This window comes from Pseudonaja textilis, chromosome 2, assembly GCF_049901715.1.
Source record: "Pseudonaja textilis isolate UNSWEBS1 chromosome 2, rPseTex1.2, whole genome shotgun sequence".
NCBI classification, from domain to species: domain Eukaryota; kingdom Metazoa; phylum Chordata; class Lepidosauria; order Squamata; family Elapidae; genus Pseudonaja; species Pseudonaja textilis.
Genome location: NC_141991.1, coordinates 161,863,021 through 162,007,199, shown reverse-complemented (window position 1 = coordinate 162,007,199; position 144,179 = coordinate 161,863,021). Strand labels below are relative to the sequence as shown.

Below are 144,179 nucleotides of genomic sequence, written 5' to 3'. Positions count from 1 at the left end.
GCGGAGGCAACGAAAGCTATTGAAATTGAGCTAGCCGAAGGAGCACGTGGCTGACAGAGCGCAACGACAGCGACATGGCCAGCAGCGCTATACCACCTGCACCATTCGATCCAGCTAGCGAAGATTGGGACTCATACATGGACAGATTCCAAATGTTCCTGGAGTCCAACAACCTCAAAGATGCCACACCCAGCAAGAAACGAGCTGTTTTTCTAACCCATTGTGGACCAGCCATTTTTAAGATGGCTAAAGCCTTAGCCAAGCCAGCTGAAGTTAAAACCATGGATTGGGACACCCTTGCTCCCATCCTGCGCAACCATTACGCCCCAGCCGTGCCAACTCTCATTCGCAGGCATGAGTTCTACCAGAGGGACCAATGTGAAGGTGAGAGCGTTGGGGATTTTGTGGCAGACCTGAGGAACCTGGGTGGTTTGTGTGGCTTCGCCAACCTCGAAGAAGCCATGAGAGATCGCATCGTCAGAGACCCAACCGTCCAGAGCAAGATCATGGCCAAGGGGGACATCTCGCTTGCAGATGCCATAGCAGACGCCACAGCAGCCGAAGCCACTCGTAAATCGGCAGCACGAATGCGTCGAACCAGCGGGACCAATCGCCAACCCACCAACGATGCTGGGAAACCTTCAGACAAGTACACATCAACCACCCATCACGAAGACATCGAGTCATCCCCAGACAGCGAGGAAGAAGATGAGATGTGCAAGGTCAGCAAACTGACCAGCTGACCAGCCAATGGGTTGGACTGCCAATGGAATCACTCTGAGTCATTCTTCCTTTATCAGAAGCAGAGATAGAGGGTAGAGATTCTTCCCTTCTGCAATTTTTTTTCCAGTAACTGCTTCTTTGGAAGCTTCAGAATCCACTGAGAGCATTTACCTTCTCAGAAGGTAAAGAAGGCTGGATCAACACATTGCACTAAACCATCACATGATTTATTTTGATTAACCATGTGTGAATCCAGCCCACTTTGGCTTACAAAACATGGTTTATGTCTCTGAGAGTTGTGTATACATAATAACTGTTGTTTATGGAATAAATAAATGTGGAATAAACAGCATCAAAATCTTTCTAGGAATCTGAGGGGCTTTTCTTGAGCTTGCTAGACTGTCAGGTTCCCATCAGGAGAATTCTCCTCTTCCTCAGCTTCTTCTTCTGTCATTTAAGTCTTGTCCAGAAGAAAATGAGACACGTTAGGACATCAAGTTAGCTCAGCTTCTCCTTTCTAAGATGAACCAGTCAACCTATCCATCTTTTACTACCCTACAAGCCCCCTATGCAGGGGCAGGATCAGAGGTGGTATTCAGCAGGTCCTGACCAGTTTTGGAAAACCATTAACGGAGAACCGGCAAATACCACCTCTGACTGGCCCCACCCCCATCTATTCTCTGCCTCCTAAGTCCCAGCAGATTGGCTGGGTCTTCTTTTGTTGCCCTGCACAGGAGAATGGAGCTGGAAAGCAGGTTAGTGGGGTGAGGAGGGAATGGGAGTTTACAGTATCTTTCCCCTGCCATGCCCACCAAGCCACACCCACCAAGCCATGCACACAGAACTGCTGGTAAAAAAATTTTAATCCGGGGACTTCCAGTGGCAGGACAGGGACGTCCAGAGGTGGAGAAGCCCAGCTGGGGCTTTCGAACACCTCTTCTCGCGTTTGGAGGGATCCCCAGTGGATACACGAAACCCGTAGAGCTTCGTGTCAGAATAGAGGACCCCGGTTGCTGTTTGGGGAAGGCAACTCCCAGCAACGAAGGAAGAGCCTCTGAGACCAGCGCGATTGAGCCAGCTGCCAGCTAATGGCGGCTCCAAAGTCCGGTCTGCCACTGAACTGATGAAGCAAAAAGTGACAGTCTGAAGGGTCTGAGCGGAAAAGGGCAGAAGGATTACAAAGCCGTGAGAGTGATCGGTCCGATTCTCCCTGTTTCATTGTGAGTAACAGGGGGAAGCTGGAGACAAGCGGCTAGAAAAGCAGTTTGAAAAGTGAATGGGGATAAACGCGTTTAGAGTGGCTCGACACTCAGAGTGAAAGTGTGGATTGGAGCGTTGCTGAGGAGAGAAAAAGGCGGTGGGAATTTAAGAAATTGGAAGTGGATTGCCATCCAGGATCAGTGCTTGAGAACGCTGGAAGACTAGGAGAGGATTTTGGATTTTGGCTGTGAAGGAGGGCAGAGCGAGAGGTGGAGAGCCGGAAAACGTCGCACTGACTTTTATATGCAAGATCCTTTCCTCTTAGCATTATTGTCTACAAAAACTGATTTTTAAAGTGATTAATCTGAGGCGGATACCCAAAGTGACGGTGGATTGACGGTTGCTGGCAGAGGGGAGAAGAGGAGGGAAGAAGAAGGAGGAGACAGACGGAAGCCTGGCCAAGACTGATCGCTGATCAGCAATTAGTCAGCACTTCCTCCCCTGCTTCCTTGGTGCGCCCAGGAGGAGAGACTAAAAGACTAAACGCCAGCCCTAACTCAGACTTGTTTTTCTATGGAACTAATCCTACAGATACGTGCTTAGTGATTTCCTATAATTGGAAAGACCCTTTCCTCTGGCACTCTTTCTCTCTCTCCTTTCTCTCTGGTCTTTCTTTTTTTTTTTTTATAATAGTTAAAAATACAAGTATAAAGTATAAAGCCAAACTGCTTGTTACAGGTATTAGGGTTTACAGATTAGACTCTCTTGGATATATAAAAATCTTAAGGACTGTTAATAGGGTTGTCTCAGATAGAATGGAATCTTAATTATTTATATATACTATAGGACAAAAGTATATATAGAGTGAGAAATTCTAGAGTTGGTTGTATGCTTTAAACAAGTATGATTTACTAGGGTAAAATACAATTAACTCTGGTATTTGAATTTAATATAGAGAATAATACATAATACATAATATTTGATTTCATTCTATTGTATAGCACCTATTGTATAGTATTGTATAGTAACTGATAACACTCTATTGAATTGGAATTTAATTTGCCTGAATGATAGATTGGGCCAAAGAAAGAGAGCTAAAAGTATCTGGGGTGTAAGCATAGCAAATAGATTTGTAATCACACTTAAAGGGCTATTACATCGAATGGTGATTTGGGATAATATTCTTAACATTGTCCAATTGCAAAAACAAATCTTAGCAGAGATGACTTCCACAACAACCACGGCCCTGAAAACAGGAAGGAAGAACAATCAGACCTTGTTGACAACTCTGGCATCTGCCTCCCCAACAACGCAGAAAACTATAGAAGAGACCTTGAAAGGAGAAAAACAACCGACTGTTACGAATGCCAACTTACAAGTGACATTATTATCCCTGCAAGAATCAATGCAAGAATCGATGTCTAGAATGCAGGAGATTATGATTAGGAATCATAATGAGACCAGAGCAGATATTAGCGAACTGGAGGAAGAAATGGGTAAATTAAAAGAGGAGATGAGAGCAGATATACAGAGAGTTGAAGATAGGGTTGGGACAATGCAATTGGTCATGGAAAGAACTGAATTAAAAATAAAAGAAATAGAGAACAGGACGGAACAAGTGGAGAGGAACCTAGAAAGGACTGAGGAAGATTTCAAAAATGTTAATAAAGAAATGGAAGATTCCTTGGTCCAACTTGAGATGGACAGAGCAGCTGCATACTTAAGGTTCCAAAATGTGGAGGAATCCAAAAATGAAGAATTAGAACAATTAATGGCAGGTTTGTTGGCTGAACTAGTAGAAAAGAGAAAGATGAATTACTCAAGGAATTTGATGAAATCTATAGGGTGAATACCAGCTATGCAAGGCATCACAATTGCCCAAGGGAGATCCATATCCGTTTTTCAAGAAGATGCATGAGAGACCTAATATATAGAAAGGCCAGAGATGAGAGAATATTATATAAGGGCAAAGAGATTATAATTCTTAAGCAGATTCCAAGTAAAGTGAGGGCCATGAGGCAAGAATATAAATTTTTAGCTAATTACTTAAATAAAAACGAAATCTCATTTAAATGGCTAATCCCAGAAGGGATGCTAATATCGTGGAAGGGAAGAAAAATTAAAATAGACTCAATTGAACAAGCACAAAACTTCCTAGAACAGCTAACAACCACGGAGGATCAACTCACTAGGAGAAAATCCAAAGAAATATGCAGGAGGATCGTAACCGCCATAGGAACAAAGAAGAAGGATTTGTCCAAATTCAAGGGAAAGACAACTTACATCGAGAAAGAGAAGAAACAACTCCATATCAACCACAAGAAGAGAGCCGTAGAGTTACGAGACAAAAAGCGAGGCAGACTTAAGTAATGGACGAAGGAAAGAAAATTCTTTCCATTAATATAAACGGCCTAAATTCAAGAGCTAAAAGGAAAAGGACTCTAACCAAACTAATAAAACAAAATGTTGATATAATTTGCATACAAGAAACACACGTTAGGAAAAGTGAGGAGAAATTCCTAGAGTGTCCGAAACTGGGAAAATTATTTACAGCACCAGCAGATAAACACAAAAAGAAAGGCATCGCAATCTATGTGAGAGATGACTTAAAAGCGGAGTTAATCTGGGCGGACCCTGTAGGAAGAACGCTGGTAGTACAAATCTTGATTAATGGCATTACACTCTTACTGGTAGTAATCTATGCCCCAAATGATGATCAAGGTAAATTTTTTAAACATCTCCATCAAAAATAACAGAATTCGAAAATGGTAATATTATTCTGATTGGCGATTTTAACTCTATTGCTGACTACCGGAAGGATCATAGTAATAGGAGTAAGAACAAAAAAGGGAATAGAGAATTTTCTAAGCCATGTAAGGATTTGTTGAATGAAATGAATTTGGTAGATATCTGGAGAAAATTAAATCCCAAAAAAGAACAGTTTACTTATTATTCTAACCCGCACAAAATTTAGACAAGAATAGATATGGCTTGGATAAACGGTGAATTGATTAATGAAATCAAAGATAGCGAAATCTTACCAAATGACTGGGCTGACCACAATCCAATTCAAATAACCTGGAGAGGTAGAGGAAAACCAAAGAAAAGATGGACTTTTAACACTCATTTAACAAAAGAAGAAGAATATATTAATAAACTGAAAGAAGAACTGAACTTCTTCTTAAAGGAAAATAATAATGATCTAACTTCAAACAAAATATATGGGACACATTTAAGGCATTTATAAGAGGAATAACAATCTCTTACAATGCTATGAGAAATAAAAGAAAGTATGCCCAACAAAGTAATCTACAACAAGAAATTAAAGATTTAGAAATCCAATTACAAAAGAACCCCAAAAACCAAAGAATACAGAACCAGTTAATAACAACTAAACACAAATTAAATTTACTGGAACAAGAAAAATTGGAGATTAGTCTGAAAATGACTAAACAAATCTACTTTGAGCATGCAAACAAACCAGGGAGATGGTTAGCCCACAAACTTAAGAAAACGAAGAAAAAGATTGATACACCAATTAATGGATGAGGGGGCAATATGCAGGAGGAGATAGAGAAGAAAAAAGAGATTACTTTTAATTACTTGAGAAATTATACAAAAAAGAAGAAGTCTCTGAGGATAAAATAATGAAATACCTGGAGGAAGCGAATGATAAAGCAATTGGAGAGGAAGAGATAGAATTATTAAATCAAAAAATAACATGGTCCGAACTGAAGTCAGCAATAGAGAAGCAAAGTAACAATAAAGCACCTGGACCGGATGGGATACCGGTAGAACTTTACAAAATTATCATAGAACAAATTGGACCACTGATGCTGGATGTTTTTAATGAGGTACTCTTAGCAGCCAAGATGCCGGACTCGTGGAGGGGAGCCTTAATTTCGCTGATCCCGAAGGAGGACCTAGACCACAGACTTATTAATAATTATAGACCAATTTCGCCTCCTGAATGCAGATTACAAATTATTCTCTTCTATAATAGCTAATAGATTAAAACAGGTTTTAAACACTTATATCCATGAAGATCAAAATGGATTTCTCCCATTTCGACAAATTAAGAATAATTTAAGAACAGTGATAGACATTTCAGAATACTATGAAGCCCACCCGAAAAACAATTTGCATTTATGTTCTTGGATGCTGAAAAAGCATTCGACAATTTAAATTGGCATTTCTTAATTCAAAAATATATAATATGAATCTTGGCACCAGATTTGAAAATGTCATCACAACAGTTTACCACACTCAACAGGCAAACATTCTAATAAATGGGGAACAAACTGGCCCGATAAAAATAGAAAAGGGGTAAGACAGGGTTGCCCTCTCTCCCTCTGCTTTTCATATTCGCCCCTAGAATCTCTTCTGACGTACATTAGGCAAAATTTGAGAGAATTAGAGGTCTGAGGATCAAATCAGAAGAATATAAACTACAGGCTTTCGCTGATGATTTGGTTTTTTTTCTGGAGGAGCCTATAGAAAAAGGACACAACTTATTAGAAGAACTAGAACGATTTGGAGAAGTCGCGGATTTAAAATAAACAAGGGAAAAACAAAATTAATGACTAAAAATTTAACAGGAGACCAGAATAAAAAGCTAGAGACAACAATGGGAATACAGGTGACAAAAAAAATTAAATACTTAGGAATTTGGCTAACTCCACAAAGTAAATCGTTAAAAGAAAATAATTATGACAAACTTCTTCAACAATCTAAGAAAGACTTGGATTTCTGGAGCAAGTTACAACTTTCCTTATTGGGCAGGATTGCTTTGATTAAGATGAATATTCTGCCAAAATTTCTATATTTATTCCAGACAATTCCAATCAAACTAAATAAAAATTTTTTATGGAACTAAACAAGATAACATTGAATTTCATTTGGCAGGGGAAAAAGCTAGGATTAACGTAAAAGCCCTACAAGATTTGAAAAGCAGAGGAGGGTTAGCCTTGCCAAACTGGGAAATATACCATACGGCAGCCACCTTACTATGGATAAAGGATTGGGTAAACCTAACCAACAAAAGAACACTAGTATTAGAAGGCCACGATATGCAGAAAGGATGGCATGCCTTTCTGTGGGAATCAGGGAAACCCAGGCAATCATATTTCCATAGGCATCTTATTAGGGACGCTTTATTAACTAATTGGAAAAAATACGTAAAAACTTTATCTAAAAATACCGATTTGGCTGTCTCCAATGGAAGCGATAGTACACCCTAATAATTTGGATATAACCAAAATGATTAAGTATGAAAATTTATTAGACCTACAAGGAAAGTTAAAAACACGACAAGAATTACAAGAACGAGGATTTATAATTGATCAGTGGGTGTACCTTCAAATTCATAGTAAATACAAACAAGACATTAAAGAATTTGGAATCTACAATAAATTACAGACTCTAGACAAAATTCTATTAGGACCAAGTAAAAAAATATATCTAAATTTTACAAATATTTATTAGAAACAGAACTGGAACAAGAAATTGTCAAGGGAAATATGATTAGTGGAGCAGAAATGTGGGTCGGAGCATTACCCTAGCAGAATGGGAAAAGGTCTGGAACAGGAACATTAAGATCACGAAATCAGCAGCTTATAAAGAAAACTTATATAAAATGTTTTATAGATGGCACCTGCCTCCTTCGAGATTGGCTAAGATGCACCCCAACACGAGCCCCAAGTGTTGGAAATGTCAAAACATAGAAGGTACCTTCTTCCACATGTGGTGGTCATGTAAGGAAACCCAGAAGTATTGGCAAAAAATTAGGCACTGGCTAGAGGAAATAACCATGGAACAGATTGAGTACAAACCGAGTCCTTCCTTCTAGGAATTTTTGATAAACGAATATCCAAAAATCAAAGTATATTACAATCCATATCTTAACCGCGCCAGACTGGCATTTGCCCAGTGCTGGAAACTACCTTCCATCCCCACTGAACTTATGGTCATTCAGAAAATTTTACAATGTGCAGAAATGGACAATCTAACCCAAGCATTAAAAATAAAGCATCTTCAATTTATTCTAGCAATTGGAATCCTTTGTATATTTGGCTTAATCAAAGATAGTTCACCGCTAAGAAGACTAAGGCCGATGATAGCTTTGAAGAAGAAAAGACCTTACTGACAGTCACAAAATATGGTTTTATTATAATTGTCTTTCCTACCTTTGTTTTCCCCACTTTTCCCCCCTTCTCTTCCCTTTCCCTCTTTCCTCTCTCAAACTTTCCTTTCTTTCCCTCTTGGCTTACGCCAAGACTGGTGCGTCTCTTTGTTGTATATAATTTATAGCTGTGTTGTTGTCTTTTTTTTAAAAAAAGTAAAATTAATAAAGTTTATTTAAAAAAAAAAAATTTTTAATCCCACCACTGGGTGGGATTCAAAAATCCCAGCAACCGGTTCGCTGCCCAGTTACTAGGTGAGCATGGCCATGGTGGGCATGTCCTACCAGAACTTCCAGAAGCACCATTTTTCACCTTCCCCAGGGTCTGGAGGCTTCCCTTGAGCCTCAGGGAGGGTGAAAACAGCCATCCCTGGGCTCCCGAGGTCCTCCAGGAGCCGGAAGTAGGTATGTTTCCGGACTTCCTGAACTTCCAGGACGGGTTTTTTATTTTCCCCAGGGTCTAGAGGCTTCCTTCAGGCCTCTGGGAGGGCAAAAAAATGGCCTCCCCCAGGATCTAAAGGCCTTCTGGAAGCCAGAAACAGGCCCATTTCCAGATTTCTGGAAGGCCCATTTTCCGCCCTCACAGAGCCTTCGCATGTACCCTGCACTTACCTGCATCCAAAATGAGCCACGTAGAGACTCTTAGGAAGGGTGGGGTGGGTGGGGCCAGCTGGTCAGTTCAACTACTGGTTCAGCGAACCAGATGTAAATTTAACATCCGATCCCTTCTCGTATGAAGAGGTTGGGGTCTTGATCCTTTGAAGTGCTACCTACCTTTTCTGCTTCACATCCTTCAGGCTGATGACAATGCAAACGTTCTGTCTCTTGGCATATCAACAAACCCGCAGAAACAGAGCTTCTGTCATTACAAGGATGAGGAGTTGGCCAGATCTTACTGACTTGATGGAGATATCCCACATTTTATAAAGCCTTCTTCTCTGGTTTCTCATCTCTGGGGAGAGATTGAATGGGCCAAAGAACAAAACTAGCCCTGGGCCCTCTTTCAAAAATGGCCAGATAGAGGCTTTAGGAAGACCGTGAGCTGACCTGACAATGGGGTTGGCCTGAATCATTCTTCTTTTGTCAGAAGCAGAGATAGAGGGTAGAGAGAGATCCCTCCCCTCTACATCTACTGAGTTTGCTAGGCTGGCCGGGTTCCTCCAAATGAGAATTCCTCCCCTCCTCCATCCAGTCTTGAGGCATGAATCCCCACTAGTCAGTAGAGTAAGGATGGTTTTAGTTGTAAAACCATTCTTACTCCTGGAAATGAAGAGGTGTTACCATCATACTGCAGCTTTATAAAATTCAACTTTCTATATACTAATAAAAGCTGGAGAATTTACTACAGCAGAAAAACACATGTTACTTCTGCTGTCTGTAGATATTTAAAGCTGTATTGTACAACAATGAAGACCTTAAAAGGTTTTTAAGAATCAAGCACTAATATTAACTGAAAATAATATTATTCATACTACTACTGTAGCCACAGAAGTGTTTCCAATTTAAGCTGGTTCTTTAATGCGAATATTAGAATTGTGTTATATAATAATGTGATAAAATGGAAAAGTCAGAAAGACATCTGAAATTACTGTACAGATAATCTTTGAGAGCCTGCCCATTGTGATCACATGTTGCGATGGTCATTAGGTGAAGTGTCTCATCTAACAATCTATCTATCCCTGTCCTCCCCAATTAATCGTTAAGGGGTTGTTAAATGGAGCATGGGGTGGAGATGGCTCTTGGAAGCCTAGCAAAAGCTCAGGCCCACCTGCCCTGGTCCTCCCCCACCCATGAACCACCCCATGGTCCCTTCCCTTTAGGTCCCCACAGACGAGGCTCTCACTGGTTCCCCCAAAGGTTATACCTGATTCCCACCTTACTAGATTAAACACTGTCCTTCTCACTTACCTTTTGAAAAGTTCCGAGGCCTTCCAGAACACTGGAATTGATCGCTTCTTTGTGCAGAGGCATAGTACTGTTCCAGAAATGGTTGCCATTTTTTCCTACCCACAAAATTACAGCTATGTTCTGGTTGCTGCCATGTGACCCAGGAATAAACAGCTTCATTTTGCTTTGTAAAAGCTTCTGCAGCCCTGTGCACTCTGTTAAGACAGCAAAAGCAGTTTGTCTGACAGCAGCCATTTTCTCCCAGCCCACAAGTGGACAGGACAAAATGGCTGCCACATTAACAGGGTCTGAATAGTGCTGCAGAAGCTTCTGAATGCTCTAGAAAGCTTCTATAGCACTGTGCTGACCTCATTAAGGCAGCAAAATGAAGTAGGTTGTCTAATAGCTGCCATTTTGACCCAGCCCACAAGCGGGTGTGACAAAATGGCAGCTGAGTTTGGATTGTCTACATGTGGCTGAGACTAGCCCATCTCTCCCAAGATGACATATGTATAATTGCCAGTATCACATCAATAAGGAACAATTTGGACTTTAGTCCTTAGGGCACTCAAAGGAGCTAGTTTTCCAGCTAATTTGTTTTAAGAAACAGTCAGTTTCTATAGCCAGCCTCTTTTGCTCCTTTGAATAAGCATCAAAGTGGGTGTTGGATAACTGCTCTTCTTTAACAATGGCTCTATCAAGCAAAAGCATAGACAAAGTGATCCAAATGAACTAGCCCTGTTTGAAGCTAATTCAGGGTTCATTCAGGACATGAGTTAAGAGTTTGCCAATAAATTAATAGACCAGGCCCCTTGCCTGAAGGCAAGCAGTTTATTATTTTTCAGATCTCAGCTCCAAGCCACATCAAAGTGACTGTTATGACATCATTGGCTCATTCAAAGCTCATTGGCTGGAGGATACTGTTAAGTTTGGGTAATGAGAGGCTGAACCAGAGCATGAGTGCAACAAATACTTTATTATAGCAATAAAGGACTGACCGTGCTTGCCAAGCCTGGAACTGGCTCGCAGCGATCAGCAACTGGTTGGACCCCGCAGCCTGCTTTTATAGCTGGCTGCTGGGGAGAACCAACCAATGAGCGAGGGGGAAAACCGCCCCCGCAATGTGAACGGACCTGAGTGGGAACTCCTAGAGTTCCAGGGACATAACACCCCTTCCCCCCAGATGCGAACACGCATAGTCTTTGAGGTAGGCAGGAGGTTTATGCTGGCGCCCGGAACGGCGCAGCTCTGGTGGGTTGTCTGTCAGTTCAGAGTCTGTAGGGGAAGGCAGAATCGGTAGAGTGTCACTAACGTGCCCCTCGGGTCGGGTTGGCCCGGGACTCGTAGGGCTGGTCACTGGGGACGTGCTCCCGTTGACTGGTTTGGACTGGTCAGCCATCTGGACGCCGCTGTCCGTGTTCAGATTCCCTGGAACAGCTGCTGGTGTGAGCAGGTCACTGGGATTGATGTTGATGTGGGGTTGATACTGAGGCCTCGCTCCGGTTTGTAATTCTGGGTCACTGCTGGCGAGGGTGCTGTGACGCCTTTGCAGCTGGTCCAGGTGCCTTCTCCATACTCGGCCGTCCTCCAGTCTGACTCGATATGACCTGGGTCCGGTGATGGCCACGATCTCGCCCGGGATCCACAGAGGGTCTCCAGCGAAGTTCCTCGCGAATACGGGTTCCTGTAAGATAAAATGTCTAACCCCCGATGTGGAAGCGAGGGGAGAGTCAGGGCAGTAATGTGGGTGAAGTCTGTCCAATACAGTCCTCAGGCGCTTGCCCATCAGGAGCTCAGCTGGGGACTTATTGGTGACTGAGCACGGAGTTGAGTGCTGGCTCATCAGGAAACGCGAGAGTTTGTGGTGCCAATCATCCTTGCTGAACCTAGCTAGGGCTTCTTTAGTGGTCCTGACGGCTCTTTCAGCCAATCCGTTACTGGCAGGATGCAATGGGGCCGTGAAAATGTGGCGGATGCCCAGGTTGGCAGCGAAACGGCTGAACTCGGCTGATGCGAACTGTGGGCCATTGTCGGAAACAATGGAGTCAGGCAGCCCGTGTGTTACAAACAGGCGGGTTAATACCTTGGTAATTGCTAGTGTGGTGGTCGTGGATAGCTGTGCCACGTCAATCCATTTAGAGTAGGAGTCTACGACCACTAGGAACATTTTCCCATGCAATGGGCCGGCTAGGTCGATGTGAATTCTGGACCACGGAGCGCTGGCGCTTTCCACTTAGTAGGGGTGGCAATAGGAGGGGGCTGGACGGGATTCCTGGCAGGGATTGCAGGAGCTTACCCATCTGATGATGTCCTCGTCGAGGCCCGGCCACCATACGTAACTGCGTGCTAATGCCTTCATTCTGACGATGCCAGGGTGCCCCTCGTGCAACGCCTCCAGAACTCGGGTACGCAGTGAGGTCGGGATGACCACTCGAGTGCCCCACAGCAAACAGCCCTGCAAACTGGATAATTCCTGCAGGCGGGTCTTGAAAGGTGTAAATTTGTTTTCAACATCACTGCCCGGCCACCCCCTCCTCACCCAGTCCAGTACCTGGGCGATTGTTTTGTCTGCCTTGGTTTTAGCAGCAATGTCAAGGGCAGTGATGGGGAGGTCCAATTGTGTGACCTCAAAAATAGCGTGGACTGGAGCAGGGTCTTCAGCTGGAGCCGGCAAGGGGCAGCGGCTGAGGGCGTCAGCGTGGGACAATGTTTTACCTGGGCGGTGTATGAGTCTATACGAGTATGCCGCTAGGAAAAGGGTCCATCTCGTCATTCTAGGAGAAAGGACTTGAGGGGTCTGTTTGTCCCCAGCTAGTAGACCCAGGAGAGGCTTGTGATCCGTGACCAACTCGAAAAAGTGGCCAAAAAGAAATTCGTGAAATTTCTTCACTACTGACACAGCTGCTAGAGCTTCCTTATCGATCTGGCTATAATTTCGCTCTGTTGCAGAGAGCGTCCTGGAGAAAAAAGCAATGGGAGCTTCGGAGCCATTGGGGAGCCTGTGGCTTAATACTGCCCCAATTCCAAAAGGGGATGCGTCTGCTGCTAGCACTAATGGAAGGTTGGGGTCGAACTGAATAAGTACCGTCTCTGACGTGAGTAGTGATTTGACGGCGCGAAAAGCGGAGTCTTCTTTGTGACCCCAGTGCCAAGGCGATTTTTTATCCAACAGTCTGTGTAGGTTCTGCCTACACAGGTTCTGCCACTGATGCTTTATGGGGCAGGAAGGACGCGTAAAAGTTCAATAGCCCCAAGAAGGCCTGCAGTTCAGTTTTGGAGGTTGGAGTGGTGCCTCGTGAATTGCCTTAACCTTGGACTCCAGGGGGTGAATGCCTGAGGCGTCAATTTTATAACCCAGAAAGTCCACCTGTCTAGTGGCAATGGCACATTTTTCTTTTTTTAATTTGAGGCCATGCTGTCTGAACCTCTCTAATACTGCTCGAACTCTCTGGAAGAGTTGGGGTCTGTCCCTGGCCGAGACTAAGATGTCGTCGAAGTAGGGTACTACACCAGGGAGGCCCTGCAAAATCCGCTCCATGAGGGATTGAAAAATGCCTGGGGCAACACTTACGCCAAATTGGAGACACTTGCACCGGAAGGCACCCCTGTGGGTGACAATGGTCTGGAGTTCCGCTGTTTGGCTGTCAACAGGGAACTGTTGATACGCTTGAGACATGTCCAATTTGGCAAAAATGCTGCCAGGTTCAAAAGTGTGTAATAAATGCTGAATGACGGGCACTGGGTAAGCGCTAACCTGTAAAAACTTATTAATTGTGGTCTTGTAGTCCGAGCAAATTCTCAGGCTACCGCCTTTTTTGAGGGGTGTGACAATGGGCTCTCCCATTTGGCGAAATCTGTTGGCTCAATGACCCCTTGTTTTAATAGTTTATCCAATTCTGCATCTAGTTTTGGCCGAATAGCGAATGGGACTCTACGCGGTTTTAGCCTGATTGGGACTGCCTGGGGGTCGACTGAGAATGAGATAGGGGTACCGTTATAACACCCCAGTTCATCGCTGAATACATCTGAGTAATCAGCGAATAAGGAGTCAGTGTCAGAGGTTGAGACAGCATGGACTCCTGTTAGCCCTAGGCCGAGATGGGGAAACCAATCGAGCCCCAAGAGTGTGGGGAGATTGCCGTTAACTACCACTAGAGGTAGGTGACCTTTGAAAGCTTTAAAATTGACAAGGAACTTGCCTCTGCCGATTACAGGAATGATCTTCCCCTGGTAGTCCTTCAGGCTAAACTGGCACTTCTGGAGCCGGCTTGTTGATAGGCTGGGCTGTAGCCTCTTGAGGGTGCTCCATGAGATAATTGAGAGCACTGACCCTGTGTCAACCTCCATGCGGCACGGTTTACCTTCTAACAAAACGGAGAGAGAGATTTTACTAATGGTATGGCAAGTGTGCTTGGCCTGGTGGTGAGTGCGATAGTTCAATACTTGCCTCTGAGGTCCAGAGTGTGAGAAGGGGGGTGTCTTTGTGCTGAGTTTTGAGGGGCTTGGCAGACTCGCGATGTGCCCCTTTTGTGGCAGGTGTTGCAGGTGGCTCCTTTGAATTTGCAGGCGGCTCTCGGATGAGATCCACCACAGGATAGGCACAGGGTGATGTGCTTGGGTGGACCGATGTTTTCATGCTTGGCTCCTACCTGCGGATGCCTGGCGTTGGTGAGGCGGTGGATGTCGCTTTCATCACTAGGGGCTTCTCTGCTACCACCTCCTCGGAGTGGACTGGAACTGTCGTTAGCTTGGGAGTTGGGCCATGGATTTCGGTGGCTGAGTGTGCTGCCAGTTCTGCTGCCAGGCCTCCTCGACGGCTTGTGCGAGGTTGAGGTCCTTCTTAGCGAGTAGGCGCTTTGGAGGTGAAGATCCTTGACCCCGCAGACTAGTTGATCGAGGAGCATGTCCTCCAGGTAGGTCCCAAACCCACAATGGAGTGCTGCTGTCCTGAGGGCGGCCATGTACTGGTTGATGGTCTCTTTGTCTGATTGCTTCCTCATACGGAAGGTGAATCGCCTGGCAATCTGTGAAGGTCTGGGAGAATAGTGGTTAGTAAGGATTTCTAACAATTCAGACCATGGAACGCTTTTTAACTCACGTGAGCCACGAGAGCTGTGGCAGTGTCAAAGACGATGGCTCCACAGTAGATCAGAAATATGATTTTTCCGGTGCTCCCCAGCATCAGCCAGTCCAATTGCGCCGATGTAATGGTTAAAGCGGTTCTTGTATGATTCCCACTTCTCCTCATCCGGTTTGAACGCTGGGAAGACTGGATTGGAATTCATAGTGATGAAATCGGTTGTACAATCTGTGGGTGAAATCTCTCTGGGGCAGCAGCAAAGGTTTCTAGTGCCTGTGGCAGGCAAGTGATTTTCAGCTCTGGAGAGGCTTGTTCACAATCCTCTCTCTCTCTCTGGGCTAGCACGAGGTTAGGCTGTCAGCCGTTGGCAGCGTTTTGAAATTGGCGCCATGCGTGGGCGCAGTGACTTGACTTACAGCACCGCATGTACCTTTTAGGTTTGAAATTCAAATGACAGCCGCTTGAATTTCGCGCCTAAACAACGAGCGGCTGCGGCTCGCAGCGCTTCACTTTTCCTGTAGCTGGGCTAACAAGCTGCCACAGACGCTTCTCACTTTCGCTTATGGCTGACCGCTTTCTCTGGCTGTGGATCAGCGTCGCTTCGCTGCTTGCTGACCGCTTTCTGCCGGGCGGATCAGCGCTCGCTCATTGCTTGCTGACCGCCTCTCTGGCTGCGGATCAGCGCTTGCTTTATCGCCGCCGATCGCTTCTCTGGCTGCGGATCGGCGGTTAGTGACTCAGCGGTTGCATGGTGCTTCTGGTAGCCATCCCATCCTCGCTCGCCAGTGTTAAGTTTGGGTAATGAGAGGCTGAACCAGAGCATGAGTGCAACAAATACTTTATTATAGCAATAAAGGACTGACCGTGCTTGCCAAGCCTGGAACTGGCTCGCAGCGATCAGCAACTGGTTGGACCCCGCAGCCTGCTTTTATAGCTGGCTGCTGGGGAGAACCAACCAATGAGCGAGGGGGAAAACCGCCCCCGCAATGTGAACGGACCTGAGTGGGAACTCCTAGAGTTCCAGGGACATAACAGATACCATGGCAAGCATCCACATTTCCAGAATCGTCCGCTAGTCTGAACCGCAGTTCTGGGAGATTCTGTTCAAAATTAACAGAAAAGCAAGTGGATTGGATGGTGGGCATTGTCTGCATAGAAAAAATATCCCACATTTGGGAATTCAGGTTAAAGTTGTTGCCACCGCCCACCAGTCCAAACCCTGAGGGGAAATAGATGTTTTTCTGTTATTCTGTTACTTGCTTGCACCTGCTTTGATCATAGCCTCCACACCTGTGACTGAATCTCATCATCCACCGTGTCGAAGATACACATCTCTGGAAGAAGACTGGGGCTGAATGGCTGGTGTGGAGGTGTGCTAAGAAAAATGTGCAAGATTTAGGAGCCAAAAAGTTGGGTTCAGGATGCCCCAGTTTGAGGAGCATTGTGACCAAAAAGGCAAAAAATGACTTGGCTTGATTATTTTAGGGAAATTTCAGGAAGTTAATCAAAAAGAGGCTCCATTGGCTAAATATACGCCCAAACATACTGTTGTACATTAACTAAAATCAAACCTAGAGGCTCTGGTGTCCTGTCAAACCATCAGTGTTGTTTCCCAAACACATTCAGCCTGGTTACTGAAATAATTATTTATTTTTAAGTTTTTAGATTTTTTTATCGCACTTTCATTAAATAACTCAAGGCAATGGATATACCTAAGATTTCTTCATCCTCTTATTTTCCCCACAACAACAACCCTGTGAGGTGCAACCATCTTCTCTTTTCCTCCACTTTTCCAAGTATTGTAGACTTGTCCAGGGAGTTTCATCTGTATTGATGAAAATCAGTGTGGATTGTTAATGACCACCTAGATCAATTTTCTTCTAGATGAACTGCCTCAATTTAGTCTTTCAGGTCTTCCAACAGGGCACCCATTACCACTATAATCCAATCCATCCACCCTGCCACAAATAATTATCTTTTCTTCTCAGCTTTCCCAGCATTATGTCGTTCACCAGAAAGCTGGGTCTTTGCATGAAGTTGTTCTCAACACTCGGAATCCCTGATGCTCTGTGGCCAAGAGGCTTGGAGTTCAGCTTCCAGTCTTGCCATGGGTGGTGGTTTGCCTGGTAAGGATAGGGTATGTCTGACTCATGTGTGGTAAGAGTCTCAAAATTGCTGTTCTCCTCTAACAGCTTATCACTCTTTTTGTTTTTTTGTGATGTCTTTATCATTTTTATACACTCTTTTTGACAGTCTATCTTCACTTGAGCTCATTCCATTCTATGATCACTTCCAACGTTAAAAATGTTTGATGACAGTACAATGGCAGAATATGGTTTTATTACTTGACATAATATAGTCAATTTTGCTTCTGTAGTCAGAAGGACTCTTCCATGTCCATTTTCTGCTAGCTTTTTTCTTGTAAAATGAGTGCATGATATAAAGTTCCTGTTCTTCAGCAAAATCTACTAGTCTGTCGCCTTGATTGTTCAGGCCAGGTGCTTTTTGGTGTTGCTCTTCCTATTCTTGCATTAGAGTCACCCATTAGTATTTTGTACTGGCATTTTCTTTTGTCTTGAAGGAGGGACACATCTCTTCGACTTTATCATCACTAAAGCTTATTGTTAGCGTATAAACTTGGATGATTTGAAGCTTGTATTGTTTGTTCAATTGAAGGATGCATTGGGCTACTCTGTCTGATATGCTTTCAATTTTTACTACAGAATCTTTCAGCTTTTGATTGTTGAGAAACCCAGCTCCACCACGTCAAAGAATTGCAATGGGATCGATATTATAATTTGATATCTAGGGAAGCTAGCCATCTAATGCTTCTGGTGTGGTTGTGATGAGATCATTCTAGGTGCTTGGAATCATTGCCTCCTCCCTCCCCCCCCCCCCATCAGTAAAGGTCTTTCTAGGAATCCAAGAGGCTCTTCTCCTTGAAGTTGCCAATCTAGCTAGTCTCCCCAGAAAGATTTCCTTCCTTCCTTCCTTCCTTCCTTCCTTCCTTCCTTCCTTCCTTCCTTTCATTCTTTCTTTCTTTCTTTCTTTTATTTTTTTTTATTTTTTCTTTCTTTTTCCTTTCTTTCTTAGTGGCCTAATTTTGACTCCTATCCTGTTGGCATTCACTAGCTAGTTTTATAATTAGAAGAAACTTGACAAATTTTTGTCTTGCTGAGGTTTTTTAAGTGAAAATATAGGAAGGCAAAATACACAAAAACAGAGTAAATAAGCCTTTGCTCTCCTTGTTTGTATTTTACATCATTTCATTATGTTAACTCCATAGCTTTATTTTAAACATTTTTATTTTTTAATCTAAAACAGATATTTCCAAAACAACAACAACAGTGAAATACTATGCAGGCATGAAGCAAATCTGGCTTCCTCCCATTGACTTGGCTTGTCAGAAACTGACTGGGAGGGTTGCATATGGTGATCCCATGACCCTGGGACAGTGCAATTGTTATAAATACATGCCAGTTGCCAAGCTCCCTAATTTTTATCCCACATGACCATGGGGATGCTACAATGGTTATAAGTGTGAAAAACAGTCATAAGTCACTTTTTTTCATGCTGTTGTAACTTTGAACAGTCACTAAATGAATAGTTGTAAGTTGAGGACTATCTGTAATATATTTGCCACAATACATTTCTTATTACAAGACAGTAGGGTTTTTCTAAATGCTAGAATATTTAGTTATCATTCATATCATATTTGGAAAAAATGTTCAAAATGTAAAGGAGAGCCTTTTTGCAGAGATGGAATTTCTGAAGTCTGTGGAGAAAAATCTTACTACTTCTATTTAGTCTCTGCTGTCACCCAGTGGATTTTTCCTGTAATATCTATTTCTTTCCCTATGGACTGAGAAATGTGTATCCTTCCAGACATTGAGTAAACTCCCTTTTCATTTTGAATAGTCTGTCCAACTCTGAGCACCATAGTTTAAGAAGGGTTCACAAAAATTAGAACTGCCTCAAGAAAAAAAAGAATAAAGATCATTAAGAGTCCTATGAAAGAAGAAGTTAAGACACTTGGAAAGGGACTAGAAATTAAGTTCTGTGAAAAAGATTTAAAAATTGGATATGTTTAAACCAGAGAAAATGTTATTGAAGGAGTATATGGCAGTACTCTTTGTGCTTTATGCCTAAAATGGGACTATAATTCCTGGACTCCTGGTTTCTAGCCTGATGCCCTAACCACTACACTAAACTGGCTGTCAGATGATATGCCATATTTGAACAAGAATATAGTTGTCGGGCTTCAAGTAGTAAATCTTGATTCTCCAGACTTCTAGTCCTATATTCAGGAACTGGTTTTTCAGCAGAAGACAAAGCACCACAAGTTTAATTTTTTGATTTCAAACAAAAACAAAGGCATATATACATAGAAGATCTCCTTACTGAAGCACACAGCAGTCAGATCCTCTATATAGGTCTGTACTCCAGTTTTTATGGCATTTTTTTCCTACCATTCTGAGTTACAGATACTGAGTTTTTTCCCTTCATGGCCTTGAGACTGGAAAGCAGATGATCAGAATTGACATAAAGTTCTGTCTGTTGGAATAAATAAACTGATGGAATGGAATGGATTAAATTTATATCCTCAGGACTGTCATCACTTCTACTTCATTTCAGATTCTTCCTGATATCTGAGGATGCACCATGCCAACACTAACATAATAAGTAACTAGGTTTTCTATTACCTTGTTAATATGTGTGTGTGTGTGTGTGTGTGTGTGTGTGTGTGTGTGTGTGGTATTCAGCTTTGTTCGAGTATTTTCCCACGTCATTATAGCTGTGCTTTAAAAGCACAACTATAATGACGTGGGAAAATACCCGAACAAAGCTGAATACCATACATGTAAGTACCTGCAAAAACTATATATAATTTTCTTTCATGCAAGCACCATCTTCCAGAGTTCTTACTACAAACACTGTTCTTCTACTTTATTCTTTCTTGCCATGTACATTCATTCCATTGTGTGAAACTATCTATGCCAGTATTTCTCAGGTATGAATATTTGAGGCTTGGTGCAATGAATTAACAAATAATTGCTCAGATCCAAAAGCTTATTTATTTATTTATGTTATTTTATCTAGTGTACAGCAAAGTCTAATAGCTGATCCTGTTGTGGACACTCCAGAAATTCTCTTTATCTCCAAACACATATCTTTATTCTGACCCAAGCCTAGTTCAAATTAAACAAACACAAACTGTGTATAAAAGCAAACCTTTTCTAATGCGATGCTGGGAATTCTTCGCATTCACATCCAAGAGTCATTTAAACCTAATTGAGATAAAAGCAAGCCCTCTCAACGTTGTAAAAGGCTGCCAAGAACAGAAGTCTAATTACTGACAAATATCAACCGACAGAAATTTCAAAAACAAACCGGAGTTTACAGGGCTTCAATGAGGACTCAGAGTCTAAAGAACTTCTTTGCTTCCTGAAAAGAGCACATCCCCAAGGGCTGGTTTTTATCCCTTATGGGAGGGGCAATCACCTCCCAACCTTACTCCCGAGTCACCCTTGCTGTTTCAGCTGCTCTCTCCTTTGAGCAGTCCTGTGCACATGCGCACTGGGCACAGGCAATCCAGGGTCCTCTGCTTCACTGCTGCCAGACACTCCGAAAGCTCCAAAGGCAGCACCCCACTCTCCGATAGTCCTGGCCCCATCCCTGCATCAGATGCAGGATCCTCATCCAAGTCCTTGCCAGCTTCTCTGACTGGTTCCCTATCATTCTCACCGTCAGAGACCTCTGCCATCCGTACCTGCTACTGGTGAACCACAACAATCTTGCTTCTCCCAAAAAATTTTTCCAGTTGATGAAAATTAATGATGCAGTTTCTGACTGTACTAAAACAAAAATGCATGAAAAGTGCAATGTAAGCTAACCTTTTTTTAAAAAAAAATGACAGGGAACAATTTTAGGAATTGCTGAAAGAGGGGGAAAAAGGGGATGGGGAAGGAGGATCTGGAAAACTAGCTATAAATCAGCTAGTTGGATATCAATACCTGAGCAGATCATAAAAAGATTCCATGCCAAATATAACTCGGGACTCTGATGTGGCTGTTATAGGAAAGCACACAGTTTTGACAGCAATGACAGAAGCAGAGTTTCCAAATCCCATGAAACAATTGCCCCACTTTGATCAGACTTCCTCCTCCTCCTCAGAAACAGTTTCCCATACTTTAAGAGGGGAAAAAATGAAAAAAAAAACTGGGAAATTCAAAGAAGAGCCATATGGTTGATCAGGAAATTAGAAACCAAGATTCATGAATATAGCTGTGTTACATCAGTCTTGAGATGAGAAGCTTGAGGGAAGATGTAAAAGAATATCACCCGGGAAAGGATCAGGATCACCACATGATTGCACCTAATGTTATGCCTTTTTTTTTTTTAATGATGATCCGTTGTGCCTAATGGCCATTTTTTGCCAGAAACCAAAAGTAAATGCTGGTTTCCAGCAAAAAAGATATCTTAAATTGTGGTCACATGACCGTGGGATGCAGCAAATGACCTTAAATGGAGGTGGGTTGACAAGCACCTGAAATATGATCAGGTGACCATGGGGATGGGATCATGAGTAACTCTGAGGAAGTCTGTGGTAATTTCAAATGGTCTTTAAGCAACCAGTCATAAGTCGAAGACTATCCATAGAATGGAACCAAGTTTGGAAAAAAGGGCCACACGTAAAGACATGAAATGAGAATAATGGCTTCTGATCTTTATTCAAAGACCACATTAGTATTTCAATATTTTCCATATTATTGGATATAATGCCTAATGGTTAACTAGAAGGAAACATCCGCAAGGATATGTTTCCCCCAGAGGTTAGTATTAGTATTAATGAACAGTGTAATTTCTGGTCTCAGAGGCCATATTTTGAAGAAAAAAGAAGCCACTGTAATATCATTCATTACAGATGATAGAAGTTTACTCTAATACGTTTCATTAACCAAATGCTATTAAAAGAAATGAAGATACAAATTATGCACAGGAGCAATATTTGTAAGGCTGTAATGCTGGGATTCCATCTTACTGAATTTAATCTGAAAATGCCGAGAATTGCACTACAAGCTAGTACATTTTGGGAGGTAAAATTATTATTTTCTATACATGTATTATCTCTCTATTCATTATGTGAAGAAAAAAATTTCTTAGAAATTGTTTTGTTTGGGGGAGAAAATCCATTGTTTAGCTTATCATGAATCTGTTGTTCATTAAGTGTATAGAGTTTAATAAAAGCAAAGAAGCAAGGGGTGGAAGTAATCTCTAATGCTTGAGTATTATATAATTCCAGGAACAATTAGTGGTTCTTTGATTCTCAGCATTTTGTATTAAAGTTCTTTGAACTACATTAATTCTTCTGAATCAGCATAATAAGTCAAAAACTGCATAACTCTTCTTGCTTGTCTGAAAGATCATAATGCAGGATGAGGAAAAAGAGCATTATGTTTTCTGAATTCCTGAAAAGCAATATTTTGAATTATGATTATGATGATGGGATACCGTGCATATAAAAAGATATAGTGGGTATAAGAAGATATAATGCCTATGCTTATTGTATCTGGCAATTGTGTGTTGTATAAGATTGTTGAGTGATTATGGCCAAAGGCAATTGTTGCTGATTATTTAGAACGTTAAAAATATCCCCTCATTTACTAGGTCAGGTCTGCTCAGATCATTTATATTAAAGGTTTGTTCCCAAAAGAGTGAAGAGGAGGGAATCATGAAATATCTAATGTTTTATTATGATTAATATTTATTATGATGAAAAGATCTATAAAACTCTTCCCAATTTCATTCTAAAAGACAAAAGAGAATGGAAAGAATAGAGATGATGAAAATTTACAAATCTGATGTACTTTGCTCTTCAGGTGAAATAGATAGTCTAAAATAAAAAGGAAGACTTTCTATCAGGAATGATCCCAATGGGATCTTTTTCCTATAGCCATGACATTTGTGAGTGACAAAATAATTAAGGTCCAGATTTGCAATAATGGACAGTACTCACATAGTTCTCTACAGTAGTTTCTCACAGTAGAGTTATCAGTGAGAGAACAAGAACAAAGGAAAATGGAATAGACATTCTTTATAAATGATTAACAAGAGAGACATCACTTACTTGTCCTTTTCAGTGAGTTACCTTGTAGTCCAACCTGGTTAGAATATTTTTTTTGTACTTCTGAGTACAAAAAGTAACAAACTTATTCCAAGTTATTATATTTTAAATATAAGTCAGTACATATTCCAATAAAAGCAGCAGTAAAGTATAGCAAACCATGAGAATGCGGGTTCTAGTCCCCCTTTAGGCATGAAAGCCATCTGGGTGACCATGGGCCAGTCAGTCTTTCTCAATCCAGTTCACCTCACAGGATTACTGATGTGGGGAAAATAGCAATAGCAATAGCACTTAGGCTTATATAACACTTTATAGTGCTTTACAGCCCTCTCTAAGCAGTTTACAGAGTCAGCATATTGCCCCCAACAATTTGGGTCCTCATTTTACCCACCTCGGAAGGATGGAAGGCTGAGCCAACCTTGAGCCTGGTGGGATTCGATCTGCCAGATTGTAGGCAGACGGCTGTCAGCAGAGATAGTCTTCAGTACTGCACTCTAACCACTGCGCCACTGAGGCTCTTAATAGGAGAAAATCATTAGATATGTTCGTTGCCTTGAGTTATTTAAAAAATACATATATCCTTGACTTATGACCACAATTGATTCCAGATTTTCTGTTGCTAAGCAAGGTAGTTGTCAAATGAATTTTGCCCCATTTTAGAACCTTTATTGCCACCATTATTAAGTAAGTCACTGCCGTTGTTAACTTAGTAACAATGGTTGTTAAGTGAATCTGACTTCCCTATTGACTTTGCTTTGCAGAGAATCACACAAAAAAATGAACACATGACCAAGGACACTGCAACTGTTATAAATACATGACAGTTGCCAAGCATCCAAATTTTGATTATGGCCAAATTTTGATTATGACCAATGGCGATGCTGCAATGGTTGTAAGTGTGAAAATCGGCCCCAGGTCACTTTTTTCAGTGCTGTTATAATTTCAACAGTCATTAATCAAACAGTTGTAAGTCAAGACTACCTGTAATAAAGGCAGAATATAAATAAAGAATAAATAAATAAATATTTAATATACAAAGAAACAGCTTACTTTTATTTTTGCATTACGAAACCTCCAGATGATGTGAAAATTCACGTAATTCTTTGATATTTCTAATATACAATAAATATGAAAAGTAGGCATAGAAGTTTTTGGTTGATTGACTTTCATCTATGTTCTGTCTATATGTTCTATGTTCCATGCCATATTTCATTTCCCAAATATTTCCTTGAAAAATATAATTCACCCCAGAGGTGGTATTCAGCAGGTTCTGACCAGTTCTGGAGAACCGGTAGCAGAAATTTTGAATAGTTTGGAGAACTGGCAAATCCCACCTCCTGACTGGAGATTTTACAGTATCCTTCCCCTGCCACACCCACCAAGCCATGCCCACAGAACCAGTAATAAAAAAATTTGAATCTCACCACTGGTTCACCCCAACTCTTTATTTTTAGCATGTAGTTCTGCAAGACAATAGTGAGAGTGATGTTCTTTTCTTCCAGTTAATTGTGATTAAACTTCTATCCTCTTGCAGACTCACTTCTTCCCATTTCTCCAGAGGAAGCCCAGGATGGATGCAGTGACAATCAATAATAACCAGAGCATTGGACAAGTTGTGACGGAGTTCATTCTGCTAGGATTTCCTCCGGTCCTCATCAGTGTTGTAGTAACTGATGCTCGTCTTCATACACCCATGTTCTTCTTTCTGGGAAATCTTTCCCTTCTAGAAATATTCTTCACCTCAGCCATTGTGCCCAAAATGTTGACTAACTAGCTGGCTAAGAAGAAGACTGTTATGTCCCTGGGACTCTCCACAGTCCCCACTCAGGTCCGCTCAAGTTGTGGGGGGCGTTACTGCCTCCCCATTGGCTGACCACCCCAGCAGCTGGCTATATAAGCAGGCTGCGGGGTTCGGTTAGCCGCTGGTTGTTGCGAGCCCGTTCCAGGCTGGCGAGCTCAATCAGCCCTTTATTTCTAATAATAAAGTATTTGTTGCTTGCAATGCCCTGGCTAAGTCTCTCATTCCTCCGAACTTAACACTGGCGACGAGGATGGGATTCTTTCCAGAGGCATAACGCAACCGCTGAGTCACTAGCCGCTGATCCCAGCTAGAGAAAGAAAGCGATCAGCCGGCAACGAAAGCGAACTAGGGAAAGTGAGAAAAACGCTGTAGCCGTTTTACTAGCCTGCAGCGAACGCTGAGCCGCAGCCAGAGAGAAAGCGTTCAGCGAACTAATGAAAGTGAGAGAAACGCCTGTAGCCGTTTTGCTAGCCTGCTACAGAAGGAAGTGTAGCGCTGCGAGCCGCAGCCGCTCATTCTAAAAGGCGCGAAATTCAAACGGCTGTCAGTTGAATTTCCCGTCTAGTAACAGCGCGGTGCTGTAAGCTGAAGTCAGGCGCGAAATTCAAAAAAACGCTGCCAACGGCCGTTGCAGCCAAAACACCAGCAGTCCCAGAGAGAGAATTGAGAGTTGTAAAAACACCTCTCCAGAGCTGAAGTCACTAGCCTTTTGCTGGCACAAAAAACCTTTCCTGCTGCTACCCAGAGAGATTTTCTCAACAGGTCATCTAACGAGGATTTCATCATGAACTCCCACCCAGCCTTCCCATCGTTCAAACCGGATGAGGAGAAGTGGGAGTCATATAAGAATCGTTTTAATCATTACATCGATGCCATAGGGCTGGCTGATGCAGGGGAGCACCGGAAGAAATCATTTTTTCTGAGCTATTGCGGGGCCATCGTCTTCGACACTGCCATAGCCCTGGTAGCTCCACGTGAGTTAAGAAATGTCCCCTGGACCGAACTATTAGAAATCCTCACTAACCGTTATTCTCCTAGACCCTCACAGATTGCCAGGAGGTTCACCTTCAGCATGAGGAAGCAGACTGAAAAAGAGTCTATCAACCAATACATGGCTGCCTTGAGGACTGCAGCACTCCATTGCGGGTTCGGGAGCTACCTTGATGACATGCTCCTCGACCAGCTTGTATGCGGGGTCAAAGACCTCCATCTCCAAAGACGTCTATTGGCCAAGAAGGACCTCAACCTCGCCCAAGCCGTCGAGGAAGCCTTGGCATCAGAGTTGGCTACCCAATCAGCCACGGAAATCCAAGGCCCCGTGCACAAACAACCCGCTGCCACCATCCATTCAGAAGAGGTGGTCAACACAGAGGAGTCCAGCGACCAGGCTGACATCCACCGCCTTGCTCAGACCAGACAACCACAGGTAGGAGCCAGGCAAGAAAGCAGCCATCCGCCTAAGCACATCACCCTGTGCCTGTCCTGTGGCGGATCTCATCCGAGGGCCACCTGCAAGTTCAAGGGAGCCACCTGCAACAATTGCCTCAAAAAGGGGCACATAGCCAGAGTCTGCCAAGCTGCTCGCTGTCCCACGCACGGGGGCCCCTCCTCCTTTTCACGATCGGGTCCACAAAGGCAAGTACTAAACTGTCGCACTCGCCATTTTGCTAAACATACCTGCAATGCCATTAGTAAAATCTCGCTCTCTGTCCTATTAGAAGGTAAACCATGCCTTATGGAGGTTGACACGGGGTCAGCGCTCTCAATTATTTCGTGGAACACCCTCAAGAAGCTGCAGCCCAAGCTATCCAGGAACCAACTCCAGAAGTGCCAGCTCTCCTTGAGGGACTACCAGGAAGGACATTCCGGTACTTGGCAAAGGCAAGTTCCATGTTAATTTTAAAGCTTTCAAAGGTTACCTGCCTCTAGTGGTAGTTAGCGGCAACCTCCCCTCTCTATTGGGGCTTGATTGGTTTCCCCATCTCGGCCTAGGGTTAACAGGAGTCCATGCTGTCTCCACCTCTGACACTGACTCCTTATTCGCTGACTACTCAGACGTATTCAGCAATGAGCTGGGATGCTATAACGTACCCCATCTCATTCACAGTAGACCCCAGGCAGTTCCATTAGACTAAAACCCCGCAGAGTCCCATTTGCCATCCGGCCTAAACTGGATGCGGAGCTAGACAAGTTATTGAAGCAAGGGTCATTGAACCAACAGACTTCGCCAAGTGGGAGACGCCAATCGTCACCCCCTTAAGAAGGATGGCAGTCTGAGAATTTGCTCGGACTATAAAACCACAATCAACAAATTTTTACAAGTTAGCGCTTACCCAGTCCCTGTCATACAACATCTATTGGACACTTTTGAACCCGGCAACATTTTCGCCAAGTTGGACATGTCTCAAGTGTATCAGCAGTTCCCTGTTGACAATCAAACAGCCGAACTGCAAACCATCGTCACCCACAGGGGCGCCTTCCGCTGCAAGCGTCTCCAATTTGGCGTAAGCGTTGCCCTCGGCATTTTCCAATCCCTCATGGAGCGCATACTCCAGGGTCTCCCTGGCGTAGTACCCTACTTCGATGATATATTGGTCTCGGCCAGGGACAGACCCCAACTCTTCCAGAGAGTCAGAGCAATGTTAGACAGGTTCAGACAGCATGGGCTCAAATTAAAAAGGGAGAAATGTGCCATTGCCACTAGACAGGTGGACTTTCTGGGCTATAAAATTGACACCTCAGGTATTCACCCCCTGGAGTCCAAGGTTAAGGCAATCCATGAAGCACCCACACCAACAACCAAAGCAGAGTTACAAGCCTTCTTGGGGTTATTGAACTTTTACGCATCATTCCTGCCCCATAAAGCTTCAGTAGCTGAGCCTCTCCACAGGCTCTTAGATAAAAACTCTCCTTGGCACTGGGGTCACAAGGAAGACACTGCTTTTCACGCAGTCAAATCGTTACTCACTTCTAACGCAGTACTTATTCAGTTTGACCCCCATCTTCCACTAGTGTTGGCAGCTGACGCATCCCCTTCGGGATTGGAGCTGTTTTAAGCCACAGACTACCAAATGGCTCCGAGGCACCAATCACCTTCTTTTCTAGAACCCTCTCGTCAACAGAGCGAAACTATAGCCAGATAGACAAGGAGGCTTTAGCTGCCGTAGCAGCAGTTAAGAAATTTCACGAATTCCTGTTCGGCCACTCTTCGAACTAGTCACGGATCATAAGCCTCTCCTGGGTCTCCTGGTCGGCGACAAACAAACCCCACAAGTGTTGTCCCCAAGAATGACGAGGTGGACCCTATTCTTGGCAGCCTATTCGTATAAACTCATACACCGCCCAGGAAAAACCTTAAGCCACGCAGACGCTCTCAGCCGCTGCCCCTGCCTGCTCCAGCTGAAGACCCGGCCCCGGTCCACGCTATCTTTGAGGTCACCCAGCTCGACCTTCCTGTCACTGCCCTCGATATCTCCACCAAATCCAAAAGGACAAAACGGTTGCCCAGGTACTGGACTGGGTGAGGAGGGGGTGGCGGGCACGAGTATTTCTAACGAATTCACACCCTTTAAAATACGCCAACAAGAATTATCTAGTTTGCAGGGCTGTTTGCTGTGGGGCACCAGAGTGGTCATCCCGGCCCAACTGCGCACCCGAGTCTTGGAAGCACTACACGAGGCCACCCTGGCATTGTCAGGATGAAGGCGTTGGCACGCAGCTACGTGTGGTGGCCTGGCCTCGACGACGACATCAGCAAATGGGTAAGCTCGTGTCAACCCTGCCAGGAGTCTAGACCATCCCCTCCAATCACCACCCCCACAAAGTGGGAAAGCGCCAACGCACCCTGGTCCAGACTGCACATTGACTTAGCGGGTCCAGTTCACGGCAGAATGTTCTTGGTGGTGGTGGACTCATACTCTAAGTGGATTGATGTGGCCCAACTATCCACCACCACCACTCAAGCCGTCACCAAGGTATTGACCCGCCTGTTCGTGACCCACGGGCTTCCAGACTCCATAGTTTCTGACAACGCCCCCAGTTTGCCTCAACAGAGTTCAGCCGTTTTGCCGCAAATCTGGGCATCCGTCACATCTTCACGGCTCCCTTTCACCCCGCCAGCAACGGGTTGGCAGAGAGAGCCGTTAGAACCACGAAGGAAGCATTGGCCAGATTCGGCAATGAAGACTGGCACCATAGACTATCCCGCTTTCTTGCTGAGTCAACACGCAACCCCGTGCACAGTCACTAATAAATCCCCGGCCGAACTACTGATGGGCAGACGCCTAAGAACCGTGTTAGATAGACTTCACCCCTAATTACTGCCCTGACTCACCCTCGCTTCTTCAGCGGGGAGCAGAGGTTTTGTTTTGCAGGAGAGCATCTTCGCGAGGAACTATGCGGGAGACCCACTGTGGATCCCTGGAGTGGTCATTGCCATCACCGGTCCCAGGTCATACAAAGTCCAGTTAGATGACGGTCGCATCTGGAGGAGACACCTGGACCAGCTTCGTAGCGCCTAGTCACTACGCCCTGCGCAGAACCATGGGCACAACCCAACACACAGGCACCAAGCCAGACTCCCTTCAACTTCAGCCCGGGAGATACTCCACCACCTCCACGTGAGTCACTGAGCGAGGAGCCAGACAGAGACCACACAGAGGGTATGTCGCCCGAACCAACGTACGAGGACACACCGTTGCCAGTCGGCTGTTCTACCCCCGCACCAACGCAGTCCGCTGAGCATGCCCGCGTTTCCTCATCAGTTCAACCATCTCCCTCGGGCTCCGGGCCAGTGGTCAACGCACCCGAGCTACGACGCTCAGAGCGCCAGCACAGACCTCCGGCTTATTTGAACGATTACTCATGTTCACATCTGGGGGGAAGGGGTGTTATGTCCCTGGGACTCTCCACAGTCCCCACTCAGGTCCGCTCAAGTTGTGGGGGGCGTTACTGCCTCCCCATTGGCTGACCACCCCAGCAGCCGGCTATATAAGCAGGCTGCGGGGTTCGGTTAGCCGCTGGTTGTTGCGAGCCCGTTCCAGGCTGGCGAGCTCAATCAGCCCTTTATTTCTAATAATAAAGTATTTGTTGCTTGCAATGCCCTGGCTAAGTCTCTCATTCCTCCGAACTTAACAAAGACTCTCTCATTTTAAGCTTGCATTGCTCAGTGTCCTTTCTATTTTTTCCTGGGGTCCACTAAGTTGCTTCTTCTGAGTGTGACTTCTTTTGTGACAACACTCCACTCTTGAAGCTTTCTTGCTGTGAAACACAGCTCATTGAACTTGTCGATGTGCTTCTTGTTTTCCTTTATGCCTGTGGGCACTCTATTGCTTATCACAGTATCTTACATCTACATTATCTCCACTGTGCTTAGGATCCCATCAGCCACTGGGAGGCAGAAGGCCTTTTCTACCTGTGCCTTGCACATCACTGTGTAACAATCTATTATGGCAGCTCTATTTTTATGTATGCTCAGCCAGCCCAGAGCTCCTCTCTGGAATTCAACCAAGCAATGGCCATTCTGACCGCTTGGTGACACCACTTCTAAATCCTCTTATTTACAGCCTGAGAAATGAAAAAGTATGGGAAGCCCTGAAAGCAGACATCGTATTCAGCAGATTCTGACCAGTTCTGGAGAACCGGTAGCAGAAATTTTGAGTAGTTTGGAGAACCAGCAAATACCACCTCTGACTGGCCCCACCCCCGTCTATTCTCTGCTGCTCAAATCTCACCTGATCGGATGGGTCTTCTTTTGTTGCCCTGCACAGGAGAACACAGCTGGAAATTAGGTTAGTGGAGTGGGGAGGGAATGGGGATTTTACAGTATCCTTCCCCTGCCACACCCACCAAGCCACACCATGCCCACCAAGCCATGCCTACAGAACCAGTGATAAAACATTTTGAATCCCACCACTGCCTGAAAGGAATGGTGAAGAGGAAGCATGCTTCTCAGAGAAGCAGAGAATTTTTGATATGATTTCTTATCTTCCATGCAAGTGCATCTTAATCAATATGAGGTTTGTGATATATCCTAAAAATTCACTGCTCTATGTGGAAGACATGATCTCCATGATGAACCAGACACTGTGTTAAAGTTTGGGTTTTGTTTTAATCTCATTTTTTTCTGATGAGATGCTGATGTAGCCAATGAATATCAAAGCCAAATTACTATAATACTTGAAGCCTAAGCTGATAGTACAAGATAACTATTTTTGTTGAATCATAATAACAATCTGTATTAATTAATGAAATAAGTTTAGTTGCTGGAAAACAAAGTGACAAACAGTTAAATAATTAGCCTTCTGATTTTTTTTTTCATTTTTAACTTGTAAATTTTAACCTTGTTTGAATTTTGTTTTTTATGCACGCTTTTAGATTTAAAAAAAAAGATATGTTTTATATCGTATTATTATGCTGTTTGTAAATCTCCCAGAGTCACTTAGGTGAGTTGGGCAGTGTTGAAATGTAACAAATAAATAAATAAAATCTTTTTATTAATAAAAATCAATGGAGAAATGAAAAATGAAAAAGAAGTTTGCTTTTTTCCCTTCTGTTGTAGGCTATTGTGTGGAAAGTAGTCTTCACTGCACCTTCCTTTCTTACAGATTTGCTTTCCATTTCTTTGCATTGTTCATAAGTTTTTTTTATAGAAGTCTAAATTGTTTTTAAAAATAAGCCACACACTTGAACAGCACCTGAGTAATTCCTATGGAGCAAAGCTCCATTTGGGAAGAATACTTATCATTTTGCACAGTGTACAATAAAGCTACACAGACAGATCGATGAAATTGGGCTCAAAACAAATTCTCTTCAGTGTAATGATGACTCCTTTTTCATTGTAAACACTAGTCCTGTCATGGCTTTAGTAAAGCCAGAGAAGGACCTAGAGGAAATTTTCTTAGCCTTCTGAGAGGAAGATAGAAACCCCATAAAATAAAGTTGGAGTAGAAGATCTCTAAGATCCCTTCCAGCCCTATTACTCCATGTTCTAGATATGGTCCTATGTTTATTCACTGCCTGGGTTCTGCCTGACGTATAACATGGTAAAATGTATGCATTGAAGAATGGAAAAAAGAACCACAACTTTCTCCGAAAGCCTTACCATTCTGGGAGCCCCCAAACCATTTACAGTTTTTAAGCTTAAAATCAATACCTGGAAGTACATTTAGAAAGCAGCTGATAGTCAATACAGATAATTAACACTGACACTTTTTTAATCAAAAGAAGCTGATTAAAAACACTTTTGATATTATCAAGCAACAACCAGGTGTCATGGGCAGAGGGATGATGGGAATCTGAGCCACTTATGTGGAAGGCGTCGTCAGTATTTGACACAGGCAAATAAGCTCATTCTACTTTATTGCAAAACTATATTAATCTTTTAAGTTATCCTGCCACCACCTTTGCAGCTGATAAATTAGGGAAGGTCTCATTTTAGCCTCTTGCTTCACCCACTATGGAGCTGTGTGCTATCCTCCCTCTTATCTAACTAGTCCTTAGGCTGCATCTCTTCACCAGGTCTCCCAAGATCATTTGCACATATCTTACACAGGATCACTAGATCCTTAATGCTCCAATTTTCCTTAATTTCTCAGTGACTTTTGGAATCCTTAATCATAATATCCTTCTGAACCAACTGCTCTATAGAAATTGGGTGTGGGAGGCTCAGTGTTGCAGTAGTTTCTTCCTGTGGTTAATTGCTAGTGATAGGGGAGGAGCTTTATCCCAAAGTCCTTGGTTTGTAGGGTAGCACAGGGTTCAAAATTCTTGCCCTCCTTAACATTTACATGAAGCTGTGGATGAAGTCATCTGTTGACATGGAGTCAGGTATCATCAATATGTGAGTGATATTCAGTGGTCCTTCACAACCCCTGGTAGACCAAAGGATATGTCAAGATCTATTCAGTGCCTGAATGTTAATGGGGTTTGGACAAAGAAGAGCAAGCTCAAAACTGAGTGACTCGATCCTTCCAGTGTTGAAAACTTTCCATTTTTAGTTCTGAATGAGGTTAACTTCCCCAGATAGAATTTGAACACAATTTGTGGTCTTCCTGAATCACAGCTCCTACTTAAGTATAGATGGCAGCTGTGGCCAGGAAAGCCTTTGCACAGATTCATCTGGTGTGCTAATTGGACCCTTTTCTGGATGGGCCTCATAGTCACCTCATGTGCGGTCGATTGCAGTGTGCTCTTCATGGGGATGCCCTTGAAGACCACTTGAAAGCCACAGCTGGTGCAGAATGCAGTGCTGCAAGCAGTTGTAAGAATGGCTTGGAACACCCATGAAACACTTCTGCTACACAAACTGCACTGATTGCCAATGGGCTATTCAAATTGCTGGTTGTGACCTATAACAGTACAGGGGTATCAAACTGGTGGCCTATGGGCTGGATGCATCACACGCAAACCATGCCCACCCCGGTTCCGCAAAGGCAAAAACATCATAAAAGTCATGTGATGTCATGTGATGCAATCAAGTTTGACACCTGTATATAACATCCTTCAGGTTACAGGATACATGACTCATTAGCTGAGGCACCGTTATTCTCCGATTGTTTTTGCCCTTGCCATAAGATGTGGATATGGTGGGCTCCCTTCACATTGTATCTATAATTAAACAGTGAAATCTGAACAGGCCTAGGAAATCTGCCTTTTTTGTTTGCATCTCCCTGGAAATTTGAACAACTGAACCCTGCCGTATTTTAAATAAGCTTTGAAAACTACCTTTTCCCCAAGTCCTAGAATAGGGCTATTCACCTGGACTGTATTATGCACAATTTGTTTATGGCGTTATATTTCCTGCGTTATATTCATTTTTTTTGCTTGATTTAATATATTGGGTTTTAATTTAATTTGCATGCCATCCAGAATTGTTTATGAGTTGGGCAGCTTTATAGATCTAAATTATGTAATTAAGTATATCAGGAACAATAATATCTGGCTAATATAAATACAGATAATCTTTGTTTAACAATCACAATTAGGACTAGCAACTCTAGAATAGAATAGATATTATTATTACCTTTATTGTCAGAGTACAACATGTGTACAATGAGATTGGCTGAGCCTCCCTTCGTGCATCCCCCCCACACACACACACAACTCACAGTGAGGACAGAAGTCCCTAACCCAGTCCCAATCGTATTACACTATGTGACCTTGTTGCACAATGTGCCAGCCCCTGCAAGTCTGTCATACTATTTTCCGTTCAGAAATCTGACAGCCCACGGGTAGAAACTGTTCTTCAGCCTGTTGGTGCGGCTGGCTATACTTCTATATCTCCTACCTGATGGTAGGAGAGTGAAGAAGTGCTGACCGGGGTGTGAGTCATCCCTGAGAATTTTCCTCACTCTTCTAAGGCAGTCAGCCCTAGCGATGTCATCTAGTGGTATCAGGGAACAGCCCATGATGTTTTGTGCTGTGCACACCACCCTCTGTAATGTCTTTCTATCCGCGGCTGTCAAGTGAGCATACCACACCATAATGCAATAATACCACACCGTAATGGAATGGAATGGACTAGGATAGGATGGAATGGAATGGAATAGAATAGAATAGAATAGAATAGAATAGAATAGAATAGAATAGAATAGAATAGAATAGAATAGAATAGTTGAAAGGGACCTTGGAGGTCTTCTAGTTCAGGGGCCACCAAACTTTTGGACCTCAGGGACCACCAAACTCATAATTTTAAATCCCGCTGACCAGAGACCCCGGGAAAATCACCCCCAAAATCTGCAGGAAATTTCCCCACACCATTTTCCTACCAATCGATCATTCTTTATTTGGGATCACAGGATACCGTCTCCAGCTCTGTTCTCAGGGGGAGAGAGAGAGAGAGAGAGAGAGAGAGACTTTTGGCTTCATGCAAGGAAAAACAACAGAAGCAGCGGAAGTCTTTCTTTCTCTCCCCCAAACTCCACCAGAAACGAGTCTTTGTGAGACTTGTCATGCCAGCGCAGCCTCTTGGAGCAGGATGCCTTGCAGGGTCCCAAAGACTCATTTCTGGCGGAGTTTGGGGGAAAGAAAGACTTTTGCTGTTTTCCTTGCATGCAGCCAAAAGCAGAAGAAGAAAGAAGCAGAAAGAAGCAGTCTGGTGGACAGGCAAGGCATATGGGGTGAGTGGGGCAAGTTCCCGCCCACTGCCCTTTCCCCCCCACTACTTCATGCTGTTCGCAATGCAAGTGACGCAAGACTTGTGTTCCCACAGGCCATGTGGGTGGCGCAGCCTTGTGTTCCCACACAGCCTGGATTAATTGCTTTGGGAGTGACATTTCTTTGCGGACCACCAAAATTTTCTCGCCGACCACCAGTGGTCCCCAGCCCAATGGTTGGTGACCACTCTTCTAGTTCAACCCACTGCTTAGGCAGGAAACCCTACAGCACTTCAGACCAATGGTTATCTAATCCTTTCTTTAAAACTTCCAGTATTGGAACAATCAGTGTGACAACTGATTGTAAAGTTACTTTTTAACAATTGCTAAATGAAGCAGTCTCTAAAGGAAGAGTACCTGTACTACCACCTTGCAATCCAAACATCAATTTGGGGAGAATGCAGGCCCATATGGAATAGGCTGGACCTCAGATTTGATTCAGTGTAAATCAGATACAAACAAATGAGAGGATTATTACCCACAGTTCTATAGTCTGTGAATCATATGAATTATATTGAGGAACAGAAGACCCTTAAGTGGAAAATCAGCCAGAAGGATAAGATTAATCCGTCTTCTGTAGTGCCCCTTTGCATTCTTCCATTCAACCTAACAGCTTCTATTGTTTTGTTTCACTCAAATATACTACAAGATAATATTAGATGTAGCTTTCCCGTTTATATATTTCATTTGGCTTTGAATCTGGAGCTTCTCTAAGATTTTGATTCTGGACATGAGCTCTTGAATGTGCCACTATCTATTATTAAATAGCAGCAGAATAGTATTGCCCTGTCTACAGCATTATATCGATATATGTGTAGCATTTCCCATACTGAGATGGAATATTCACAGTCACTTCCTAGAAGGCAGGTTTAACTTGCTAAATAAGTAAACATTGCTATAATTCTGCTATAATGAATAAACATTGCTATAATTCATTGGAGAGCACAGATGGAATTATTAGTTAAATGTAACTCTTGTGTAGTTCAACATCAATTACGTTAAACAAGACCCTAGAGTTTTCAGGGCCTCATTCGGAAAAAGTTTAGTTCAGTTGTTGGAATTCAAAGAGGACTACAGGGCTCAACACTTGGCCAGATCAAGTACTTAATCTGTAATTACAGTTTTACTTTAATAGAAAAACTTTTTAATTAGGCCCAAAGGATTTTTATGATACTTTCTTAATTGGCCTCTAATGTCCCATTTTAAAATAATTTTAGATGACACAACTAACTTTTAACTAACTTTTGAAATATTGGCCAATAGAGTGTTGTCACCATTTTGATGCATAATTTAGATGCCACAAACCTAGCTTTTAATTAGGCTGGTCCTACTATTGATATTTTACATGATTTGACCCAAAGCATGTGCAAATTTGACACTGTGGTCAAACCAAAAGATCAAAAATATTGTTTACAGATACCCTCATGTACTAGAAGGAATCTGCCAGGGATGTCTTGTTGTAAAAAAAGGGGCATGGTTTGAAGAAAAGTGGGGTGCCTTCGATACTTCTTTTAATTATTATTTGTGTATAGCAATGCTGCTAGTTAAAGGTTGCAAAAATTATAATTAAAATGACCCAAGGATGATCTTTCCAAGCTAATATTGCCCAGACATCACTCTCAACTTTTCCCATTTGCATAGATGAGCAGTAAAAGCATGGCAGATATGATAGTGTCTTAGCCATGTACTCTGTTAATGACATGACTGGACATTAGTGAGTCACTGATTCATTTGTTTCCTGAAAGCCCCCCCCCCACCCCGCCACAATCAATAGTTATATGGAAATAGTTTTGATCATCTTCTGGTGTCAAGATTGAATTGCTTTGCTTCTTTCAAACCAAATGCTTTTCAACTTGCCAATGAACTTGGGGGAGGGAAATGGAATATGGAGAATGTATGCAGAGATTGTGAGGGTATGGAGCCAGCAAGGTCACCATTGCAGGTGTTTGAGAAAGAGATGGACCATTCTCATAACAAAAGACTGCCTCATACTTGGACAATGTGATCAACCAGGGGTGGGAAGAAGAAGAAAGTATTGTTTAACAAGGCAAGCATTAGCGCGGGAAACCAGAGCTGGTTTTGTTTCTTCATTACCAACATGATGTATCCAATAAAGTTTTACTTTTGGGAATTCAATTCTCCAAATGTCAGCTGGTGCTCCATTCAAAATCCAAGAAAGAAATACTTAGACTCTTTTAATTAGAGAAAAGATATCTTTTACTGGAAGTCAAGTGGTAGCAACAAAAGAATTCTGAATCTGAGGAAATAGGCGCATAAATCACATATACAAAGTGATGGCAATGTTCCCACCCCAAATAGTTCAAATGGTTCTTCCAATTAAAAGTTGTTAATATCATCCTGTGGACATCTTCAAGTGGTGATGAGGCTTCTGTCCGTTGACCTTGGCATGGTTTGATAAAGGTTTGCAGCTGCGCATAGAAAAGAGAGCTAAGCAAGAAACAGAAACCTAAGCAAGAATGTACTCCCCCCCCGCTCAGTTTATACAGTACTAGATTGTAACACCTCCAGCTCACTTCCCATAATTTCCCCCCCTCCTCCCCCCGTTACTTATGACAGCCGAAAGATGCAAAGCAAAGGGAGAAAATCTTGAAGGCTGACATTTGGCCCTCCTAGAAAAAAGACGTTAATCCTATAAAAGAGGAAAACATAAAAGGTAATAGTTAATAAACAGGTAACATAAAATAGTCATATTTTTAGGGTTTATCAGGATATTTAGTACGAAATGCTTTGACAAGTGTAGGAGCTCTAACATCCTTTTCATTGACCCACTCAGCTTGGGAAGATGGAAAATGTTTCCAAGCAACCAAATACTGGAGTCGACCTCTTCATTTCTTCAACCAAAATTTCTTTAACTTCAAAATGTTGTTCGCCTTCAATCAGCAATGGTACAGGAGGATCAATCTGGGTCAGTCTCAGATCAGAAGTATGTTCAGGTTTTAACAGACTAACATGGAAAACAGGGTGGATTCATTGAAGAGTTTTTGGTAATTTCAGTTGGACTGCCATAGGGTTTACAATTCGTTCAATTGAGAAAGGGCCAACATACTTAGAACCAAGCTTCTTTGACTTTTGGGTAGTTTGCAAATATCTGGTGGACAAAAAGACTTTGTCGCCCACCTGATATGGTTTTTGTGGAGTTCTCTTTTTGTCTGCAAATTTCTTATGAGCTTGATGTGCATCATCTAATGCTTTACGAGTAACTGGCCAGGTGAGCTGGAGTTGTGTTATCCATTCATCTAATGACTGAATCTTAGGCTTCTCACGTGGAAGTTCAGGTATGGGTACAAAGTCTTGCCCCAATGCCACTTTGAACGGGGTAAACCCAGTACTACTGTGTACAGAATTGTTATATGCCACTTCAGCAAATGGCAATAGGTCAGCCCAATTATCTTGCTGATAATTTATGTAACATCTAAGGCAGGGGTGGGCAATTAATTTCTGTCGGGGGCCACATGGAAAATCAGATCTGCGTTCGAGGGCCGAACCAATTTTATAAAAGGCCATTATAAAGGGCCCATTATAAAATGCAGCAAATTATATATAAGAATATTATGCATGTACATATACATATACATATACATATACATATACATATACATATACATATACATACATACATACATACATACATATATATATATATATATATATATATATATATATATATATATATATATATATATAAAATTTGCTGCATTTTATAATGGGCCCTTTAAAATATATATATATATTATATCTAAGAAAAAGTAACACCGCGGCTGCTCCTGCTACTACTTTCCACGCTTTCCAAACATGAGTCCCAGGAGAGAATAAACAGCAAACCACGCTCAGGGGCATCCAAGCCCACCTAAAGCTAGGCTGCTGCTGGGGGAGCCTTGCCCTGCCTTGGTGCCCCGTTTCCCGGCTTGGCAGTCCTGCTCGAGTGGCACTTTAAAAGCCTTCCTCCTCGCGTACGCGCCCGATGAGCCGCTCACCACGACAGTGGCTCCCAGCACCCGAGCAACTTCCCAGCAACTTGCGGCTTGCTTTTTCGTCTTGGGCGCTCATGCCTGGCCCCAAGCCACGAAGCGGAGGGGAAGCGCAGAGCGCCACTGGGTCGCCTCCTCCAAGCAGCCCGCCCGCCTGCCGGGCAGAACCCTTCCCTCTCCTCAGTGGGAAGACGCTCCCGCCTGCAAACTTTGCCTTTGCAAAGTTTAAGCCTGGAAGCCCTGGAAACCTGAGCAACTTTTCAGCAACTTTCGGCTTCCTTTTAACTCGCGGGCGCTCGCGCCTGGTCCCGAGCCACGCGGCAGAGGTGAAGCCCAGAGCGCCGCCGGGTTGCCTCCTCCAAGCAGCCTGCCCACCCACCGGGCTTCCCCTCCACCACACAGCTCAGGGCCAGGCACGAGCGCCCGTGAGGAAAAAGGAAGCCGCAAGTTGCTGGGAAGTTGCTCGGGTTTCCGGGGCTTCCAGGCTTAAACTTTGTACTGGCAAAGTTTGCAGGCGGGAGCATCTTCCCACCGAGGAGCAGGTAGGGTTCTGCCCAGCGGGCGGGCGGGCTGCTTGGAGGAGGGCGACCTGGCAAAGCTCCGGGTTTCCCCTCTGCTGTGCGGCTCAGGTCCAGGCGCAAGCGCCCGTGAGGAAAAAGGAAGCCGCAAGTTGCTGGGAAGTTGCTCGGGTACTGGGAGCAGACTTTTAAAGTGCCGCCTGAGCAGGACCACCGAGCCGGGAAACGGGGCACCAAGGCAGGGCAAGACTCCACCAGCAGCGGTCTAGCTTTGGGTGGCTCCAAGCAGCCCGCTCCAAGCAGCCCGCCCACCAGGCGGAACCCTTCCCGCTCCTTGGCAGGAAGACGCTCCCACCTGCAAACTGTGCCTTTGCACAGTTTAAGCCTGGAAGCCCCGGAAAAAAAGGTGGGATCGGTGGGGACTCACCTTCGGAGAGGTCACACCCGAAGGTGATTTCGAACTCCCAGCCAAGGCCTTTGCAAAGTTCTTCTTTTCTTTCCTAGCCCGAGAGCGCTCCGCACTGTTTTGCAGCTTTGGGGGCCACGCGGCGCAGGGCAATATGCCACGCCCAGCAATTTTTTTCAGGGGCGGGCCGGATTGGACAGACCAATGGGCCGGATGTGGCCCGCGGGCCGTAGTTTGCCCACCCCGATCTAAGGTATTGTTCCAATACCGCATTAGTTCTCTCACAAGCCCCGTTAGTTTGGGGATGATGGGTGGAGCTTAAGCCCTTGGGTGGAGCCCAATAACTTCAGGAACTCCTTCCGAAAGTTTGAGGTAAATTGGATACCCCTGTCTGAGATTATGCATTCAGGAACCCCATGTAACCTGTAGATATGTAAAATAAACAGTTTAGCCAACGTTTTTGCAGATGGGATCTTCGAACAAGGTATGACATGTACTTGTTTGGAAAACAAATCAATTACCACCCAAATAACTATGTTTCCCCCACTTTCAGGTAATTCCACTGTAAAATCCATAGAGATTTCCTTCCATGGAGCGGTTGGTCTAGCCACATTTTGTAACAATCCTGCTGGCTTACCAGGAGGCTGCTTGGCTGAGGCACAAATAGAACTAGCCACATAAGTTTCAATGTCCTTCTTCAAAGTAGGCCACCAAAATTGCCGTTTAACCAAATGTAAGGTTTTCACAAATCCAAAATGACCAGCCGCTTTAGAATCATGAGCTTGCTGTAATATTTGGCTCCTCAGTTTCTCTGGCACATATAACTTGGCTCCCACCTATGCCAATCCATCTCTAACTGTACAGTTATTTGAATGAGCAAGGAACCAGTCATCAGGTTTTAGAGCAGGGGTGTCCAACCTTTCACCTTCCCTGGGCCATATTAGAAGATGAAAATTTGGTTTGGGCCGCACATAAAATAAAATAACAGTAACGATACCCGATCATCCAAAAAAACCATAGAAAACATAGTTAACATATTAAATTTATTTGGAAATGAAGTTAGTGAGATGTTTTTATTATTTATTATTAATTATTTATTAAAAATTATTTGTTTTTTTATCACGGTTTATCACGGTTTATTTTCCGGCCAAATTTTGCAGGGGTGGGGGGAGAAAGCTCTCCTGCCTTGCACCTACCTCTCCTCCTGCAAATGGCCCGGCTGGATGAGGCAGGACTGGAAGGCAGAAGCGGCGGCAGGGGCAGCGGCGGTGGCGGCAGAAGCGGCAGCGGGGGCAGAAGCAGCAGCGACGGTGGGGGCAGAAGCAGTGGCGGGAGCAGAAGCGGCAGCGGCAGCAACAGCAGGAGGTGGCGCTCTGATGGCGCCCGCCTTTTCTGTTGCTGCTTGGCATGGCGCTCGCCTCGCCCCGCCTCGCGCCTGCCTCTCCTCCTCCTCCTCGCTGGCTCTGGCATGAAGGTTGGGATGGGCACTGGGCCGCATTACGAGGCAACCTGGGGCGCATGCGGCCCACGGGCCGCAGGTTGGACAAGCCTGTTTTAGAGCATCTCTTAATTGTGCAGTCAGATCATTCGATAAATCCACTTTCTTCTTCTTTTGGGCTCTGGTAACTACTGGAGCTTCCAACTGTTTGGTTGAGACAATTGGCCATACCACTTCCTGGAGAGCACTATTATATTGAGGTAGTCTAGATAGAGCATCCGCCATGAAATTCCTCCCCCCTGGAATGTACTTCAATGAAAAATTAAAACACTTAAAGTACTGTGCCCAGTGAACTTGTTTGGGGGACAGTTTCCAGGGCATTTTCAAGGCCTCCAAATTTTTATGATCAGTCCACACCTCAAATGGCTGTTTTGCTCCTTCCAAGAAATGTCTCCAAGTTAACAGGGCCCAGCAAACTGCAAAAGCTTATTTTTTCCCAGGCGGCCTACCTCCTTTCGGTTTCAGATAATTTACAGGAAGTATATGCACATGGTTGTAAAGTCCCCGTTTCATTTGCTTGCAGTAACACCGCTCCAACTGCTACGTCACTCGCATCAGCTTGGATCACAAATGGAGCATCCATGTCCGGGTGCTTGAGCACTGGTTCAACAGCAAACAGTCGTTTCAGCTTTTCAAAGGCAGCTTGACATTCCATGGACCGCTCCAGTGGCTTACTAGGCTTTGGTTTCACCTCCCCTTTGGTTTTTAGAAGGTTTGTGATAGGCAGTGCTATCTTCACAAAAGCCAGGATAAATTGTCAGTAAAAATTGCCGAACCCCCAAAAACCCTGAAGTTGTTTCCTGGTGCATGGAGGGGCCCATTCCAATACGGCACGAAACTTCCCCAGATCCATTTCTATGCCCTCATGTGAGATGCGATAACCCAAATGGTCAATTTTCTTCTGATGAAATTCACACCTGGACAATTTTGCATACAGCTTAGCGGCTCGGAGTTTTTCCAAAACTGACCATACTAGTTTCACATGTTCATCCCGAGTTTCCGTGTAGATAAGGATATCATCAAGGTAAACCAAAACCCCTTTTATAAATGTTCATGTAATACTTGATTGATCATTTGCATGAATACTGCTGGGGGGCCCTGTAGGCCAAATGGAAGAATGTTGAATTGAAAACAACCTATCGGGCAGTTGAAAGCAGTTTTCCATTCATCCCCTTCCTTAATTCGAACCCGGTAGTATGCTTCTCTCAAGTCGAGCTTTGTAAAAAATTTCCCTTGGCCAGGTGGGCCAACATGTCCTTCATCAAAGGGAGGGGGTACATGTTTTCCACAGAAATTGCGTTCAGGTTTCTATAATCAACACATAAGAGAAGGGAGCCATCTTTCTTTTCACGAAACAACACTGGGCTGCTACCCGGGGTCTAGTGGGCTGGATGAAATCACGTTCCAAATTCTTGACTGACTCTTTTAATTAGAGAAAAGATATCTTTTACTGGAAGTCAAGTGGTAGCAACAAAAGAATTCTGAATCTGAGGAAATAGGCGCGTAAATCACATATACAAAGTGATGGCAATGTTCCCACCCCCAATAGTTCAAATGGTTCTTCCAATTAAAAGTTGTTAATATCATCATGGGGACATCTTCAGGTGGTGATGAGGGCTCTGTCCGTTGACCTTGGCATAGTTTGATAAAGGTTTGCAGCTGCGCATAGAAAAGAGAGCTAAGCAAGAAACAGAAACCTAAGCAAGAATGTACTCTTCCCCCCACCCCTCAGTTTATACAGTACTAGATTGTAACACCTCCAGCTCACTTCCCATAATTTTCCCCCCTCCTCCTCCCCCCGTTACTTATGACAGCCGAAAGATGCAAAGCAAAGGGAGAAAATCTTGAAGGCTGACACCTAGATTGTTTCCTTGTCTGGGGTTCACTAACTGGACAGTCGACATCTGGCTTGATTGTTTATTCCCCAGGGTTTTTTCTCCCAATTTTGGATTATCTGGACCAATAATACATTTGCGTCGTGGCAGAAACTTCCTATAGAATAGTTCCACCTTTTGAAACTAGCTTGAGCTTATTTAGAGTTTGAGCTTGCTCTGCTCTTGGTTTCATCTCTACTCATGGCTGAAGTTGCTCAGAAGAAATTCAGAAGGGGACGGGATATCCTGAGCTCTCCCACTCATTTGCCAGCCTTTTGGTTCATGGCAGGCAGAAACCTTTTTAAGCCTCTAGATGCTGACACCTTCACTACTTAGCCAGCATGACTCTCAAGATCAGGGTAGTCCATTGACCTGGATTTACAGTGCAACCCCCCAAAAAACAGCTGGACTAAAGCACTCCAATACATGGCTTTCCTAGACTTAAAAAGTATTATCTTTTGGGTAGCTGAAGCAGCTGAGCTGATTTGATCCCAGCTTCACCTTTCAGTTTGCATCCAGAATCAAACAAAGGACAGGCATATCAAAATTCATTTTTTTAAGGTAGTTGGTGTCCCAAGCTCCATGGTTTCAAATACAGTGGGCAAAGAAATTATTAGAAGAGACTCATTAGTTTCCTTCCTTTCCATTTATTGGAGTGTACTTCAGAGACCAGAACTCTCTTTACAGGGTGCACAGAAGAGACTGTTATTTCCATCCTTTCCTCTGCCCCACCTCGATTCTGAAGCATGTTCTCAATTTCTCTATTCCCAAGTGAAGTGGGTACTTATATAAAAGGTGCCTCTCCTTAACACGTAGGTGTGAATGTCACACCTTGTAAATTTCTCCCACTTTACTATAATAAGAAGCCTCTAAACTGTTGGCCTTTGTTACAGTAAGATTGATATTTCTCTTTTTATTTACTCCTTTTGCTGAACACAGAATGAAGTTAAGCATTTCTCAATGCTTGATATTCATTTCTCCTGATGTTCTCGGAACTCCGTGTCTCTCTTTTTTTTTTTTTTAATTCAGCATTGAATTGACTTCTATGAACAACTTGCCTTTCTCTCTGAATGATATGCTAAATTCTCATGGGTTAATACTGCTTCATATTTGATTAATTTGTATGTCAGCTTTAAGTATCATTTGTATTATATTCCCTCCTAATAGTCAGCTGTTATTATTTTATTGCCTTTATATCATTATTTTCAAACACTAGTTAAGAAATGTGTTGGTTATAATGGCTTCAATTTTGGACTTCTGGAATGCAAATATCACAACATACAAGCTCAAGCATATGTTGGCAAGGACAGGAAACAAGCGATTTAATTGCCCAGATATGAAAACATGTCTTAAACTGTCTATGATTTTCAACCAGCCACTATTTCAATAGGAAATTGTATTGTGTTATATAATTATATAATTTACTTACAATTGTGCATTGCATTAAGCAACCAACACCAGATTAAAATAACAATAGAGCCAATTACAACATATTTTTATGTTGTTTCTATCATTGAACATTGAAACTGGCATTTTTCCTTTATCTGTAAAGCTACAGAATGTAATGATAATTAGTTACAATAATATGTAATTATTCTTAATGTAATGTAATATAAAATGCTGGTAAAAGAGAAGTTGGGTAGATCAGAGATGACAAGAATTCATAGATACAGTACAGTGACTGACAGACTATCCTAGTAAAATATGTCCATTGGATCCTAATGAGTTGGAACTGACTGAACAACTCAACACAATCAATAGCAATCAGATAAATTATTATTACTATTCCTATATATCGGCTAAAATTTGGGAGCTATTGATCATTATGCTCTGTCCTCATGGAATATTTTGGCACCTATCTTTGGGTACTTTTAGGGGATTCTTCCATGTTGGAGGGATTTTTCTGTAAACTTCAAAGCCCAGTCAACAAACATTTCTGTGAGTACAGTGTGGCACATACTATTTTGACTAAGTATCAGCTCTCAGTTAGTTTGGTTAACTATTGATGAGATAATGTTTTTGTTCAAATAACTACATTTACAGTTTGAGATAATTAAGATGTTGTTCCTGTTGATGTCTTGCTAATCAATCCAAATCCACAGAGATAATAACAATAAACTGAAGATGAAAGAAATATTGCTGTAACCTAACAACCTTGACTTCAGAAGTATGAGAAAAAGAAAGTTAAAAACAAATGTAGCCGTATCTCTTTTCTAAACAGACTGTTACCACTTTATACAATATGAGAAGTAGTGTGGCTTCGTAAATTATCCATTTTCTCCCTGAAATTTTGTAAGAAATCTAACCAATTTGGAATGCTAAGGAGATTCTAGAAAAAAGGGTAAATACAAAGAGAGATAATTTATTTTTTGTTTTCATTTAGGCAGAGTTTGCAAGCAAATTATAGTGTTGATAAGCAAGATTCAAGTCCAACAAGTTTCTGCTTGCCTCAGTCCTATATATACTGCTTCCTCACTCTCTTATCCAAGTCCTTATCTTGAGATTTGGGATGGAGTCATCTGGGCGTGGCAATCTACTTTTCCTAGGGCTTCAGGAGATAGTATTTCCAGATCAAAATTCGGATTACCAAGTCAAGAATTTCCAAAATTAAAAATACACTCATAAAATCATTGTGAGAAGACTTTTCAAGATAGAAACAATCCAACAAACATCATTTTCTCTTCACAGATTTTGGGAGCAGTTGTATTCTCATCTCCAGGGAGAAAGCCATTACTCAAGCTTGGGTAAAGCCTTACCCCAGTCTTTGGGAGCAATTTTTCTTTCCCTTTCTCCTCATCCACAAAGATAAACTTTGGAACTTAAGAATTGTGAGTGGTGGTAATGGAGATGAAGAGGTGGCAAATCTTTGTCAGTACCTTCAGATGCTTTCTGAAGGCTCCCAAAAAGTAGTGGCCCATGCTAAGTAAGATGAGAAGATAATAAAAATGCATACGTTGTGGAAAAATATAGAATTATTTTATTTTACTTTCCTTCACAGTATTGGAGCTCAAGGTCACCAATGGTATTGAAGTTCAAAGTCCAATGAAAAGGATTAGCAGTAGCTTTAGAATAAAGAATAAAACAGGATTTAGTCCCATGTTACTTCCTGGATTCTAAACAGTTATTCTTATTTCTTCAGGGCTTTTGCATCTTACTATTATCTTGGCCAAATAATGATTGTTCTCCAGCCTTCATTTTATGGATCCACCAAACCCTCAGTGGGTTTTGGACAGTTTTGTGTGTAACCTGAATAGCAGATAAAGTGAAGACAGTTAGTTGTTGAAAATATTGCCTATGAATGAAGTTGTATTTCTGCTTTGTTTGTTTGTTTTTTCACAATAGATGTAACATTCAGAACAGAAATTTGAGCAGAAAAGGTGTCTGTAACTAAAATATGGAAGAACCAGATGTTTTCTTTTTAATATTGCTCATACAGAGGGAAAGTTCAATTTATCTGAGCTTTTTCTACCAGCTGACACTGCTCTGATTTCAAACACGCAAGGTTAGAATTTTAAAAATCTTCTTTGGATTAGTCTTCTCTACTCTACTCTAATTTATTCTACTCTATTCCATTCTCAGACCTTTTTCTTCATTCTACTTAATGAATACAGGTTCTTTATCATTCTTGTCCCTGAAAGATGGAATGGGGTGGGAGGAGAAAGGGAATGGATAAACTTGTATGCCACAGTTTGAAATACAGGAGCAACTTTGTTGGATTCTCATTATAATATGTATTTATCTAATTTTGTATATTAAGTAAACAGAAAAAATAAGCTATCCTTCATCTTTCTAAATTTTGTCATTCATTTCTAGAATAGAATAGAATAGAATTTTTTATTAGCCAAGTGTGATTGGACACACAAGGAATTCATGTAATTCAAGCATTACATATAAAGAGAAAAAATATAATTGGCAAAAAAATAATTAAACATTTGTATATTTTTACAAATGAAATGAAAAAGATTTTTAAATACACTTTTAAATTTTCAACCTAAGATAGAAAGGGCATAGAACTTGACTTTTGACGAATGTATCTTTTCTTTTATATACACTGAGAGCATATGCACCAAGACAAATTCCTTGTGTGTCCAATCATACTTGGCTAATAAAAAATTCTATTCTATTCTATTCTATAAATGGAATGTAAGATTCCCTTTCAAATGGCAAACATTTATACTTTCTGACTTTTTTTCAAAAAAAAAAATTAATACTTTGCCAAAATCTTCCTTGAAATTTCTTAAAAGTTCAATTTGCACCACAAGCAAGTCTTCCAGGTTTCTAACTTGGTCTCAGGAAGTTTGGGAACTTCTTCTGGATTTCACTTGGTGGATTTAAGCTCATTCTATTGCTTGAGGCAGTGAAAAAAGGATCTCCAAGGGATGAGATTATTTGGTTCCACAGATAAATGAGGGGAATTTCCTCATGATGTCATCACCTGGGACTTAATGATTGAAGCATAGAGAGCTGGGTAGCCTGCAACTGATTGCAGAGCTTATTGTGCAGTGACAGTATACACACACACAACACACGCGCACACACACACACACTCATCTCAAAACTAATAAGATCATTCCCCATCAATGGGAAAGCAAATTCTGAAGAAGGGACAGGTAGGCAGTAAAAGATAATGGAATAAATTTTTAATGCATGGCACAATTCTGAATTATTAGTGGCTACTTTGTATTTGCTATCTGAGAGCATACCAATACCTTCAGATTTAAAAAGTCAAATGGAATGGAGATTTCTGGTTTTATAGTTGATTGACAAAGAAATCTGGATGAAAGCTATTAGGTTTTGATTATGTGCATTAGATGCTGCTTTACAAGCTGGCAGCGTCAACCTGCCTGCCTTTCTGCTTAACTTGCAACAAATTAGAATGGGGTGGGGTGTTATATTCTACAAATAACAATCCTTAAATCAAATGACCATTCATTCGTTATTCTTCAGCCTGACCCAATGGGTCTCTTCTAGTGTGGTTTTATTCATTTATTATTCCTCATCAGAACATCTATCTCCTTTCAGTGCTGTTTTACAAAATAACATTTATTTATTCATTTAAAAATATTTCTAAGAAGCACTACAATGCTATAAAATATTAACTAGCCATCTTTATCCTACAGTCTAATCCAGTAAAACAAGGCACAATTCAGAGTATTTAGATGAAAATGCAACCCTCTGTCTCTTGTCTAAGAAGTTTGGTTTGTCAATCACTTTTGATTCTTGTCCTTTGTTAGCCAAGAAAATGCTGTAAGGTCCTTTTCTTTGAAAGGGTCAAAGGGATGCTTAACACTTTTGGCATGCGAACTTTCAAGGGAGGGCTCCATAGGTAGGGGAAAGGAAGAATGAGTCCCAGGAAGCATACAGGCTATAAGATAGTAAAAGTAAGAAGGGAAAAAAGGATGTAATTGGGCATTGTGGAAAGAGAAATCATTTGGGCAATTTTTTAAAAAGTAACAAGAGGATGGATCCATAGTTTCTATCCAGTGCTCTTGTTATGACTGGATAAAAAACAGATTAAGGAGATGCCTTTCGTTCTTTTCTGCTAAGTGTGCAAAATAGACATCCAGAAGCAGGCTGGGGAGGGTTGTAGCAAGAAAGCAATACCAAATTATTTTTCACAGATGACCCAGAAGCCCTAAAAGGATTTATGGAGAGGAAGGAACCATAGCTAGGTCTGGGAGATCCATGACACTGTAGTATAGATGTGTTCAAATTAGCATGGAGGGAAAATAATGGGAAAGGGGGTTATTTCATCTTTTCTGCACCAGCCCAATTTCTGATCTAGGCAATATCTCCTTCCCCCATGAATTCCAAGGACAAATGTACAAATCTGCATCTTGCAATAGAAGAAACAATAAAGGCAGAGGGCAATAGCCATGGTACACACGAATGAAAACATTTCTCATGTTTTAGGTAGCTTTGTTCCCCCAGAGCTTGAAAGTGGCTTCTTCTAACATTTATTTATTTTGTTGTTCTTGTTCTTGTTCTTGTTCTTGTTCTTGTTGTTCTTGTTGTTGTTCTTGCGGTTATGTTAGTATAAATCTTAATGCATTATGTTATTTTTGTACAATGACATTTATATATTTCAATTCTATTGTTTAGATACATTTAAGTATCAGATATAAAAAAGGGGAGGTTTTTTATGAAGAAATTGGACAATAATTTGTCTGAAGTGGTATAGGGTCTCCTGCTTGAGCAGGGGTTTGGATTAGAAGACCTCCATATTCTGCTTAAAAAGAGGGTGGGCAGATTAGGAAGAAAGTATGCATGAGTTTCATATGGGGATGTAAGTAGAGTGGGGAAAAAAATGTGCATTAAATTATGATGTTTCTTGATTATTCTTTTCTGGAATTAGTAGTAAGAAAAGTTATGCTTTTATTTTGAATTTAAAATAAACTTTTTGTCAGCATTCCAGCAAACCTCAATTCCAATCAGTAACTCTGAGACAAGCATAATCTCAAAAATACCTTTATTAGAATAGTACCTGGCACATCTGTGAAATCTCGAAATTAAAGTTTCCCAGATTTCCCACAATGTCCCAAACTACAATCCATCCCCTTTTCTCCCATCATCATATCACATGGACCAATCATGATCTGTCTCAGTGGAAGATCCTTTTTCTCCGCTGCGCCACACTTAATAACCTTGAACCAAGAAAAGAATTTTATTTTGTCTACTTACTCAATTGAAATCACCCCCTCCCAACTTCTCAGGCTATGTGGCAGTGTGGAATATGGCTTCCAAAGCTGACATTTCTCTGCACTGTACTGCATATCTCTTTCAACAGTATTTGGGGGTCTTTTATCCATTTACCACATATGATAAAATGTTTCTTCTGTTTCACGGCATTTCCAACATCTGTGATTTAATCTGTCATAAATATTATTGATGGGTTTATATATCATCCGTAAAACATTTTATGCCAATTTTCCTTTAGGTTATAGCTTAGTAAGGTTATGCTGTTGAAACTGTTACTTTTGGATTTTGTGACAATGAATAACACAAAATAATGCAAGAAAAAGCCATGACAGCTGAATCAAAGTCTGAAGTGAAAAGTAACCCATTGCAATCTGAGCAATCACTTTCCTTTGTTAGATTTCCTTGGGCAGAAATTATTTTAACTCTCTTCAAACTAAAATTTCTTCTGCCTTAATCTTCCTGCTTTTAACAATCCACTATTGTAGAGAAAGAATCCAGACTAGGTCTGCAAAATAAAATTGCATCACATTAACCAATAAGTGTTTTTGCTGTCCTTATATTCTTATTACCTACTGTATATAACCTCAAATATTTCCTGTTGGTTACTGTAAACTGCCCTGCACATGAGTCAGAAGCAGCAGAGCTAATATTCTTTGTTTGAACAAGAACAGAGAAAAACAACTTTATGCCTGGCCTCACTATTTATATGCAGATTTAAGGCTGCTTCCTATTCAGTCTGGATACTTTGAGAACATTACTGAAAATGTCCCTTCCCATCTTAGATGTATTCAGACTAGATTCCTGAATTTCCAATTACAAGAGGAAATGGCTTTTTGGTAATTAGCTACATGTGAAATTAGAAAAGGGTTTCAGAGAAGGCTTCCTATAATGCAATATTATTGATATTGCTGTTATTCATGCCAAGATATTTCAGCAACAAGTACTGTACTCATGAATAAATTCAGCAAACTTTATTCCAATGTTACCCGTTCGCTGGTTGCATCCATTTTATGTCTTCCTGTGATTGCCACTGAATGATTATTGATAAATAGTCTCCCAGTTGCTGTTCCTATTGCAATTCTTGTGCACCAAAACATTAGTTACTCTGGAAAGAGGTAGGTTTAATAATTATATTCCACAGCTATATTTTACATATTTTCTCCCAACCTAATAAATTTTTATTTTATTTTATTGTATTTTACCATATAAATAAAATAAATATTCCTTGGTTTGGGAGGTTATGTGTAAAATGTAAGTACCTGAAAACAGGTCATACTGGAAGCCTTTTCATAAGAAAGGAAATTGAATTGTTGGGATGCTGGAATATCAAGCTATTACATTAGAAAACTCTTTAAATCATTTTCTTGTTAGGATATATCATATGCTCCTAGTATTTTTTTTAATGCCAATCAAACAATATTTTCAACAGTGCTAAGTTTCATCATGGAATGCACAAGATAACCATCAACATTACCACCAATGCATAATGTATATAGTGATGTTACAAGTCACTGTTGGGTATAAAATGGATAATGTGACTGTTGGAAGTAGGGCCACATTCTACTCTTTTTGGATACTCCACTGTTCTCCAGATTCTGGAAACATAGCATCTAGGCTCCCTAAAGGCAAAGCTCATGCATTTCAGTACTGCAATCTAGTCAGTTGGATGCAGTCTGAGAAACATGTCACCTCCCTTTCCTTCTTGCAAGATTTCCGAAGAAGTAGAAAAAAGGAAAATGCAAAATGACCTTGTTTTTCTAGAATAGACCGCAGGAGTAACAATACGGTTTGCACAAAGTACATGGAAGCTATGCCATGCCTCCCAATTTACTATCATTCCTCACAACAACTAGAGCTGAGAACCATTGTTAGATTTTAGTTTGCCATTTCTTTTCTACTGCTAATTTCCATGAGTACTTGGACCACAACAAGTAAACTGCTGGGAATGGGTAGCTGGTTACTTTCATCTTTTTCATCTAGGTTTATATTCTCTCATCTCATTCTTTTTTTTTTCTCCTGCAGGTCTAATTTCTGTGGACAGTTGCATGGAGGGCAATAATCAGACATCCTCAAGCATGGAATTCCTGCTGCTTGGGTTCTCTGACCAATTCCGCTTGCGGATTTTCTTTTTCTCCATCCTACTTGGGTTGCACTTGGCTACCCTTGCAGGAAACCTGCTGATTCTTTTGGCTGTGTCAGCTGAGCCCTCCCGTCCTCCAATGCTCTTTTTCCTCTGCCAGCTCTCGGCCATTGAGTTCTGTTATACCCTCATCGTTGCTCCCAAAGCGCTGGCTGGCCTCTTGAGCAGCGGGAAAGGCACCATTTCTTTCATGGGCTGCGCTACCCAGATGCATTTCTTTGTAGCTCTGGGGGGAGCTGAATGTTTCCTCCTTGCAGCCATGTCTTATGACCGCTACGTAGCCATCTGCCAGCCTCTTCACTACGTGGCAGTGATGAACCAAGCGTTCTGCCTTCAGCTTTTCGTCATCTCTTGCCTTGGGGGATTTGTGGTCTCTCTGGGGCTGACTGTGGCTATCTTCCACCTGCCCTTCTGCAGTTCCCACCATATTGACCACTTCTTTTGTGATGTCCCTGCTCTTCTCCACTTGGCCTGTACCAAGAGCTATATCAATGAGCTTCCCCTCCTTGTAGCTTGCACGCTCATCCTCCTCCTCCCTTTCCTCCTCATTCTTATCTCTTACACCTGCATCTGCCTTGCTGTGATGAGGATCCACGATTCCTCTGGCCGAGGTAAGGCTTTCTCCACCTGCATCTCACACCTGGTAGTCACAGTCTTGCACTATGGTTGCGCCACTTTCATATATGTCCGACCCAAGTCTAGCTACTTACCCCATCGAGACAAGATGGTAGCCCTCATCTATACCAGCATTACCCCCCTGCTATATCCTTTAATTTATAGTGTTAGGAACAAAGAAATCAAAGGAGCTGTGAGGAAGTTATTGCAAAAACTTATTACTCATCCAAACTGCATCATCTTTAAAAGCAGATCTGCTCATTTCTGAGGAAGTAAATTGAGTCCAGCCCAGAATCCATGGAATCAATATTTCTTATATATTGGGAAATCTTGTATATTTCTTTTATAATGAAAAGAAATCAAATAAAAAACAGAGGCACCCACTGTGATTCATCAGTTAATCTTCTCTCTTTGCCATCTGCCTGGGATAGCCAGACATCAATTGTTAATTCATCTTGATGGGTTAATTTTGGGTCATGCAAATTATGCAAGTATAATTAATTCCTTTGTATGTAATGTACATGCCTAACTGTGCAGAGAGCAGCTCACTCACTATATATATATATATATATATATATATATATATATATCTATATATATATATATATATATATATATATATAGTGAGTGTGCACACTATACACACATACACAAACACACTCACACACATACACATACATATATACAGGGGTGGGCTGCTGGGGATTTGCAGGGATCGGGAGAGCCCCTAGCTAAGATTCTGTGCAATTTGGAGAATCCCCAAATCCCCTGGTTGACCCCGCCCACCCCACACTCCCAGGAGTCTCCACACGGCCCATTTTGGATGCAGGTAAGTACAGGGGGCATGTGGAGGCTTGAAGAGGGCAAAAATGGGCCTCCTGGAAATAAGAAGGCTGGAAATGTGGCCTGTTTCTGGTTTCCAGAGAACCTCCGGAGCTCAGGGAGACCATTTTCACCCTCCCAGAGGCTCAAGGAAAACCTCCAGAGTCTGTGGAGGACAAAAACACACCACTACCCCCCGCCATGGTGCAGGAGGCTGACTAGCCATGCCCACCATGGCACACATACCCCCACCCCCTAGGCATGTGGATTCATCCTATGAAGACAAAGCCAGGCCTAACCAAATACAGAGGAGCCTGGCAGAGCTGCCTGTAGCTATAACAGACAAGAATAATAAAGAATGAGCCGATCACAAAGTCATGGGCAAAGCAACAAATTGCAATAGCTGACAGGTTAACATCACTTCTTAGAGTGATGCAAAAACAACAGAGTTAATTACAGGGGGGAGGAAGGGGGGAGGAAGGGCCTATTACGCATGCAAGGGCTAAATTGATTAATGATATATAAAGGCATAGATCTCTGTAATGGTCGTTTAATACTCTGGCAATGTCAGCAGAGGCTGATGAAAGCTTAGTAAGTATAATAAATATATATATAAATAAGTATTTTATATAATATATATATATATGTGTGTGTGTGTGTATCCCTTATCTTTTATGTACACTGAGAGCATATGCACCAAGACAAATTCCTTGTATGTCCAATTACACTTGGCCAGAAAAAGAATTCTATTCTATTCTATTCTATTCTATTCTATTCTATTCTATTCTCATTCCATTCCATTCCATTCCATTCTACCTACACACACACACACACACACACATACAATTATATATAATTATATACAAAATGTTGCAGTTTGATTCTAGGTGTGATTCATAAGACTGGCTTTTACCCATAAAGCCCTATATGGTAGAGACCCTGTTAACTTGAGGAGATGCCTATCTGCCTATCTGGTTTGATCTGACAGGGTTACAATGCCATTTATAGGGACCCTGAAAACATGTCTTGTCACTCTGCCTCCCCTCCTAAATGAGCTACTCCCTGAAATATTGATGACCCAAATCCTGATGGTATACCAGAGGGTTGTAATGTGATGGTATGTAACGGTATGTGGTAATGACCTTGGGGGACGAAGCAAAGAGATGCAAATTTCAGACTTGTAAAATTCTGTTAATGTAGTTTTACAATAAAATAGAATTAGCTTATCTAGTTGTGCTTCCTGACTGGTCTCTAGCTGAGTAGGAAGAATATGGTAGTGTGTACTTACTATGTCCCTTGCTTATGAATAATCACTGAGAGGACAGAGGGAAAGGGGCTGAGGGCTGAGGCACCAGGCAGACTTGCAACTGAGGACTTGGCCTATAAACAGAAAAATGGGGCAAAAGGATGTCCCATTGATCTCATCTCTGCCCCTGAAGGCTCTGATCTGGAGTCATGACTGGTCAAGTTGAGAGAAAACCATTGTATCACTTCAAAAATCAGAGAGCAGAGAGTGAGGAAGTGGGAGGTTGCATAGAAGAGTATCTTGGCAGGATCTCAATACAGGTAGTAAAGTCTTGCTCCTGAATGGACCAGCTGCTAATATCAGAGCTGAGTGACAGCACTAGTTGTACTCAAGTGATAGCACAGAAAGCTTCATGTGAGACTCATTGGAAGCAACATCAATGGCAGCCCAATCTGACATGTTTTCATGCCTTGTTCTAACTTGTATTCACCTTCTTGGGAACATTAGGACCTGGCCTGGATCTGACAAGGCTTTGACCCTTGCCTGCTTTAAACTTGAGTGCTGGTAAAGAACTTCTCAGGGCAAATTCAGGCTGGACTAAGTCTAAGACTTCACTTAGTGTTACAACTGTGTGGTGAGGACCTCTGTTATATGAAGACTTAACAACTTTATTTCAGTTTTGCAGTCCAGGCACCAATACAGAAAATGATCTGTGGAGAATTTAGAGAAATCTCTGTATCCTTCAATCATCCTTCAAAGGAGGAGAAACGGCCATTAAGAAAAGCCATTGCAGACAGCTCATATTCTGAAAGAATTTCCATAAAAGCTAGAAGAATTCATTAGGGAAGTAAAATGACACAGAAGATGGCATTGGTCGTAATAGTGGCTTTACCTTGCTGTCAGTATGTGGACTTTCCTCACACACAAGACATGAGAAGATAACTGTTGTCCAGCTTTGTGCATCAAAGCACAGCTTTTAAATGACCACCCTAGAACTGCTAGTTCATTTCATTAATAACACCCATACTTTTCTACTCAGGAAGCCTGGGTTCTTATGAAGGCAAGTGATGCTTACTGGGTGTTATGGAAGTTATAATGCAACATATTGAGATGGGAAGGCTTTCATACTGTAGTCCACGCACATGCACACATAGCTAAAACTTTCTGCCACCAATTTACACAAGAGGCCACTAGGAAGAGGAGAGAAAAATTCAGCAGATGGGCACAAGGGAGCTTCCTGGAGTCATTTTGCTTCACAGAGGGCTTTCCTGTTGTTAATGTATAGTATCAGATTTTTGTAGGTAGATGCTTATCATAAGAATCTTTGGACTGAGGCTTCAGTCTGCAGTATTTGTGTTATAATGTTAATTATAATTTTAATTCAATGTAAACATTTTATATGGTTTCATGTACTAGGAAGGATGGCCATGTTAATCTTTTGTGGCAAAACCAACAGAGAATTTGCAATCCTTTAAGGAGTAATAAAAATATCAGGACATTCACTGTTTCACTCTATAGTCTATTCATCAAATTCAAGGACTATTATCCTGGCATAATACTAAACCATGATGCAACCAGTCGTTGAACCATGGTTGTAGACAGTGATAATTTCATGACTATTAGTTTTCGTCAATAAAACAGTGTTGGAGTAGCAAGCATATTTTTTCACAGTTGATTCGATTAATATGTGTAGTGTTAAAAGCTCTTTATCTTCTCTTTGGAATAACTTTGTTCAGGAATAGCTATTTCAAGCTCAGTGCCTGGTGTTCGGGAGACTGATGTGTTCTTCACCATTTTTTTAAATAGTGTCATTTTTCAACTTTTAAAAGAGTTTCATATTTACAAATACTTTTTCATTGAGATGAAGCTGCTTGTCCAATGAAGTCTCTGTTTTATTTCCTTTCTAAAAAACACAGGGTTCTGCTGCCTTACCCTGTACATTTTTCAATTTCCTTCAGGTTCATTAAGTCTTGTGTCCTACAAGGAAGATTCAAATGAGATTGATAAATAAAATTGTTTTGTTTATTTATTTTAAAATTTATTAGCCACCTGTCTTATCACACAACTTACAATATTAAAAAATAAAACTGACCAGAACCTAATGAAATAAATATTGTACTATAAAAAATCAACCTAGCTAAAAAGAGGGGGAGGGAGAGTGTAGGATGGGGGGGAGATGGAATCTATTATTGACCTATCAACCACACCCAGTTGGAAACCCCTCCGTTGGAGCCCCAAGCCAAGGTCTTTAGGCTCTTACAGAAGGTCGGGAGGGTTAGAGCTGACCTCACTCCAGGGGGTTCCAAAGGGCAGATGAATGTGTTCTATATTAGCATTCTCCAAACACTGAATTCTGATTGGTCCACACGGACCGCAACCCGATTGTCAACTGAACGGCCATGATTGGCACGCTAAGAATCAACCATAATTGGCCGAGCTGATCGCGGGAGATTCAAAGCGCTGTCATTGGCTGTCGAGCCATGAGCAATCCCTATATGAAGGGCTGCTGCAGCTCCAAGATCTTGTACAGGTCTTAACACTGAAATAAAGAGCTGAATGTACACTTGGTCTCGTGTCTCTATGGGAACCAATCTACCCGATCTAACACTGGCAACGGAGGTGGGATCGTGAGACAAGAGACCAACCGAGCACGTGGCGAAGCGGCACAGAACGACCGATAAGATGGCCAGCAGCATCTCGCCACCCGCACCCTTCAACCAGGCTGCTGAGGATTGGGAATCATACATTGACCGATTCCTAATGTTCCTCGAGAGCAGCAACCTAAAAGATGCCAACGGACAGAAAAAAAGGGCCATGTTCCTGACACACTGTGGGCCCGCAGTGTTCAAAATGGCTAAAGCCCTAGCCAAACCCGCCAATGTGAAGGAGATGGACTGGGCTGACCTTGAACCATTGCTGCAGTGCCACTATGCCCCCACTGTGCCCAATCTCATCAGAAGGCACGAGTTCTATCGGCAGGACCAGAAAGAGGGCGAGAGCATTAGCAATTTCGTGGCCATGCTGAGGGACCTCGGAGGCATGTGCAGCTTCACTGACATGGACGAGGCCCTACGAGACCGCGTGGTCCTCGGGCTCAGGGACCCCATCCTGCAGAGCCAGCTGATGGTGAGGGCAGACGTCTCTGTTACCAAGGCCATCGCCAAAGCGACTGCATCTGAACTAGCCAAACAGTCAGCGGTTCGGATGCAGCAGATGAACGTGGCGGATTGGCCAGCAACCATCGAAGCAACCCCAGCACCAGAGAAACACCCGGAAGCAAGCCCCAGGAGGACCACCACCACCCACCATGGAGACGTCGACTCCTTCTCCGAAACCGAGGATGAAGAGGAGGAGATCCACCGACTACAGACAGAACATGATCGGTGGGAATGGAGAGGCTGTAAGTCGGGGTTCCAGTGTGCCGGCTGTGGCGGCGACCACCCCCACTCAGAATGGCGATTCCTCAATGCCATCTGTCGGCATTGTGATAAGCGGGGGCACATTGCCAAGGTGTGCTGGAACAAGAGGAACCACGGTCCCCGGCGACGAGATGGCAGCCCCCGATGATGAGACGCCTCCCACCCCAGGACCAGAGACCATCACACCGAGAGCCGGTGGAGCCGGGACGGCCGGAGCAAGTAACTCAGTGAGATGGGGCGGAGAGAGGAGACCCATCAGACAGTCATCATCGGCCATTCCTCGATCATCGATGCCCGGAAGGTGCGCGTAGAGGTAGGCATCGAGGATCAACCATGCGAGATGGAGGTGGATTCCGGATTCTACCTCTCCATGGTTTCCTGGCGCACAATCAAGCACCTGGTGCCTACCATCCACCAGCACGTGTTGGAAAATCAAAAGCTGACCCTAAAGGACTATCAGGGAAACTGTATCCCTGTAGTTCGAATTGGACACTTTAAAATAACCTTCAAGGGGGGTACCGAGGTGCTTCCACTCATAATCGTGGACAAGGATGGTCCAAGCCTGCTGGGACTGCAATGGTTCGCACCGCTGGGCATCGAGGTGACGGGTGTCAACCACGTCACTGAGGCAGACTGGGAAGCAATACTCATGCGGGACTTCCAAGCGGTTTTCAACAGTGACCTAGGCAAGTACTGGGGGTCCCCAATCTGTTTTAATATAAACCCAAACGTTGCCCCAATCCACCTTAAACCGCAACGGGTGCCATTCACACTCAAACCCAAAATCGATGAGCAATTGGACAAGCTCATCGCACAAGAGGTCTTAGAGCCAATTGACCATGCCCGGTGGGAGACCCCCATAGTCACCCCGATCAAGCCGGCTGGGTCAGTCAGGATATGTGGTGACTACAAGGCCACCCTCAACCACGTCGCTGCAGCAGAGTGCCTAACCCGTCCCAGTGGTACAGCACCTCCTGCACTCACTGGGGGAAGGCCGGGTCTTCACGAAGCTTGACCTGGCACAAGCATACCAGCAACTTCCGGTCAATGCTGAAACTGCAGAGGCGCAAACAATCGTAACCCACCGAGGGGCATTCCGATGCAAGAGACTCCAATTTGGAGTCAGCGTAGCGCCAGGGTTCTTCCAGAGCCTGATGGAAAGGTTACTCCAAGGGATCAAGGGGATGGTGCCCTATTTCGATGACATGCTGGTGTCAGCTACCAATAAAAACCAATTGGAAAGCCGCCTAAGGGAGGTGTTACAAAAACTCAAAGACTCTGGGCTAAAAGTCAAAAAAGAAAAATGTCAGCTGTGCACCGAAAAGGTCGAATTCCTGGGGTACCTCCTAGACCAGCACGGAATACACCCAACAGAGAAAAAGCTCAGAGCCATCAAAGAAGCCCCTAAACCAAGGAATAAGACAGAACTGCAGGCATTTCTTGGACTTATTAACTTTTATAATGTTTTTCTACCCCAAAAGGCGACTGCGGTGGAACCCTTGCATAGGCTGTTGGACAAAACAGCCACCTGGACCTGGGGGAAGCGGGTGGAAAACGCCTTCAAACAAACGAAAGACCTGCTAACATCAGACACAGTCCTCATCCAATACAGCGAGAACCTACAGCTGACGATAACATGCGACACGTCACCCTTCGGCATTGGAGCCATCCTCAGCCACATGCTTCCAGATGGAAAAGAAGCACCCATCGCCTTCTTTTCAAGAACACTATCCAAACCAGAAAGGAACTACAGCCAGCTGGACAAGGAGGCCCTTGCAGTCGTCACCGGCGTGAAGAGGTTCCATGAGTACCTCTACGGTAGGACCTTTACAATTATTACGGACCACAAGCCATTGTTAGGGATACTGGCAAGGCACAAGGCCACCCCGAACATACTGCCACCTAGAATGACAAGGTGGTCCGAGTTCCTTGCCGCCTACAGTTACCTGCTAACACATCGACCTGGAAAGAACATCTCGCATGCAGACGCATTGAGCCGCTCCCCCCTGCCCAACCTGGAGGATGACCCAGCACCCACAACATCAACCCTGCACATAAAGACATTACCCAACCCACCCCTGACCACGTCAGACATTGCCAGAGAGACTAATAAAGACAAACGGCTGGCATGAGTCTTAAGCTGGGTGGAAAAAGGGTGGCCGGAAAGCAATGGTGGCAAACTATTCAAACCCTTTTGCAACTGGCAAACTGAACTTTTTACGCAAAAAGGTTGCATACTTTGGGGGGACAGGGTTGTAATTCCAGAAACTCTACAAAAAAGAGTATTGTCTATGCTGCATGAGGGGCACCCGGGCATAGTCAGAAAGAAAGCCCTGGCCAGAAATTCAACATCGGTGATGCCGTCTATGCCAAAAATTTTACAGGGGACCCACTCTGGGTACCGGCTAAAATAACCCAGGTAATGGGCCCCCGGTCTTACCGGCTACAAACCAAAGACGGACGAAGCTGGAAGCGACAAATCGACCAGCTAAGGTCAAGAACAGCCACCAACAACAATGACAGCATGCAAACACCGCAAACAACCGCTAATAAAGAAACCAGGGGGGGGGGGAAACCTCAAACAATAAAGGAGAAGAAAATCCTAAAGCGCAAACAGAGCACCCCCAAGCCAAAATAAGCCAGCAATACTCACCAGTAAACGACGAAACCGCAAGAGACAAACAACCGGGAGCTTCACCTGGAAGGAGCAGCCAAGCCAGTTTGACCAGCCCGGAAAGACCAGGCGGGAACAGCAGAATCGGCAGCTCAACCAACCTGGGTAGACCGGGTGGGAGCTACCACAGTAGGCCTGCCTCACCCTTCCAGGCGGTTCCATCCAGGAGAACCGGAGCGACAGGAAGTCCATCTGAACCGGTCGAGAACCAAGCAGCAACTGAGCCACACAGGTCAAATAGGCAGGTATGAAGCCCTGCCTACCTACGCAACTACGTAACCACGCTCTGTCGGACTGAACCAAGAGGGGAGGGGTGTTCTATATTAGCATTCTCCAAACACTGAATTCTGATTGGTCCACACGGACCACAACCCAATTGGTCACCTGAACAGCCGTGATTGGCGCACTAAGAATCAACCGCGATTGGCCGAGCCGATCGCGGGAGATTCAAAGTGCTGTCATTGGCCACCGAGCCGCGAGCAATCCTTATATGAAGGGCTGCCACAGCTCCAAGATCTTGTACAGGTCTTAACACTGAAATAAAGAGCTGAATGTACACTTGGTCTCGCGTCTCTATGGGAACCGATCTACCCGATCTAACAGAACAGCAGAGAAATCTTTATCCTGGACCGCACCAATCAGAATATCCTGGCCAATGCAACCCCCAGCATGCCTCCTCTGCCAGCATGGTGCAATCCCGATGGTCCTTCAAGTAGCCTGAAGGCCTTTAAAGGTAATTACCATCACCTTGAATTGCACCCGGAAACAAACTCAGCCAGTGCAGCTTGCAGAGCAGTGATGTTACCTGGGCCACCCTTGGGCCCCCCAAAACTACCTTCACCGTTGCACTCTGCACTTAGCTATAGCTTCCAATGCTCCTCAAGGATAGCCCCATATAGAGCACGTTGCAATAGTCCAACTGAGAGATGACTAGGGCTTGAATGACTGAGCACAGGGACTCCTGATCCAGGACCAGAGGTGGTATTCAGCAGGTTCTGACTAGTTCTGGAGAACCGGTAGCAGAAATTTTGACTAGTTCGGACAACCGGCAAATACCACCTCTGACTGGAGATTTTACATTATCCTTCTCTGCCACACCCACCAAGCCATGCCCACAGAACTGGTAGTAAAAAATTTTTGAATCCTGCCACTGTCCAGGAGATGCCATAATTGGTGCAACTGTCCAGGAGAAACCTCAAGTTGCAGATCTGATCCATCTGAGGTAGTGCCACCTCATTCAAAACTAAAAATATCAAAGTCCCAGATCTTGGACCCCTGTGCATCCAAAGCCATTTGGTCTTGCCAGGGTTGTCAAAGCCTGTTATTCCCCATCCAGGCCCCCACAGCCTCCAGACACTGTGGGAGAGAAGAAACAGCACTGCTTGGATCACCAGAGATGAAAATACAGACTTGGATATCGTCAGCATACTGCAAATACCACAATCCATGGCGATGCAAAAGTTCATTTATTTCAGTAATGCAACTTAAAAGGTGAAACTAATATATGAGATAGACTTTTTACATGCAAAGCAAGATAGTTCAAGCCGTGATGTGTCATAATTGAGATGATTATGGCTTACAGCTCATGAAAACCCCAAATCCACAATCTCAGAAAATTAGAATATTACATGTAATCAAGAAAACAAGGATTGTACATAGAACAATATCGGACCTCTGAAAAGTATAAGCATGCATATATACTCAGGACTTGGTTTGGGCCCCTTTTGCAGCAATTACTGCCTCAATGCAGCATGGCATGGAAGCTATCAGCCTATGGCACTGCTGAGGTGTTATGGAAGACCAGGATGCTTCAATAGCGACCTTGATTAACTAGTATTTTTCCAGTGCCTAAGGAATATACTACAGACTTCATCAAAAGTTTTGTGTAACTTTTCAAGAGCTCCTAACCAGTGGTGGGATTCAATTTTTTTTACTACCGGTTCTGTGGGCATGGCTTGGTGGGCATGGCAGGGGAAGGATACTGTAAAATCTCCAGTCAGAGGTGGTATTGGCTGGTTTTCCTAACTACTCAAAATTTCCACTATCGGTTCTCCAGAACTGGTCAGAACCTGCTGAATACCACTTCTGCTCCTAACCTATTTTAGGTTACTGTGAGAATGTCCTCACTTGGGTGGGTTAGCTTTTCTGATGAAGTTTGGTACTTTTGTTGGAGGCAGATATCTCTTGTTATTGACAAATTGCAGAAGCTCATATGGGGCACCCAAAGGGAGGATCAAAATCAGGGAAGATGGTGGGTATAACCATGCAATTGAAGGTCCGCCCCACACCTTAAATGTACACATGATGCATGTTTAAAAAGGACTTCTATCAATTGGTTGTGCTCACTAGCTTGACTTCTCTGATCCCTCCATGAACATCCCTGTCTTCTATCCATGTCATCCTTCCAAAGAGACTGAAGAATTTGAGGAACAGATTAAATATTTTCTCAGCTTTATTTAATATTGTTGTTTCTGTTAGGGAAGTTAGCAGGTATCTAACTTTGACTATTCTTTTCAAAAAATGTTAAGCAGGGTCAAGCTAGCTTATTGTTTGAATGGGTGTGTGCCAGGAAATCCAAGGATTGTAGGCTGCAGTAAGAAACCCCAAAACACCATAAGAAGACAAAGGCAAACTTCTTGGAGATTGTTGCTAAAAATCTGGCATGATAAATCAATCCAGATTTCAGACTTGACTCCTGGTGACTTCCTGGACTAAACCCTCCCGTTTTCTTGGCAACTTTTTCAGAAGTGGCTTTCTACTTTCTCCTTCCTGGGGCTGAGAGAAAATGATTGGCCCAAAGTCATCCAGCTGCCTCTGTACATAAGGCAGGACTAGAACACGGTGTCTTTTGGTCTGATGCTTAACTACTACTTCAAAACATCCTTTTTTATTACACTGTTTGGAAAATTTGAATTTCTTAAAAATGAGCAGGTCTTTTGAGTAATTTACCTATACATTTGAATTCAGGTAAGCATGTTTCAATAGGTCAAGGTCAAGGTCAAGATTTTGTGTATTCTATCCTGCTATGTGCCAATGGTGCTTTTCAAAAGCCAATTGGCTTTTCTTGGTTTTTTTTCCTTAAGAACATTTCACTTCTCATCCAAAAAGCTTCTGAACTGAATGAATAAAAGAAATTTCTTGGATGAGAAGTGAAATGTTTTCAAGGAAAAAGTCAAGAAAGTCCAGTTGGCTTTTGAAAAGAACCCTTGGGACAACCATGACCTGGATGATTGAGAATCTCACAGTCTTCTACCTTGCTATGTTTCGCACTCCACCCCACCGCCCCGCCTTGTGAGAAGGAAAGCCCACTGGGCATAGGTCTGAAAAATGTCACCATGAGCCCACCAGGTGGCCCTGTGGAGCCATCCACGGAGCCTGACAGAGCAGGGGGAGTTCCCAGGAAAAGTGGCAACTACCTTTAAGGTGAGCCTATCTGCTTGTAGCTGGCCCAACCCCTTTCAAGCTAGTAGCAAGCAGTTGATTGGGAGAGAACTGGTTTCACCACTTCTCTGCCGTACTCTTTCATCATAAGTCAGGGCCAGGTAGGTAGCTTTTGCAATGCAGGAATCTCCGTCAGTCCTTTGGCTCTGGTGAAAGTCTCTTATCAAGGGCACCAGGCGAGCACCTCAATGTCTCAGGCCTGTAGCAACCAAGCTGAGAGACTTGCCGAGTGACGAAACTGAGCCTCAGAGCCAGCCGGGTCTGGGAGCAGGATTGCCTCCACGGGAAATGGAGCTGAGATTCCTTGGCAGAAAAGCCGCTCTAGCTTTGGAGCTGTTTCTGTTCTCTGTTTCCTTTCTGCAAGAGATACCTGCTAAAGAAGGTAAGGGCAGCTGGGGAGAAGGGAAAGATACCCAGGGTTCAAAATTTGAGGGAGCTGCACAACTTCTTGGAATGTTGCAAGAGGGAAACTGAAAATGCCAAACAAAAGGAGAGCATACTCCACAAGGACATGCTACCTTGAAAAACCACACAAAGTTGCATTATGCACGAGTACTGAAGTTTGGGAAGGAGAAGTGGGGCATTTGGAAATGTGGTCCTCATATATTTTCCCACAAAGCCTGAATCTGCCCAATTGTACTTACTTAAAGTTTACTTGTCAGCAGGTTGGAATCAATTGCCGCATCCAGCGATCAGCCTGGATTTGCTGCTGTCTCAATGTATGAAACAGCCCTGGCTTTGGAAGACAATGAGGAACCTGACAAGAAAGTTGAATTAGTCATGCTCCATTTTTGCCCATTGTGAGGTTAACTACCCTGCTGAAAAGTGGGCCCTGGTACTTCCAATAGCTTGGAAATTTTTGCAGATGACACATGGTAGCCCTGGAACTCTAGATTTCAGGGAAGCTTTGGTTGGCTTCTGGATTTTAGGGTTCTTTTTCAAAGGATTTTTTTTAATGAATTATTGGGTAACTGAAATCTCTTGGTAAGCAAGCAATAATGTTATGAGTCAAATGAACTTTATAAGTTCATCACATTACAGTCCTAATGGAAACAGGAATCGGGCATCTTCCGCTTGGCTGTAGCAGGCAGGGTTGGGTTGTAACTCGTAATTTCTGTGTTGGAGTTGGTTCCCAAGTATACACTTCCCCTCCCCCTCCTGATACAGTACAATATGCATGTAATGTTTTTTTAATGATATCCGTAAGACTCATTAGACACATTGTTTATAATTAAGGAAGTAAAATTTGGCTTCTCTGAATTAGCTCTTGTGAAAAAATTACTAATACATTCTGTTAGCAGAACTTAAAAATATCTTTGCTGTCATAGACAAACTGGTAGCCCACGGGCCTGATACATCCTATGCAGGCCACATCACCCCAGTTCCACAAAGGCAAAAAAATATGTTGCACAAAGTCGTGATATGTCACGATCATCCAACCCGTGATGCAATCAAGTTCCACACCCATGTTGTAGAACATTAGTAAATTAAACAGTTCCTTCTTTGCAATGAATATACACTCCAATAAACAAACTTTAAATATTTCTGGTTGCCAAACCGGAACCTCAATTAGTGTTATTTAATGGCTGAGGGTGCTTCAGCCTCAGAGTTGTCCAACTTTGGTAACTTTAAGACATGTGGCTCCCCAGAATTCCCTAAATTATTTCAGTGTCCCTGCAAAGTTCCTTTCTACCTAGCTTCTTATCCTTACTTGTGAGCATCTGACTTGTTTTCTGTAATAAGAACAGAGCTAATGGCTCTAAACTGGGATGGAAAATGTGCCTGTCTTGCAAATGGTCTACAAATGAATTGTGATGCTTTCTGCATTTGTGTAATGATGGGACACAGATAACTTTACATGCTGAAAAATTTGAGTCCTATTTGTTTGTTTCCTTGATTCCCCTAGCATAAACCAACTCAGACCTATTGGAGTGGCTCCCATAATGAAGTTAAATATTGTATTGGTTCAGTGATTTCGCACATAATAACTAGGAAAGGAAAGTGCAACATCTTAATAATAACCAATTCCACTAATCACCATGGCTGATTAGAATCTTTTCACTTAGAATATTTTAGCTTACCTAGTTTATGTGATTGGTTGAACTTGACACTGTAGCTTTAGGTAACCAGCAGAATGGACAGGAATGGCCTTTAACCTCCAATTATTGAAAGACTGACAATGACTAGGGTTGGAATCCTAGGTTTAAATATAGCAGCCAGTTATGAATGTCTGATATGAATGAATGAAAATATGCCACCATTAGATTCAAGATTGATAAGTTACATTTAAAAATTAAAACAGAGTTTAAAGTTCTGGTGCTTTCAATCATGTCTCATATTCCAGGATAACTTTTTCCACTATAACGCCTTTCTGTGCAGCCTCTGTTTCTGATTAGATGACATTTTCTCCTTACAGAACCTATGGTAGCCACAATGATGACACTGACAAATCATCAGTTTACAATATGACCTTTTATTTCTCCCAAATTTGAGGGCAATTGTCCTGAAACTCTTCATCTGGCCATAATTAAGAAAATGATATAATTTGAGGTGATGTTTTCTCTTGGCACCTGCATACCAACCTACCTGTAGCCACTTTGGCAAGGGTGTTACCTGCTCAGGAATTTAAGAAATTGAATTCCCTTGCTCACACCTAAAAGGTACCATGCGAGTAAAGGTACCATAGGGCCAGACCCCCCCAAAATTCTTTCTGTCAACTTGCATGCTTCTCTCTCTCTAGTACCCATTCTTTGGCTTTAAATTTCATAGCACAAAAATAGAAAGGAACTAGATATTCTTCTTTTAAGAAAATAACTTGCATCTATTCATCATTTCAAAGCAGATTTGCTACTGTCCTCTTCCCGCACCTCCATCTGTCCAGAGCAGTCTTTATCCAATCAGTGTGTCATTCATCTCTTCTTGCCAAAGTTTTACTCATTGTACAATTAGGAAAAAGTTTTCAAAAAATGTTCTTGTATCTAACTTTCCCCCATAGATCACAATTATAATAGATCACAATTATTCATTTTTGAATGTAGCTTTCTGTAAGATAGACATTTTTATCTATAAGCCAAGAAATACAGGCATTAGCAAACTCTGAATTATGTGCCTACTTGTGCCATGATATGTTCTTCATTTCACAGAATGCATTGTTTCTCTTGGAGGGAATCCAGGATGAATTCTTTCACATTCTTAGCATATGAATTGCATAATTTAAGTTTTAGTTTCATTCCTAGCACTCATATCCAGTTACAAGAATTCTTATAGTAGGGCTGTGATCCAAACTTGTATCCACATGAATTGTTATAGTTAAGAGGCTGAATTTAAGATTTTTTTCCCCCAGATTTGGAGTTTATAACTAACATTTTAGTCTTTAGAAATGTTGTTCAAAAATGTTAGCATTATTTTACTACAGTGACCCCCTGTGTATATTTTTTTATTAAATTTGTATGCAACTTAACATATGAAGAAGTCACATGCAGTGAAAATATTAACTTTTCATATTCCTCTGCTGATGGTGTCTGAACTACTTAGGAAAATAAAGTTTAATTAAGTTTTTCTAATATATCTTTAACTAGAATGATCTATATCAGGGGTGTCAGACTGCTGGCCTGTGGGCCGGATGGATCATGTGCAGTTTCACGCCCATCCCAGCTCCACAAAGACAAAAACCATCACAATATGTCACGTGACGCGATCAAGTTTGACACCCGTGATCTATATTGTCATCTTAACAATCAAGCCTAGGGCAGACTATTGTATAGCTGCAAAGAAGGAGCCATGGAAGTATAACACTGAGATTATAGGTTAGTCTTAGGATGCCTCTTTATTATCTATGACATGTCATTGATGTATAGATATTCCAACCTTTTAAAAAAATTATGATTACCTTTGGTTTTCACAATAGGAAGACAAGATAGTCTTCACAGAGACCATGACAGCAGCTGAGAGGCTGGAGGGAATTAATACTTCTGCCATGCCTTCACAGCATTTTGTCACTTTAAAGTCTTCACTCCCTTGTAGAAATATTTCATGACTGAAATTCCTGGTGGAAAAGTGGATCTTAGAGAGGAATGATGAAGCCGGAAAGTTGTAGCAAAAATGAGAGCATATGCAAATAATATAATGATGACTTTATCCTGTTAATATTAATTTTTGAAGCTGTTTTTAAAATGTTTCAGGCCACAGAAAGGTACAAAGGTAGCACCATTAAAGCAGCTGCATTTTTTTTTCCTGGGATGGTGCATGGATACAACTGCCTTAAAGAGTTCCCTGGTGCCTCACAATCCCAGGAAAAGTTGCAGTTGCTTTAAAAGTTACTACATATGTAACCCACTCTAAATGTAATGCACTCTAAAGCACTTTTTAAAAATACGGTGCAAAGCACTATACAGTTCTAATGAGACTGATTTTAAGGTTTTCTAGAATGTATAAAGATACTCTAAATTTATGTTGGAACTATGGAAAACAGTAATGGGTCATTTCATCATTCTTGGTAGACTTGCAAAAAAAGCTAGAAAATTTGGGGTTCAAATACATACAGTATACATACAGTAAATAAATAATTTTAAAAGTTAATTGAAACTCACCATGAACCATTGAGTCTTTCCACCTTGCCATGTTCTCATTCCAACTCCTGATCTGTCCCATTCCTTCCTCAATTTCCTTAATGCTTGGACTGTGTCAGCAGCTCAAAGGTGATATTGTTTTTGTGGAGCAAAGGGGAGGTGAGATGTTTCTCCTACCCCTTTTTGGTGCCAGGGAGAGGAGAGGAGAGAAGAGTGCTGGGTGTAGAAGAAAGAATCTAGAGCAGAGTTGACTTAAAGGGGGAAAGAGAAGATGGGGTAAGAACTAAGAAGTAAGCCAACAGTATGGGTTTGTCTTTCTTCATGGCCAATACAGCATGGAATATAAAGATGAGCCCTGAGAAAAGTCAACTAAATTTGCAAAGAGCTGTTTGCATGATTTCTAGACACAGCTATTCCATGGAATAGAAGGGTATAGAAGGCTGTAGAAGGGTGGTTCCTATTACAATGTTTAAAATATGTTTTATATGCCTCCCAAATTCAAGTTTGCAAACTCACTGCTGTTTAGAGATGGATTGGTTTGCTTTTGGGTACGCTGAGCATGCAGAGTCCCAAAACTGAACATGAGAATTCCATCCCTACAGGTCAAAAGGGAACAGAACGAAAGCAGGGGCTATGTTCTAAACCCCTAAAAACTCTCTTAAACACCAGGAAGCTTCTTGGATTTAAGGTTCATTCACACTCAGTCTTTTTACCCATGTAGCAGAACAAACAATTCAGTTATTTGTTGTCTGGACTTAAGACAAAATTGTCTATGACTGGACACATTTTATTTGACTTATAGAGGATTTTTTTTCCTTACAGCCTGTTAGCCAATCAAGTCTACTATTAGTGTAGATCCCTGAATTGGTCCTAATTAATTGAATTATTTCCTCTTGTTCCTTTTCATGCTTTTGCTAGCTTAAAATGAAATAGTAGCAACAGAGAGTTCGTTTTTAAATGCAGAAACTAAATGTTCGGTTGTTAATTTTTAAAAAAATTACTAAGATTTATGATGCATGAATCCCTGGAACTGCCTTGATTTTGAAAGATGTCAGATTATGAAATCTAATAAATCAACTGGTAATAGCCCCAATGAAATAGTTCCCTGCAAGCAAGGGAAGATGAGCTATCTAAGATTCATGGTTGTTATTTTTGTTTTGAATTTTAACCAAGTGACAAAGAAGAAGCTAAGAAGGGGAAGGGAAGAGATGGACATCCATGATCCAAACTTCATTTTCTTTGTTCCTTGGAATAGAACTAGCCCTGGCCCCTTGTTCACTGGAACAATGGGAAGAAACCTCCAAAAATGAAATGAAACAACAGCAAGAAAAGTATCAACGCTCTTTCCTTTCCCTTCCTTTCCCTTTCCTTCCTTCCGCCCTTCCTTCTTACCCCTCCTCTATAACTCCATAGAATATTCTGCAAATATTGATTCATCAGCTGCCAAATGCCATCAAGTGTTAGTTATAGTATTACAGCGCAGACTCATCAGATGTCAAATAACGAAGAATGGCTTTCTTTAACAGCTTAATTTTCTCAAGTTAACCAAGAAGATGACGGTTTCAAGCAACCTTTAGACCAATTTATTAAAAAGATATTTGATTAGTTCCTTTCAATTACAGATCTAGCTGTGGCTGGTAATTTGTACGTTAGTTAGCTTAAAGGAAATTTGGTTTCTTGGATGGATATCAAAAATGTGCTAGGCCCAAGCAAGTTGGATTCATAAACAGATCAACAGTTGACTAGTGTTAGATCTCTGGCAGAAAAACACATAGCATCTCCTGGCCAAAATTCTTTTATTCTCTCTCAAGGGAATTTGGGCTTAAATTTAGCATTACTTTCATTACTTCCAAGACTACTCTTTATCTAGAATCTGCTAAGAGTGAGACTACAATTTGAGTCAGCCTATATTTGTCACAAAAGGGCCTCATTAGGCCAGTAATTTTTTGTCCCAGATTTCCTTTCTCCAAAATTGGAGAACCCAAAACTCCTACACTTAGACTTCTATTGTTTCACTGTTCAAATGTCACTTCCCTTCTTCCTCTAAAAGATATATACCTGAAGAGATATATTATGTGCATTTATGAGTTAGCATTCCAGAATTTATTTTACTGATAATTTCAGTAAATCTAAAATAAAGGAGAATATTTATAACTCAGGGATGAAATGAGGGGTTACATTACTCTCAGAGACCACCAAGTACCCCTCGGTAAATTTAAAATAATGGTTTTTAAAAAAATAAGCATACGTTTGTATAAAAGGTTCATTAGAGGACAGCCCATGGAACAAAAGCAACCATCCAAAGATTTGGGAATCATGTGAGAATAATTTCAATTCAATATATTTATTAATGTTCTTTTTCTTGGGTTGCCTATAGAATGTATGCAGTTCTCAATTCATTCCTACTAGTGTTAAGGACATTGCTCTTTTTTTCTTATCAAAGTTGAAGAATTTCTTTCAGTTTCTTCACAGATATTTAAAGCTAAAGACTTACTCCAATTCTTAGGTGTCCTTAGATTGGTGGCTTAATTCAAATTTGGAATAAGATATGTCTTAATTTTTTTCCTCATTACATTCTTGGGATGTCAAATGTATCCTTTTGTTGCCTTCATTTTAGAGGGTGGTTTTCTTTCTCTCAAATGTAGATCCATAGAGATCCCAACAGTTGAGACTGTAATTAAAAAAAATATTAGAATGTGCAGAAATGGACAGATTAACACTTAAGGAAAAAGAAGAAACTGAATATTTTTTGACATGGGACTTATTTAACCAATGGTTAGATAATAAAAACAGTAATTAGAAATATGGGGATATAAAAACAACTAATGTTATACAGGAGATTTGTTAAAGTAGACAAGTAAAATATTATTGAATTAATATCATTGTGATGGATATTATTGTAAACATTTTGATTATGATTGTACCCAGACAACACACTATTTGATTGAAATTGAAATTTTACATGTTATATAAATAAAACAAATAAAAAATGGGGGGGGAATGTAGATCCATAGGGCTTGATAGCCATATTTCTCTTGTGGTAGGCACTGCATTATATTAAAGAAGAGAGCTACCATTGCCCTGACTTAAGCTCAGAATCGTCATGTTTAGGCCTTTGGTTTTGTTTCTTCTCTCTGCAGGAAAATTGCCAAACAGGAACCATTCATGATCTGTTTATCACAAAAACTGACTTATCACAAAAATATTCTGCGTGGCTCACAGACTTGTCCCAATTTCCATTGTACAGGTAGTCCTTGAGATATAACCCTAACTGAGCTGGGCAATGACAGTCGTAAATCATGTTAGTCATAAAACAAGTCACCATGTGACCATATCCGATTTTAAAACCTTTTTTTTTTTGCGATGGTCATTAAGCGAATGTGATGATTGTTAGGAGAACATGGCAGTCATTAAGTGAACCTGGAGGTTATTAAGCAAATGTGATGGTCATTAAGTGAGTGCAACAGTTGTTAAGCAAACCCATTGTTCACTATGGGGCAGTTTTGGCTAGAAACTTAAAATAAACACCGGTTTCCGGAAAAACCATAGTGAATCACAGTCATTTAATCATAGGACACTGCAAAGAGGATCAATGTTTCAGTGCCCAATGTTTGAAGGGGCAACATCAGAACAACAAAGTCAGGTCATAAGTAGCTTTTGTGGGATCTGTTGTAAATTTGAACAATTACTAAGCATCCAGTCGTCATAGGTTGAGGATTTACCTCTAGCCCTTAATAATTGTTACCAAGGACAAGATAATTACTTGAACAACGTAAGCATATCCTTAATCTGCTATGCTTTTTGAAGCACCAGGTTGAGTTTTGTCCTTCTTGCCTTACTAATTACAACTCTTTTGGTTAATTTGCAGGTCTTTGGTTATATAATTACATTTTATTAACATGATCATTAGGTCTGCACAATCTACAATTGAGAATGTTACAGAAACAAATAGAACATAGAATCATAGGGCTGTAAGGGACTTTGGGGTTCTTCTAGTCCAATCCTTCACTCAAGGCAGGAGACTTTATCCCACACAAATGGCTGTCCAGTCTATTTTTGAAAACCTCCAATGATGAAGGATCCACAACTCCGGGAGGCAAGCTATTCCATTGATTAACTGTTCTCACTGACAAAAAATGTATTTTTGTCTCTACACTGGACCTCTCTTTAACAAGCTTCCACCCATTTCTTCCTGTCCAGCCCTCTGGAACTTAAGAGACATGTCATCTCTTAAAAGATCCTAAGGATCATGCCGTCCAAACTCCTAGAGCTACGTTTTCTTTCCAGGATTGCCTCTGAATAGCAGTCGATGGAAAACTCAAGCAGTAGGGTTATTTTGGCCCCATGTAAACCTTATGGACTTCCTTGAAAGCATCTCTTTGATCTCTGTTGAGAAGAGAACCCTGGATCATTGCAGGCCTTTGGGGTGAATTCTTCATTACTTGTTTCAGGCAAGGCTGATATGAATTTCAAGTTTTTGATGGCTGACTCAATTTTCTTTTCTTATTTTTCTTTTCAGTTAATCTTCTGGACACAAGCACCTCTCAGAATGAGCTAGGCTGGTTGCCAGACCCTCCAGATTCAGGGGTAAGTAGAAATCACAAAGACTAGAATGCAAACAATCTGTATTGCATTGCAGCAGTATGGAGCTGAATTTTCAGTGGCAGCTAGGAAATCTCTGCTAGAGATTAGCTGGTTTACTTAATGTCAAAGATAGATATCTAGCTGTCTGTGTGCTCTGTTGCTTGGATCCTAGAAAGGGCAAAGTAGCTAGAGAAGTCTGACATATGAGGGTCAATAGAAGCAGAAGCCTTGGGAAAGTTGAATAGGGATTGAAAAGACAGTAAAGGGTGTGATGTAGGGCTAGCCTGAAATTGTAAATGATTTTAAAAGGGGATACTCTAGAACAGTGGTTCTTAACCTGGGCGATAATGCCCCACAGGGGGCAATTTCATTTTTCAGGGGCGATGGAATGAAAAAGGGCGACGCAGGGGTGAAGGAATGGAAGGGGGCAATATGGGGGCAATGGAGTGAGAAGTTTTGGGGACACTTTTGAGACTTTTTTTGTACAGTGAACCGGTGTATATCTGTCGTACAAAAACATCAGATCGCTCGCTATTAGTGGATTGAACTGTGTTTTAAAATGTTCCTCCAGCTAGCTTCAGTACAGAATGCTGTACATATGTGAATACACATCTCTCATCTTCATGCGCGTTGCGCAGCAGCCTCTATCACTCTACCCATTAAATTTGTCACTCTGATTTTTGTTGCTTTCCTTCTGTAAAAATTTTCTTTGTGTCTTTTTAACCCTTTTTACAGTATGCATGAATATATATTTTCCTCAAATCTTAATTTAGTTTCAGAGTTTTCGTCTTGAAATTCTTAGTTCCTGCATTGCGGTTTGTTCTTACGCCCTTTTTCTTTTTGTATCTTAAAATTCACTCGTAATTAAATCATTAAATGTTACTGTTTTTTTCGGGCATTTCATTTTCTTGCAGTTGAATTTTGTTTTCAGTGGTTGTTTTTAAGTGTCTTGAATAAATAAGATAATAATGAAATATTTGTATCACGAAGTTTGGGAGTAAAGTGATGGGTGGCATCAGAATTGTTCACACAGTTGAGATATGGGAAAAAGACAGGAAATAAATTATTTGCATCGATATGTCCTGATGACAATTTTAAAGAAATCAAAAAACGTGTTTGCATAAATTGAAGAATTATTTCCCTGTGTTGAGATTGAGAGGTTATTGGGGGGGCGGGGGATGATAACTTCCTCAATGGCTGAAGGGGGCAATTCTTTCAAAAAGGTTAAGAACCACTGATCTAGAAGAAAAACAAAGGCCAAGATTTAGAGGGGAAGAGACAAGTTGGAAGAATGGGCAGAAAGATTTATCTCTCACCAAGAATCTCCTGTTTTCTAACACTTCCTTTCAAAAGGCAATTTTATTTTTTTTTGCTGAATTTCACCTTATTGATTTCAGTGTAACTTTGTTAATGCACATTACTTTCTGTGTGATATTCTAATCTGTGAGATAATCCGTAGGTTGTTTCTTGGATAGATTTTGCTGATTTTCTGATACCTAGCCATTTCTTGTTCTTTTCCTTTTTTATTGTTTTACCTTTTTTTCTTTCTTTTTTGTTCCTTTCCTATCTAGCTTTGCTTGCTGGTTTATTTTTTATCTCATTTCAACAACAGGAGTGGGATATAAAGGCACAAGCCCATTTATGAACTATGTATTCACTGATCAAGCTTTACTGCTTGGTGCAAAATCTCTTATGTGACAATACTAAAGTTTCTAATTCCGCAGTGGGTCAACAGTATTTAAGACATTTTCCCAGATGAATCAAAATCTCCCCCCCCCTCTCTCTCTCTTCTTTTATGCTTTGTGGAAGACTACCTTGCTGTACTTTGCAATTCTTTGGAATGCACTGTACATTTCAGTTGCCTCTGGGGAACTGTCACACATGTCAGTTTTTTTGATCTTCCTGTAGTGCTTTAAATATTCAGAATTTCTGCCATTGGCTGCCTATGGTTTATGTGAAAAGTTCTCCCTTCCCCCATCCATACAAAAGAATGTTTTGTTTTGTTTTCCATCTTAGGAAAATGAATGCCGCTTTACTGTTTTCGTGTTTTTATGAATTTAACAGTTTTATGTATTTAATAGTATTGTTTTTTAATGTTTTGAATTATTTTTGCTGTTCACTTTTTTTGTTGATTTGGTATCATTTTCTGCATGTTTAATTTTTTAAGTAGCCCTGAGGTACAGTTCGTGAAATGAGTGGCTGTATAAAAGGAAGGAAGGAAGGAAGGAAGGAAGGAAGGAAGGAAGGAAGGAAGGAAGGAAGGAAGGAAGGAAGGAAGGAAGGAAGGAAGGAAGGAAGGAGAAAAGGTCTACAGAGTTTCCTGAAATTATAATTCCAGAATTTCTAATTGATCAATCGGACATCTTTTACATTATCAATTTTCATTTTGTGATTATATACTGTTAACCATATCTATAATACAGTCAAATGCAAAATCATTAAAAACACTAAACAAGAAGCTTAAAATGTATTTCAATCCCCTTTCTACCTGTAGTCAGAAGAGGGCTTGGTCTTTTCAACAAGAAAATGTTCCATACAGTAGTAGCAGGTATACCATGGAAATGGTGGGACTAACTATTGATGCTAAATACATCTATAGCATATTTGTCCCACCCCTACAAAAGATGCCTTGCTGAATTCTAAGAGGGAGGCATTGATGCAACTCAATACTAATGGTCCTGCAAGCAAGTTGAGCCTTCTTTGTATCATCTATCAATGATCAGTACTTAGCACTAATGTGCAAGAGGAAGCTTCTGTTCTTATCCTACTTGTTCCCATCCTCTCTTATTTTTCTCAGGGAGGAAGAGGATCTATAAGGAACAATGAAAACTTTTGCTCCAATTTTCTTTTTTCCATTTAATCGTGTCTGAACCTAGGGCCAGATTTGGCCTTCACTGGACAAGTCTCTGCAGTTTTCTTGCCATGGTTTTTCAGAAGTGGCTTGCCATTGCCTGCTTCCCTGAGCTGAGACAAGCTGAGTGACCAGAGATCACACAGATGACTTTGTGCCCAAGGTGGAGCCTGAACTCGCAAACCCCTGGTTTCCAGTCTGATGGCTTGGTTCCTAAACCATACTGGCTCTCTTGCAGCAAGTACAGCCTCCTTCTGTTTGGATTAAAATTGTACCCTGATCCAAATCCTTTTTGCCCACTAATTCAGGTCCTATTTTCTTTTTTTAAAAAGGCAGTTGCATTAGTGTTAAGGGTGTAATTAAGTTAACTTCTAAGTTACACCTGTTTCCCATCCAAAATAGGCAGTCTCAATAGCTAAGAGGTTAGACTCGGAGCAAAAAAACTCAAGTTCTAGTCCACTCTTAATGATGGAAGCTCACTGAGTGTCCTTCCCCCTTTGTTATTCTTTCTCAGCCCAACCAACCTCACAGGCTTGTCATTCTGGAGGGGGAAAAAACAGGACTTAGATGCAAAGCATATTAAATAAAACTTATTTGCTAATTCCTAACTTAACATACTGGTAGTTGAGGCTTTTGTAATACTGACTAGGGGTGTCTACTAACATTCAATGTTTATTCTACATAGAGAGGCTATGTGACCTTTCTTTGCTTTTTGTGGCTAAATAAGATTATGATAGTCACCGTTTTTCTTAAATTGTATTTCCACAAAGCAAGGACACAAGATGAACTGAGGCCAAGATAAAGAGGACAAGGGATATGAACTTTGAGAAGAGGGAGAGCAATTTATGGTACTTTTGTCATTCAACCCACAAGGAATTATGTTTAGCATTGGTTAGAATTTAACACATTTTTCTCCCACTTTGGGGTCCCTTTTGACTAACTAATATAATACAATTGCCAATTAAGGCTAATGAACAGCAGAAAATGATAATAGACAAAAATTATTTACTCATTTATTTACAAAAGCTTGTAAGCTGCTCCAATTGAAGCTGAGCCTGAACAGCCTACAGTTTCCACCTTTGTAAATTCAGACTAAAAACAAAACATTAAATTTAGCAAATGAGACAAATCCATAGGGGGGAAATGTAAAAATTGGAAACATACAATCAGCATTCTATTCATTAGGCTTTCCTTCATCAGAAGGAGCAGTCATACTATTCTGGGTCCATGGTCAGATGCTCATGATTTTATGGACTTCCTAAAAACCAATAGAGTTTGGCCATCCTGATGCCTGGGCAAAAAACTTCCAGATAAGGAGGGTACAATTGAAAATACTTCTACAAACTTTGCAGGTAACAGTCTCTAAAAAACTGGGAACCCCTGGTATAGGGAAAGGAAAAACCATCCCATTTTTGGGGTGCCACAAAGGAGCTAAGAAGAACTTTCTATATGACTTCCTATCTCAAAAAAAGGTTGTGGTTTTTTTTAAGTGTCCATTTTTTTTTTATTTAAAGGTGTCCTGAAAAAGGCATTTGCTGAGTGATCTTGTCCCGGGACAAATGAGGGTTGAAATATAATGACAGCATTTTGTGAAACAAATAGGCTGTCAAAGCTACACCTATACTTTCAGATTGGGTTATATTGCTGGTCGTTAAAGCCTTTTTCAAATAAAATTTAATTCCCTGCAGTTTTTTAAAAATAAACTTTATTAGTCTTTTATATCTTTAAAAACCAAACAAAAAATATTAATATTATGACATTAACAGTGTGTGACATCTATCTCATATACTTCTATTTTGTGCTTATTTACAAATATATAAAATTTATGCAAACATAAACCTTTAATCTATAAGTTGCTTATCATTAATTCTTCCATCATCCATCTGTCTTAATTCAATCCAATCATACCATCTTTTCCAAGTTCTATAATATTCAGACTTCTTTCTCTCGTAACATCAGGGTTAACATCCATCTCTTAATTCCCTGCAGTTTTGTGGACATATCTATGTAAAAAAAATTGGCAGCAATATAGAAATGATTTACTGATGTCCTCTTCTGGCATAACTTTTCAACTTTCCAACATTATAGCACTTGCTGGAGTTTCCGATTCAAGTATTAATCAGGCCTGGCCCTGCTTAGCTTCTGGGTCCAGAGAAGATTGACCACATACTGTTACTTATTAATAATAATAATACACCACCTGAATCCACCAAGGTTCCAAAATGCTGTTAAAATGAACTGTATGCAGTTAGTAGCCTCTTGGATTTACAGGGGCTTCTGTAATAATGTCAAGGCACATGTCTTGTGAATAGATGAGGATATCTCATCGCATTGTGGTTAATGAACACTGAACATTCTTTTGTGTCAGGGTACAACTGACAGCTGAACAGGGTCAAAATCCTGAGATTCTTATAATTGCTGGGTAGTGCTGCTAGGCAACGGCCCCAACAAATATTGTGCAATGTTCATCTTTGCCTGTTTCTCTAGTTCAGCCCAAGGCATGTCTCGGTCACAAAGGTTGTCAATTATTTCCTTGAAGTCAGAGATCTACCATCTGCATCCTGACACCAGCATTTGATACTGCTAGGCCTGCATGCTTATTTATATTTCTCCTGACCTTGGCAAGTATAAAGAATAAAAGCTGTAGCTGTTGGGTAATTCAGTGCTGTCCTTTCAAAGTGGAGCCAAAGAGTAATTGCAACATGCTGCTACCCCGAAGGAAACAGGTTTGGTGGTCTCTGTTGTCTTCCTCCCAGCTTGGAAGTGGACTAGAAGACTGGGGAACAGAATTTCATTTCTTCCTCTTTTTCCTGCCATGATTCATATTCCTTTCTCATCCTCTTCATAAAATGGAGGCATTTAAAAGAACTGGGTGGTTTTGCCCTTATTTCTCATGAATGTTAAGTGTTTCATGGGGCTGAAAAGAGAATTGCTGGAAAATGGGCTATCTTTAGCCATTACAACAGATGGCATTTGTCCTTATGAACTGTCCTACAATTATGAGCTTAAAAAGATGTTCACCTGTTCTCCGTCTCCCATTAGAGGTTATGTTTTGCTAGGAACTCAAGGAAACCTTCTGTGTGGTTGCTCCCTGGTTTTGGAATTCTTTCTGAAGGGGATCAAGCTCATTTCCTGTTTGTTATCTTTTGGTTGCAAGCAAAACCCATTTTTATTCAATTTTTTAGGCATAGCTCCTGAGATTTAATGGTGCATTTATAATAGTATGGTTATCATGCTTCATTATTCTACTTTAAAAAAAATATTCATCTCCATTTTTAGTGCAAAAGTGAAGTATACAATGTACAATCATGAAGTGATCTGTCTGTCTTTTTTAGAATACTTTTTCATCAGTAAACAAAACATTTAAATGATAAAGGAGTGAGAAAGCACCAAATAATTTTGTGATGATGCAAGTTTACCAAGAAGTCTGCTACAGGTACAAAGCTGTTAGGAGGTGAAGTTCAGCCACTATATTCCAGTTTCCTACATTTGTATTCCTGACAATTGCAGACAAGCTATGCAGATTAATTAAGAGATGCATTGGGGGGGTCACTCTACTTACAACTCATGCATACTATCTTCCTGATCTTTTTAAGCAGAATAACAGAGTTGGAAGGGACCTTGGAGGTCTTCTAGTCCAACCACTTTGCAAGTAGGAAACCCCATAGCATTTCAGACAAATGGTTGTCCAAACTCTTCTTTAAAATCTTCAGTGTTGCGTGACAGTTCTGTGTTGTTTTCCACACAATGTACAGATCTCTGCTTTCCTACAAAACTGGACAAGAGAAAGTATATGCAGAGAATACAGTTTGTTTAAACACTCCACAGTATTCCTTGCAATATCAAAGTCTTTTTTTCCATGTCACAGTGCAGTAAAAGACACTGTGCTCATCATTTAAATAAATTGGTTGTTGAAACAAGCCTGTGTAGCCTTCCCTTAATTCAACCTCAGGCAAGTGCCTAGTGCTGGCCTTCCCACATTTTGGCTTCCACATGGGTAATTGCATTTTCCTCCCTTTCTACATTGGTAAATCTCTTCTTCCAGTGGATGGCTTTGCTAATGCTGACATTGTAGATACTGTAGAAAGTTAGCACCCACCCTCTCCTAGAAGAATGAAATATTCTAGGAAATACTATAAAGGCAGAATATTATATTTCCCTGGATGAGAAAGGAGAAATATGTCTTTAAAGCAGCTCTCTGTAGCTCCCTGCCCCCCCCTTTCAAGTCCAAGGCGATGGGATTAAGACATGGCCCTCAGCACATGATAAGATTACCCATCTCACCACACGGCACCTGGGAAGATTGCATCACCCAGAAGGATTCAACCAACTTAGCACACATACAACCTACAAAGCTATCTATGACCCCTGACAGCATCCAATCAGGATACTCTTCCTGTGCCCCAGGAAGTTCAAAGCTTAGAGAGGGCATAAAACCAAGGGACTCTCAGCATCTCTTCCCTTTTCACTCAGGAGCTCCAAGGCATGTGGTCCTGTCCACCATTAAACCTTCTTTCCAAGCAACTTCCATGAATCCAGTGTCTTTTTCCCCACCTGGAACTGCACCCAGAAGGATATTTCTTCCAACAATACTATATGTGAGAATAAACCCAAAATTTCTGATTCAGTTCAATTCTTGTAGTCTAAACCTTTGTGGGTCAAAGTGCTGTTCATCATTATAAATAGTCATCTCTGGATGGTAGGACATCTATCAATATATATTTATCCATAAACATACACTACAGCGATCCTTTCATTCATGAACTTCCTTTTCTGAATGCAGAAAGAGAAAGAAATATCTTCCCTAAAAGATGAGACCAAGAGAACAAATAGCCCAAGCAGTAGATGTGTGCGTGTCAACCTTATGCTGAATATATATTAAAATAGAATGTGATAAAAGGGCAAGGTCTAATTGGTGTGGTCGTGACTCATTTCCGGTCCTTAGCTACTGTTGATAAGAAGTGTAATGAGATTGGTACACTCATAAAAGTTCTGAGTAACTTTCGGTTGAATTAAAAAAAATCCCAGCTACTGTTGTTGAAACCAAAGGCTACTATTTCAATTTTGCCAGTGAGTTCTGATTTTTCAAGTGGTTTGATATTATAATATTTAGCACTCCCTTTTTGGTTCAACTCAATGGCAGCCATAACGCCTGAGACATAATGTCTTGGAACTCTGTGGCAAAATTCTCCTTCTCACACTGATCAACACATACACAGACAACCTAGGTGCAGAGTGAAATTATTCCTGATTCTGGCTGCAAATCACTTTAAAACTGCCTGCCCCCATTAGACCAAGCTGATGTACATCCTCAGAGCATTCAGATTTGTCTGTTCACTTCTATATGACAATATGCAGCTCATCTGGATTATCTTCCATTGGAACATGGAAATGTGTCTCAACACTTTGTTGGAATTAGCTTGGCCCCAGAATCTAACAGGAAATCCAGAGTCCATTCATGGAAGGTAGCAGGTTCTTCTGAGCAAATGGAAATTGCATTGTTCCTAGCAGCAGACTGCTACTGCTGACTGCTCTGAACTTAGGGGCAAAATCCCATCTCATTACTTAGCAAGCCAAAGGTGATCTTGGGAAGCAACCCAGGGAAGAAGGTGACAAGCACCTGTCTACAGAGATTCTCAGTCATCCAGGTCATGGTTTTTCAAGAAGCAACTGGACTTTTTTGTTTTTTTGAAGACATCTGAAGCTGAAGAAGCTCAGAGCTGAAGAAGATTCTTGGATGAGAAGCAAAACATCTTCAAAGAAAAACAAGAAAGTCCAGTTGCCTCTTGAAAAAGCCCCTTTGGGGCTAACAAGCACCTCTCCTTTGTTTTTCATTAGCAGAGATTTTGAGGCTTGTACATGGAACTTGTTTCCATGAGCTTCTTTTAATTTTTCAGGAGAAATAGAAAGGGGAAGGTGTACAAATCAGCTTTTGGGTCAGGAAAAATGTTTATATCTTTCTGGGCGTGCATTTCTGAGCTCTATCTCTTGTAATCAACAATTGCTCTGTCTTACCCAGAGCCTTTAACTTTAATTAAGACACCAAGGAAGCACGGGTGGAATTCTACCAGTTCGCACCTATTCGCTAGAACCGGTTGGTAACATTCTAAGCAGTTCGGAGAACCGGCTGTTGGAAAAAATTACTGGCCTAATCCTGTAAGGAAGGCAGGAAGGAAACATTCTGGTGTTGCTTACAGAAACTGCCTCTCCGTTAACCCTTATTACATTCTTGGCAGGACTAGACTTCCTGTCTCTGGAACTTCTCTGGAGTTTTTCTTCCCTCCTTTGCTGGTACTTTGCTTGTGTGGAGCAACCAATCAAAGTTACAATGGCACTGGAAAAAGTGACATGACCATTTTTCACACTTACGACTGTCTCAACATCCTCACAATCATGGCATTCCAGGCGAGGAGATGCATGCCTCGATGTGAGTGATATTGAGTTGGCCACACCCAGCCAATAACATGACCACGAAGCCATGTCCACCCAGTCACATGACCACCAAGCCACACCCACCACCTTAGACACGCCCACAGAACTGGTTGTTAAAAAATTTGAATCCCACCCCTGCAAGGAAGATTGCTAGATCATCCACTAGAAATCTTGTCTATAAGAATTTCACACCAATTTTTTTGAACACTCCTGCTGCCCATTGTTTTACAAATGGATTACTTTCCTCCTATTGCTGTGGATTAAGCAGGAGTCCTTAATGTATATTACTGTGATGGTGAATCTATGGTACACATGCCAGAAGTGGCACGCAGAGCCATCTTCACTGTCACGTGAGCCATTGCCCCGGAGCAGGTCCACTGCGCATGCGTGCACACCACCCACCCACCAACTGATCATCAGGTTGCTGCACATGTGCGGCGGGCAGGGGGCACGCGGGAGATGCATGCACATGTGCAGAAAGGCATGGGATGCACAGGGGGTCACAGACACATGCACAGGGGGCGTGGGGCCCTCCATGTGCATTGCCTTATGAGTGTTGGAACGTGTGGATGGAAAGATTAGCCATCACTGCTATATTATGTACTGTAAAGGAGGTATTACATAAAGGAGCTCCAGAGAAATAAGCCATTCTATCTTCTGTGTAATATAGTCATGTCCAGCTGGCTCTTTGGTCAAGCAGAGTAGTCCCTGGTTTATAGACCAACCATCAAACCAGGTCATCTACTGTATAAGTAAAATATGTATTCTGTGATTGAGCAGTGATCCCTGTTAATATAAATTGGGAAAATGGGATTTTCCTTTAATGCATCACGGTTCGTCCTGCTGTTAGCAATCCATAGATAAATGTTTGACTTCTGCCCTTCCAACAAAGTCTTTTAAATATTGGTGCCTAATATTGCTGTTTTACAAACTAGGTTCCAGGCAGTCCGCAACTTATGACTATAATTGAGCTTGCAATTACTGCTGTAAGTCATGTCAGTCATTAAGCAAGTCATCATGTGACCCTGCCTGATTTTACAACCCTTATTGTGGTGGTCATGGAGGAAACACTTCAATTAAGCTAGGAGTAATCACCAATTTCCCACAAAAAAAGTCATAAACCATGATCGCATGACTAAAGACACTGCAAACGACTGTAAGTGCAGGTTGGTTGCCAGATGTCCACAGTGTGGCCAGTTGACTGCAGGAAGAAGGAGCAGTTGTTGGAACTTTGAATGGGATGTAAATCTTTGTGGTGGGAGTCTGTTGTAACTTCGACCGATATTAGGTTGAGGACTATCTGTACTTTAATATCTATTCAATGTAAATGGTAAAAAGCATTGTCAAAGATAAGATGCTTAACTTCCCTGTATTGTTCCAAGTTAGTATATGTGCTGTCGTAGCAAGCACAAGATGGTGATAATTATTAAAGATAAGATGTTAAGCATGTAGACCGGTAAGTCTTCTGAAGAAGAATTAGCATGGCTTCTGCAAAGGAAGCCCCCCAGAAAATATATAATTATGCATATTGGGGCAAGTGTGTGTGTGTGTGTGTGTGTGTGTGTGTGAGAGAGAGAGAGAGAGAGAGAGAGAGAGAGAGAGAGAAGCATAATTGTGTGATCACAGCCTCACTAATATATATAACTAGAAACAACGTTGATAAATTCAGTCTTTTTACTTTTCTTGAAGATGAATATTCTCGCCGGGTTGTTGTTGACAGTCTGTTGGATATGTTTGCTGCCTCATGTTATTTATAAAAATAAGAAAAATGGGATATAAATAAATGAAAATGAAAAAATTGAAAAAAATGAGAAAGACTATATATATATTTATTTATAGCCTACCTTTATTATTTTGATGGAAGGAAGCTTTAGATTTGAAAGGGCTAATTTATCAAGTTCAATATTACTCATTTTTCTGGTTTTTTTCTCCAGTCAATTCATTTTATTTCGCTATTAGTTTGCTGTTTTGTCTATGTAAAAATTTATATGCATTTTCTTATTTTGAACATAGATAACTTTGCAAGTGATTTTTTTCTGGTATATTTTTGTTTGCACTTCTCTATATGATATACAGATTTGGGGAAATCTGCTACTGTAGTATGTATTTTTGTACAAACTTTTGACTCAGCCCAACCCTCCTCACATGGTGGTGGTTGTGGAGAAAATAGGAGGCAGGAGTACAGAATTGGCTGTATTCATTGCTTTGAGTTGACCAAATATGCTTTTAAAAGGCAGGATAAATATTGAATAATAACAATAACAACTGCAATGTTGATCACAGAAAACTAAATGTAACTGCACACATATGCAAGTTGGTTTGTATACTGTACAGGAAGTGCAAATTAGCTAAATCTGCACTAAGCTAAACAAATTATTCTCACATCCCCAATTACGTTTGAGGAGATTTCAACTTCTTGAGATAGAAAAAAACACAGAACCTTTGTTTTACTCTACTGTATTTACTGAAAAAAATTCTAACATGGTTATTCCTTTGCACTGAGTTTTCCGACATTGCTTGTGTCCCCCCCACCCATAAGTGTGGGGTTCACACATATACACTTTTACAATGGATTTGCAAGCCAGTGAATACTGTCATATATTCCTGCATCCCACAGGTCTTAATTCTATATTAAGTGTAATGTGATTAGAGATCTATAGAGTGGAAACAAGATTCACAGAGAAGAAGCATAATGCACAGCCTTATTCCAAGCAATTATAGGTGAAGGAAGAAAGTCTGCAATATATTTTGCTGAAATCTTCCATATTCTCCTGTGGATGTAGTTCAAACACACTGTGACCAAAGCCACAATACAGTAAAATATATTTTAAAAAAAATATGCAGGAGTGTTCAAGAATCTAATATCTAGTTTGGTGAGCAAGTGGCAACATGAAGTCAGAGTCTTGATCACAACATTTGGCCCTGTCACAGCGGGTAACAACATGGAGCAAGAGGAATGACATCTGGGGGGTATATACCATCATGAAACAACACTACAGTGGATAATCTAAAGGTGATCCAATATAGGTGAACTTTGCATAGCAAAGATCTGGACTAAGATCCAGTCTGCTTCAGTAACTCACCTAATAACATTCCTGTTATGCATGCAGGTTTAATCACTACTTCCTCTTTTGTTTCTTTCTTTCCTTCATCTTATTCAGCCATTGACAATTAACAGTCTTTCAGAGCAATTGTGTTGGGCAGGCCACCAAATATCTCAGCAAGCCTTTAATTTAGGACCCTCCTGGTGTGAACAGATCATACAGAAGTAATTGGCTGATTGGCAGTTTCAAGGGGGAGGGGCACAGGCATGCCTGCATGAGAAAACTTGCTCCTGGCTTGTCACATTTAGATGCAAATATTTGGTCCCCTGGTTCATCTTTGCAAGGAATAATTGCCTGGACAAGCTTTGGGAGACGTTGATGAGGAACGCAGGGCTTACTGCAGCTGGCAGTTAGTACAGAAGGATTTATTAGTTATTCCAACCATACCATGCCACTGTAGGCATTGCTGAAATGTAAGGAAGTATATAACAAAATAGAAAAATGAAGAGGGAGAAAAAGAGAGATGTACCTATTTCCAAAAGAATGCAGGCAGACAAAACTGCATTTTTAGATAATGTGCCACAGTGAGTGTCGTGATGCATTAGTGAGAAACTGCACAGATGATCTTCCATCCTAAATGAAGGAAGAAGGATCCTGGAAGACAGATAAGCTTTGTTCAGCATACATAGATTCACTTACGCGCGCGCACGCACACGCGCACACACACACACACGGAGGGGAGGGGGGAATGTAATTCCTAGAATCACACATTCACCCATGGCTATTTCAGATGCCCTTCACAAAAACGTATTTTCCAAATTTCTGTCTTTTCTGACTATCCATACAGCCTGCTACACTAGTAACCCATTGCTTTCCTTTTCCTTGAAAAATCTGTTCAAAGTTCTTTGAAATGTAAGGATTCGCTAGCAAACAACGATTTCCAAATCTATATTCGCTAAGAGAACACTATGGGGAAAAGGGGTAGTTCATAAGAAAGTTGTTGTAAATGGGACAGAGAATATAATCCTAGCCCTTCTGCCTAGAAAGTTTCCCTCTCTTTTCAGTTCTGCAGAACAAGCAGTCTCTGAGCTCAGCTGTGGGGGTGGAGGGGAAACGGTTTTAAAAAGTGCAGTTGAAGGGGAGAATCAGGAGGCAATGAATGATGAAAGACTTCCTGCCCATTGATTCTCAGTTCCCTCAGACCATTAACATTTCAAGGAAAGCGAGGTGTTGTGGAGCCTTGTTTCCCATCCTCCACCACCCCCACCGCACACCCCAGGACATTACTAGTAAATTTTCTGCAAAGGGTTTTTGTCAGAGAAACAAAAAAGAAAGTTGACAGCTACTTGTCTCTCATCAAATGCAGGAGTACTTTAATTTGTGTGGCCTCTGACTCTAGGCGGAATAATATACGTTTGTGAAGTTGGAAGAGGGTATCTTCAAGGTTCTGCATATAGGGCCAATATTACTATGGAAAGAGTTAGAACATGTCAGTATTTAAGGTAGTCTCTCCTCAGGCCTTCAGTAGAAGAATGTCACTATTTCAATCTGGCTCATTTTCTGCAAATAAAACATCACACCACCACCACCATCACCATTATCATCATCCATATTTTCCTAACTAGTACCCAGAAGCGGGCACCAATGCTTTTTCCTATACGATATGTCATTCTTCCAAGAGGCAATCAGACATCCTTTCCAATAAGAAATGTATACATAATATCCTTGCAGCAATTAGCATGTATAAAACTAATTCAATATACTCAGAATATCTGATTCAGTAAAATTGAGTGTGAATATTGCAGGTTGAAATAACTCAACTTTTAAAATCAATTTTCTTCTAGTATGAATCATTTTCCAGAATTTTAGAGCATTTACCACCGAATGTGAAAAAGTTCCAAATCTGTTCATTGCATTTCCAACTACTTTTTAAAAATGACTTCTCTATTTTCACAATCAAAACTGGAGTGATGTATGTATGATAAAACAAGTATTTCAATTTTCTCTTAGTATAATATTCAGAGTCAACTGAATTGAGATTCCCATTGTTGTGTCTCTGTTACTGCATTCAAATTCTGCATCCATTTAATGATGCAAATTTTGACATGTTTGGATTCTAAGTTAAACTTTACTGTAAAATTATAAATGAAGCCTAAAAATTGTTTCAAATTGTCTGTTGCAAGATTTTTAAATATAGTTAAGTTTCACAATGTTCTTTCTTGTTTCTATAATTCTTGTAATGCACTACTATTAATTTGACGATACTTTAATCAAGCAGGTAAACTAGACCATTGTGAAATAAATGTTCCCCAAAAGATTTTATCTTCATCTTTAAAATTATTAATGTCATCCAGAGTCACTATTGTGAGATGGATGCCTGTATAATGTAAATCAATATAAGAAATAAATATTATTGATAATTAAACATTGCATCAAAACCAGTTATTAACTTTCCACTGAATTAATTTTGTCTTCCTCATAAAGTAGATACTTAATAATGAAACAGTGGAAGAAGCGAATTTGAATTTAATCTTTTGCTGTATTTATTCTAGACATCCTAATAGAAGTCTTCTTATTTAGTTTAATTTGGTTTTATTGCCACAGCACCTCATACAATGAAATTAAATGCCATCTTCATTAGTACATTATAACTACAAAAATAAAACACAAACATGCATCCTTCACATTCTATACAATTGAATTAAAAACTCCTGATATTGCATTAATATTGCAATATCAGAGTTTCTGTAATTCTTGTAGTAGTAGAATTCAGTAGAGTTACTGCTCTGGGATAGAAGCTGTTTTTCAGCCTATTGTTTTTATTATCCTGTACCATCTGCCAGATGGTAATAGTTCAAAAAAAAAAGTGCCCAGGATTGAGAATGTTTTGAACTTTCTTAAGGCAGCGGGAGCTATAAAGCTCTTCCAGAGAGGGAGAAGGCAACCAATGATCTTCTGGGCAATGATGTTAACCCTCTAGAGTGCTGTCATATCTGCCACTGTGCAATTGGCAAACCATACAGAGGTGCAGTAAGTTAATGGTGCAGCATTAGAAGGTCACCAGCAGTTTTTCATTCAGTTGTTGCTTCCTGATCATTACGCAAACTTTTATTGTATTGTTTTTTCTTTTTTTATCAACCCAAAGATATTTGGGCAGGCCATCTGAAAGTCCTGCCCACTCCCTTGAAGCAGATGGGCCAAAAGAAATACAGTTTATTCTGAGATATATGTTAAGCAACTAAGCATGATAATACAATTTAAAAGTTTCAAGCTTTTTGGACCATAAGTAGTCCTGTACTTATTTATGCCAATCACTTAATATTTTACTTTCAACACATATTAGACCCATTTGAAAAGGAAAATCAAGTCCTGGTGGCATCTTCATTTAACTGATGCCATTCTTCCTAGTCATATAGAAATATACCGCCTGCTCTTATGCTTTTCCAGCTCAATAAATGTTAGTAAATAAATATTATTTTCATCCGGTCCTTCCTTATATATCTAATCTCTTTTCCAGTCATGTTAAACCCCATTGAGACATGTAGGTACTGCTTTTCTTCCAGTACCAAATTCCATTTCAGCATTTGAAACTTTTCTTTATTAATCCAATAACCTGACACAAAGGTTACACATACAATGTTGCTATGAGCGTTGATTTGGTTCCTTAAAATGGTTCCCAGCATTTTTACATAATGCGTTGTTGTAAGTGTTAATGGGAGTGTTTCATTTTCATCCTGTGAAGCAATTTTGAATGAGTCAGATCATTTGTACAACTGATCCAGTCCCAGCTACTGTAACTGATGATGGCTGTCTAAGCTCTTTGGGAAATAGCTTTCCTTATGCTTCTGCTTCTGTGTTAGGCTAGAGCCTGATCATTGTTTGTTTATTACAAGTGCATTCGTGCTATACAGTACTCCCAGTGTACTTCATTGTTTCAACAACTCACTATGGGCCTTTCTTCACTATCACCTAGCTAACATCAGCAAAATACTGTACAGGCATGAAGTTTGAAGCCCCTAGTGCTGATTCCTATCTGGTCTCTGATGTCACCTGGCCTCCTCCTGAGATAATGGGTGACAGGTTCTTTTGCATAATATCAAAAGAAGGGGGATGCCAGTGCTTGAATGTCTTTAGTACAGTTAAGGATCACTTAAGGCTGTCTCATTCATGAGTTGGTGATGACATGAAGGCAACATTGTAGGATAGGAAAGAAAAGTTGCAGGGCATGTTTGTACTTTGGTTAACTGCAAGTTTAGAAGATGCAAGTTAGGACATGGTTTACATAAGGGTGAGAGAAAAGGATTGGTCCAAGAGCATTTAGCAAACTTTATAGCTAATTGCTTCACAAATTCTTAGCAGTATCAAAATAATGTGCACTTGGCACCCATCCACGCATCCATCCATATATACCCAGAAAGTACAGTAGTTCCTTTCTATCTGGTAGGGAAATCCCACCAAAGGAGATGTGAACCAACTGAAGCAGAAAACCTGGCTCCACCAGATGAACAGAAACCACATCAGCACTATAGACAGGATGTGTCCAGGGAACAGCCTAAGAGCTATGGTCTGAATTGAGTAGTGAGACTGATTAGTTTGTCATCACATTAAGGTACAAGTTTAATAACCTAGTATGTTTTCAGACCATATAATTGTTATTGAGTTTAACTGCTCTAAGCGTTGACAGCACAGCAGGATTGGTTGCTATGAGTCTTTGTACTCTTGGAAAGCTGAAAAGGCTGGTTCTTCAGATAAACAAAACAAACCTCACCCATGGTATTAAAATTAGGAGACCAAATCAGCAAGTTCTGCAATGCAATTTAGCAGGCTTCTTACTCTTAACATCTTACCCAAGTTTCATAGCAAACTCAGAGATCTAATTAACATTTGGTAAGCTGGCTACTTCAACATTCCTCCTCTAAGGTGGTTTCATGCCATATCATCCACTTCCCCAGCCAAGTTAGGAGTTGCCATCTCATGAATTCACGTAATTGTTGTAATCCAACAGTAGTTTTGGTTGGACTTGTGCCATTTGCAAGATGGAATTTTTAAACTCTAATGAGAAGTACCAGCTGCAGCCAATTAATTTTGAGACTTGCAATGAACATCTATAAACAAGTCTCAGATCATTTGATTCATCCATCTTCATCCTTCATTAGATTTATACCCCATCTTTTCTTCACCAGCTCAATAACAGCAAATATAGCACTTGTCCAATTCTTCTCGCAACAATAAACCTGTGCTGTAACTATATACTCATATGTTACTAAAAATGATTGAAAGAAACTGAAGATTTTAAAGTGCTTGGTTTCTTCAAGATGATTATGCATTTCAAAAATGGTGAAAAATAAGACAATTTGTACGTTTTAAGTAGCACCTAATTGCTTCAAAACAGAAAGAAAGCAAATGAAGACTACACCAGTTAACTATTCCCATGCCAATTAATAGAGCATTGTATTTGCTAACTTGAGCTGTGTAATAAATATGTATAAATAAAGGTAGGATCAAAATCAAATGAATACATAAATTGCCACTTCAGTACATGAATGTCCAGTAGTTTTGAATACTAGTTAATGCAGCTAATGATATTTCCATTTCATGTTTCCATTTATATTTCTGCTTTCCTCCAGGAGCTCATGATATTATTTTAACACATCCTCCTTCAGTTTTTATCCACCAAAACAAAATAGGGTGGGCCATAAGATCTTGACTGGCACAAAGACACTTAGTGAGCTTTTGTGACTGACAGTAAACTTAAATCTGGGCCTTCTCTTCTAATCCAAAACCCGAATTGCTACACCAATCTGGCCCTCACATCATGGGACAATATTTTCTATGTGGTTCTATTTTTGACTTCCTAGTGCCATTGATAGAGATGGATGGCTGACTTCAAGTATATGTTTTAATACATACCTATAATGTGCCATTAAAAAAACTCCTATGTGGACTGTGGAAAAGGTGAACCTACTTTGAATCAACTCAAACTTCTGGTGACTACAACCATGCAATTTTCTTGGCCATGGTATAGAAATGGTTTAGTCTTACATTTTGATGGGTTTTTTTTATTTTCAGTCCTGCTCTAATGGTTCCCATCCAATTACTCATCCAACCCAACCCAATCTAGCTTCTAACCCTTAGAAGGTTGACAGGGACTGCCACCTACTGTTTACCTCCACTGTAAATACTGATAATCAGAACATTGTAAAATACTCATTTAGCAACATCTCAATATCTTTTGAGATACCAAAATAAATGAAAGTGAGACAAGACAGTTGAAGGATCAAGAGTTAATTAGGGTACCTTAATATTTGAAATGCTAAGACTCTAGCAGACTCTAGATCAGGATTACATCCTGAGTCTCCAGAACTTGCCAAATCTAAGAGATCTCATTCAGTAAGTAACATTCAGAGGGCCATCTTAATACTTTCAAAAAAATGCATGTCAAATGTGAAGAGCCACTAATTAACGAGTCCTCCCCGACATAAATGAGTTCTCACTCACTAGCCAAGTATTCAGGTGATTAATCTGCCAATTAAACTGATTCAATCTTGCAACCCAATTATCCCTGCACCTAAAATAGCAGCTCACTTTTTAATTATGTAAAAGTATTATTATGTTTATACAGCATTTAGCATGTTTAAAGCCTTTCACATCCTGATCTGCATCTCGGAAATGCTTGCCAGAGTTTTATAAGCGGGTTTCATTATTCTTTTATTGCAGATAAAGGGATGAGGGAGATTTAGACCAGAAATTAGAAGAAAACCACCCACAGCTCATACTCTGAACCACTCCTCCACGCTAGAACTTTCATGTCTCTGATATATGAAGTTAAAAGTACATTTTTTGTAGCCTGTCTAGGTTCAGGGGGTTTTCAGATATCTGAGAATCAGCATGGAGACTGTTTGAATCTGCATTCCTCAAAATTCTTCAATTTATGAATGATCAATTCCAGAATAAATTGTCCCCTTTGACCTTGTCTTGCTTAAATCATTAGTTGATCACCTGCACCCCAGTATAAGTGGGTAGGTCACATGGTTGAATGCTAGTCACCATTTAGGGAAAGAGAAAGAAAAATGGATCAAAATTGGATCAAAACAGATACAATCTTGAAAAGAGAAAGAACCAAAGACAAATCTAGATAGATGTAGTATGTGTTTATCTACAGATGTGTATAAGTTGTGCTTGTTGTAGCAGAAGCTGCTACAGAACAAATTTTGTCCAGCATTTTCTATTTATATCACCAGAGACCTTTTGGATTATTTGCTACTTACTTTTACTTCCGGTGAATATTTGCATCTTCTGGAACTTTCTACATCTGGAGAATAGAGATCTGAGCTTTCTTATCATTTACTTAGTGATTAAGACATTGGCGGTCAATTGGAAGGTTGACAGTTTGAGACTCAAGCACCACAGGCTGGGGTGAGTTTCCTTTCCTGCCACAGCTCTTGCCAACCTAGCAGTTCAAAAGCATGCAAATGTGAGTAGATAAATAGGTACCACTTTGATGGGAATAGCGTTCCACGGAATTTGATGTATAGTCATGCTGACCATACATGACCATGGAAGCATCATCAAACAATGTTGGCTCCCTTGGCTAAGAAACAGAGATGAGCACCATGTCCTAGATTCATATATGACTGGGCAGGGGAAACCTTTACCTCTTTTTCTGGCAAGACACTTAAGTGAATTGCAGATAATTTGAGTTACTTGTTACTGAGGTCTGTTTCCCTCTCCCCCTTGCCCCCCAACTCTGACTTTCTTAACCTCATGAAAATAATTTTCTAGGATGTCTCCAATTCTTTTTCACACTATAGATGAAGAATGATCATAGAAACTATTATTAAAGGCATTTCTAATCACAGCACTTTGCTTTGCTGTAAGCTCAAGTTTCCCTAGTCTGTAGAATGGTCAAATGGAAACTAAAGCTCCTCCATAGATGTCATAAAAACAACTGGAAAGAATCATCTTTCAACATGAGGACTACATTCAAAGCCACCACCATACTCTTCACAATCCCATAATATTAGTAGCGTCCATTCAGGGAGTGGATTTCTTTCTGGCTTTGCAGTTGTAAAGTTCAAACCTTAGTAACACCTATTTTCTTTGACCTCTTGCAGTTCTATGAAGCTTGTGGGAGGTTCAACACTTTTTTGGCTAAAGGAATATTTGCCTCACCCAACTCTCAGCTTTGGGGTTTCAGCTGCCTTAGCTGGTCTTTCAAGGGGGAAGGTAGCTTGAGGGATTTGAGCAGGGTTGGGATTCAAATTTTTTAACAACCGGTTCTGTGGGCATGGCTTATTTGGTGGGCATGGCTTGGTAGTCATGTGACTGGCTGGGTGTGGCCAACTCAACATCACTCACATCAAGGCATGCATCTCCTCGCATAGCCTCTCATGACTGTGGGGATGCTGCAACAGTCGTAAGTGTGAAAAGGGGTCTTTTTCCAGTGCCATTGTAACTTTGAATGGTCACTCCAGTAAAGGAGGAAAAAAAAACTCCAGAGAAGTTCCAGAGACAAGTAGTCTGGTCCTGCCAAGAATGTAATAAGGGTTAACTGAGAGGCAGTTTCTGTAAGCAACACCAGAATGTTTCCCTTTTCCTTCCTTACAGGATTAGGCCAGTAATTTCTTCTAACAACCGGTTCTCCAAACTGCTTAGAATGTTAACAACTGGTTCTAGAGAATAGGTATGAACTGGTAGAATCCCACCCCTGGATTTGAGCCCAGGAAATGCTTAAAGGTTTTGCCTAGAACCAGGCCAGTGCACACAACTTAAATAAGGACATGGAGAATGACATCTTGTGAGAAATGGCTGGATAAGGGGATTTGGGTTTCTCCAGGACCTGAGACAGCTCAGTAAAGGTTCTCAACTTATGACCACAACCAAGCTCAAAATTTATGTTTCTTAGATAGTTGTTAAATTAATTTTCCCCCATTTTACAACCTTTCTTTCACAGTTGTTGAGTGGACCTCTGCAATTGTTAAATTAGTAACACGATTCTTAATGGAATCTGGTTCCCCTATTGATTTTCCTTGTTCAAAGGTTGCAAAATGTGATCACATGACCTCAGGACACTGCAGCCGTCATAAATATGAACCAATTGCCAAGCATCTGAATTTTGATCATGTAACCATGGGACACTACAACAGTTGTAAGTGTGAAAAGCAGTCATAAGTCACTTTTTTTCAGTGCTATTATAACTTTGAACGGTCACTAAATGAATGGTTATAAATTGAGAACTACATGTATGGGACAGTCTTCATCATTCCTCAGTATTTCTCAGGTCCATTTATACCGGCATCGTCTTAGGAATAACTCAGGGCAGTGCCCAATTAAAGCAACAACACAGGCGCGGGGGGCCGGGGGTGGGGGGGGGGGGGGGGGGGGGGGGTGGGGGGGGGGGGGGGGGGGGTGAATCCGGGGGGGTGGGGGGGGTATCTCAGAGGGAATGCTATTCCATAAGGCTGGTCAACTTCAAAAAAGGCACGTCTCCTGATTCCCAGAAGATGACCTTATTTAAGAGATGGAATCCAGAGCATGACAATCTTCTCTGATCTTATTGGAGGGGCAGAGATAATCACTGACAGATGGTCCTACAAACAACCAGGTCCTGTACCATGAAGGGCTTTAAAGGTGAGAATTAGTATGCAGAAGCCCACTGGCAATTAATGTGACTCGCAAAGTACCAATGTTACATAGCTGCAACCAATGTGGACCCCTAAATACCTGTGTGGCTGCATTCTAGACCAGTTGTAGCTTGCAGGTATTGTGTCAGTTTGTAGGAAGAAGGAAGAGAAGATGATTGCAAACTGTCTTCAAAAAGTTTTGGAGTGTATTATTGTAATAGAAACAGCAATGTGGAAGTGTTCACACGGTGTTCCTGTGTAATTAAGAAAAGAACATGATCAACTGCCAATTATAATAGTCTAAATATTTCACGTGCAGTACAAAAAGTGAGAACTAAATGATTTCTATAATGTGTTAGGCTGATAGAGGCCATTAGGTTGTTTGGTTACATTCAGTCACTTGTGGATCAGCCTTGAACAATGCTAGTGCTAAATCAGATCATAAATATCTGAGACCTTAAATAAATAGAGTACTCATTTCAACACCTATATTTCAACTGACTCCATCTGTTTTCTGAAATTCAGGTTCAATTTGGCTAAATTCAAATCAATAATTTTTTTGTCTGGAACATTTGGACATTTCAAATGCTGTCCAAAGAAATTATGTTCATCTTGTCGTAGACTAGGCAGCCCACCTTGTGAAGGACCACAATTAGGATTGCTCTTGATCCATATTTATCAATAGCTCTCGAGACAGATTCTGTAGCACAGGGATATTTTTTTTAGCCGTATACGGCAATGTACCAGCTGAAATAACTTGACTTCAGTTATTCCTATTCACCTTAATCTCCAGTTTAGCTCACCCTATAGGGCTGTTTTTGTTCAGAAACAGTATAAAATGTGACATTATAATATGATCATATATTAAATATATGAGGTATCAATAAAGTGTTGGATTGGCACCAGCAATGCACAGATTCAAAACCATAGATGCTCTTTGGGTGACTTTGGGCCACTCTGTCAGTCATTTAAGTAAACTAAACTTGGAAAACAAAGACACACAAACTAATACTACTTTTATTATAATGTTACAATAACAGAATCTTTTAAATCTGAATACACCTCCTCCCTTCTTCCCTTTATCTTAATGAAAATTATGGAGGCTCATATCTGAGATGCTTTCTCATGTTACATTTCAGCCAAAAACTCAGATTTCTTTGATCTCACTGTTGTCTTCGTTGCAGCTCTTCCTTCTGTTCCTCAAGGTTATTCCCTCTTCCCTCTTCATTTATGCTGCTTGGCGTAAACTACACCACACAGTTGTTGCTGGTGGGGGAAGGGGGAGAATGTGGGTAGGATAGGAGGAAGGACTTATATCTAAAGTACCTTGAGTTCAACAAATAATAAATAAATGTATATAAGAGTGTTCCAATTCCAATTTAGAATGCTGCATTTGAAGTTTATATGGCTGCCCCTTTGCTATCATTTAAGACCAGTCATACCAGACGAAGGGCTTGGGGTAGAGAGGTGAGTGTCAAAATGTCAGGTTGACAGAAGCAGTCTCACAATCAAATCCCCACCTCTCTTTAACATGTATCACTTTCTTTGTGGAACAATGTATTTACTATCTATCCAATGCCTGTTTTATTTTAGTTCCCAGAAAATACATATTACATACTCCCAGTATTTTTGACATAATTTTAATTTTCTTGACTGTTTTGTGTTCCGTGACCTTGAATAGATTGTGCTGATTGGTATTCAATAAGAAAGAGTGCTTTAAATAAATTGAACTTTACATTTCTTTTCCTACAAACATTGTTTACTTAACCTTGCACTTTGTAAAGGCAGGACGCCTAGCAAAAATATTTACTTGCCTCCTCGCTAAAATATTCTACCTGGAAATGTCAGGAATTTAATCTGGCACCATCTACATGGAAAAAGGTGTGTTCTGCTGCCAGATTATCGACCCTCCCATGTTGGGCAACCTGGTATTAATCAATTTGATGGTGTTTCCCTAAGCTATGAAAGGATGAAAGGTTTTTCTGTAGGGTAAAGTTTAGCTGAGAGTTTTGGATTTTGGATTCAGAGGAATAACAACCCTTCCAGTTGCTTTGCTTGTTATGTCTCCAGTCAAACCTCTTTCCTTGACCTGCTGACTATAACTTTGCAGCCATATTAGTAATTACTGTATTTTCATATTTATTTGTTCTATTTATATAGCCTCTCATCTCACATTTGTGATACTGAGTGGCTCACTTAATGAAAAAAAAAAATAACAAAAAAAAACCCCTAAAACACACACAGGTAAATAGCCAAACAACAAAAACCATTTAAACCAAATTAAAACAGTTAAAAAGAACTGGCCATAAAACATAAATAATAAAATAAAAATAAAATAAAATAATAAAAATAAAATAAAATAATAAAATAAAAACAATAAACCATGAAACCTAATATTTTTGTAAAATGTTTTTGGTCCTCCAGAGAAAACAGTATCTTCTGTCTCAAAGATACATTTGAGGGTCAATGAAGAAGAAAAACCACAGGTCATAATGCCTGTAACCAGCTGTGGCCAATCCACTCTATTTATTTCTTATTTTTCATAGCAAGTAGCACCACAATGCTTGCACACACGTGCACAGACATGTGCAGACACAAACACACCGACCAGAAGAAAGTAGTTTCTGTCCCTGCGTGTAGATTACCTTTTAAAACTACCTGATTTTTTTAAAAAAAACATTGTGTGTGTGTGTGTATGTATGTCATTATAGTTGTGCTTTTAAAGTTGTAGCGATGTTTCGGCAGAATCCTGCCATCATCAGGCTTCTGTATTGGGTTCATCTGTTGTATACACAAGCCTGATGATGGCAGATGAGATTCTGCCGAAACGTTACTACAACTTTAAAAGCACAACTATAATGACGTGGGAAAATACCCAAACAAAGCTGAATACCATACATACATACACACACACACACACACACACACACACACACACACACACGGTATTTAGGTTTCTTCGGGTATTTTCCCACATCTTAATATTTGTGCTCTTATTACAGCGACATTTCGGCAGAATCTCATCTGCCATCCTCAGGCTTGTGTATTGGGTTCTTTTTAATCTTGTGCGTCTATATATATATATAGACAAACTATAAACAATATATATATTGACAAACTGTCTGATAGGCAATATACACGTGGAAAGGAGGAACATTCTGAGGGTGACAAAATCTAAGTCATTGGGAGGGGGGAAGGAGGGAAGAAGTAAGGAAGTTTTGAGAGTCTTTCAAAGAATGCAAGGTTTTAATATGGAAGGTTGCCTCATATGGAGGCATTATTACAAAGAATATATAGCAGACATATCTTCCTGTCTTATTTATTTGAGAGTATCCAGTGTTGTTTATATAAGCCTAAGATTGAAAATCATGCTTGTCAGATGGTATATCTTTTCTATCCTGCTCTACAGAGTAGAGAGTTGGTCTCTGCAGAAAGCCACCTGAAGAGACTAGAAGCATTTGAAATGTGGATTTACAGGCGGCTGTTACATATAAGTTGGGTTGACAAAATCAGAAATGAGGAGGTGATAAGCGATCTGGGAAAGACAAGAAAAACCATCAGAACCATAAAAAAGCAAAAGTTATAGTATTTTGGACACGTGATGTGATATTCAGAAAAATATGGCATACTTCACTTAATTCTCCAGTGAAAGATTGAAGGCACAGAAGGTCCAGGCAGAAGAAGAATATCATGGCTTCAAAATCTAAGGGACGGGTTTGGACAAAATTCAACAGCACTTTTTGGTGCAACTATTGATAAAAATAGGATCGCCAACATGATTGCCAATGTCGATGATAGATATGGCACAAGAAGAAGTGGTGTTTAACATAAATATCTTTACCTACAATTACTAAGATGCCTTGAAGATAAGCCCCAGAATCCTGTTTCCTCATTCTGTCAAGGATAATGGCCTAAAATTCTAATTTGATTTTTTTTTAAACTACCCTTGTCTGTCTCCAATAGAAGCCAATTTTCATAAATTAGTACCCAGGAAATAAATCTGTTGTAATATTATTACAGTGCCTTTTCCTCCTACAGTGGCATTTAAAGAACATTTTTCTCCCACAGGGGCAGCTGCCATTAGCAATAACAACCAGTCTATGCCACTCCTCCCCAAGAAAGAATTATAGTACTAAATTAACCTTATTCCATTGATTTAATAACACTGTACTTTAAATATTAATCAGCATGTTCCTTTGATACCCAGATACACTAACAAGTGATAAGATAAAGACAATTGTTTGTGTGTGTGTATTTATTTGCCTTATTTTATTTATTCAGCAATGCTATTGCTCTCGGCAGGGCAAATAACTGCTTTGTATATTTAAGAGTATATTGCACATTTTTTGTATTTGTACATTCTACTTACTTTGTATGATGTATATTTAATATTTAAGAATGATTTTCTTGTTGCTGCATCTCACTCATTTACATGATGTATATCCTCACATTTCCAGACACACAGACATAGCACATACTCTTTTGCATATCCTGATATGAACTTATGTTTTCTGAACTTTGTTCAGGAAGTTGTGATTGACTAGGTTAAGGGGAAACTGGTTATTTTGAGCTTACTGATTCCCACAGAGCAGGCTGAATGATTAGCAATCCTGTGTATCAGAAGGGGAAGATATATTATTTTGCACGCTGTTGACAAGAGTTTAGCTTAGCTCAAATGGCCACAGAACGTATAGAGCAGAGATCCTCAAACTTGGCAATTTTAAGACTTGTGGACTTCAGCTCCCAGAATTCTCCAGCCAGCATAGTCTTAAAGTCTTAAAGTTGCCAAGTTTGGAAATCTCTGATATAGAGTATGGCTAATTCCCCCTTTGAAACTGATTTGGAAAGCTCATGAAAATGCCAGTTAAATGATGGTCTGTTTTAACAAGCAGCAGTGAGCAATCACCCTTTTTCAAGGTCCAAAGCAATATTTTCAAATAACTTTTGAAGCCTGGCCAAACTAGCATGTGAGGTATGGGGAAAAAAAGATTTTGCTCCTGTAGATTCTCCCAGGGTCATATTTCCAGGTGGTACAGAAGCATTTCAGGTGAAATAGTTTTGTTTGATGCTATCCATAGAATAATTATTTAGAATTCCTATGCAGATAGATGTTCCACATGATATTTTCTCTCTTATGATCATAATATCCAACTGCATTTTAGGGCTTACTAAAGATACAATTCAAATCTGAATCTGCAAGGGGCCTCACAGTAATACAGTAAAACAATAATCTCCGTAAAGCTGGATGTGCTAGAAAGCAAAGTTTAAGCCTATTTCTCTCTGACATGCATTTACATAAAAACTACAGCGTGTCATGTAAAGTGGTGTAGCTTCAATATAGGGCTAAATTGACTTGTTTGATTAGAGAGGGAGAAAAAACTATTTTTGTAGAAGACTGGAAACTTTTTATGGACTTTTTGCTTTATGAATAGTGTTGTCTATGGAATATCCTTCCAAAAGCCATGTTATATCTGGGTCTATAGAAGAGCTGTTAAAGGTAGATATAGAATAGAACAGAATAAAACAGAATAGAATAGAATACTTTATTGGCCAAGTGTGATTGGACATACAAAGAATTTGTCTTGGTGTAAATGCTCTCAGTGTACATAAAAGATAAATGTGCATACATATATCTGCTGTGCGTGTGCATGCAATGTCCTCAAATTAAAAGCACTGTATACACTGAGGGAGCACTTTTGACTGCAGTTGTCGCTATCACTTCATTTTATGGAACTCGGACTTGCCTAGGTACGGCTAGAGAACCAGCAAAAATCAGTTTAAGCAGGATCCTGAAAGTCAAAAATATAGAATTTCTGCATTGCAGACAGGCATCAGAGAAATCAAAAAGAAGAGGACTGAAGAAGGCAAGATGAAAGGATAGGATTTGTAGTCTGTTTGGAGATCCATTAAAAGTTGAATAATTATAACAACATTTTATTTTGAGACATTGCTTCAGCCCCAGGTCACTGTCCTTATTAGGACAAATTTCTAATGAGCAAACCCAATAAGCAAACCTGGTCCCCAAAGGAAAGCATTGCTTCTGTTTCTCTTCTAAAGCTTGGCCATACCTTGGCCATTCCAAGACTGCAGAAATTCACTTAATCTGCGTCTAGAAGCAAAGTACTGTAAATAAATTTGTCAATGAGTTTAGCCTTCTTTGGAAGAAAATTCTAAAGCCTACAGCATGAGATAAACATTACGTGTGTTTTTCCTTCCTCTATCTCGTGCAGCACCAGAAACTGCTGCAAAGGTACAGAAACAATCTGTGCTGTCAAATTCTGTTTATGTATTGTTTAATTATACTGAACAAGGCTGCAACGTGATTATTCTCTGGGATCCCTGAGAATAAGCCTCACTAAAAACTCATTTGGACTGCCATCTAAATAAGTTGATATCTAATTGCACAGTGCAGATAACAATTTGAGGAGTCCTTGGTGCTCTCTGAGCTTGGTTGTTTTCTTACAGACATGTCATTACCCAAACTAGGAAACACCATCAGTGCTAATAAGGAATGGGTTTTGCTGACAGACTGGATAACAATTTATGCACATTTCTGGGCAGGGGGGAGGAATTGTATCATAAATGATTTTGCATAAAGTTGGAGGTTGGAGGAGCCTGCTAGGTTACTCAAGGGGCAAATTCATGCTTTAATTCTCTGTAAGGTGACTGCAGTCTTATCCCTGAGAACAAATTGTCCTGAAACTGGCGAAACTACCTTCGGAATAGGCATGCAGAATAGCTGCTTTTTCAGCTCTGCCCTTGCTAACCTTTGAGTAGGCATGCACTGGAGAGATGCTTCTCCATGTTCTGCAATTGACTTTTGAAAAGTGATTCAGATTAACTTCAGCCCTATTAAATTGTCAGATGGCCCTTTGAGAGCCAGAGTGATATAGTGGACTTGAAATCCTAGACCTAGAAAACCTTGAATTATGCCGTCTTCGGTCTGATCTAAGTATTAGCAGAGTTGAGAAAGTCCAGAAATATTTCACAAGAAGAGTTTTCCACTCCTCTGCTCGTTATAGAATACCTTATGCCACCAGACTTGAAATTGTAGACCTAGAAAACCTTGAATTACGCCGTCTTCGGTCTGATCTAAGTATGGTATATAAAATCATACATTGCAATGTCCTACCTGTCAATGAATACTTCAGCTTCAACCATAACAACACAAGAGCACATAATAGATACAAACTCAAGGTTAACCGCACCAAACTTGATTGCAGGAAATACGACTTCAGCAACAGAGTGGTCAATGTCTGGAATACTCTTCCTGACTCTGTGGTTTCTTCCCTAAACCCCCAAAACTTTTACCTTAGACTTTCTACTATTGACCTCACTCCTTTCCTAAGAAGTCTATGGGGGGTGGTGCATAAGCGCACCAATGTGCCTACCGTCCCTGTCCTATTGTTTCTTTTATTTTTCTTATATGTACCCATTTCATGTATTCATAACTATGTATATACTTACACCTATTATCTTGTAAGCGATTGACAAATCAAAATAAATAAATAAAAATAAAATAAAATAAATAAATAACAAATGGGGCCTCAGATCTAGTCTATCCTCAGCAATGGAAATTGACTAGGGGACATCAACCAGTCACTTTCTCTCTCAGCCTAACCTATTTGACAGGGTTCTTTTGGGGGAAAGAGGGAGAACAGAGCACTCTGTACAGTATGCCAACTTGAAAATGGAATATAAATTGAGTAAATAATAGCGTTAAGAACTGGGAAAAAATTTAGTGGTGCCTCTGCGAAGATTGGAGACAGGATTGGTCCTTCATGGGATAGCAAGGAGCAAAAGCACAGTGTGCACATTGAAATAACCATGTCCCTGTCACTTCAGGAGGGCATTTTAGGTCAAGAAAATGGCAGAACAAGGTTGAACAGGCCCACCCCAGAGTCATTTGCCGATCAAACAGATAGGTGCCCTTTGTTGCAGCTGCTTTAAAGAAAAGCAAACAAAAGAGAAATCTGATCTGCTGTGTAATGTGTCGTTGAAATAAAAATATAATATGAGCATGAGCAAAAAGGCACATGACCGATTTACAGCCTAAATTTTGATGAGACATAGAAAAAGAAAGCAAGAGAAGGTAGGCAGGTCCAGATAACAAGCAGGTGAGAACAAACACTAGAAAAGGGTTTTTTTCCCCATGAGTGGCAGCATATGCATATTTGGGTTTTTTTAAAGCATCTACAGCTATCCACCCACCCATCTGCCCTGTGGGCTAAGGATGGGATATCAATTTATGATGAAGGTTAGTCACACAGCGAGCCAGATGTTTAGACTGGCTTTGGCATTTTTATCCCCCTATTTATCCCCCCTGAGATAGGTTTTATTATTATTCCCATTATCATGCCAACAACAACCTTGCAATGCTTCCTTGAGAACCTCAGTCCAATGTCTTCAATCTTCTCTCCTTCTGATATGCAGTGGAGCGAGGGGCAGCAAATGATCAATGGGACTCCTGTATATATGTACCAGGATTGCAGCGTCCTCTCTGAAGGAGACACTGACCACTGGCTCCGCACAAACTGGATCTTCCGAGGGGGGGCCCCTTCTCGCATCTTCGTGGAACTGCAATTCACCATTCGAGACTGCAAGAGTTTCAGAGGAGAAATGGTGAGCTGCAAGGAGACATTCAACCTCTACTACATGGAATCAGAGCAAGATGTTGGCATCCAGTTCCACCGTCCTCTCTTCACTAAAGTAAGCTTTATTTGTTTGTTTATTTATTTCATGTGTACGCAGCCTGATTCCCAGTGACTAGGGACAGTTTACAAAGATAATCCATGTAATGTCAACTCTGAAGCGAACCAGTTACCAAGCAACTAGCCAGCACCTCAATTGGACAATGTGACTGATAGTTTGGGGAAAGGGGGAACTGTAATTTTTTAATCAGGTGAAAACTGCAGGAACTTTCACCAGTTGGTGCCAATATGGTATCTCCAGTAAAACTGTTCTTTGAGGAACCTGCTTGCCTCAGAGTTCTGCTTTCTATGGAGTTATTACTTGGAACCCTGACATATAACAATAAAGATAAAGGAGGAAAACTAGTCAGATAAGGCTTTAAGCACTCCCGCCAAAGGCCTAGGTGAATGGCCAGGATTTGAAGGCCCTGTGAAACACCAGGAGGATGGAAGTCACCAGATCTCAGGGTAAACTTTATTCCAGAGGACAGATGCCACTACAAGAAAATGTGCTCCCAGTTATTCCAAAAAATAGCCCCATTTAATCGGAGGCTGTAGCATGCCAACTCATTGGATCAAATCAGCCAGGCAGATACTATGAGAAATAGATGCTCCTTCAAGTAATTAGGCGCTGCGCCATGTAGGGCTTTATAAATAGCAACCAGCGTCTTGAATTGCACCCAGAAGCAAACTGGCAACTAGTGCAGTTTGTGAAGCAGGGGTGTTACATGCACATACTAAGGGCACACCCATCAGTGGATTCTGGAACAAGTTTCCAAGTTGTCTTCAGGGGCAGATCCAAGTACAGCACGTTACAGCCATAAAGAGACCAGACGTGAGTGACTGTTTGAAGGGCTTTCCACTCTAGGAAAGGGCACATACAGTTGTGCAAAGGCCTTCCTGGTCACAGTTGCCACCTGCTCATCAAGCAGGACCTGTGAGCCCAGGAAGACACACACACACACACACACCCCATTGAAAGGCAAGTACTGCAGAAAGGTTTATGATCATTATTCTTTTATATAGAATCTTCTGTGTACAATTTCATAAGCAGGAGAAGAAAAGTCCAGAATGTCAACACAGAGGAAGAAGAAATAAGGATATCACAAACAAGGTGAACGCAGTAGTCTACATTGGTAACAACCAGGCTTAAGAAGGAAAGAAAATGTCAGGGCCTGAATGAGGAACTAGAGGGGATGTGGAAAGTTAAGGTCAAAGGGTTCCCAGTGGTGGTAGGAGCACTTGGAGCTGTGATCTCCTATGCTGAGAGAGTGGTTCTTATATTCATTCAGAATACAAAAGTATTCAGAAATTTTTAAAAATGGCAGAAGGATCAGAAACTTGTAACAACCTGTTTGCAATCATAGATACACACACTGGTTTGTTCTTCAGACATAGTGAGTTAGATGCAGATAATTTTAAGTCAGGGAGAATGTAGCTGATGTGAACAGTAACTTGGTTTAGAAGCTGAGGTGCTATAAATTGGAAGGATCATGGCCTGTAATTTTGCCATGGTCGAAGATTTTCAGAGATTTTTTACAAAACCAAAAATGTCTTTTATAAAATAGTATCATGAGGTAATTCTAATCAATTTATCTTTGTAGATAAAAGAAGTTTTACCCTAAATAAAAGTGTTTTGCTCTAGAAGTTACATTCAGTACGTAGTCTCTACTTACTGATTGCCTTGTTTAGCAACCATTAGAAGTTGCAACACTTACAACAGTTTTAAAAAATCAGCTTTATGACCAGTCTTTACATTTCTGAGTACTACAGTGTCCTCTGGTCATATAATTGCCATTTGGGAAGTTTGCAACTGGCTTCCAACAAGAAGAATTAATGGAAAACATGGAAAATTGAAAATTAATGACTATGGTCATTCGGCAGAAGTGGAAGTGACATCATAAGTCCAGAAAGATTCACAGTTAGCTTCATTTTTATATGTAGCTCTGCTTCCCATAGAGAGCAAGATTATGGACTAACTCCCTAATTATTGCAGAGGGAAAGGTCATGATTTCAAACAAATATGTCAACGTAACAATGTATTTTGTTTATTGAAAATGGGTTATAGATAATTTAGGCTTAACCTTTACCTTACAAAATCTTATTAGTATTAGAATTTAATTTCTCTTGTTGGGCTTTATTGAGAATCACGTAAATGGCAATGACACTGAAGTTGCATAAAATGAATGCAAGATCAATACTATGACAAATAAATGTACTGCAATTAGAGGACTCCTTTCAGTTGATTGCTCAGCCTCAAAATCATAATGCAAGAGATGGCCTGTGTGTTTTTATTGGCTGATGTTTTTATTGGCTGATGGATGATGTTTGTTTTTCAACATCTTATATTATTGAAAGTAATTTTAGTTCAGTAAATAATACATTAACAAAGGAAAGAAAAACTATTGATATATCATCAAGGGGGAAATTAATTTTAAACTTACGAGCATCACACCAAAAATTGAACTTTTGATGGAAAAAAAAACATCAGAAAGCCACAGAATCATTCCTGGATAGGTAACTTTCCTTTCTAAAGTAGTTAAGTTAAAAATTAGATCCACAAAAAATAATATTTAAGAATTCATTTTATTTTTTCTGTTGTTTTATTTTTGTTGGAAATGATTTAAAATGCTTATACTTACATGTTTTTATATAAATTGCTAATTTGCTTCTGTAGTTTGATACATTACAATTTAAATAAATAAATTACCTTCAAAATAACTCAACAAATACAATTAGAAAGTTAAGTTAAATTCAATTGTTTTTTTAATTTTTAATTGAACTTTTAACTGACAAATTATTTAGTCATTCTTAACCCTGCATTAAAAATAGTTTTAGGTACGTACTGTGCAGATTTCTTAATCTTGACAATTTTAAAATGGGTGGACTTCAACTCCCAGAATTCCCCAGCCAGCATGGGGAATTGTGAGTGTCAAAGTCCATCCATCTTGAAGTTGACAAGATTGAGAAATACTCCCTAGTGGGCGGGATCTTGCCGTTGCTTTATATCCTGAGAATCAAAACTTGGGCAGGTAGATTATCTACAAAAGTGATATTTACTCAAATATGTACTGAGAGTTATATGTATATAATTTGTATCCCTTCATCAATAGTAAGATTTCTTAGACATAAAAAATACATGTAAGGATTTCTCTAAATATAATTGTGATTACTGATTCTCTAGTATTTCTTAAACTATGAGATTCTTTCAGACTTTGGATGTGGTCGCCGAGAGCCAAGAATCACTTCTACCTCCACCGACCTATTCAAAAACCAACCAAAGAGAGATGAAAGCAATTATTTAAAAATATTCACATGATCATTTCTCTCTGCATTAGAAGCAGCAGATGTCCTTGATGTATCCCTTCTGCCAACTCTGCCATACAGTAACCATCTCCATTTGAAAACAATTTTAATATTTTTGGCTTCTGCGTGTTTGGATATGATGACATTTTGAGTGACCCCTGGCATTATGTTCAGTCTTTCAAATAGAGTTCATGCATCTTTGTATTGGGGTATAATATGATTAGCTGTAATCATAGGGGGTTACTCTACTATACACATGATTGACAGAATGCCAGCATGTGATGAATTCTCAAACTGAACAAAGCACGCAGGAATCCAAATTTGGCTGCAGCCTTTCATAAAATTGCTTAGCATTTTAATGTAATGTTTCAAAATAATGTACTAATTCAGAGTACAAACCTACTCAGACATTCTCACCCATATGCCCTATTGAAGATGTTGTGTGACTTTCTGCATCATTGAAGCAGTGAATTTTAGTTTCATTGTATTAATGTTTTTATTAATCTAATGTATTAGATACACAACCTGAGGCCACACCCCACTCCAGGGCCTGTAAAAACCAGCTCTTAAATTTTATGTGTTAATGGGACAGGCATTCTGAGCGGAGAATAATCATTTATTCTCCTTCCCTGCCATCTTTGTTCATTTTTAAGTCAATCTGAGTATTAATATGTATTAGTTTAATGTTTTAATGTTTTTATTGGTTGTAAGATGTCTAGCCTAGAATCACCTCTAGGCAAGATGGGCAGTGTATAAGTTTAATAAACAAGTAAATAAAAACCATCTTAACAACATTTAATTTTAATTCAAGTGAGTGTAATCAATAATTCATATTTTTGTCTTGATCTACTGCTTTTCAAAGCGTGGCTCAGAAATATCTGCAGAAGCCACTTTCCAGGGGCTATTGAATTGATATTGATATTATGTCGTTATTATTTAACTTCCACACATAAAAGAACAATAACATCTCGAAAGCATCACTAGATATAGACTTGAATACTGAATTACTTTTAGATGGGAAAAGTACTAGAAACTCCCTGCACTTTTGCTTACTTGTCTGTTCAGCTGGGTTTTTTCCAAACCAACCAACTAAAAAAGGAAACAAGAGCACAAGAGCTCCCACAGCTGTCTTTCACTTTCCTACTCTTCATCAGCTTTTCAGAAATGGGTATGCTCACACCCTCTGAGCGGCTAATGGGTATTAGTACATTGTCAGAGCATTAGGCTCCTGCCCAGACAAACCCCCTGTCAAAACAGTAGCCCTGTGTTTAATTTTACTTGTTTTCATGGGATTAAATGTTAAGAATTCTCAAGAGCTATTAGTCACTTCTCGAAAGGGAGTGTCTATGTTTATAACCAGTGTTTTCCTGAATGCTCGTTCTTGAGGTACAGTATTCTTGAGGTAGAGCATAGGTGAATTCTAACCCTTGTTGCAGGTAAATGCTGGGCAGCATGGCCTCTGGATTTTGTCCAATAAAGCCCAGGTATAACAAGTATGGTCAAATAACTCCACTGGAGGTATCTTACTGATATTTTCTTCTAAATCTTTCCATCATTTAAATAAAAGTACTTGTCAGAACATGCCGGCCAAGGCTGACAAGCAGTTTTCATTGATGTCCTTTCTTGATTTCTTCACATGACACAGTATCATGTAGCCCGTATCTATTCTCTGCTTATTAGTGACATTCTACATTGGTGTATTTATTCAGTTCAATCCATTTTATTCTCTGATGTATATTTTTCAAATCAATTTTCTTTGGTATATATTTCTGATTACTAAAGAGCTCTATGCCATAATCAAAACAAAAAGAGAATGGCTGAATGTTTTTTTTTTATTTCTAGTTTCTTTTGGTATTGCAAGAAAGAGTTCCTATAACTAATGCAAACTGCTTGGATTATATGTAAACCTAAATTGGTTCTGAGCTTTCTCTTATTATGTCTGCTTTCTGTGTCAAGTGATTAATTCTATTTCAATACTGTTGTGCAACCTTTTAACGTGCTGTAGTCTTAAGGGATTAAATTTACATTTTTCTATTAGTCAGAGCTTTATTGTTGAATACACTATACTTGGTTTTATACCCTAGCTCAGCCTAGGCTATCATGATGGATATGTTGTGCCAAATTACTTGTTTTCCAAATAGCTAAGAAAATGTTGATATAGCTGTTTTTGAATGTCTGTTTTACTGCTGAATATTTTGTTCCAACAACCAATTTATATCTGATTTCTGCTAAACTATTTAGCAAATTCAAATTATGTCCTGAATTGATCTAAAAGTTAAGTAGGGATAGGTTGCATACATGAATTAGGATTTATAAAGAAAGAAAATATTTATGTATTTAAAAAAATAATCTGAATTTTAGAGACAAAGCTAAATTAAACTTCTCTCTCCCACATGCTTATTTTCCCTGCAAATATACTTAATTTATTTATGATGGAACTGCTACATTTCAGAAAGGGATTGTGTTTGGCTTCAAAAAGTTGCTCAACTGACTTAAACCCTTTTGCTTTCCAGATCAACACTGTGGCAGGCGACAACATTTTCACAGCTCGAGATGTTGAGGTCGGCTCGCTGAAATTGAACATGGAAGTATGCTCCATTGGGAAGCTACAGCAGCGTGGTTTTTATCTGGCTTTCCAGAACTCAGGAGCTTGCGTGGCCTTGGTTTCAGTGAGAGTTTATTATAAAACCTGTTCAGATACCATTAGTGGATTGGCCCATTTCCCAGAGACACTTTCAGGTGCTGAGGGTCTAACAGTAGTGCCTGGTGTCTGTCTGAAGAATGCAACGGAGGAGACAGGTGTTCCACCGAAGATGCACTGCAGTCCCAGTGGGGAGTGGTTGGTGCCAGTGGGCAGGTGTATATGCATCATTGGTTTTGAAGAGGTCAAAGGAAGATGTGTGGGTAAGTACCCAAAGGGGCAAACCTTGAGGTGGACTTGGAGGATTTTCCAATTTCTAGGTTGGAAAACATGTCCTTTTACAAATAAAAGATGTGGGAAGTTACTCGTGACATGGTTGGGGTACATTATCTGGCTCCCCTGGCTTTTAATGCATCAGATCCCCTTATCCCTTTTTGTTCCATTGACAGCAAACGTATTTGACATTTTACCCTTCCACTGCTTCTTAATTTCCTGCAAGGCTTGGGAACAGTTTCTAGGGTACCAGAGCACATAACTACTTGTCCACAAGGATTATGTCCTTAATGAAATGTTCATCAATTGGAATATATGTTATGAATATATATGAATAAGACCCATTGGATTTCAATACATAGAAGGGGATTTCTTAGCTAGAAGAGTCATCCTGTTTGGTCTCATCTGCTCCTGATGGATTTGAGAATGGAAGTCCCAGGATTCCCAGCAACTGAGGACTATCCTGGATGAAATTCTGAGAATTACACTGTCTCTGCATCATCACCATATGAGTTGAATTTCATTAATCCCCAAATGCATTGACCTTCCACCCCAAAGCCTCTTTCTTTAAAAAAAAAAAATCCTTCTGAGAGATAGTAATTTTTTAAATTTCTTTAAAAAGTCATACAAAGTTGTCTTCAGAGTTTCAAGCTCTTAAAAGAAAGCCATTATTATTTCAGTTCAGGTGGACCTTGACTTATAACCATTCATTTAATGACTGTTCAATGTTGCAACGCCACTGAAAAGTGACTTATGACCGTTTTATTCACCCTTATGTGTCCCCCATGGGTACATGATCAAAATCCAGATGCTTGGCTACTGATTCATATTTATGATAGTCATGTGTGATCACCTTTTGCAAGGATCATGTGATCACCTTTTGTGACCTTCTGACAAGCTGTCACTGGGGAAGCCAGATTCACTTAACAACCAGATTACTAACTTAATAACTGCAGTGACTCCCTTAACAACTGTGGCAAGAAAAGTCGTAACATGGGGCAAAATTCACTTAATAACTGTCTCATTTAGCAAGAGAAACATTGGGCTCACTTGTGGTTGTAAGTCGAGGACTTCCTGTACTGCCTTGCTAATAAATATTAAAATTCAGGACAACACTTTGAAAAGTAATTTAAAGTAGTTTCTGCTCCTCCCTCACTTTCATCACCTGTTACAAGACAAGTGTATTAAAAAAAAAAACTTGGACAGCCAATGGACTGGAGATACACGTTGCTTGTTTTTGTCTCAGGGAGTTTCCCTCTGGTGATAGAAAAATATTTCTGTTCAAACTTTCCAAAAATGTCATCTGTAAATGGGAAAAGTGGAAAAAAAGAATAACCTATGAAAAAGGGTTACTGAGAGGCTTTGGAACATATATTTTTTTAAAAAAAAAACAAGTAGGGAGGGCATGACAGAAAGAAGGAAGGAAACTAATCTGATGAAAAGGCCTATATATGTCTGTGTTACAATATTAGAACCAGGATCATCATGTAAAGGTGAATTGTGTTGCATTCAAGACAAATGAAAAAGTACCTCTGAAGCACACAAGAACTTATGGAATTTCACCAGATGTAGCAATGACCACAAAAGAAGTTTAAACAAAATTCTAGAGGGTAAGATTTCCAGTCACTACTAGCCAGGATAGCAACAGCAATAGCACTTAGACTGATATGCCACTCTATAATGCTTTACAGCAGGGTCTCCAACCTTGGCAACTTTAAGACTTGTGGACTTCAACTCCCAGAATTCCTCAGCCAGCAAAGCTGGCTGAGGAATCCTGGGAGTTGAAGTCCAAAGTCTTAAAGTTGCCAAGGTTGGAGACCCCTGCTTTACAGCATACTCTGAGCAGTTTACAATGCCAGGGTATTGCCCCCAACAATCTGGGTTCTCATTTTACTGACCTAAGAAGGATGGAAGTCATCCTTGAGCCGGTTAGGAATTGAACTCCTGGCTTTGGACAGAGTAAGCCTGCAATATTGCATTCTAACCACTGCGCCATCTATTCTCTGTAAAATCAAAGGAAGTGTGCCTCTGAAACTGCAAAATTGGAGTGGAAAGAGATTCTCCCCTTCCTGTTCTGTTGGTGAGCTTCTCATAGATCATAGTCAAAATGCTAGAAAACTAGAAAAGTTTTATCTGATATACAGTCGTTGTTCTAATAATTGTATTATTCTCATGCAAAGAAGAGGTGTATGGATGATACACCCATAATGGTAACTTCCCAAGATGCTTCCTTTTAGAATGTTTTACAGCATTGCCTCCTTCTAGAGGCTAACTTACAACTCTTGGAAGTTCCTGGGCAACTACTAAAGCTCCATGTTCCTTGGTCTAATTTGCCTCCCTGCCCTTGGGACCAGAAGAAGAGCTGATAATTTTTTCCAACCTAGGATTTTCCCTTCCCTGTTCCTCTTCCACAGCTCAGCCAGTTTTTCCACTTAGCTGCTACTATGACTGCTTTCTCCCCGCCTCCCTGGGTTGTGAACAGTCTGCTGGAATGGGATAGAGAATCCATCCTGCCCAGGCAGGTCCTCTCTGACTGCACTTACCCAAGTTGTAACCGGCATGCTGTTGCTCCTTAGCAATGTTACGTATCAGTAATGAAAAAGGGGTCTTCCAATTGCAGAGAGGAAAGAATGAGAGTGCTGCTTCTCAGGTTGATGAGGAGGCAAGTTTAGGGGGTGAGGGGAGTGAAAAAAGTTTTAAGAGAAAAAGTCATCACTGGAATAATAACCATTGCTAGCTCAAGATAGAGCCAATGTGATAATGAGAAACATTTGCATTATATCTACTGTACAAACAAGAAACTGGAATTCATAAAGTGAATTGGTTGTCTATGCTTTATAAGAGAAGAGGTAACAGTTCCATTGTGTTTGGGCCCTAGCTAGCAGGGTGATGGGGACAGGGGAGATATTTAAGCTTCGTACATTGTTCCCTTCTATTTTTTCTTGATCAAAGGATATGGCTGCTGTTTGTTCAAGACAGTGCTGCCATGGATACAAATCAAGTTACATCTTCTGGGCACTTTGGTTTTAGTGGCAAGGTGCAAAATGCCTCAGTCTATGTTGCCAAATAATGTTTGTGTGGTTTATTGATCATCTACACATATTGGTTTATTGGTCATCTACACATGCAGCCCTCCCTTAGAATCACAGCTATGTTGCTTGAGTGCCGCACTGGAATTTTCAAAAAGTTGTCCATGTCCAACATGGCAGGAAATGCTTCTCTTTTTCTCAGAAAGAATTCTTGGTTTTAACCAAGCCCTTCTAAGGACTAGATAGACAGACAGACAGCGTCTATATATCTTTGGATGCATTCATAGTCCAAAGTAGTTTTAAATATTACCTGATGCTGATTACAGATAAAAATAAAATAAATTTGAACTAAATTCTTCTCAAAGTCAGGGCTTAAAACAAACTTTAATGGACTCACCCAGTGTTGGAAGCATGCCAGGTATATATGCTTTTTGGCCTTTATTCAAAGATCAGGATGGGGTTGTCTTCAAATAGGATAAAGAAAAGGCTAAAAGGGACAGCTCTGGTCTTTGTTCGATTTGCATGAAAGATGGAAATGGGAATGCTTGAACGTTAACATGCATTGCAGTTGAGAGAGGACAACTTATCCTTCATCTTGCCAAGAGAGGGAAGTTGTAAGGATTAGTCAGACGTCATACATGTAAAATGCTTGTGAGTAAAATCAATCATTATTCTTTTAAATACCTGCAGCCAAATTTTGAGCAGACTTTTGTGGCCTTCATTATCCAGATTCTGCCCTACATTTACTTCATTATCTCTGTGGGTAAAGGACAAGAGAGAGAGAGACTGAAATACGTAGGATATTTTATGGAGTAGTCTGTCTAGAAGGATGGCTGATGGTGCTGAGAAGGGCTGAAGCCACAAAGAATCAGGAAGAGGCTGGTAGCACCTTTTCAGTTCATTTCAGTTCAATTTAATAAAAACTTCTATGAATTTTGGCTATCATAGACTGTCACAAGTCTTCTCCTGCAGTGTAGCAACAAAGGAGAACCTATAAACTATTTGTTATCTTTTTAAGAGTATTTGGGAGCTCTTTGATCTTTAAAAATACTGGCAAATTCCTAAATTACATAGGGTGAACAATGAATTGATTTTACTTCCAGAGGTACAGATAATCCTCAACTTACAACCATTTATTTAGTGACCATTTAGTGAAGTTACAACAGGACTGAAAAAAGTGGTTTATGGTCATTTTTCACACAACCATTTCAGCATCCCTGTGGTCACATGATTAAAATTTGGATGCTTGGTAATTGGCATGTTCTTATACAGATACAGATAATCAGAGTTGGAAGGGACCTTGTAGGTCATCTAGTTCAACCCCTTGCCCAAGCGGGAGACCCTACACCATTTCTGACAAATGGCAGTCCACTCTCTTCTTGAAAGTCTCAACTGATGGCGCTCCCACAACTTCTGAGGGCAAGCTATTCCATTGGTTGATTGTTCTCACTGTCAGAAAGTTTCTCTTTATTTCCAGGTTAAATCTCTCCTTGTTCAGTTTCCATCCATTATTCCTTGTCTGGCCTACAGGAGCTTTAGAAAATAGCTTGACCCCTTCCTCCCTGTGGCAGCCCCTCAAATATTGGAAGACCGCTATCATGTCTCCCCTGGTCCTTCTCTTTACTAGACTAGCCAAGCCCACTTCCTTCAACTGTTCCTTGTATGTTTTAGCCTCCATTTCCCTAATCATCCTGGTTGCTCTTCTCTGTACTTTTTCTAGAGTCTCAACATCTTTTTTATAATGTGGTGACCAAAACTGGATGCAGTACTCTAGGTGTGGTCTTACTAAGGCTTTATAGAGTGGTATTAGTACTTCCCTTGATCTCGACTGTATCCCTCTGTTAATACAACTTAGGATTGCATTAGCTTTTGGGGCGGCAGCTGCACACTGCTGGCTCATATTTAGCTGGTTGTCCACAAAGACTCGAAAAACCCTTTCACAGTTACTGCTATTAAGCTGGTTTCACCCAGTCTATATGTGTACTTTTGGTTTTTCTTGCCTAAATGTAGGACTTTTTTTTCTCTATATTGAATTTCATTTTGTTAGATACCACCCAGTGTTCTAGTCTGTCAAGATCCATCTGGATCTTGAGCCTATCTTCTTGGGTGTTAGCTATTCCTGCCAGCTTAGTATCATCTGCAAATTTGGTAAGTTCCCCTTCTATTCCCTCATCTAAGTCATTAATGAAGATATTAAAGAGTACTCAGCCTAAGAAGGAACCTTGTGGCACCCCACTGCTTACTTCCCTCCATGTAGTCTTAGACCCAGGACTACTCGTTGAGTACGGTTTGCCAGCCAGTTGTGAATCCATCAGTGGTGGTGCTATCTGTTCCACTTTTGTCTAGCTTACTAAGAAGTACCAGGTTGTGGTCTACTTTGTCGAATGCCTTGCTGAAATCTAAATATATTATGTCCACAGTATTTTGCTGGTCTACTAATTTAGTCACTGTGTTGAAGAATGAAATAAGATTGGTTTGGCATGATCTGTTTTTAACAAACCCGTGCTGACTGCTAGTTATTACTTTACTTGTTTCTAGACGTTGGCAGATCTGTTTTTATGATAATTGCAAGGGGCCATGTGATCACCTTTTAACAAGGGAAGTCAATGGGGAATCCAGATTCACTTAACTATGTTAGTAACTTAACAACTGCAGTGATTCACTTAACAATTGTGGCAGGAAAGGTTGTAATATGGACCAAAACTCACTTAACAATTGTCTTGCTTAGCAACAGAAATTTTAGGCTCAATCATCATCCGAAATCAAGGCCTACATATATTAATAGGGAGGATAAACATCCTTTGATAAAGTACATGTATTTCCAACTTTTGGAAACCCCCTGGAGAATACAGTAAACATTCAGCTAATATACTTGTTGATTATGTATTTGTTGGACTTGCTTTTGTTTTAGGATGGTTTTGGGCGTTCTCCATTTCCCTGGTTTGTATGCTTTTCTCTTTCACTGTCAGAGCTATGAGAATATGCTTCCTCATGCCACTGAAACTTTCTCTGTCTCGGCAAATTTCATATCACGCTCACACTTGTCAATATTCTCTTGTTTCTTTCCTCACTCTTCTGATAAATAGAAATGAAAGCTGGGGCTCTCAGAGAACTTTATTCAGGCCTGCCATTAGGAATGAAGAGATCAGTTTGTTTCTGGAATTGGCCAGTTGGTTCATACATCCATCTGCTCCATCCACTTTCTGCATTTGTTTGCTTTCTACCCAACGGGGGGAAAATCAGTACAACTTTTCTTTTTTTTACACAAAATCTTTCTGCACCCATTTCCCCTCAGATAGGCACTTTTGTAAACACAGTGTACTAAAATTCACATTTTTGTGCTTTTCTTTTGAGCCAAGACCTGTATCATGCAATCCAAATATTTGTTTTTACTAAAAGAGCTTGGCCTGTGATCCCAGGAAGGGCAAATCAACCTCTTTTACTTAAAGTCAAACAAACTTCTTGAGCTGACCTAACTACTAGCACGTTGTAGAACTTTGGCACAGAATATTTACAGCCTCAGCTGGGACATTTCCTGTGGTATAGATAGCAAGGCCCTGAGTCAGAGTCATCTGTGGTATTTCACCTGTAAGAAAGAGGATTAGCTCAAAGTTTTGTGCCTTCCCTGGCATGATATTAAATGAATGAGAAATTCTTCTGGGGGTTCTAGAAGATCAAGGGAGCAGGTCATTTGCTATGAACATTGCTTTGACCAGTCCATGACCCGAGGAAAGGGAGGAATGATATACCATTCCATTTCTTCTTGATCTTCCATTCCGTTTCTTCTTGACCTTCTGTAGGGAAGCCCAGAAAGTTTCAACTGAAGTATCTCCCATGTGAGACATAGATCAGGTTGAGATGTAGACCAGGTTGTAGGGATTGACACCCTTCAAATGACTGCATAGCTCAGGGAATGGTTTCTGTCATATTGCACATGTTTTCTTCCACAACATACCTGAGCTGGGCATAGCTTGCTATGAGGGAACAGAGACCACATGATGATTTCACAGGGACAATTCTGACTGGCTGATTGGCCTTCTCTCACTAATAATGAAACATTTTTGGCTCTGGCTGAACTTGGGTGGCAGCATCTTTCTCTCCCTTCAATTTAATGAGCCCATACAAGCTCGTTAAGATAATTGCTGGGTGGTGGTAGCAGTTGAGCTGGTGCAACTTCTGCCTCCCCCACAAAGGGGAGGGGTGTCTCACGGCCTGTTATTTTCCCTCACCAAATTGCAACCAAATTCCCTCTGTCTGCCTACCTTCCTGCTGTCTTGCATCTCACAGGGGCTCATCCACCATTCCAAAGTCAGAAAGAAATGCAGTGACTATCAAAGTACGAATCCAGAGAAGTTCTAAGATAACTCACACTGTATCACGAGGAAGTTCTGGCAGTTAGATTTCCAATTTCTGCTGAGGGAGCTTCCCTTCAAACATTCACTTATGGAGTTATTCGATGTACTTTTGAAAATATGAAAGCTTGACTATGACAAACATATTTGCAAAACATGCATCAAGCAAGAGTCTTCATTGGCTGTCAGTTCACTGAATGTGTAGTGTGGGAAGCCGACTATATTATGTGCAACTATATTATGTGCAACCAAACCAGCGAGGGGTATTTATAAAGAAGCATTACTCATCTTAGAGCAAGGTGGCTCAGCAACAGCACAACACCCATCAATTTATTCCTTCCTCCAAGGAAATCAGACTGTCTGCTCTGAATTAGTCCTTGCCTATTCATATTAGAAATAATTAATCCTGGTTGATGAGAGTCCCGATCCAGGAAAACAGAGGACAATTGGGGGAGGGGCTGAAAGACAAGTGTTTTCTTGCACCTGATTCATTTCAGCTTCTGCAACGTGCCCAAACTGTGATGTAATCACCTGAACCCCTTGCATCTTAGACATGAATAACTTCTCTAATAAAGGAGAATATTTGTAGCTCAGGGTTGACCTGAGGGGTCCTTGGTGCTCTCTGAGCTTGCTTACATATAGACAGATTTAACCATAGCTTCAATTGGGAAAATGTGACCATCCTAGACCAAGTCAAATCCAAAAACGCCAGGGAATTTCTAGAAACCTTGCACTCTGACAAATCAGCCATCAATAGATACATTAACAACATCTATAGACTATGCAAAAAGAGACTATCACCCAGCCAAAGAGGAACAAAAAGACCCAAGCACCTCTCCACCAGCATTCAGCACCCTGATCGCATAGATTAATTCCAAGGTTAACATCAGAACAACAATCAAGTAAACCAGTGGTGAGATTCAAAAATGTTTACTACCGGTTCTGTGGCTGTGGCTTGGTGGGTGTGGTGAGGCTTGGCAGGTATGGCAGGGGAAGGTTACTGCAAAATCCCCATTCCCTCCCCACCCCACTAACCTGCTTTCCAGCTCTGTTCTCCTGTGCAGAGCAACAAAAGAAGACCCAGCCAATCAGCTGGGACTCAATGGGAGGCAGAGAATGGATGGGGGTGGGGCCAGTCAGACGTGGCATTTGCCGGTTTTCCAAACCACTCAAAATTTCCACTACCGGTTCTCCAAAACTGGTCAGAACCTGCTGAATACCACCTCTGAAGTAAGCAATGCCCAATCAAGAAACTGCCAATGAAGCCAAAAGCAAACAGCCCAACCAAAGGATCTCTAAGATCCACCCCCACCAACACTGACAGGGCAAGCCACCAGAATATAAACTGTCAGCAAACAGCGCTCCTCACTAGCACCGAAGATGTTACCTAGTTTGGGTAATGAAGCATCTGAAAGAAAACAAACAAGCTCAGAGAACATCAAGGAGCCCCTCATGAGTAACTTCTCACTGAACAGTTTTCATGCTTGATGATCTAGGAAAGGGGAAAACTTTCTGTATAGAAGGATGAAAAACAAGAATGGTCCTTGCTGCCCTCTATATTAGCACGGGGCTGGAAACTGAGGGGAAAAAAAACTCTTGGAAGAAGACAGTGGTAAGTTCCTTCAGTATAGGTAGTCCTCAACTTACAAGTGACCGTTCAAATTTACAACGGTACTGAAAAAAGTGACTGGTGACCATTTTTCACAGTTATGACCTTTCTAGCATCCCCAGGGTCATGTGATCAAGACTCAGATGCTTGGCAACCGGTTCATATTTATGGCGGTTGCTGCGTCCCAGGTTCATGTGATCACCTTTTGTGACCTTCTGACAAAGTCAGTGGAGAAACCAGACTCACTTAACAACCAGATTACTAACTTATCAACAGCAGTGATTCACTTAACAACTGAGGCAAGAAAGGTCCTAAAACGGGGCAAAATTCACTTAACAAATGTCTCACTTAAAAGAAATGTTGAGCTCAATTGTGGACATTATGAACATATCTATGTGATCATCAAACAAGGCCAACTGCAGCAGTAGTCACTGACTTCAAATTGGCAGCTGTGAGCAAGCAAACCAATCCATGCCCCCTTTTAAGGTTTGTGTTATGCAACCAACACACATTAAAAGGCCTTGTCAGCCCACCAATATTAAGCCAATGACTTTTTTCTGTGGAACAAATGACTGGGAGCTTGAGGGAGACTTTTAATGTAAGAAAGAAAATTTAATTTCAAATCAAAATGAATCGATCTGCTGTTTTTCTTGAAGGAAACGTAATTCAATTCTTTGGAGTCACATTTGCATTTAAAGGCATAGTTTTCGTCCTTCGGTGATAATAAGAAGAGAGCCAAGTTAGACCAAAAATTAGAAGGAATCTCATACAGCTCCATAATATGATGAAGTGAGTTGTAGCTCACGAAAACTTGTACCTGTTAATAAGATTACTTAGGCTGAAAATGCAATATGAGATTCCTTTAGGCCCTTTCAATGAAAATACTTGGCCTCATACTTGCCATTCATTATAGTATTGGAAAGTAGTTTTAATAACCATTATAAAAACTTTAAAAAATTAATGGACTTGGGTTGAAAAAAAAATCCAATATATTTACATTGGACTATATCTATAAAGGAAAATCTACCTTCCTATGGCAGGTGCTGCCACCTGCTGTTTTTAATTTATTTATCGTCCAAGGGCATGTGTGGTGTAACCTTCCCTAGCTTCATTCCTTTCCCTCCCCCTGGTGACATAATCCAGCTGGAACCTGTTACTGATTTTCCTTTTTCACCTTTGTTGCCTCCTTCCACAGGTCTCCAGCACTCCCTTTAATGCCACCCACATAACCATTATTCTCCTCTATTTTGTGTCTGCAGAAATAACATAGCCAGATCTGTCATGGCAACTCTTGCATAATGAGTAACAAAGCACATCAGGTCACTTAGGAAGGGATGTGGGGAAATGCTCAGATAAATCCATTTCTCAGACATTCATGCCATGATGCCTTTTGACACGGTGGGTTTGAGAAAGCCAGTGGAAAAGTTTTGGGTGGGGACAAAAAATTGGCAGCAATTTTCGTTTTTCTGATTCTTTCTTTCTCCATGGAGCCATTAGTAGCAGCTGATCTTTTTTTTAAGGTGGGGCATAGAAATGTGAAATTCAGCTCAAGGGAGAAAGAAGAATACTAAAACAATATTCACGGATTATTGGCACTTTTGCATAAAGTGATTCCAGCTGTTAGCCAATTTCTAAGTTAACCACTTTGAAGCTAGTTTTCAGTAGAAATCACTAGATCTGTTGATTGAAGGAGTCTTGCCTTACCCTTCTTCTCAGCTCCTGAGCTTCAGCAGCTTCCAACAGATTAGATAAGGGCGATTCTGGTTTGACAGCTTAGTAGTTCCCCTCTGCTGCCACCCCCCACTCACAAATAGCTCAGGCAAAGATAGCAAGTGTGAAAATTGACAAAAGTCTGTCAATTTCCCATTTTTGTAGGCAGTGGCCAAACTATTACAAGGGTCCAGGCTGCTTAGGGATTTTTTAATTTCATTTCCTTCCTCCCTCCCTCACTTTTTGGGTAGAGAGGCAATAAGGATACTGCAGGATCAACAACAATGATTTTTTTCCAGCTTATTCTCTGGGTTAGCAAAACTTCACATCGTTGCAGGTGACTTGGAATTTGCCTTTCAGTTAATGGGAAGGAACGGTAGTGTAAAAGTGGCAGAGAGAGAATAATACAATATCTGGTTTGATCATCGCCTGGAACAGCCCCAGTCTAGATTGTTCCTGCATGGGGCTTCAAACTGAATTCGTCCACACCATTACAAATGACTCCCAAGTTCTCTGAGGCTTTAGAACGGGGCTGTTGCCTGCAGAGTTTGAAGATTTTTTATTTTATTTTTTGCATTCATGAGAATTAGACATTTTCTCTTGGAAAAAGATGAAGCAGTTTCTGACTTGGAATGTGGCAGAAACAAATAATTAAACCTTCCCTCTCCTCATGCACAAGTTCTGATGCAGACAAAATGTCAGGACTAACCTCCTGACATATTTCATATGTAATTTAGTCCTCAGTTGAACCCAATAAATACTCTAGGCCTGTGATGGTGAACATATGCCATGCATGCCAGAAGTGGCATGCAGAGCCATCTGTCTGGGCACGCCAGCCATCGCCCATTGCTCTTCTGGGTTCTGGCACATGCATGTACGTCTTCTGATTTCAAACTCACATGCGTGTACGAAGACCAGCTGGCTGGCCAGCTGGTCTTAGTGCATGCATGTGCATTAGAAGCCGGAAGACCAGGTGGCACTGCTCTTCCGGTTTCCGGTGCATGCATGTGTGTTTCAGCACTCAGTGTCTTTTCAGTGCATGCGCGCTCCCATTTCAGCACTCGTTGCTGAAAAGGTTAACTACCACTGGCCTAGGCTTATTCTGCATTCCAAAAGAGCGTGTAGATGTAAACAGGTTTCTCATCCAAATTGGACCCCATGATTATCATCCAATGTATATGTACTATTTAAATGAATAGATAAGTTTTTATTGCCGTTCCATACCAAAATACAAAGAAGTAATTCAATGTCACCCATAACTTATAACAGTTTACAGTAACACCAGGACCAAGGAACTTTCGTATTTGGTATAAGTGCAACCATATTCTGTTTAGCTTAAGTTGGTGCCTAGCTTCCAGATAGAAACAATAAGGCTTAGCAGCTTGGATTACAGTTTTTGGTACTAGGCATCCAGAAAATAGATACCATCGTAACATAATAACATTTTAAGCTTTATTATAATATTATAATAAAACTGGAAGTATGGCAGTATCAGAAAGTTAATCTAAAGATCTAAAGAATGGGGATAGCTGGGAAACGCTGGTACAAATATTAATTTGAATTATATTAAAATAATTTAATTCTCAATTTCATAATATTCTTTGATTATGAAAAAAGAATCTGTATTTTTAGCAATAGAACAAACAATAGAACTAAAATTAAAATTAACGTAGGACAAAAATAAAAATAAAGTAAATATTAACTTGTGATCCTGCCATTCATTTTGGGTCCTGAATCCATTGATTTTTCAACCATAATGCTTGATATGCTGTTCGAATCCTAGTGTGATGATCCTTGAGCCAACAGAAATTGTACAGCCTGTCTATAGAACTTGTAGAAGCTAAATTATCGTTTATCATACCTAATAAGTTTAATAACAAGGATTTTTTAAGTGAAATTCACCACGACTTAAAAGTACAAAAATAGCTAATTATTAAGCTGCCTTTTAGTTCTAAGATAAGATTCCATGAGTTTGGGTAAGATATTATTTCTATCATGTCTATGACTGTGGACTTTGAAAGCTAATTTGGGTATAGCAATAACCTTGGAAGGTGTTCATGAGGTGCTTGTCTTTTGCACAGCCTGCCAGCCTGGATTCTATCGTCACTCTCTAGAAATGGAACAGTGCCTCAAATGTCCTCCCAAGAGCTTCTCCCGTTCTCCTGCTTCTACAAGCTGCCCCTGCATCCAAGGCTTCTTTAGAACATCCACGGAGGATCAAACTGTGGCCTGCACAAGTAAGTCCTCCAAGAAGGGAGAACAGGCCTCCAGGCAGGGAAGATGGTCCTTGGGAGAGTGAAGCCTTCACATCTCTTGTAAAATGCAGATGAAAATGTGGTGGAGCTGCATCACTGTATTGATATCTGTCTGTTTTACCTACTCCCATTTCTCTCCTGGTGGAGGTCTCAATGCTTTGGCGATATATTGTAAGGTGAAGATGTGTGTCCAAGGCACAGAGATGCAACCCAGGCTCCCTTCCCCTTGGTATTTTAGGCTGAGGATCTCATCATCCTTATTGATGTTGAAATCTACTGAACATATTCTGTCCAGTGCTTGTGGGTAAACTGTGCCCAGTGGAAAGAACTCATAGTATAAATATGAATGGACGTCACCACTGCAGAATCTCATTATTTATTGAATATATGAACTAAGAAAAGTTTAAAAACTGTGAAACAGGATTTTGCAGGATGGAAGGATTAATACACTTTCTTCTCTTTGCCTTTCCAGGTCCTCCTTCTGCTCCACGCAATCTCAACTTCTCCCTTGCGGGGACACAGATTTCCCTTTGGTGGCAGCCTCCCCTTGATCGGGGTGGGCGCCAGGATCTTACTTACAATGTTTCCTGCCAACGTTGCCATTTTCTGGTGTGCGAACCTTGTGAAAGTAGTGTGACTTTTTCCCCCAGTGCTTTAGGACTCCCCAAACCAAGCGTGATCGTGGATGGTTTGGAAGCTTACACCAATTATAGCTTCACTGTACAGGCTCATAATGGAGTATCAGGACTCAGCCCTGCCTCACATAACAGCACCAGTTTCCCCACCTGGGTGTCTGTGGGCCATGCAGGTGAGTTACTACAATGAGTAAGGAAGAAAGATGTGGCATTCTCAGGAAGTGAGCAACCAAAGCTGAAGTAGAGTTGAATTATAGTTCTTGTTGTGTTCCTTATGCTAGCTAAGAGCAGCCAGCTATGTGTACAAAGATTCTCAGTCATCCAGGTCATGGTTGAAGAAGTTTCTTGGATGAGAAACAAAACATTTTCAAAGAAAAGAAAGAAAAAAACAAGAAAGTCCAGTTGCCTTTTGGAAAAAACACCTTTGGTAATACCAAAGGTGCTTTTTCAAGAGGCAACTAGACTTTCTGATTTTTCTTTGAAGACGTTTAACTTCTCATCCAAGAAGCTTCTTCAGCTCTCCATAGACACTTTTGGTAATACATAAGATGAGGGCATGTGTTAAAAGTGATTCTCTGACTCAGTACTAGTGTCAACCATAAATTATAGAAGTACAGGAGTGCAGAGCTTTGTTTTGGATGCCAACTTTCATCAGTCACGCAGATAGCATGGCAAATTATCATGGACAATTAGAACTAGGATAAATGGTGATATGGAGATCTGTCGAGAGGAAGTCATTTACTATCAGACTTACCTCTTCAGGTCTACTGGAGGTCATCATCCCAACCTGCTGTACAGATTGATGGAAATGTTATGGTGAACTTTATAAAAGGATTGAAAACACAGAAGAATTTATATAAATGATAAGATGAATGGTGTCATTCTTGAAAGGAGCATTTCCTTTGAGGAATGTAATCTTTTCTTAGAGCTTAAACCACAACCATTTATGTGTAAAGGGGGGAAAGCAATTTTCCATTGAAAAGTTAGCCAGCATAGTAAAATTTATGCTAACAGAGGCCACTATGAACTTGATCAGATTAATCTGGTAAATTAAAGGTGTTGATGATACAGATGCCCTTTCACTTCTCTTCTACCAGATTATTCTAGTTAGCAGCTCTGTGTTTCTGTTTGATGCTTAAAACTCTGAATTCTAGAGAATAAAACCTGAAGTTTATTTTAGCTCATATTAACTCTCCAGAAAACAATTTGTAAATTGCTGTTATATGTTCAAAGCTCCACCAGAGGCCACTAACATGAATTTATTTGATTTTTAAAGTTCTCATTCCTGATGAAGTGGTATCAAAAGAAAATTCTACTTCTTTAATCTAATCTGCTGTTGCTAAAACTACTTTGACCAACATATTTCCGTGATAAACACTTAAATAATTCCCAGTCTAACTTTGTTAAGCTACAGAAATGACTTATTTGATCATTCACGGAGAACCAGACAAGCCAGGACATATCTAACTAGGCTGTGACACAAGCACTTATGCAAGTCATTTCCTTAGGAGAAACATCCATCGTGACCGCATTAGAAACATATTCAAATCAGGAATTTTGAACTTTTTTAAAGGCCAAAAGACTCTAATTTGGTAACCTACCTATCCCTCTTCTGCCTTCGGTAACTTACCTATCCCTCTTCTTGTTCCATGTTGCAGGCCATGTCAATAAGAGCCACTTCCAAGCACAGCTGAGACTCTCATCACCTTTCTAATTATTTAGATTTCAGTGCCACCTCTCCATTTCCTCATTACGAAAATGAGTTATCTTGCCTACCAGTTGCTTCTGGAAACAAGATTTTCCAGTCTTTATCACATATTTTTTTCCTCTATCTTAGGCTGATGTTTAAGAGTCTATTCTACATTATAATGCTTCTGAGTAGTAGGTAATTTGATATATTTATGGGATAATAATTGCAATTAACAATAAAGGAAGAATATTTTAAAATAAATAGTTTTAATAACAGCAGTAACTTGAAAAATAGACTACAAGCAAATAATGATTTAAATAAGCGGAAAATGCTGCTTTGATTCATAGTATTCCAATATTTAATAGGGAGAATATTATTATGTCTTCCTTTTAAATTTAATTTGGATGTAGTTGTTTTATTTTCACTTATTGGTATCCTGCTTTTATTGACAATATCTGAGGATGGATGGCAGTAATGTAAAATAAGCACCAATAAGGAACGGATAATGAACAACTTTCGGGAAAAAAATTGTGCATTTATAACAGTAATATATACTTGTAATAGCAAGCTATGTGGTAACCATAGCAAAGCAAACAGAGCTAGGGATTCTATCACATTCTTGTATAGTGAGTTTATCCTAAGCATATTTCACTGCAGGAGCTTCCACCAAATTCGACAGAATTCCCACATAAGTGAAGCTTGCAACTATTCTGTTCTAGACTATTCCATACTTTGCATATAAAATCTTTTCAAAAGTAATACCATAATAATGTCTTTTACGTTGTGTCCAAATGTTCATACTGCTAAGGAGAAAGAAAAGACTCTCCAAATTTTGATCTACAGAAATAATAAAAATAATAATAGAGATCTGGAATCAGGTCTCTTTGGTCAACTCCTTCATACTAATATTCTAGTAACACCCTTCCCTTCCCCATTTGAACTTTAAAACCTACAATTCCTTCCTCTTAATTTACTTCAATTTTAGCCGAATTATGTTCGCCTTTTAAAAACAACAGCTGAGCAGACAGAATTGCTCTGATCTTTCCTTCCCCAAGTAATTCAAGCAGATGTACTCATCTTTGGTAGGGATGCAATCTTCCAGCTAAATAAAACTTCCACTTGCTCAGAATAGGGTTATGGTTTTGGAATATTAGCCATGGTGCTTGTTCACTAATGCTCCAGAAGACAGAAATTACAGTTAGCCCTCAATGTATGACCACCATTGGGCCCAAAATTAATGTTGCTAAGCAAGACAGTTATGCCCCATTTTACAACTTTTCTTGGTACAGTTGTTAAGGGAATCACTGCAGTTGTTAAGTTAGTAACCCAGTTGTTAAGTGAATCTGGCTTCTCCATTGACTTTGCTTGTCAGATGTTCACAAAAAGTGAACATATGACCCCAGAACATTGCAAATACATGCCAATTCCCAAGCCTCCTAATTTTGATCATGTGACCACACGGATGTGGCAATGTTCGTAAGTGTGAAAAATGGTCCTAAATCACTTCTTTTCAACATCGTTGGAACTTTCACTAAATGAATGGTTATAAGACAAAGACTACCTATACTTCTAATGGGTTGAATGACAAGTGTCTGAATAGATGGGAGACTTCGCAGCCTTCATACAGAGGTCATGTGTTAGGGAATTTTCAACACTGAACATTTCAGCATTGAGCAGAAAACTTTGAGCTGGAGGAAAGTCCTGCTACAAAGGCTACAAAGCAATCTCCAGGGAAATAGTTTTTAGAACCAAGATTAGTCCAAGTATCTAGAAGTTGGGACAGAAAATCCAAACAACATGCACAATCACAAAGTTAACACTGAGGAATGGGTAATTCTTCTGTGACTCTTGCACTATATAGCACCTCTTTCTTTTAAAGAGCTTTAAACGGGCAATGGTACCTACAGTAAAAACTTGTGTCCTGTTGTTGCTACATGGATGTGTGTAAGAACAGGAGAGTCCTTGGGATCTTCTAGCTCCAGCATAGAAATGTCTCAGACCATCATATATGCAGGGTACATTCTGGGAGCTAGAATCACTCATCAAAATGTACCATGGAGCCAGATGCTGATCTAACTATTGTACTTGTAGAGGAACTGGCTCTAAAAATCAAAGAGATTGAAAAGAATATGAAAAGAATGCTAGCCAATTGGATTTTATAGGTGAGATTGGCTTCTCTTTCTGGGTGCCTTTCATAGCAGGCCCCTAATTGCGGAATTTGTTCCAGCTATTGTTACTTCCATAGAGCAAGGTAAACCAATACTGAGAAATATAAACTTTGAATGGGCTTGGCATTGCCTTCAGCTATAAAAGGACAAGTTAAGCTTGACCATCTTGTTTCTCCTTCCACCCAGCTCCAGTTGTGGTGACCAATGTCATTTTGGATAAGCGGAATGACAGCAGCCTCTCTGTGACTTGGCTCCCTTCCCGTCTTCGCAGCCAGAGCTCTGTGAACTATGAGGTTTTGTACTTCGAGAAGGTGAAGTGTCCTCTTCTATCGTCCTCCAACAAAATCTATAAGACCGTCCCCTTGATGTGGAGCCCTTTGCATCTCATTTTGACTCTTAGAAAGCAATTCTGGTTGTTTGATTCCACAGGGAGAAGAAAAACACTACACCGTTCATCATCTTCAGAAACCTCACGTAACCCTGGCCAACCTGCAGCCTGACACAGCCTACCTGCTGCGTGTGCGCTCCATCACACCGTTAGGACCTGGACCATATTCCCAGGAGCAGGAATTCCGCACTCTGCCACAAGGTTGTCTTTTCATATCCCAGTTCTGTGTTGAGGAATGTTTGTAGCTCAGTGATTTAAGAAGCCAGTTCTGAGGCAAGAGACCATCCAAATTGGAACTGCATTTGGGTGAAGTGGGGAGGGCATTGTCTCTTCATGCTATTTTTTTTAATTATAAACTACTTATTTCTTGAAATTAACATTTGTAAAAAAAGATTTTTTTGTTTTTTAATTATAAAATTTTACAATTATAATTTACTTCATGTTTTATAGCTAGGTCAAAAAAAACAGCTGTTGATGGAAGCAGTTTTCCTATGAGGAGAAGATATATTTCCCTCCTTCCCCTGTACTTCCTTATTTAACCTACAGCAGGAGTGTCAAGTTCATGTCGTCATGACGGCATCACATGATATATTGAGACTTTTTTTCCCTGGGCATGAGCGTGGCCAGCGTGTGATGCATCGGGCCCATGGGCTGGGAGTTTGAAAGCTCTGCCCTGTGGTGAAAACAGTCTCAGTATTAATAGAATTCTGAGAGAAAATCTGTTTATTTGGTTGCTAAGAATAATTCCAAATAAATGGTTAATCTAGTTATTCAATTAATAAACATTTTAAAAGCTTCAGTACCAATTTTTACAGTAGCGGACTTACTGAAATTGATCAGGTTGTCTATGGTCTTATGCAATCAAATCAGAGGTGGTATTCAGCAGGTTCTGACCAGTTCTGAAGAACCGGTAGCGGAAATTTTGAGTAGTTCGGAGAACTGGCAAATACCACCTCTGACTGTCCCTGCCCCCATCTATTCTCTGCCTCCCGAGTCCCAGCTGATTGGCTGGGTCTTCTTTGGTTGCCCTGCACAGGAGAACGGAGCTAGAAAGCAGGTTAGTAGGATGGGGAGGGAATGGAGATTTTACAGCATCCTTCCTCTGCCATGCCTACCAAGCCATGCCCACCAAGCCATGCCCACCAAGCCACGCCCACCAAGCCACGCCCACCAAGCCATGCCCACAGAACCGGTAGTAAAAAAGTTTGAATCCCACCACTGAATATCCATATAAAGCCTCAGATGTGTTGCACTAAAGAAAGCAACATGTATGTACCAAGAATTAAATATGTGAGGCTGCTCTTGCCACTGAAGTGGATTGGATTTCAACCGCTTGGATTTGTCCCTGAAGTTGTCTTGGGAAGATTTCATAAACAGATTGTTCTTATGTTCTTCCCAGGACAGAGAGAGAGGAACTGGCCCAAGGTCATCCATCTGCCTTTGTATCTAAGACAGGACTAGAATTCAGTCTCCCAGTTTCTAGTTCGATGTCTTAACCACTAAGTCTCCAAAAAAATGAATTGGAGAAAGCTTAATGTACAAATTAAGAACTCTGGATTTACTGCAAATGTATTCAGATGTGCATGCTAGCTCTGTATCATATATTACCAATGGCCATTACTGTCTTCTTTCAAGTTTATTTTGCCATTTTCATGGCACTGGACAGCAATTTCGGCTTGCCATAAAAAAATTATCTCAAAACAAGCCACAGATATTTTTATGGATTTGTTTCTCTCTTAGCATAAGCAGCTGTACCTGCCAAATCATTAAAATAAATAAGCCAACTAGTGACAACTTGTGAGCCATGAACTGCTGCAGAGGGCTCTGGAGAGAAACCAAGATAGATGCTCAGGCACATTCTGTATTTTTTTCTAAACATTACATTAATTCAATTCTGTATTTTATTTCTACAACAACATAAAATAATGGCATAACCTCAATTCTATTTAATCAGGAATCAGCAATTAGAATAGTAACAATTTTCTTTCTAGATTTAACAGACTACAAGGTAAAAATAGCTACTTGATTACTAGTATAAGAAATATTCACTCTTACAGTAATTAACCATCCAGAACTATGACCCAGCCATTTGTTGTTGGTGTTGTTCTCATCGCTCCATAACGTGTCAATACTAAACATAGTGTTTAATATTATCCACTTGACCCTGACTAAAGGAGCAAAGGTCTTGTTTCACTGGAGATTTAGGGAATTTTCCCCTGAAGGAGTGCCGAAGGCAGGGTTTGCAAACATGGATGGGTAAATACCTTCCTTGGGTGTATACTCATAAGGACAGATAAATATCAAGAAAAGGCCCAGTTTTTCTTTTAGCAAGGTGAAAGAAAGAGGTAAACTTGGACGATTGAATTGAATTCCATCACCATCATTCATCTTACAAGGCATCCCATTGAAAGAGTCAGTTACCAATCTCTTCCTCGTCCCAAAGCTTAAGGTTCTGCAATAAAGTCAGAGAATACAGCCAAAGGATTCCAGAAAGTATATTTTGTTATTGGCATTACCCATGGTTATGCCTAAGGCAAGATTTAATCCCATAGTCATCATCCAACAAATTTCTTGAAATATTTTAGCATTTTTAAGTGAACTTTAGTGCAGATCGAGGGCTATCCTCTTTCTGTTTTATAGGGACAGTAAGAATATCCCAAGGAAGGCTGAGTTGCCCTCAGAAAATTATCCCAGATTGCCTCTAATTTAGCATTTTGCATTCTCTGTCCTATATAACTGCTGAGGAGGTCCCTGTTCCTGAAATACTCTAAGAGTGGGAGCTATTAATTGTCCTCTTTAGAAAGGAGGTCCAAAGGCAAGACCAGAATCTTTCCTTGTTGTGTTTCCATCTTAGAAAGAAAAGGTACATAGTTGTCATATGTTGCCATAATTTCCAACCTGTCTTTGAGAATTTTTTTAAAAAAGAAATATTGATTTATGACCAGAATTTCCATTGCTAAGCAAGGTGGTTGTTAAGTGAGATATACCCAATTTCATTACCTTTTTTGTCGTGGCTGTTAGGCAAATCACCCTGGCCATTAAATGAAACTAATGGTCAATAAATGAATCCAGCTGCCTCCATTGACTTTGCTGGTTGGAAGCTACCTGGGAAGGTTGCAAATGACAATCACATGACCGCAGGATGCTGCAGCTGTCATAAATATATGCTGGTTACCAAGCACCCACATTTTGATCATGTGAGGCCATGGGGAGGCTGCAACAGTCACAAATGCAAAGACTGGTTGTAAGTCACTCTTTCAGTGCTGCTACAACTTGGAACAATCACCAAATGTATGGTTGTAAGTCATGGACCACCTTTATTGGCTCTGAATAAGGTATACTGATGTTTAGAGTGCCAGATTAATTTTTAATAAGGAATGAAGTAAAAACTTTGCTTCGTGTTGTGGATTTAATACCAGTTTTGAAAGCAAAGAACCAGCCAAAGGATGAGAAGCCTGTTGTCCTTGTGCATTGAAAGGAAGGGGCAAATACAGTTGCATCTCATTTTCTCTCTCTGTTGCACCTTCCTATATCCAGATGTAACAGTGTACTATTATTACTGAAGTGTTATTTAAAAATGCTGCCTGTAGTGTTGTCATCATGAACAAAGATACATTAACCTCATGGCAGCTGCCTTTTTAAGGATATGATCGAAATATGGAGTTTCCAAAAGTAATTTGACTTTGTCTCAGATGATGTTGTTTAAACTTTAAAGTGCAATGAAGTAAATAAGTAGCTCAGAGCAAAATGAATTAATAAATAACAATTCAAAACAAGACTGAAAGAATTCCGATGCTAGATACTTTCAGCTCAGCTCCATGCTTCTGTGATCCCTTCCAGGGGTGGGATGCTACCAGTTCTGCCTGGTTCTACAGACCCGGTAGCTCTGAAGAACAGCAGACACCAAACTGGTTCTGTGTTTGCTGCTGTTTGGCCTGCCCACCAGCCCACCTGGGCTCTTACCTTTATTTCCTGCTTTTTCAACCTCAGCTGGTTTGTGAGGCACAGCTGACGTTGAAAAAGCAGGGGGGGAAAGGCTTTTCAAACGCTGCGCACCTGCACACAGTGCTTTTCAACTGTCCGGGCAGCACAGCCTAAGGTTTTTTTACATGTGCACGCAGCACATGTCAGGCAAAACATAGTCACCAAACCGGCAGTAACACCAGTTAAATCCCACCCCTGATCCCTTGTTATTATTTCTTTTGGGGCAGCTGAGCCAATGTTTGATGAACTGTTTGCAAAAGAAATGCTGTGAAGCTGGCTGCAACTGGAAACTTGGAGCTCTGCAAAATTTAGAGATACCTTATTTCACCATTGGAGATAATACTTCCCCCCCCACCCCCTCTACTCCTCCTGACCCCTGAGCTGCATCTGCCCTAACAGGCCTTCTAAGTGGAGTGTTCAGTGTTGGCTTTGCAGCTCTCCTCAGTAGCCCAGACCAGTGAAAGGGAAAAGAGATTATGGCTGTTTTGCTCTTTTTGTATCAGCTGCCAAACAACATGCAAAGTGCCAGACTTTGGGGAGATGAGGAGACTTTTGCTCCAGCAGCCTCCACGGCACTCAAGTTAGAAGAGTAATTTTTTACATCATTTTCTGAGTCAGCAGAAGTTAGGGCAATCACAGATGGCTTCAAAGCACTTTGGAGAGATTGGAGAGAAGGAAGTAATGGCAGCTAAAAAGTCTCTTAATGAAAATACTTTTCTTTTGGCAACAGATCTGCCGCATAATTTACACAGCAGCTATGTTTGTCATCGACAGGGAATCATGCCAGTTTCTGCAATAAAATATGAAGAGCAAATAAAAACCTATGAGCCCTGATTATATGGCTTCTTGATGCCAATTGACTGCATACTTAGGGTTGTTCCATTGTTTTTCACACATATTCATTTCCCTGGGGCCTAAGCTGAATACAGTTGCGGTATGAAAGTCCTCTAACATTCATATGGTTCCCTTTATGACAATTTAAGCAAGGTCAGAGGAACAAGCATGGCGAAAACCACCAACTATTGTTTCTGTAAATGGAATTAGGAGAACAACATAAAGGAAGAATTACCCATAAGGCAGTCGTTGCTAAGAGCATTATTTGAGATCTGGTCAAACTACCCACTTACAAAAGCTTCAATATTTCTCTTGAATATAAAGTATTCAGATAAATTTAGCATTTCTATTTTGGGCATAGACATCATCACTGTTTATTTCCATCAATTCTTCTCATAACCTGATGCATCAGGACTTTATAAATAAACCAGAACTGATTGCTAAATAGTGCAACCAATTTGATGTATTGTGCTTTAAAACTATTTCTGTAAGCATATTAAAGCACGGAGTGTATCATGCAAAAATATATGCAATATCAAGTGAAATGGAAACATGGATTAACATTAAAAATAAAAATAAACGTCTACGTAGCCCCAATAATCCAGGGTCCATACTTTATGAAACAGGTGGTAAGACCTTTATTAAACCTTATGGAGCATTTTGCAGTTTTAATGTTGAAATCCAGTACATAATCCTAATTCTTATCTGAATAAATGTGTTTTAATATCTATTTATAAATAGATTTTCTTGTTCTAGTGAAGGGATGTCTGTAATTTGTCCTTTGATCTTGCAGACACTGGTATGCTGCCTGGAGGAGTGATTGTGTCAATCATCTTTGGAATCCTGTTGTTCCTTGGATTGATTACAGGACTCATAATCTTCCGTCGAAGGTAAAGGCAGCAGTTCCCAAAGGAAAGAGGCTATGTGTATATGGGTTGTCACCAAAGACAGGAATTTGCTCTGTTCTATTCCCTGCTTGCTTATAACCTCTATTTATGTTTATTCTTATTCTTCAGACGAGCTCATCATCACCGAGCACGACCATGTCACAATGGCTACAACCGAGGTGAGGCTTCAGTTGTTGTTGTTTAAAGGCAGATGGCGAAGATCTGCATTCTAGAATTCAAGCACAGTGATCTCTTCTCCAGTCTTTAGAATCTTCAGAAGTTTTGCTAACATGGGTGGCAAGGCAATTGATATTGCAAAAAAACGTATTTGTGGAATGCCAGTTGCAAAAGACTGTTATATGCAGAGGTGGTATTCAACAGGTTCTGACCAATTCTGGAGAACTGGTAGCGGAAAGTTTGAATAGTTCGGAGACCTGGCAAATCCCACCTCTGACTGGAGATTTTACAATATCTTCCCCTGCCATACCCACCAAGCCATGCCCACAGAACCAGTAGTAAAAAAAATTGAATCCCACCACTGGTTATATGCCAAGTGATCAGGAGACGTTTGAGTAACCAGATAGAAGTAGTCAGGAATAAATAAGTTTTAGTAGATTGCTGGCCAATTTTTTCTGGCCACTTTTTCCCCAAATGCACCCTCCTGGAGCATATTTTTTGAGCAAGGAGGGGGGCAGGAACCTATAGAGATTTAATATGGAGAATTGGTTTGTGGAAACTGTAAAAGTCATCTCTTGCTATTCTTCCTTCACACTCAGCACCCAGGAAATCTCTGTTTATGTATCTCAAATAAATGCCATGATGGGACATATTGTTCTGAGATTTTTTTCTGAATGAAGAAGCTTTCATCATCCTGGTGTTTATTCATGAAAGTAGGGTTCATTAGCCCAGCATGATTTACTTCTTATCCAATATGTTTAGGACTGCAGTGTGGGAAGATCTTATTTTTCATCAAGTCAATGGAATTGATTTTTCCCCCTGCTGTCTGAAACTTTTGGGAGAAACTAGTTTATATTGTCAGCTTTTATTGCAGATGAGATGTGGTTGAAACCTTATGTAGATCTCCAACCATATGAGGATCCCCGAAGGGGTGTCTTAGAATTCACAAAGGAACTGGACCCATCTATTGTCTCCATTGACACAGTTATTGGTGAAGGTAAGTTTCATTAGGTGTGATTGTCTCTGCCTCTCCTGATACCATTTCTCCATTTCCTTTATCCTTTGCCTTGTCCTTGGATGTTCCATAGGAGAATTTGGAGAGGTCTATTGTGGTGCACTGCACTTCCCAGGGAAAGAACGTATTATTGTGGCCATCAAGACCTTGAAGTCAACTTACTCAGATTCAACCTGGTGGAATTTCCTCCGTGAGGCAACTATCATGGGCCAATTCAACCATCCCAACATTGTCCGGCTCGAGGGAGTTGTCACAAAACGTAAGAATTCAGAGTTGTAATGGCAGTGGGACGTACACACACAGTGATGGTTGTGAGATAAAGTAGATTTGTATAACTGGGATTCCCCAGAGGGAGTGAATTGATTGGATGTGAAGTTGATTGGATCTGAAGCACAAAAGATCTTTGATATGTAAAATGCTCCTGAAAGGTTGTGTTCTGATCTGGGGTAGCTGTTGCAAGTTTGAATAGGCGATAATGAGCTGGACAGGGGAAAGGACTGATTATGTGGATAGTAGCTTTACCTCCTCCAAAAGTATATTTCTCAGACTATAAAATCTATGAAATTTCTCAGAAATAAAATCTATGTTCGTGGCCAAAGAAATGAGAAGGAAGATGAAGATATGGGGATAATAAGAAAATAACTTTAGTATTTTTTCTTCTTTTTCCCCCCACAGGGAATCCAATGATGATTATTACAGAATACATGGAAAATGGGGCTCTGGACACCTTTTTAAGGGTAAGAAACTGGAGAATTGTTTAATCAAATAATTTGGTGATTACTTGAACTGCTGAATGTGTGTCTGAGCTGTAACATTTCACACTGATAGTAAGGTTGAACTGCTGAATGACATTAATCAATCTCTCAGTTTAGTATGAAATATCTTCCCACATAAATAAGATGAGAGGGAACAGTAGATTAATGTGTTTTGCAGGCAAGTTTTGTGTGTGTGTTGCTAAACAGTGATATTAAACGTTGTTTAGAAAATAGGACATAAGTTCCTTGGACTAGTCTTAGTCTACCCAGCATACTTGTCAGGCATAAGAAATCAGAGCAAGGGTTAGGTCCAAAATGAATAGAAGTTTATTTCATGTTACCTCTGGTCATCTTCTACACATACTATGACATCTTCACAGCATGAACCTCAGCCAACTTTTAACTTGGTATTCTGATTCTTAGACATGGGTCTTTCAATGTGATAACACCACAGTTGTGTACACATGATCCAGTGGTCATTTAGCTCAGGGTTTCTCAACTTTAGAAAGGTAAAATATGTGGATTTCTGGGCTTTGAGGTCCACACATCTTACAGGCCTGTCATTGAAAAATAATGGTTTAACTAATGCCAGTTTTGTTAAATCTTTCCCGTCCATTTAAAGCTTTGGAACTCTTGTTTACCTAAGTTATGTTCACTCTCCCAGGCTGCATATGCATAGAGTGGTACTCAGTGGTTCTGGAAACCTCCAACCCCTGCTTAGTTTTTAGGAGTATAAGTACTACCTAGCAAAATCCATAGTGTTTTTTGATTGAGTGAATCCTATGTTGTAGAGCATCCTGATGGTCTGATGGACTATTTGAATATATCCCTAAAGTGAAGCTTTTCAGCTGTGAATGGAGACTTTGTTCCTCTTACCTAAGACAAATGTAGCCCCCTTTCCTTGCTGTGAAGCAAACAGATGAACAGAATACAAGCATTCATCAGTGTCCTTGTGTGCACTGCAGGAGAATATCGACAAGTTCAGCTCGGTGCAGTTGGTGACAATGCTGCAGGGCATTGCCTCAGGTATGACCTATCTCTCAGACCGCAACTATGTACATCGTGATCTAGCTGCACGCAACATCTTGGTATCACACACCCTTCAGTGCAAAGTCTCAGATTTTGGTCTTTCTCGAATCCTGGAAAATGATGTGGAAGGAACATATGAAACAAAGGTAATGCACAACAGAAGCTATTAGAGGGTACTCCTCAATGAGGGGAGGAAATACCAGCATGTATTTATGCCTCATAATATTTTTTTTTAAATGATTTTTTGAGTATCAATTTCCTTTCCTCATTGAACAGGGTGGAAAGATCCCTATTCGATGGACAGCTCCAGAGGCCATTGCCAATCGAATCTTCACCTCTGCCAGCGATGTCTGGAGTTTTGGTATTGTCATGTGGGAGGTGTTTTCATATGGAGACAAGCCCTATGGGGATATGTCCAATCAGGAGGTAAGAGGGAAAAGGAGAAACAGGATTGTCAGTCAAACCATCCTTTGAACAAGCAAATACCTTGGAGGGAAAAAATTGTTTGGTTAAGTCTCCATTTTTTTATTCAGTCATAAATAGACTGTTGTGTTGAATGAATTGTTGTTAACGAATCATGAAATTTATGCCAACATACTGTATATACTCCTGGATCAGAAATGTTTGTCCTGCCAATGGGAGAACCCCCTAACCTGAATTTCACATAAAAAGTCTCCATTGGCAGAAAGAGGAAGAAGATACTTTTGTTCCTTCACCACCAAGTGCCTCAGAGGTTCCTTACCTCATACAGATCTGGGGCGGAGGGAGTGGGGGGCAGCAGATTTTGTTTATACTGTAATAGACAAGCAATCAACTAAGAATTTACTTTTCTGTATTTCAAGAGGAAAAAATTACTAGAATAAATTATGTGGCTGTTGCTGAAATCAGCCCAATTCTTTTGAAAAACAAAACAGTACACTGCTTTTCGTTTGAAATGACTCATTCACATCATAATCACATAATCTTCAGAGGGGCCTTGCCCTAATGGTGCTTTGCACTTGTTAAAATTTTAATGCTTTTAAAAATCCATTGATCTATCATGAGGTTATTTAATCTGGCATCCATAGTTCAAATAATAGTCTAAATGAATCTCTGAAAATTCATGGTTCTCATTCCAAATGATTCCAGTGCTTAGATCTGGGGTCAAGAAATGCTTCATACTTCTGCTACATTATCCAAGGAATTTTGCACAGACAAACTGATTGATTGCCTGTTTTTCTGGATAGGTGATGAAAAGCATAGAAGATGGGTATCGACTCCCCCCACCAGTGGACTGTCCCTCTATCCTTTATGATATGATGAAGGTGTGTTGGTCATATGATCGGACACGGAGGCCACGTTTCCGGGAGATCCAGGCTCAGCTAGACCACTTTCTTTCCAGCCCACATTTGCTTCGAACTGTGGCTGATTTTGACCCTCGGTAAGAGATAAGCATTCTTTTAGAACCGTTTGGGAGATTCTATCTAAACATAATTCTTCAGCAACAAAATCTGAATTTTACTACCAGGGTAAATTATACTTTATGTATGAGGAGATCTGTTTGGTGCACCTGCATATTTATATCCTACATGTATTCATTTAGGGTGATCTTTCTATATGATGTGGGAAATCATCTTCCCTGTCCCTATTATGGAGAAAAGCACTGAGTATGCAAGGCTAATTTCCATATGAGACAAATAATGAAAAGCGAAATTCTCTACACAAAGGAGCTTCTCAGCCGTTAGAATGGTTTCCAGCTTCATCAAAGTAGGGTCCTGTCCTTCTCCCATGTTACAGTTTAAATTTCGTAATTGGTCTGAAAATACCTATCCATTTACAGGGTGACACTTCGACTTCCAAGCTGCAGTGGGTCTGATGGGATTCCTTATCGGTCTATCCCCGAGTGGCTAGAATCCATCCGCATGAAACGCTATATCCTCAACTTCCATACTGCTGGCCTGAACACAATGGAATCTGTCCTGGATCTATCTGCTGAGTAAGCTTTGCGTATGTGGGCTGTGGGTTTTGACCTAAGGTAGAAGGCGGCTGGTAGGCATGAATTACAATTAAATGCCAGAGTATGCATAGAATTTTCTTCTGGAGCAGTGGTCCCCAACCTTTGTGATTTGGCAGCAAGGATGGGAGGAAGGGAGAAGGGAACTGGGCCTTATGAGCAGTGGGCTGGCATACACATAGCCCTTGTGCAAGTAGTGGTTCAGCACACACGCATGAGTGCCTGCTGGCCCATTACTCACACAAGTTGAGCTGTGTATGTGCACTCCAGCCAGCCACTCACCCTGCCTAATTCCAAATAGGCCCGGTAGTGGTTGGGGACCCCTGTACTAGAGTACAAAGAACTTTATAGCTTTTGAGGTCACTTATAGTTCACTAAATTCACAATACAACAAAGATATTGTAACATCCTCATGCTTCCACACCCTCGCATCGTCTTCCCTCTGTTTGAAAAACTTGGTGAAAAATACATCAGCTAAAGTTTAGCCCCTTAAATATTTGATCCCTTTTTTGGCAGAGATCCTTAGGAAATACTATTATAGGTGTTGTCAGTATTGCCATCACTGTTAGGACTGCTAACAGTGTTCCTCCACCCAACTAGCATGGCCAGTAATTTTCCTGATACAAAGGAAGATACCAGTTCCACATATTAACATTCAAGTATGCATCAAGAAGAGAATTAGTAAAACAGCTAAAATCCAAGTAGTTGCTTGGATCCATATAGCAACAAACACATAGCCATAGCAATGCTGTTCCTTTGAGGAACTGGAAATGAGTAAAAAGCTACAGAGCCACCTCTGTTTTGGCCTCATTTTGCAAATGAGCAAGTTAGGGTAAAGAAGAGTGTTACTCTGGAGTTTCAAAGAGTGAGAATTGGCATGGCAAGGACGTAAGAATCCGTTTGCCAACTTTCACCAGCACTGTGATGTTTCTGGCCAAAATAGCTTTCTAGGCTTTTTTATAGTGTTTCAAACATTTGCAAGAACTCTTTAATCAACAATAGAAATAGGGTACAGAATTTCAAATGAAAGCTTTTATAACACTAAAAGAAATCCTCTGCCACCCAAAAGAGTGAATATGAAAAAGTTGCAGGACAAAAAAAAATATCAATAAACATGTCCCTTTTGTTATAACACAGTATACATCTGCAACGCTTCCTAAAAGTATCAGACATATGCAAGTAATCAACATTATCAACATAGCAAAATTCACATGAGCTGGAAAGAAAAGAATTTGGCAGATAGCACTGTTAAGAAATTGCTGCACAAGTATTATTTTTGCAAATATCTAATTTGTAGGATATAGACCTTACAGATACGGGACATTTATGTACACGCCTTATAAAATATTGCCTATATAGATTTAAATTAGAACCATGCTGTAATACAATGACACACACTGGTCTATTCTTTGTAAGACAAGAAATAAAATTAGCTGTTTAAAGCTTTGCACCCCCATTTCCCTTTTCAATAGCATTAGCCAGCATTTTGGATTCGGTATAAAATCTTCAGTCACTGCAAAGTATGGTGTCTGTCTTCCCCCCTTAGTGTCTGCCACCTCCCATTGCTAGACCCAGCAATTGAGATTAACTTAATTCAGTTCAGTTTTTCATGTCGTTTTCTTGAGCAATGGATCTTGAGCAATCATTTTCTATGTATTTTACAAAACTAGAGAAGTGGGGGAGGGTTACCCTTCATGGATGCCACCATTCTAGGAAATGGTCCGTTTCTCTAACTTGTCCCTCTTCTCTAGCAAATGCGGTGGCTAATCTTTTTCCTTATCTGTGTGATTTAAGGGACTTGAAGCAGATGGGCGTGGGTCTTCCTGGCCACCAGAAGCGAATTCTGTGCAGCATCCAGGGATTCAAAGAGTGATACATGCCATCGTACGGTGCCAAGCAAGAGTTGCTGCCATCTCCTTTTGCCGAATATTTTTTTTTTAAAGTGACCCTGTGGCAGACCTCCTGCAAATCAGAAGCCAGAGGCAAACAGCTGCACCTTGGAACATAATGCACAGGCTGGGGCTGAGTAGCCTAGAACAGGAAAGGGCTTCCTGCGCAGGAAACCAAAGTGTTGCTGTTCACTTCTCACTCCTCCACTCTCGCAGAGGCTTCTGACTTGACATGCTTTATAGTTACTGAGGACGTAACATGCCACTGTAAGGAAACACTGAAGTTAAAACCATACCTACCTGGAAAGGACCTTTTCTGTTGCAAAATCTAAGCCTCCAGATATTTGTGGCCAGATATCTATTACAGTATTGTTTGCAGAGAGCATGAACGCCTGTCCTTGTCAATTAGTGGGTTAGTTTTCATCGTTCTATCCAAGTTCATGTTCCTTTGTATATAAGGCTTCTCTCTTTCTCTCTCTCTCTCTCTCTCTGCAATCTACTCCTTAAGAGCAGAAAAGGCTTGTTTAAAGCAAACTAGCACTTGCTCTTGGGAGGTTTTTTTTTTCCTCAAGTTGAGGACCTGCTTATATATTTAAAATATCAGGAAGGGATGGCATAAGGGAGAAAACCCAAACCTGGATTGATCATATGTTGTAGATATGATTTTGTAAATAAACTCATAACACAGATCAGATATTAATTTTTTTCCCCATGACCATTTCTATTTTTAAACGTTGGCTATTAAAAACATCACAGAAGGGAAAAGTAGATTTGTGCACACATTAGAAAGAAGGAAATGCTTAAAAACTTAAGAAATGTTTTGTAAATGTTTATGCAGTGTATGGCGGCATTAGAGAGATCTGGAAGAATAGGAATACCTAATGAATATTAGGAGTCACATAAAGGGATTACTTGGAACCATAAATACAAGACAGGAAGATTCTATGTAGCTTACATGCACATGGAAATTCTAAACGACAGCACAGCTAGCAGGTGGAGAACATTTGAAGGATACATCTTTTGGCAGGAAATGAAAATCAACCAAGATATGAAGCAGAAGTAAAATGATGAGATCTTGCTGCATTTACCTAAGGAGCCTTCTGTGGCTGCCTTGATATTTAGGGAAGTGTTGTCCTATTGCTTCCTTCAGTTTTCATTGTAATCACTGCTGCTCTTTAGTGTAAAATCAAATTCAGTATGAGCTCAAACTGTGAACCCTTTACTGTAACCTTTGATTTGACGTCTTAGCTCAGGGGTTCCCAACCTTTTGAGGTCAAATGACACTTTGTGTATATACTATGAATGTTCAGTGAAAAGGGCTGATATTGGGAAGATGTGTTCATGCATCCTTTAGTGGGAATAGCTAGTCTCAAAACTTTGCCCTTATAAGAAGCTAAACTAATGAGATGGTGCTCATATCACCCTTTACAACTCTCCAAGGTAGCAATTATCCACCCAAGTTTACTATTGTGTTTTTCTGGTGAGATGCAAATTTTATAAAGCAAGCTCTGTAGCATAGGCACTTGACATTTTAATTTTCCAAGTAAGTTTCTGTAGAACCCAAGATGGTCTTGAAAGCCGATGATTTGCTTTGTAACATACCAGCATTTTTATTGTGTTAAGTTCAAAACCATGGAGATATCCACACTTGCACTTGTGAGTAGCACAGTGAAGATTCTGATATTTGCTTCTATACCAGGGTGCAGCAAGGCCTTTTCCACCTGTTTTATCAAAAGAAAGCCCAAGCATGCAGCATTGAAACAATGGCCCTAGACAAGTTTCTACACCAAAGTCCTAGAATTGTTGGAGAAAAACCATCTGATATGGACGCCATTTACACGCAGGACACCAGCAACTCTATAAGGCGTTTTAGTAACATCAAGTGCTTTAATGCAGCCTTCTTCTTTGAGAAGGATTTCTCAATATATATTTTTTTAAAAAATATTGTAAATCTAAATGGGTTGTGCCAGTTAAAATATGTCACATGTCAGATCAAAATGCAAGGAATGAGTTTTAAGAACATTGGAGGCTGGGGAGAAAATATACAGAAGCAAATGGACATGAAAACACTTCTGTGGATGCATTGCTGTAATTTCCATTTCAGAAGATCACATTCTGTACTTACTGTAAAAGTGGCTCTTTTACATCAGAAAAAAGACTTCCACTTTTTTCAACAGAGGTCTTAGGAAGATTATGTAAGCATGAGATGTAGGCAAGAACATTTGCCAAAATAAATGTCCTTGCCTACATTTGTACGAAATGAATTTGTACAGAATCCAGCTTTAACCTAAGGCACACCAATTATGCTTACTGGTACATTTGGCAGCTTCTCATTTGGTTGCAAACTACTACAGAACTGTCTGTTTGTCCACCTTTGTTGAAAAACTATTAGGGTACACTGAACAATTTCATCTTTTCAACAAAATTGGTTGCGTGAATGACGCACCAGAGCAATATTCAATAAGCTAAACCAGAGGCTCCTAATTATTTTTCACACAGGCTGCTGTACAATTAAAAGATTTTTGAGACAAGCCAAGGCAAAGTAGCAACACACCTGACAGTCCCACGGTACACATAAACCTCCTCCTTAAATGGTTATCTGCAGAAATCTAAAATAATATTTTATATTTTGGGAAATTGCTAAGATTTAGGCCACTAAAAAAACAAGCAAATTTCAAGGTAATTATAACATCATGGCTAGCCTTTTAATTAACATGTTTATATGAAACTGATTTACAAAGAAATGGAAACAATCTAGCCCATACTATGTTTTGGCCTGATATGGATTAAGCATTTTACTATTCGTCAACAAAGGTTTTACAGTAAGAAAAAAATGACATTTGTATGAGGTTTTTTAATTAATTCCATTCACACTGCTTGCATATTTAAGCATGTTTTTTTCCTGCACAGCTTTTCCAAGCCTGAGGCTCCAGAGAAAAAAAAAACCAATGTCATTCATAAATATGGAATCGCAATGGTTTTTATTTGAAATCCCTCCTATATTTTCCCATCACAAATTTCTGAGGATGCCTTGTGATTAGAAATGTGATCTGAAGAATGCTTCCAGAACAGCACCCAAAACTAAATGCTACAACAGCAGCAGCAATTCCTTGTTTCTGTTTGTGCCTCCACCAACCTTGCTATCTTCCCAAACTGTAGTATGAAATTGAAAGACCAAATTCGTTGGTGGTACATTTATGACTTCATGTATCATTTTTGTGGCTGTCCAGTCTGCAGATTAAGCAGAACATACCATCCAAAGAGAAGTGCATTGCT

General features: G+C 40.6%; 2 protein-coding genes across 3 annotated transcripts; both read left to right on the top strand.

The window, feature by feature from the left end:
• Positions 1 to 52,180: 52,180 nt before the first annotated feature.
• Positions 52,181 to 53,158, top strand: LOC113449603 (olfactory receptor 10AC1). The gene has a single exon (XM_026720690.1). The coding sequence runs from the start codon at positions 52,181 to 52,183 to the stop codon at positions 53,156 to 53,158; it is 978 nt and encodes a 325-aa protein (XP_026576475.1).
• An 11,401-nt stretch (positions 53,159 to 64,559) lies between these two features.
• On the top strand, positions 64,560 to 141,592 carry EPHA1 (EPH receptor A1). Of its 2 annotated transcripts, none has more exons than XM_026720663.2 (18): positions 64,560 to 64,874; positions 73,580 to 73,647; positions 104,028 to 104,303; positions 110,104 to 110,494; positions 123,286 to 123,441; positions 123,932 to 124,267; positions 128,139 to 128,263; positions 128,382 to 128,541; positions 133,952 to 134,048; positions 134,175 to 134,224; positions 135,097 to 135,219; positions 135,311 to 135,496; positions 135,913 to 135,974; positions 136,958 to 137,167; positions 137,298 to 137,447; positions 138,248 to 138,441; positions 138,841 to 138,996; positions 140,809 to 141,592. In XM_026720663.2, the coding sequence occupies exons 1-18, from the start codon at positions 64,781 to 64,783 to the stop codon at positions 140,885 to 140,887; spliced, it is 2,913 nt and encodes a 970-aa protein (XP_026576448.2). In that variant the 5' UTR covers positions 64,560 to 64,780; the 3' UTR covers positions 140,888 to 141,592. The 2 variants fall into 2 exon arrangements, with proteins under 2 accessions (XP_026576448.2, XP_026576447.2); XM_026720662.2 differs by having other exon boundaries at positions 64,581 to 64,874; positions 135,085 to 135,219.
• The last annotated feature ends 2,587 nt before the right edge of the window (positions 141,593 to 144,179 follow it).

What these genes read in the sequence shown, in the direction of transcription:
- LOC113449603 (XM_026720690.1), top strand. Translation starts at nt 52,181, where the DNA reads ATGGAGGGCAATAATCAGACATCCTCAAGCATGGAATTCCTGCTGCTT.
- EPHA1 (XM_026720662.2), top strand. Translation starts at nt 64,781, where the DNA reads ATGGAGCTGAGATTCCTTGGCAGAAAAGCCGCTCTAGCTTTGGAGCTG. An exon ending in GGTCAAAGGAAGATGTGTGG is followed by an intron (nt 110,495 to 123,285) that starts GTAAGTACCCAA and finishes TCTTTTGCACAG; the next exon opens with CCTGCCAGCCTGGATTCTAT. An exon ending in CTCTGGACACCTTTTTAAGG is followed by an intron (nt 135,975 to 136,957) that starts GTAAGAAACTGG and finishes TGTGCACTGCAG; the next exon opens with GAGAATATCGACAAGTTCAG.